Source organism: Lynx rufus, unplaced genomic scaffold, assembly GCF_022079265.1.
Source record: "Lynx rufus isolate CCGP_SWC_20201006 ecotype Redwood Valley unplaced genomic scaffold, mLynRuf1.p SCAF_4, whole genome shotgun sequence".
In the NCBI taxonomy this organism is placed as follows: domain Eukaryota; kingdom Metazoa; phylum Chordata; class Mammalia; order Carnivora; family Felidae; genus Lynx; species Lynx rufus.
The window spans coordinates 54,811,478-54,955,656 of NW_025814856.1; the positions used below are offsets into that span (position 1 = coordinate 54,811,478).

Below are 144,179 nucleotides of genomic sequence, written 5' to 3' on the forward strand. Positions count from 1 at the left end.
GTGTCTGTACTATATTGTTTTCCTTTTAAGAGGATTGACTTTTTTCCAGGCAGTTCAATTTACTTGAAGATCAGATTGATTTTTTCAAGGCTTCTTATAATTCTTAAATTGAGGTGTAATTGACATATAGTAAAATCTAGTCTTTTAGGGGTACAGTTCTGTGAGTTTTGCCAAATGTTTACAGTTAAGTATCCACTGCCATAATCAAGACATAAAATAATCCCATTTACACCCCTACCTCTGTCAAATTCCCTCACACCCTTTGTAGTCATTCCCATCTCAGGCAACCCCTCATCTATTTTATTCTGTCCCTATAGCTTTGCCAAGAATTACTTTTAAATTTTATTAGGGAGGGTCTAGGTTAGCCTTTAGTTTATCCCTACTCATATGGCCTGGATTTTCTGGGATCTTCACTGAAATGCCCAGTCTCTACTTCTATTTTTTTTCTTTTTAAAATTTTAATTCCAATTAGTTAACACACTGTTAGTTTCAGGTACTAACACACATTAGTTTCAGGTACACAATAGTGATTCAATAATTCCATACATTACCCAGTGCTCATCATGACAAATGCACTCTTTAATCCCCATCACCTATTTAACACATCCTCTCACCCACCTTCCCTCTGGTAACCATCAGTTTGTTCTCTATAATTAAAAGTCTGTTTCTTGATTTGTCTCTCTCTCTCTTTTCCTCCCTTTGCTCATTTGTTTTCTTAAATTCCACATATGAGCGAAATCATATGGTATCTTTATTTCTCTGATTTATTTTGCTTAGCATTATACTCTCTAGCTCCATCCATGTCATTGGAAATGGCAAGATTTCATTATTTTTTATTGCTGAATACTATTCTGTTGTATATCTATACCATATCTTCTTTTTCCATTCATCAATCAATGGACACTTGGGCTGCTTCCATTTCTTGGCTATTGTAAATAATGCTTCTATAAACATAGGGGTGAATGTTCCCCCTTTGAATTATGCTCTTGTATTCTTTTGGTAAATACAAAGTAATAAGATTGCTGAATCATAAGGGAGTTCTGTTTTTAACTTCTTGAAGAACCTCCATACTGTTTTCCACAGTGGCTGTGCCATTTTGTATTCCCACTAGCAATGCAAGAGGGTTCCTTTTTCTCCACATCCTCACCAACATCTGTTTCTTGTGTTGTTGATTTGGCCATTCTGACAGGTGTGAGGTGCCATCTCATTGTGGTTTTGATTTGCATTTCCCTGATGGTAAATGATGATAAACATCTTTTCACGTGTCTGTTGCCTGACTGCATGTCTTTGGAGAAATGCCTGTTCATGTCTTCTGCTGATTATTATTGTTTTTGGGTGTTGTGTTTTATAAGTTCTTTATATATTTTGGATACTAATACTTTATTGGATATGTCTTTCAAATGCCTTTTCCCATTCTGTAGGTTACCTTTTAGTTTTGTCGATTGTTTTCCTTTGCTGTGCAGAAGCTTTTTATTTAGATGTAGCCCTAATAGTTTATTTTTGCTTCTGTTTTCCTTGCCTCGAGAGACATATCTAGAAAGAAGCTGCTACAGTTAATGTCAAAGAAAGAAGCTGCTACAGCTAATGTCAAAGAAGTTACTGGCCCATGAGTCTGTTTCTGATTGGTTGGAACTTGAATGTCTCCCCAGTTCACAGCTCCCATGTAGCTCTTTACTGGGCTTCACGAAGCCACACTCAAACCACGTGCAGTTTAGTATTCAGCTGAAAGTCTCAAGGAGATCACTGTGCAGATATCTAGAGTTCTCTCTGCATAACTCCCTCTTCTCTGAGGCCCTGTTCCACAAATTTCAGTCACTGCTATCTCCCCTAATTCTAATCTTTCTCCTCAGTTCAGCAACACTATCATACTCTGCTTGAATTCTCCTTCCATGTACCATGATTCAGAAAGCATGATCTCTGGCCAAAGCTGCGTGGGGGTGGGGTGGGGGGGGGGTTGTAGAACTCATTTTCTTTCTCTTACCTTGGTTGTTTTTCAATAGATCCACTCCAGTACCATTTACTCTAACATGTTTGGAAGCAAATTTCAGGCCACCTCTTTTTTGTTTAGTTATATCTTCTTCTTTGCTTATGTTTTCAGTTTCTTCTTTTGCTTATTTAAACATTAAAAACACATTCATTTTATATTGTCTGCCAAGTTCAATATCCAAAATCTTGGATGTCTAATTTAATGTTTGATGTTTATTTTTATTCACTTTGGCTTATACTTTTAAATTTTGGATTGTGAGCTCATATTCAACTGGATTATCTCTGTGGGAATCCTATGAAGTCTAGGTTGAGACTGAACATTTTCAGACAGGGTTTGTTTGCTTCCACGAAACATCTTGAGGGTTTCTAGATCTCATAGACAGCACACATAAACATGTAAACCCAAAATCTCCATGAAGGCAGATATGGGTTATACATTCATAGAAGGATCCTTAACCAAAACATTTTTTTCTCTGAGGCTGAGACATTAAAATTCCCTTGTAATTTTGTGTATATCAAGGGTCCCAGATTTGTCTTTGGGAGTCTTATTTAAAGCTTGATGTCTTCGGACTTCAAGCTGTATTACAAAGCTGTAATCATCAAGACAGTATGGTACTGGCACAAAAACAGACACTCAGATCAGTGGAACACAATAGAGATCCCAGAAATGGGCCCACAAACGTATGGCCAACTAATCTTCGACAAAACAGGAAAAATATCCAATGAAATGAAGACAGTCTCTTTAGCAAGTATGGAAAAACTGGGAAAGTTTAGCAAGTTTAGCAAGCTGGGAAAACTGGACAGCGACATGCAGAAGAATGAACCTGGGCCACTTTCTCACACCATACACAAAAATAAACTCAAAATGGATGAAAGACCTCAATGTAAGACAGGAAGCCATCAAAATCCTCGAGGAGAAAGCAGGCAAAAACCTCTTTGACCTTGGCCGCAGCAACTTCTTACTCAACACGTCTCTGGAGGCAAGGGAAACAAAAGTAAAAATGAACTATTGGGACCTCATCAAAATAAAAAACTTCTGCATAGTGAAGGAAACAATCAGCTAAACTAAAAGGCAACCGACGGAATAGGAGAAGATATTTGCTAACAACATATCAGATAAAGGGTTAGTATCCAAAATCTGTAAAGAACTTATCCAACTCAACACTCAAAAAACAAATAATCCAGTGAAGAAATGGGCAAAAGACAGGAATAGACTCTTCTTCAAAGAAAACATCCAGATGGCCAACCAACACATGAAAAAATGCTCAACCTCACTCATCATCAGGGAAATACAAATCAAAACCACAATGAGATACCACCTCACCCCTGTCAGAATGGCTAACATTAACAACTCAGGCAACAACAGATGTTGGCGAGGATGTGGAGAAAGAGGATCTCATTTGCACTGCTGGTGGGAATGCAAACTGGTGCAGCCACTCTGGAAAACAGTATGGAGGGTCCTCAAAAAAAAAAAAAAAAAAAAAAGAACTACCCTACGACCCAGCAATTGCACTAATAGGTATTTATCCAAAGGATAAAGGGATGCTGTTTGGAAGGGGCACATACATCCCAATGTTTATAGCAGCACTAACAACAATAGCCAAAGTATGGCAAGAGCCCAAATGTCCATTGACGGATGAATGGATAAAGAAGATGTGGTATATATATATATATATATATATATATATATATATATATATGATGGAGTATTACTTGGCAATCAAAAAGAATGAAATCTTGCCATTTGCAACTCTGTGGATGGAACTGGAGGGTATTATGCTAAGTGAAATTAGTCAGTCAGAGAAAGACAAAAATCATATGACTTCTCTCATATGAGGACTTTATGAGACAAAACAGGTGAACACAGGGGAAGGGAAGCAAAAAGAGTACAAAAACAGGGAGGAAGACAAAACATAAGAGACTCTTAAATATAGAGAACAAACACAGGGTTGCTGGAGGGGTTGTGAGAGGGGGGATGGGCCAAATGGGTAAGGGGCACTAAGGAATCTACTCCTGAAATCACTGTCACACTATATGCTAACTAACTTGGATGTAAAATAAAAAAATAAAGTAAAAACAAACAAACAAAAACTTGGTATCTTGTTCAGGCCCAAGGCTTTGTCTCGTGTGTCCCTACAACCATTAAAGCTCTGGTTCTGGGTCATTGGGATTAACAAAACAGCCTCAGGACAGCTGTGGTTTTAGTGCTTGCTTACCACTTGGTTTCCTGAGTCCTTTTCAGCACCTATGGATTGTCCTTACTATCTCGTGAGCTCCAATATGCAATTAAAAGGGTTTATGTTATTCAACATATTTTGCAGTGTGACTTTTTACAGGCCATTTAATCCATACTGTTGTTGGAAATGGAAGTCTGATCTTTGTCTTCCTGCCCTCCTGGTTCCTTCTTCCTGGAAGAAGGAGGTGCCCTGGGTCCACCTCCATGGAAAGTGGTGGGATAGAGGAGAAAGAATGGATTCAGTGCCAAGGACTCTGCCTACCTACCCTAGGCTCTGGCTCTTATTCCACTTCTACTTCCCCCAAGAAGTCTTTCTAAAAGCTGAGGCCCTGGTAGAGGACAGAAGTCCACAGAAGGCAAATATGGGGAGTTAGTTGGTAGTGGCTGCCTGGGCTTTTGTGCTAAAGATGGATTCTGAAGCATCACTTGAGTTCAAAGTGTTGTGATTAATTAATGATGCCTGCAAAGACCTGGGGTAAACAGCAGTAACATGTATGTCATATGTTTGTCATCTCTGGAGTATCCACCTGAGTCATTTAGAGCTTTTTTTGCTTTAAAAAGCCTTGGACCTCACTAATCCAAGGAAAAAGATCACAGGAGGGAACTTGAACGAAAAGTCTAGCTATTCTAGTCAGACAAGAGTTTGACTCTCTCAGATAATGTCACACCTTCCCATCACACCTGGTTTTTTTTTTTTAATTTTTTTTTTTCAACGTTTATTTATTTTTGGGACAGAGAGAGACAGAGCATGAACGGGGGAGGGGTAGAGAGAGAGGGAGACACAGAATCGGAAACAGGCTCCAGGCTCTGAGCCATCAGCCCAGAGCCTGACGCGGGGCTCGAACTCACGGACCGCGAGATCGTGACCTGGCTGAAGTCGGACGCTTAACCGACTGCGCCACCCAGGCGCCCCAACACACCTGGTTTTTTGGAGGCATTGTTGGTGGAACCTGATCCCCCTCTCCTGGTATTTCTATGGTGAAGGGACATTCTATGTCCTCAAGGGACAGTTTGATTTTGTAGCACTGGACATTCCACTGGGCCCTATTCCACCAGTGGGAAATGTTGCTGCTCAAGTCTGCTCATTTTGAGCCCCTTTTCAGTGTGGCGAGCATCCTGAGTTGGGCTGGGGTCTGTCCTTTAGGGACAGTTCTGTGCTCACCTGTGCATGCAGCAGGTGAAGTGTCCAACTTAGCATGCAGGCCCAAAGGTCCAATTCCGGGAGGAAGGTAGGAGGGTCGGTGTCTGCATTCTCACCTTTACCAGAATCCTGCCTGAGGGGATAAAGGTGCCTGCAAGCCAGGACAGAGGTGGAACTTGCCTCCCCTTGCCTTCCAATCCTTGTGTGCCCTTGTGCTTGAGTGGGGGGGACAGAGGGGAGAAGAGTTATGTGCCCAAGACACCTAGCAAATATCAGGCCCTTAGGTATCAAAAGATGCAGACTTAAGAACACAGCATGCCATTTCAAATCCATTTCTAGGGGAATAAATGTATCATTCAAAATAAGCCTTTGCAGGATACAAAGGATAAACATTAACCTTCAAAAACTTCAGCTTAAAAAAGCATCTATTAAAAAGGGGCACAAGTAGCTAAGTGTAGAGCACATCACCAAACACTGCCCACAGATCAGGGTCTGAAGTCTTTTCTGAGTTTGGAGAAGCAGGCAGACCCTCTGGGGTCTATGCCCTGCTCCAGGAAGTGGCTCTCAGGAGCCTCAGACAAACAGGCCTAGAGCTGGGAACCATGACCCAGGAGTAGTCAGCACATGAGATGGGGAGACAGGGCTGCTATCTCTGGGCCGGTGATGCTGGCAAGGATTCTTCAGGCCTATCAGCCAGGGAAGAGGTGTCTAATCCATCAAAGAGCACTGAGGCTAGGCTAAATGGAGACATTAACACACGAGGGGCAGGGCACAGGGTCTCTGGCTGTCTGGGACAAATAGATATCACTATCTTTTCCATCCCATTCCATGCCCCTTTCCCTCTCATTCCACCTGCCCCCTTATTCTCCCTCTTCCCTAGTTTCCTCCTCCCTCGTTCCTCTTCCTGCCCCTTCTCAGCGGCTCTCCATCTCTCCCCCTGCCTTTCCTCCCATCTGTTGCTCCTCTTCTCTGTCTTTCTCCTCCCTCTTTCTCTCTCACCCTCTTTTCCATCTGGGCCAGAAACAGAGTCCTTTTCCACCTAGTGAAGGGTAGGTAGGAGGGCACAATTCAGTCCCATCCAAGACCTCCCCAGGGTTAATATATCCTTTGGCTTGGCCCCCTTAGAGTGAGATACCTGTTTCCTTGGGAATGGGAGATTCTCTGGCTGGTTTAACTGGTTACAGAGGAAGCTCTGGGTCAGAGGAACCACATTTCCAAGGACTCAGCTTGGAACAGGTCTGTGGGGGGCCTCGTAGGAGCCAGCCTTTCCCACGGCCTCACCCAGATGCTGGAGGCACGCTTATTTATTATGCAGGGGCTTAGAGAAAGGGGGTGGGAGGCTTGGGAGGCAGGACTGGGGTGGATGTGAGAGGAGCTGTGTCCAGGCTTGGAGCTCTGGGTAGCTGTGGGGGCAGCATCATTTCTTGGAGGGCTGTTTTTTCCAGATGGCCGACTTCTTACTGCCTCTCTTGGCTTTGCTGAGAGTATGCAGAAACACTTCAGGCTGTTTCATTCTAAAAACCAAAATAGAGAGAAGCAAATGCTGGGAAATGGGTGGAGAGAGGTTGTGTGAACGGGGCCCAGAGCCCTGGCCCTCTGCTTTGCACTGTTGAGGCTCTCTGGGTGTTGCTGCAACCTGGGGGGTCCCAGTGGCACCTGTAACCTTTCTAACAAAAACTGTAACAGTTTTGTTTTTCCATCTTCGTAAGAAATGTGTGATTTTTCACGCCCTTGCAGAATACATAATTCATTTCAGTTAACATGGCCAAGTTAAGGTCTAGGAAGTTTCTCGCAGGGAGACAGTGGGCAGTCTCCACTCATCTCAGACTGATGATGGCCTGGACTGTAGGATTTCACCACAAAAGGCCTCGATGGCCACCACCCAGACCACTGCCAGCAGCTCCGGGGAGCTGAGCAATGCCCAACTGGACATTGTGTTGATTAAATGGGCTAGCTGTCAGGGATGGTTAGAGATGACCCAGGCCCAGGGGGAAGTGACTTGCCCAAGGCCACTTAGCCCCACATGGACTCTGTGGCCTGCAGCAGAGCCAGGGGCTCTGCTATGAGCCACGCCCATTCTGTTTACCACAGGAGGGCCCCTCAGCCCTGGGCCGGGGTGGGGTGGGGGGCACCTACTTCTCAGCTTCAGGGGAGGACTCCTCCATCTGGTCCGCCATGGTCAGTGAGGAGAAGCTTCCTTGGATGTCTTCTGGTATTGTTTTCTTGACTGAGTCAGGGTCTTCCAGGCTCGGGATGTAGGTTGAAATGCTGCAGGGGAGGCAGGGAAGGAAGGGCAACGCTCAGCAGAGCCACAGCCTGAGGGGGCCCTGAGTAAGCAGCCCTCACCTAGCGCTGCCATTTAATGTTCCGGTTCCGAGAGAGAAAAGGACACAGGGCTGCCCCTCACCAGGGTGGGTAAAGGGAGAGTCTGACCCCTGGGGACACAGAGACTCACCGGAGGTCAGCTTCTCTGGCTTCTGTTTAGGGCTGGAGTCACCCTAACTCTGTGCGAGCGACACCTGTGCACCCAGCACTGACCATCGGAAAGGTGTGCAATGGGGCAGGAGGGCTCCATACAGTGAGCAAGGGAGGGAGGGAGCACAGGATGCCCAGGAAATAAGTCCTTGTGTACAGTGTTAGGGGCTGTGTCCCCCTCCCCAAATTCACATGTAGGGGGAGTCCAAATTCCTGGTACTTCAGATTGTGGCTTTGCTTGTAAATAGGGTCACTGCAGAGGCAATGAGTTAAGATGAAGTCATACCAGAGTAGGGTGGACTTTTAACTCAAAATACCTGGTGTCCTTATAAAAAGGGGGCAGTGTGGACACAAGCACACACACAGGGAGAACGCCATGCGAAGTCTGGGGTAACAATGCTGCCTCAAGCTAAGGAATTACCAGAAGCGAGGAGACCAGCCTGAGCGAGTTCTTCCCTAGCGCCCATGGAAGGAGCATGGCCTGCCCACACCGCCATCTCTGGCCTCCAGAACCATGAGATAATACATTCCAGTTTAAGCCACTCAGTGTGTGAAGCACTGTTACAGCAGTCTTGGGAAACTAATGAGGACAGAGACGGAACAGGCCCTTTTACTCCTCATTTCTTCACATTAATTGAGCCCCTGCTATGTGACTTGCTTGAGGGCAGGGTGTTTCACGACAAGAGATGAGCAGGGGCGGGGAGACAAGGGCCTCTTCTGTCATTCTGAGAATCCCAGAAAAATAAAAAAGGAAGGTGTGGACCTGGCTGTCTCCCCGTCCCCTTTGGTCCCGGCTGCAGAGGTGGCAAGAAAGCAGATTCTGGGAGCGGGTCTCCTGAGGCTTCCTGAGCCGAGTGCCCTGGTCCAGCACCCGACCCACCCCTGTCCCCCAGGGTGGGTCATGGCTCAGCATTTGTTAGGAACTCAAAACATAGGTAAATGGAGCAATGGGAGTCCAGCCCAGTGGGGCACCGGAAAAGGACTCCTATGTGACAGCTGCCAATAACAGGTTACATGGCGAGAGAGTCAGGGTGACCAGGATGGTGGGAGCATCAGCGGCGTCCCTAGGTGAGACCCTCCACCAGGCCTGGGGCCGTGTTGGCAAATGACACATACTGACACCTGGGGAGTCCGTCTCCTCCATCTGGCCCCGGGCTGATGGAGAATGGACCTGGTTACCAGAGCAGGCGGGGTGGGCTTTGGAGACCAAAGCAGCCTTCGCCCTGGGAGCTCATTAACTGGGGAAAATAGCCCCTTTTTCTCCCTGCCCCCTCAGCTGCAAAGCACCCACAGAGCATTTCCCCCCACCCCCCACTTTTAAACTGTGGTTAAAAGTACATAACATAAACTTTATCCATTTTTTTGTACACACTTTAGTGGCATTAAGTACATTCACACTGTTGTGCAGCCGTCCCCACCATCCATCTCCAGAACCTTTTCGTCGTCCCAAACTGGAACTCTGTCCCCATTAAACGCAAACTCCCCACTGTCCCTCCCTCAGCCCTGGCACCCACCCTCCGACTTTCTGTCTGCTCTGGGGACCTCATGTAAGTGGGATCACGTGGTATTTGTCCTTTTGTGCCTGGTTTATTTCACTGAGGATAATGCCCTCAACGTTCATCCGTGTTGTAGCGTGTCGGAATTTCCTTCCTTTTCCGTTACGTGCGCAGAACACATTTTCTTTCTCCATCCATCCACGGACGGGCACTTGGGTTGCTTCTGCTTCTTGGATATTACCAACAGTGCCACTATGGACTTTGAAAGCCCACCTTCAATTCTTTTAGGTGCCTACCCAGAAGTGAAGCTGCTACACCATAATTCTATTTCTAACTTTCTGAGGACCCCCTCTGTACTGTTTTCCAAAGCCGCCGTGCCAGTTTGCATTCCTGCCGGCAGTGCACGTGGCCTCAGGCTCCTCCACATCCTCGCCAAAGCTTGCTATTTTTGGTGCTCCGACAGCAGCCATCCTGACGGGTGTGAAGCCGTGTGTCACTGTGGTTTTGACTTGTGTCCTCTGATGATTAGTGCCCTTTGCTCTTTTTCTTCAGTTTCTGCATCTTTGGAACAGCCAAGCTAAAGCAGGTTGAGGTCTTATTCACTTCCAAATCCCCAGTGCCGAGCACGAGGCCGGGCATGCAGGAGTTGGAAGGAATGGCAGGACTGCCAGGTTAAAAGCGGGAGCTGCTTCTGGAGAGAGGAGCCTCCCACCACTGGAGGTATATGAGGGGCGGCCGGATGGCCTTGAGGGCCGGTTATCAGTGGACACTCTGTCAACCGGCCCTTCCTCAGTCTGACCTGCCCTCTGCTTCCCTGGGGTAAAATCAGCTCTAGGTCTTCAATCAGTGAACGTTTCCCAAGGGGGTTCAATGTGCCAGGCTGTGAGCATGAGCAAAGGACACAGACAGAAGGGAGGTGGGCCATGTGATACAGGATACCCAGTCCTCTGGGCTGGCACAGCCTAACACAGCGCTTCCCAACACACTGCCTTCTCCTCCGGGCAGAGTGGTCTCTCTAGCCCTGCATGAGTCTCCCCCCACCCCGCCAGTTGTCCTTGGCCTGGCCTGGCCCCCACCCTCCTGCTCCTTCACAACCAGTCTACTCACTAGCAGGGGCCCCACCCCATTCTCCGCTGGGGCTTGGAAGGCCTCAGTGGGGGGCCCCACTTCCCTGGGCAGCCCGACTCCCCTCCCTGCTCACAGCCCTTGCTTCTCCACGGTGGCCTCACAGACCCCAAGCCCAGATGGATGGCTGTCTCTGTGGCTGGCTCCTCTGAGTGCCGGGTAAGCAGCCCAGCCCTTCTGGATCTGTGCTCCGGCTCTGCCCACCCTCCTGCATTTACTCTGCCCACCTGTATTTTCTCCCTCCCACCTCCGCACTTCGAATCCTCCCACGACAGCTGCATAAAACCAAGCAGCTGAAAGTCTACTCTGGCAAGGAAGAAATGACTCCCACCAAGGGACAGGGAGGACCCCCCCTGCCAGAGCTCTGCTAGCGTCCCTCTTGGAACAGAGGACGCAGAAATGAAAACGCTAGCACTCCAGGACCTATGGCTCCCTTGGGCTGCACCGATAGCTCTGACTTCTAAGTTACTTTTTTCAGCATAACGGACTATCACGCTGGGGCTTCCAACATCCACTGACCATAAACCTTCCACGACTAAAAGTAAACACTTGTTCATTTTCCTCCCAAACCCCTGCTTGGTGGCTGAGCTTACTGCAAACTCCCACTCTGTCATCTCTCCCCATCTAGGGCACAAATGATCAGTCAGGCTTCCATGAACACATCTAAGTTGCATATTTAGGGAAAAAGTGGATAGGCCAAACACAGAGGTCTGCCCTTTAGGCTCACCACCACTTACTGGGTGTGGCCGAGCAAGCAGCTGCCTGAGCCCCGTCTATCCATCTAGTTCACGAGGACATCAAGAGATCTCACCCAGTGTCTTCCTTGAAGTTAGGTATTCTAGGCTGACAGCGTGTCTCACTACTATTCTAGTTACCCTGCTGGAAGAGGAATCGGGCCAGCGGGTGGCTTTAGAACGTGTCCCAAATTTCTTTGACATTCCTCCCGTCAAGAGGTGTAGTGTCATTTCCCTCCTGTGAATGTGGGCCGGCCCTAGGGAGTCACATGGAGTGGACGGTGATGACATACATGACTTATGAGGCCAAGCCATATAAGGCAACCCAGTCCCCACCTGGCTGTGTCTCAGGATGCTCGCTTTTGGAACCCAGCTGCCATATCTGAGGAGGCCCAGGCCACATGGAGAAGCCATGTGTAATTGTCGCGGCTGAAAGCCTCCACGGACCACCTGACTTGAGTGAGCAAGACTTTGGGATGACTCCAGCCCGTCAACTTCTGATTGCAACCACATGAGAGACCCTAAGCAAGCACTACCTAGCTGAACCCGGTTGGCCCCCAAACTGCCAGAGATGGTAATAAACAACGGTTGTGTGGTTTTACACCACTAAACTTGAGGTGGTTTGTTCCACAGATAGAGATAAAGGAACTGTTGTTATGGCAACATTTTCTTGTAGAATTCCACTCTTTTTTCTCTAAGTGCTTTCAAACTGCCAACCTAATAGGCCATTCTGGAATTAAGAGGAGTTCTACCGGTTTATAGTCTCCGGAATCCTCCCCTTTCCACTTCCAAAAACCTAGACTCTGTGTGTGTGTGTGTGTGTGTGTGTGTGTGTGTGTGGTTTGCTGATTCTTTCTCCATCATTCCTCAAAAAATTATTGAAAACCATTGTAAGTATTAAGTCCTTTTAGAACCCGTGCATATAACAAATTAAGAACCTGGAATTCATTTTAGTAATAATAATGACAGCACTAACAGCTATAATTTGTAACCTCTCAATAAATGTTAGTGATGTACCAGAACTTCACACACACTGGCTCATCTAATTCTCACAACCCCATACAGTGGAAACTATGCTTGTTCTTGCTTTGCAGGCAAAGAAGCTGAGGCAGAGAGAAAGTAAGTGGTCCTTTGAGGGACAGTGGAAGTCAAATAAGAGCTACATCTTTTTGTAACTAGTTTTTGGCATCCCCATCTACCATACCCCTAAGCACCCCATCTGTTAAATGTTTCTGAAAATGCCTTTGCTTGCTGTCTCTGGCACCTTCCAGTGGTCTCAGTTCATCTTCAGTGTGGGCCTTCTGGATAGCGTCCTCCCCAACCCCCTTCTGTCTTTGGTGTATTTCTTTCTTGAGCCCAAGCAGACCCAGAGCCTCCGTTTCCCTTTCTAGCTGGAACTGTCATTGAGCTGGTCTTGAATAACCTCCAAGCCCTCCTTGAGTCTCAGGCCTTGGGGTCTCGGTGACTTTCCTCTCTGCACCTGCCAGCATCTGCCTTCCTGATGTCCACAGGCTCCTCAGGATCCTGCCTTCTCTACTAAGCTGTCCAGGATGCTGGGGTCAGGGCCTGACCTCTACCAGATCCTCCTAGAGGAACCTCTATAGGGTCAGGCAGACACTCTGACATGGCCCCAACTCAGTGCACTGGGGAGAAATTGGTGTCAGGACTCCTAGAAAGCAGAGAGGCCTGGTGGGAGCGGGGTGGGGTTGCTGTCCCGACTCCACGCGGTAGGGGCACAGTCAAAGGCAAGCCCACGTGCCAGGCAGGCGGATGCTTTTTATGTGTGTCTTCTCATCACTTTCTGGTTTATATGGCACTTCAGCAAACACGCCTTCATTACATCCTCACAACAACCCCAGGAGGTGGGAATTATCACCCTCATTTTAAAGGTGAGGATAATGAGGATTAGGGAGGCTAATGGTTCCCCAGCTTATAAAGAGCAGAATTGAGGCTTTCTCTTCCTCTTGGAACTCCTGACCCAGTAAATTTTTCACTGCATTTTCACAGGCATTCCAGAACCCACTGCCAGCTCTTAACACAGCCTCCAGCAATGTCATAAACCCCATGCTCCTTCCCTGGACCAGGCTGCATGCTTCTGGAACCAAGAGACCTATGTATGCTCATCTCACCCTAGCTGGGCCTAGGAGTCACTCCATAGATGGATGTCACCTGGTTGAAAAGCCTACGCTCAGTGGCCAAGAGGCAGCCTTAAGCCAGCACCACCCCATTCCCTTTACAAGGGACTGAACTCACCTCATGAGGGACCCTTGACTACATGGCCCTGCTGGTAAACAGAGAAGCAGGACTGGGATCGCACTGAGGATGGGGTAGGGTGTCGTAGGGCAAAAGGCAGGGATGTCACTAGGACCCCAACCCAAACCTGTCTCCATTATTTTCCCCGACAGAAATTGGCACTGTGCAAATCATCCTGTGTCCCTCTTTCTCCAAGAGGGCACTTTCCCCTGACCTGTGTCCCAACAGCACGGCCTCATTCCTCCTTGCCACCTGTGAAGTCTTCCGTCTTGCTGCCAGCTTCTGTCCCTAATAGTGTCTCTTCCATAGCAAGGTCTCCTCCCACCCCGTCCTTGCCCTGCACCCCAAGTTTTTCCTGTTTTACCTAAATTTGTAGTTGTCTGGCAGGAAGTAGCCCATCTTGCAGTCTTGTCGAGCCTGGAAGATCTGTTTCAGCAGATTCTGCCTGCTATAGCCATATCCATTCAAAATGCAGCCTCCAAAAAGGAGTTTTCCCCCAGCAAACATCTGTCAACACATAGGAAGGAAACAGCAGAAGAGCACTGAATCTCAGGATGGTGCCATGGGCCTCAGAGCCTGTGCCAGAATTCAGGCCTTTCTTTGATGGTTTCGGGCAAAGGGTATTACCCTCCCCAAGTCGCCCAGTGAGGTGTGGCTGAGCCTGTTCCCCATCAAGGTCTCCCAAGTCAGAGGGCAGCCCCACCATCCCAGCCTTTGCCCTCTGCTGGCCCACCTGCTCAGAGGTCACCTCACACACAAGGGCTCCAGAGCCCTGGGGCCTGAAGGGTTTCTTCCTGCTCAGAGGGACCCACTCCACCCTCCTACAGCTGGCTGGCCCACTTATCCATATGCATTGATCAGCTGGCCCCATGGGATGGGAGCTCTTGAGGGTAGGGATCTTGTCCTATGGCTCTCTGAACCCCCACTCTCTACATGTCAGTCTCCAGCAAATAGACACCTGTCCAAAGATTTCTGTGCAAGGATATCCATTAGAGTGCTATTTGTCATGGCCCACTGCCCAAACGAAAAGGAGATAATGTAAATGTCCAACAAAAGGATCACAGGTAGAGAAATCAAATGACCGATTCTCATGCAGTGATTAAAAAATTACAATTAAAAAAGCAAGACTCCAGAGGCACCTGGCTGGCTCAGTCAGTTAAGCATTGGGCTCTTGATTTCAATTCAGGTTATGATCTCACAGTTCATGAGATTGAGCCCTGCATCAGGCTCTATGCTGGCAGTGAGGAGCCTGCTTGGGATTCTCTCTCTCCCTCTCTCTCTGCCCCACCCCACTTGTTCTCTCTCCCTCTTCAAAATAAAAAATTTAAAAAAACATTTAAAAAAAGCAGGACCCCCAAATCAGAAAAATCCAGGGGCCAAAATGTTAGCATGGGCACGCCCCAGGGGCTTCCAATAGTGCTGGATCCAGCAGCTGCCCAGTACATCCTCATTGTGTGAACAAATGAGACAATCTGGGTAATACGGGGAAGCAATTATTTTCTAAATTTTTTCAATAAATATACATATATTTTTACAATGCCCTGCTTTTAGTAAAAAGTTATTTAAAAACAGACAAAGAGAATTTGGTTCTCCAGGTTAGGTGTCCCTCGCTCCCTTGAGTCTTCTGGGATGAGGGATGCATGGGGTCAGGCTGCAAACGGGAGACTGGGCTGCAGCCCTGGCTCCATGTGATGGGTGACTCTCAGTCAGGCCTTCTGCCTCAGAGCCCACAGACCCTCTCTCCTTTCCCCTCCCGTATCTGTGATTCCACAAGGGTAGGGGCTATGGGGGACTAGGTTGTCAGTAGTTGGTGGCGAATCCCCCGCCGGGCCCCAGCTCACCAGAACCATCCCCTGCACCACAGCATACTTCTTCACCAGCAGTGGTGGGTTCTTCTGCAGGGCGCTGTCCAGGTCATACCGTAGCAGGCGGTAGGGGTCATGCTGGCACTTCCAACAGAGAAATAAGTGCCCATCAATCCTATGCCAAGAGGACGCACTCAGATTCCAGAATTCTTAGCCAGGCCAAGTTCCCATGGAATCCTGGAGCCCCTCAACATCCCCTCCCAACTCCTGTTCAACAGGCTGTTCGGCCTCCACAAGCACACCTACCATGACTATTGCCAAAGGATGCCATCTAGGCATCTGGGTTCATCTAGGGCCTTCTGCCTGTGAAAGCTGTCATGGAGATGACTGTGCCCCACCACTTGACAGCCACTAGCCCCACACTCTAGGGTCTGCAGGACTTGACTGTTCCCTTTGCCTGGGAGAAGCCCTGTGGGAGATTTGGAAGTATACTGTGTTCCTGGGTGTACCTATTTTCAGGATTCCTCCACCCTCTGCCCCCTGCCCCTCTGGACAACCCCTGTCAGTGCCAGGACCTGAATCAAACCTACATCTCAAGGTGGGACCTGGGCAATCCAAAGGAAAGCTGGTCTCTTTCCCCTCCTTTCTGGATGCTACAAATCCATTAATATGGCTAATGTATGATGTTTTCTGGTTTGATCTGCCTTTTATTCCAGGTGCCTCTAACTGTCCTACATGACATTTCAATTTATTTTTTTCTGGAGAGAGAGGGGAAGTAAGTGTGCATAAGCAGGGGAGGAGCAGAGAGAGAGAGGAAGAGAGAGAATCTCAAGCAGGCTCCACGGCCAGCATAGAGCCTGATGCAGGGCTCAATCTTAGGACTGTGAGACCATGACCTGAGCTGAAATCAAGAGACAGACACTTAACTGACTGAGCCCCCCAGGCACCCCTGATGTTTCTACTTAAAATTTGAAACCCAGGGGTGCTTGGGTGGCTCAGTTGGTTGGGCATCTGACTCCAGCTCAGCTTATGATCTCACGGTTGGTGACTTTGAGCCCTTCTTCAGGGTCTCCACTCTCAGGACAGTGCCTGCTTCAGATCCTCTGTCCACCCCCCTCTCTTTGCCCCTCCCCTGCTCACTCTTGCTCTCTGTTTCAAAAATAAATAAACATAAAAAAAAGTGAAACCCAGAACTGTATTTGGTATTTTAGCTTTCAGAGCAAGACGTTAGGGAACATTTCTACCTTAACCAAACACACCGGAATGGTGGAATCAGAGTCACTGTGACATCTGACACCTCCTTCCAGAATTGTCCTCTGCACCCCTCAAAACCCACTATCCACTCCTCCATTGGCCTCAACCACCTCAGGTCAGGCCCAGTCCCCATTCGCACTTCTCGCAGCTGGGCTGGACCGCCATGCATCCTACATTTACGAATAATTACTAATAAACAATTAATAGCCCCAAGGTAAATAAGCGTCACCTCTAAGGTCCTATGGGGGCAGGGATCATATCTGTCTATGCACGGATCAGTGCAGGGCAGGAACTCAGTAAGTTTTCACTAAATCTATGTAAATTGAGGTTGACTCCAGAAAACATACATGGCTTTGATGTATGTAACTAGTAAAAAGCCTTCTGGTGTCTGATCAGACTAGTTCCAATGCCAAGCTCCTGGCACTAGCTGGGTAGGCTCATGGGGTCAGGAGGCTGCACCCCTGGGAGCAAAGCTGGAGAAGGTATCCCCAGGGCAAACACAAAAACTTAGACTCTGTGTCTGCAGTAAAGGGAGAAAGGGCAGACAGTGGACCAGAGAGGGCATGGGGCCAAGAGGATTTGAAGGAAGTCACTAGATGAACATGAAGCTCATGTGCTCACATGACATCCTCTGCTCCAGTCAGGGTGGGGATGGGGCCACCCTTGAACTGTGCTAACCCTGCCAGAGATGGCTACAGACTGAGGATGATGATGAGACTCAGGAAGGACCCTGCAGCCAGGATGGGGAGAAGGTGGTTCCATGTACCCCTGACTGACAGACCCTTGAACAGGGACCTCAAGCACCCCTTTCCCTGCTTCTTCCAGGAACACTCACCCACCTGCCCAAACCGTCTCATCCTGGGAGACTCTCCCTGATCTCTGGAGGTGACAGGACCTGCTCCCAGCTCCTGCAAATTGGAACTGGCCTTTCATGGCCCTGCTCAGGAGTGCTATATGTGCTCCCCACCATGCTGGGAGCCTCCCTGGGGCCTGGCACAGGGCCTGTGCACAGTAGGTACTTGGCTACAGTCTGAATATTCTTGAGCCCTGGGTACCCAGTGGTGAGCCCATCTCTGTTCTAAGTACTTACATACCAATATATAACCACAGCTATGGTCAGTGCCCTGGATGAAAATGGCAGGAAAAATCTTGAATGCAGAGAAAGCACCCACATAAATGTGGTGACTTTCATCTCAGGACAGGAGGATGAGTCAGAGAGAGCAGAGGGGGCAAAATGTGGCAGACAGTGTATGGAAGAGTGTGTACAAAGGCCTGGAAGAGAAAAGGAAGTAAAAGAAGGCCTATGTGCTGAGGTCAAAGGACAGCCTCTCAGCCAGATGCTCAGCCAGTCCTAGCCTCCCTGTGGGAGGTCCTCCCCCCAGGTTCCTGATGCCTGGACCCTGGGGCCTCCTCAGCTGGGCCCAAGACCAACCTGGATGCAGGGTGAGGCACGGCCCTGCTGCCGGTGGCTGTAGAGTGTGTCCAGCATCCACTGGAGCTGTGCGGTACTGGTGGGGTTCTGGCTTGAGACTATCCCGAATACCAGTACCTGGCTGGGGTCGCGGGGCGCAGACAGAAAGCGCTCCAGCTCCACATCGGTTACCAGGGGTGCCTTCACCAGGCACTTGCAGCCAGCCCTAATGTCTTCTTTGCGAATGAGCTTCCGCAGCACCAGCGGGCAGTCAGAGGGCGAGGCTGCCCACCTGGTGGGGCTGCGCACCTCTTGGGCCTTCCCCCTACAATGAGAAGCAAGTGGGCCGGTGCTCAGTGGGCAGGGCTCAGGTCCTTGCCCCACTAGCACCTGCTGGTGCAGCACCACCTTGGATGGTGTGTGTGTCCCTAACCTCTGTGTTCCTCAGTTTCCTCAGGGGCAAAACTTGTGACTCCTTCACCCATCCAGCAAAGACTTTGGAGTCATCCTGAACCCTCTTCTTTCTCTGACACCCACACCCCATCCAACCCATCAGTAAGCCTGTCTGCTCTACATTCAAGAACGATCTAGAATCCATCCGCTTTCCTGCCCTCCTACTCCTACTGACACAGCACAAGCTGCCATCATTTCTTGCCTGGATGACTGCAAGGGCCTCCTAATGGTACTCTGCCTTCTCCCCTGACCCCTCTTCAATCTATTCTGCACACACCAGACTGGGGGATCCTGGCTCCTGTTAGAACCTAAGTCACGTTATGTCACTACTTTCTGAAATCCTCCAGTGGAGGAAAGTGGAATATATAGAAACTGCTATATTTTGATAAGAGAGTATTGTGGTGTTTTAACTTACTCATTTACTATCCCCCACTCCCCAGCTTGGTGGCATTCATGGGGATGGCAGCCCATGTTCCTGGTGTGGTTTGCTGATACCAGAGATGGTAATATGAACTTTGCTCTCAAGGAACTGTGGTTGTGTGGTTTGATGTGTCTGGAGGTTCCCTGAAGGATTGGCTAATGGCTTGCCTTTGTATTTCCCACCTTGGAATTTTCTCCTGGGCAGCATCTCTCAAAGTATTTAGAAGGAAATATATCAGATACAACCTCCTGGTGCAAGGTATAACACACAGGCACATAGTACAAAACCAAAAAGCTGGGGAATAAGAGGCTAGGGAAAAATTCATGAGGGAATAAAGACTTTGGAAGGTTCCACATACACTAGGGAATCTAAAGGGACACATGCATGCCCAGGATTGGAACCATGTTTAGAAAAAGCCTGAGAACATCCTAGATTTTCACCCCTGGCAGATCTTTGGGCTCCACACAAGTGGGAAGTGAAGGACAAAGTAGAGATGTAAAGAGCCTGGCTAAAAGCACTAAAGGAGTGTACATCAACATAGTTAATCTGCAATGATAGGAGGATTGTTGTCGCTGTTTTTGTTGTTGTTGTTGTTGTTGTTGTTGTTGTTGTTGTTTTGGCTCTAGGTATTTAAGGAAGTTTGTCAATTTTTTCTAGCTGACTACTAAGCTAACCAGAGACCTTATGATCACACATGACAAAGAATATAGTCTTTATAAAAGTAGTCTAGAAAAGTCTCTAAACAAACAACTACAAACTATGAGTAGCAAAAACAAACCATGGAAAGGGAAGAATTTTGATTTCTAGAATTACCACAGTATAATACTAAAAATATTCAGTTTTGAACAAAAAGTTATGAAGCACTAAAGAGAAACAAGAAAATATGTCTCATTCACATGAAAAAAGAAATAAAGAAAAACTACCCCTGAGGAAATCCAGCTATTGGACTTACTAGGCAAAGATTTTTATTTTTTTTATTTTTATTTTTTTTTTCAACGTTTATTTATTTTTGGGACAGAGAGAGACAGAGCATGAACGGGCAAGGGGCAGAGAGAGAGGGAGACACAGAATCGGAAACAGGCTCCAGGCTCTGAGCCATCAGCCAGAGCCCGACGCGGGGCTCGAACTCACGGACCGCGAGATCGTGACCTGGCTGAAGTCGGACGCCCAACCGACTGCGCCACCCAGGCGCCCCTAGGCAAAGATTTTTAATTAACTGTCCTAATTATGCTCAAAGTACTAAGGAAAGTAGGAATGAAGAACTAAAGGAAACCAGGACAACAACGTCCACCAAACAGAAAATATCAATGTAAAAATGGAAAGTATAAAAGCTATCAATTAGAAACTTTAGAGTTGAAAAGTACAATAAATGAAATAAAAAATTCAATAGTGGATCTGAACAGGCCAAAAAAAAAAAAAAAAAAAAGAATCAGCAAACTTGAAGACAGGCCAAGTGAGATTATCCAGTCTGAGGAATAGAAAGAAAAAAAATGAAGAAAAATTAATAGAGCCTCAGTTACACGTGAGACACCATTGAGAATACCAATATATACACAATGCAAATTCCAGAAGGATAAAAAAGAAAGGAGCAGAAAGAGTATTTGAAGGAATAATTGCCAAGAGAGTCTTCAACTTTGACAGATCTCTAACAAGCTCAACAAATCTCTAGGTAAGATAAATTCAAAGAGATCCACAGTGAGAAACATTATAATTGTTGAAAGACAAAGACAAAGAGTATCTTGAAAGCAAGAGAAGTATTTCATCACAAGAAGGATCCTCAGTAAGATTAGCAGCCAATTTCTCATCAAAAATAATGGAGGCCAGAAGGCAGTGGAATTACATATTTAAAATGCTAAAAGAAAAAAAAAACGTTTCCAATAAAGAATTCTATATTAAGTGAATTTTCCTTCAAAAATAAAAGAGAAATCAAGACATTCCAAGATAAACAAAAGTTGAGGAAGTTTGTCACCAGTAGGCCTGCTGCAAAAGAAATGCTAAAGTATCCTTTAGATTGAAATGAAGAATACTAGGCTGTAATTTCAAACTATATAAAGAAATAAAAAACACGTAAAAGTAACTACATTAAGTAAATATAAACCCACATTATTATATTTTCAATTTGTAACTCCTGTTTTTTTCTATATGATTTAAAAGACAAATACATAAAACAATAATTATAAAACTATGTTAATTGGGCACACTATGCATAAAGATGTCATTTTTGACAACAACAATGTGGCAGGGCATATGGATCTGTATAGAAGAGATTTTGTTACTTTTGAAGCTAAGTTGGTATTAATTCAAGCTAGATTGTTATTGTAATTCCCAGACTAACCACTAAAAAATAACTAAAAACTACACAGAAAAGGAAGTAAGAAGGAAATAAAACTGTGTGTATTATTTAGGGCTCTCCAGAGAAACAGAACCAATAGGATATATGTAGATATATATCATAGAAAAGTTATTACAGGAGTTGGTTCATGTGATTATAGATGCCAAGAAGTCCCACAGTCTGGTGTCTACAAGCTGGAGATCCAGAAAATCTAGTATTAAAATTCAATCTGAGTCCAAAAACCCAAGAAACGGAGCCAACAGTGAAATTCCTAGTCCAAGGCCAAAGGCATAAGAAGTAAGGCTTCTGTGTAAGTCCTAGAGTCCAAAGGCCCAAAAACCAGGAGCTCTGATGTCTGAGGGCAGGAAGAAATAGACTTTTCAGCTCAAGAAAATAAAGAAGGAATTCACCTTTGCTTTTTGTTTTATTCAGGCCCTCAGTGGATTGGATGATGTCCACCCACATTGGTAAAGATGGATTTCTTTACCAGTCTACTAAATCAAATGCTAATCTCTTCCAGGAACACCTTCACAGACACACCCCAAAATAATATTTTCCCCTTAGCCTAGTCAAGTTGAAACAAAATTAAGCATCACACCATATACCAACATACATAAAAATAAGAAACAAAAACAAAAGTCAACAATGGAGGAATTGAGGAACAAAAACTATAAGATTTTAGAAAACCAATTAACAAAATGGAAGAAGTAAGTCATTAATTGTAATTACTTTTAAATGTAAATGGATGAAAATCTTCAACAAAACTCAAAGACTGACAGAATAGAAAAGAAAACAAAAAAACAAAAAAACCCTATGACCCAATAATATGATCTCTACAGGAGACCCATTTTAGAATCAAAGATACAACTGGGTTGCAAGTAAAAGGATGGAAATAAACTCCAAGCAAATAGTAACCATAAATGAACAGGAGTAGCTAAACTGATAAGAGACAAAAATAATACTTTAAGTAAAAAATGATTTCAGGAGACAAATGAGGTATTAGACATTAAGAACAGGGTCACTCTCACTAGAAATATAACAATTGTGAATATATATGCAGTATGACAACACAGTCTAAATATATGAAGCAAAAACTGACAGAACTGAAGGGAGAAACAGAAAATTCTACTCTAATAGTTGGGTATTTCAACACCCTATTTTCAATAATTGACAGAACAACTAAAAAAAGACAAAAAAGAAAATAGACAACTTAAAGAACACTGTAAACCAACTAACCAAAGAGACATATGTAGATCATTTACCTTAACTACAGAAGAATATATATTCTTCTCAAGTGCACAGGGAACATTTTCCAGGGTAAACTATATATATTCACCCATCAAAAAGTCCCAATAAGTTAAAAAAAAATGAAATCATAGAAGATATTTTCTCCAATAAGAATGGAATGAAATTAGAAATCAGTAACAGAAGGAAATTTGGAAAAATCATAAATATGTGGAAATTAAGCAACACATTAAACAATCAATGGATCAAAGAAGGAATCACAAGAAAAATGAGAAAATACTTTGACATTAATGAAAACAAAACAACCCAAAATACTAAAACTTATGGGATACATTGAGAAGAGTACTCAAATAGAGATATATAGCATTAAAAGAGAAGAAAGAGCTCAAATCAATAACCTAACTGAAATTTACATTAGAAAAACAAGAGCAATCTAAACTCAAAGCTAGTAGAAGGAAAGAAATAATTCTCAGTAGGTAAAGAAAATAGAAAATAGAAAGCAATATAGAGAAACAACTAAAAAATGTTTGTTTCTCTGAAAAGATCAACAGAATTCATTAATCTTAGTTGGATGTAGGAAAAGTAGAGAAGACTGAAATTGCTAAAATAAAATATGAAAGTGGGACATTATTACTGATCTTAAAGAACTAAAAAGGAGTATAAGAAGTCACTGTGAACTGTACACCAACAAATTAGATAACCTAAATGAGGGGCAACAGGGTAGCTCAGTCAGTTGAGTGTCTGACTCTTGATTTAGGCTCAGGTCATGATCCCAGCGTTGTGGGATCGAGTTCCATGCTAAATGTGAAACCTGCTTGGGATTTTCTCTCTCTTCCCCTCTGCCCCTTTCCCCCACTGATGCTCTTTCCCCTAGACCACTTTCTTACACCATTCACAAAAATAAACTCAAAATGGATAAAGGACCTGAATGTGAGACAGGAAACCATCAAAACCCTAGAGGAGAAAGCAGGAAAAGACCTCTCTGACTTCAGTCGTAGCAATTTCTTACTTGACACATCCCCAAAGGCAAGGGAATTAAAAGCAAAAATGAACTACTGGGTCCTTATGAAGATAAAACCTTCTGCACAGCAAAGGAAACAACCAACAAAACTAAAAGGCAACCAACAGAATGGGAAAAGATATTTGCAAATGACATATTGGACAAAGGACTAGTATCCAAAATCTATAAAGAGCTCACCAAACTCCACACCCGAAAAACAAATAACCCAGTGAAGAAATGGGCAGAAAGCATGAATAGACACTTCTCTAAAGAAGACATCCGGATGGCCAAGAGGCACATGAAAAGATGCTCAACGTCACGCCTCATCAGGGAAATACAAATCAAAACCACACTCAGATATCACCTCACGCCAGTCAGAGTGGCCAAAATGAACAAATCAGGAGACTATAGATGCTGGAGAGGATGCGGAGAAATGGGAACCCTCTTGCACTGTTGGTGGGAATGCAAATTGGTGCAGCCACTCTGGAAAACAGTGTGGAGGTTCCTCAAAAATTAAAAATAGACCTACCCTATGACCCAGCAATAGCGCTGCTAGGAATTTATCCAAGGGATACAGGAGTACTGATGCATAGGGGCACTTGTACCCCAATGTTTATAGCAGCACTCTCAACAGTAGCCAAATTATGGAAAGAGCCTAAATGTCCATCAACTGATGAATGGATAAAGAAATTGTGGTTTATATACACAATGGGGTACTACGTGGCAATGAGAAAGAATGAAATATGGCCCTTTGTAGCAATGTGGATGGAACTGGAGAGTGTTATGCTAAGTGAAATAAGCCATACAGAGAAAGACAGATACCATATGTTTTCACTCTTCTGTGGATCCTGAGAAACTTAACAGAAACCCATGGGGGAGGGGAAGGAAAAAAAAAAAAAGAGGTTAGAGTGGGAGAGAGCCAAAGCATAAGAGACTCTTAAAAACCGAGAACAAACTGAGGGTTGATGGGGGGTGGGAGGGAGGGAAGGGTGGGTGATGGGTAGTGAGGAGGGCACCTTTTGGGATGAGCACTGGGTGTTGTATGGAAACCAATTTGAAAATAAATTTCATATATTGAAAAAAAAAAGAATCATGAACTTGAAAAAATATATATATATTAAAAAACATATAAATATATTATATATTAAAATATACAACATATTAATATATATTATATATTATAATATTAATAATATGTTATTAATATATCAAAATATATAATATACAATATATATTAATATATTATATTAATATAATATATAATATAAATATATTAATATATAATGATATGTACTATATAATATAAAATATATGTTAATATATAATTATATTATTATATATAATACATATTAATATATAATATATAATATATATGTTAATTAGAAAAACTAAATGAAATGGATAAATTCCTAGAAACACACAAACTGCCAAAAATTACTGAAGAAGAAATATAAAATCTGAATAAGCCTCTAACAAGTAAAAAGATTGAATTAGTAATAAAAAAAACTTTCCGACAAAGAAAAGCCCAGGACCAGATGGTTTCACTTTTGATTTCTACCAAACACTTGGGTAACTAACACCAATTGTTTTCAAATTCATCTAAAAAATAGATCAGGAAAGAACACTTCAAAACTCATTCTATGAGGCCAACATTACCCTGATACCTGAGCCAAAGACAATATAAGAAAAGAAAAATATAGATGGATATTCATTATGAATATAGATGCAAAAATTCTCAGTAAAATAAGTCCTAGTGAACCAAATCCAGCAGCATATTAAAAGGATTATACACCATGACTAAGAGATTTTCCCAAGGAACATAAGGGCGGTTCAACGTACGAAAATCAACCAGGGTAATACATATCCTTAATAAAAAATGGAGGTTAAAAAAAATGCAACATCTTCTCAGTTTATGGAGGAAAAAAACATTTGACAATCGCAACACCCTTTCATGAATGTTGATAAAAGCACTCAACAAGCTAGGATTAGAAGGGAACTTCCTCAATATGATAAAAGGCATTTACAAAATACTCACCACTAACATCATACCCAATGGTAAAAGACTGAAAGCCTTACCTCTTAGAGATCAGGAGTAAGACAAGGATGCCCACTTTCACCATTTTTAAAAATGTTTATTTATTTGAGAGAGAGAGAGAGAGAGAGAGAGAGCGAGCAAGCAGAGTGGCAGAGAGAGAGTGAAACAGAGGATCCAAAGAGAGCTACATGCTGACAGCAGAGAGCCCAATAAGGGGCTCAACCCCATAAACTGTGAGATCATGACCTGAGCCAAAGTTGGCTGTTTTAACTGACTAAGCCACCCAGGTGCCTCAACCATTTATATTCAACACTGTACTAGAAGTTCTCTAGCTAGAGCAATTAGGCAAGAAAAATAAATAAAAGCCATCTAAATTGGAAAGAAGGAGTAAAACTATTTCTATTCACAGATAATATGAATTGTATTTGGAACATCCTAAAGAACACACACACACATACACACACACACACACACACACACACACACACAAAGAGTTAATAAATTCAGCAAATTTCAGGATAAAAGATTAACAGGCAGAAATCAGTTATATTTCTATACACTAGCAAAGAACAATCTGAAAAGGAAATTTAGAAAATATTTTCATTTATAATAGAACCAAAAAGGAGAAAATACTAAGAAATAAATGTAATCAAGAAAGTAAAAGACTTTCACAGTGAATATTACAAAACATTGAAAGAAATTTTAAAAGATGTAAATAAATGGAAGATATCACATGTTCCTGTGTTGGAAGAATTAAAATTGTTAAACTGGCAATACTACTCCAAATGAGCTGAAGATTTGATGTGCTTCCTATCAAAATTTCAACCGCCTTTCTTGCAGAAATGGAAGCGCCAACCCTGAAATTCATATGGAATTGTTGAGGGGCCATGAATAGCTGCAACTACTTTGAAGAAGAAGAACAAAGTTGGAGGACTCACAAATCTTGATTTCAAAACTTACTACAAAGCTACAGTAATCAAACCAGTGTGATATAATGACAGACATATAGACCATTAGAATAGAATACAGAGCACAGATATAAACCCTTACATATATGGTCAAATGATTTTTTAATAAGGGTGTCAAGACCATTCAATAGGGAAAAGACATTTTCTTTTCAACAGATGGTGTTGGCAAAGCTGGATTTCCACATGCAAAAGATGAATCTGGACCCTTACCTAACACTTCATACAAAAATTAACTAAAAATGGATCAAGAACCTAAAATAATATAATTCTTAGAAAAAACACTGGAGAAAAGCTTTACAACATTGGGTTTGGCAATGATTTCAAGGATATGACAACAAAGCCACAGGTAACATAAGAAAAAATACACAGATTGCACTTCAGGAAAACAAAAAATTTGTGCATCAAAAGATACTATCCATAGAGTAAAAAAACAACCCACAGAATGGGAAAATATTTGCAAATTATATAACTGATAAGAGATTAATACCTAGAATATTTAAAGAACTAAAATCAAAATAACAAACACCTGATTAAAAATAGGGAAAGAACTTGAAGAGACATTTCTTTTTTAAAAATTTTTTTTCAACGTTTTTTATTCATTTTTGGGACAGAGAGAGACAGAGCATGAACGGGGGAGGGGCAGAGAGAGAGGGAGACACAGAATCGGAAACAGGCTCCAGGCTCCGAGCCATCAGCCCAGAGCCTGACGCGGGGCTCGAACTCACGGACCGTGAGATCGTGACCTGGCTGAAGTCGGATGCTTAACCGACTGCGCCATCCAGGCGCCCCTTGAAGAGCCATTTCTTAAAAGAAAGATATGCAAATGGCCAACAAGCACATGAAAAAATGCTCAACATCACTCATCATCAGGGAAATACAAATAAAAAGCACAATGAGATACCACCTCACGCCTGTCAGAATGGCTAACATTAACAACTCAGGCAACAACAGATGTTGGCAAGGATGTGGAGAAAGAGGTTCTCTCTTGCACTGCTGGTGGGAATGCAAACTGGGGCAGCCACTCTGGAAAACAGTATGGAGATTCCTCAAAAAATGAAAAATAGAACTACCTTACAACCCAGCAATTGGACTACTAGCCATTTATCCACGGGATACAGGTGTGCTGTTTTGAAGGGACACATGCACCCCAATGTTTATAGCAGCACTATCGACAATAGCCAAAGTATGGAAAGAGCCCAAATGTCCATCAATGGATGAATGGATAAAGAAGAGGTGGTACATATACACAAAGGAGTATTACTCAGCAATCAAAAAGAATGAAATCTTGCCATTTGCAACTATGTGGATGGAACTAGAAGATATTACGCTAAGTGAAACTAGTCAGTCAGAGAAAGATAAATATCATATGATTTCACTCATATGAAGACTTTAAGACACAGAACAGATGAACACAAGGGAAGGAAGCAAAAATAATATAAAAACAGGGAGGGGGACAAAACATAAGAGACTCTTAAATATGGAGAACAAACAGGGTTACCGGAGGGGTTGTGGGAGGAGGGATGGGCTAAACGGGTAAGAGGCATTAAGGAATCTACTCCTGAAATCATTGTTGCATTATATGTTAACTAACTTGGATGTAAATTTTAAAAAATTAATAAAAATAAATAATAAATAAATAAAATAAATAAAACACACCCAGGGCAAGCTAAATGTAGACTATCTTGACATAGATATTTGAAATAACTAAGTAAATTTGAGGTGTCTTTCATTACAAAAGTATGAACAATTAATCCTTGCTTCCCAATGATGTCAGTAATGTATAGTTCTATAACAACTCTTGTTAACTATTTTTATTTTTTTTCTTGTTAACTATTTTTAAAACTGCATGATTGTACATAGCATTAGTGCTTATATAAAGCAATTAATAAATTTATACTAAACACCTACCCCCCCCAAAAAAAATCTATGAGACATCACCTCACACTTAGGATAGCTACTATCAAAAAAAAGAGAAAACAGCAAGTGTTGGCAAGGATGTGGAGAAATTGGAACCTTTGTGTGCTGTTGGTATGAATGTAAAGTGGTACAGCCACTGTGGGAAACTATATGGTGTTTCCTCAAAAACAAGAGACAACTTCGGGGTGCATGGGTGGCTCTGTCAGTTAAGCATCCAACTTCGGCTCAGGTCATGATCTCAGCTGACAGCTGACAGCTCAGAGCCTGGAGCCTGCTTCAGATTCTGTGTCTCCTTCTCTCTCTGCCTTTCCCCACGTACACTCTTTCTCTCAAAACTAAATAAACATTAAAATTTTTTTTAAAAAAAGAGATAATTTCCATATAATCCAGCAAATGCATTATGGGTATTCACCCAAAAGAATGTAAAACAGTTCTCAAAGAAATATTTGTATACCCATCTTCATAGCAGCATTACTCACAATAGCTAATACGTGGAAGTAACCCACGTGTCTATCAACAGATAAATGAATAAACAAAATGTGGTCTATATATACAATGGAATACTATTCAACCCTTAAAAGGAACAAAATTGTGACACACACTACAACATGGATAAACCTGGATGACATTATGCTAAGTAAAATGAGCTACTCACAAAAAGACAAATACTGTATGATTCTACTTATTTAAGGGACTTAGAGTAATTGAAGTCATAAAAACAAAGTAGAATGGTGGTTGCCAGGGGCTGAGGGAGAGGAAATGGGTGGTCAGTGTTTAATGGGGACAGAGTTTCAGTTTTACAAGATGAAAAGAGTTCTGGAGATGGACAGTGGTGATGGTCTCATAACATGAATGTATTTAATACCACTGAAATATACACTTAAATATGACCAGGATGATAAATTTTATGTTATGTGTATTTTACCACAACATAAAAGTTGAAAAAGAAATTATAAAATTATGCTTGACTTCACTGACAATAAAATAAGTATGGAAGATGTAGAGTAGGAGGACCCTAAGTTCACCCGTCTCATAAATACAATTAGGTTAACACCTATATCAGTGTAAATGTCCCAGAAAACAACCCAAAAGCTGGCAGAATAGACTCTCTACAGCTAAATATAAAGAAGATGCCACATCAAAGAGGATAGGAAGAGTGAAAACACAGTCAGGAACTAAATGGACCTGGAGGATTGTGCTGGAAGGGAGGGACATTGCAGGGGAGGAGAGGGGAAAGAAATAGACCCTCACATCAGGCACCCCAGTCATGTGGAAACTGCACAGGGAAGACAAATCCCCATAACGTTTGGCTTTGAAAACCAGAGGGGCCAAATTTTGTGAGTTCTTACGATCAGAGGGCTTAACATCTGGAACTTTAAAAATCAGTGGGATTTTTAAAAACTCTGAGAGGGCAATAGGAAATTGAGTCCCTGCCCTTAAACAGCACAAACAGCCCCATGGAGATACAGCATAGAAGCAGCAGTTTGAAAACCTCCTGAGGTATACAGGAGGAAGATCTGTTTACTAATCTCAGAGCATGTGCTGAAGGGGCAGGGATCATTGGGAGACTTCTCTAGGAACCAAGGAGCTGGCAGGTGCCATTTCCCTCCCCTACGCCCTAGCCTAGACACGTAGATACCTGCAACGAGTGCAGTGCTAACATTCGCTACTTACTTGTTAACAGGGCACCCTATCCCCACACACTTCTGTGGATCTACCCCCTCCAACCTGGCAGGCCATGGCTTCCAGAAGCTGTAGGTCCCTTCCCACAGCAAATCTTCTTAGACCCTGTTAACACCACCTGCCTTGCTTCTGTATTCTCCTTCAGACACCACCCCCCACCCCCATATGCCCTTAGATGGAGCCCATCCAGAGTGATGCCACAAGCCCGGCAGCATGCAAGCTGCCCCAACAGGGACCAGTACCACTCCAAAGTGACACCTGCCCCAGGGAATGGGGAAGATAACCACTGACACCAGTCCAACTGTGGCCCAGCAGAGGCCTGGGAGCAGACATCTGGTCTATGTAGGCTCTGCCCACCAACAAAACTTCTCAGGTAAGAACACAGGAAAAGCACTCTGTATATTGGTGCTACTGCATCTCTGGAAAATGCCTGGCCTGACTCAACTCAAACCTCAAACTGGAGGCTTCAGACTAACCCATTAACAACACAGGAAACAAGCCCTGCCCACAACAGGTAGAGAGAGCCATTGCTGATAACTGAAGGCAAAAGTGACTCAGCCACAATGGCAGGGTACACAGAACACACATAGGAGACATCCCTGAAGCACCAGTTCTAGGGAACAGGGGACACTGCACGGCAGGGCACTACAGGACCTCTTCTTCATAAGGCCACTACTTTCAAGAGCAGGAGACATAGCTGAATTCCTAACACATGTAACAGACACAGAGTCAGGCAAAATGAAGAGATGGAGGAATATGTCCCAAATGAAAGAACAGGACAAAATCACAGCAAGAGACCTAAATGAAATGGAGATGAGTAATATACCTGATAAAAAATTTAAAGTAATCACCTATAAGATACTAATTTCAGACCTAAAGACACATACGGATTAAAAGTGAAGGGATAGAGAAGAATTTATCATACAAAAGGAAGTGAAAAGAAAGCTAGGGTAGCAATACTTATATCAGACAAGGTAGACTTTATTTTTTTTTTAATTTTTTTAACGTTTATTTATTTTGGAGACAGACAGAGACAGAGCATGAACGGGGGAGGGTCAGAGAGAAGGGAAGACACAGAATCCGAAACAGGCTCCAGGCTCTGAGCTGTCAGCACAGAGCCCGACGCGGGGCTCGAACTCACGGACCGCGAGATCATGACCTGAGCCGAAGTCAGCCGCTTAACCGACTGAGCCACCCAGGCGCCCCTCAGACAAGGTAGACTTTAAAACAAAGACTGTAACAAAAGACCAAGAAGGACACTAATTAATCCTAAAGGAAACACTCCAACAAGAATATATCACTGTAAATATTTATTCATCCACATGGGAGCACCCAAATACATAAAGCAACTAATAACAAATATACAAAAAGTAATCAATAGTAATACAGTAATAGTAGGGGATGACTTTAACACCCCATTTACATCAATGAACAGATCATCCAAATGGAAAATCAACAAGGAAATAGCGGCTTTGAGTGACACACTAGACCAGATGGATCTAACAGATATATTCAGAACATTTCATCCTAAAATGGCAGACTATATATTCTTTTCAAGTGTATATGGAACATTCTCCAGAATAGATTACATATTAGGTCACAAAACAAGTCTCAACAAATAAAAAATATTGAAACCATACCATGTATCTCTTCTGACCACAACACTGTAAAACTAGAAATCAACCACAAGAAAAAATTTGGAAAGGTCACAAATATATGAAGGTTAAATAACATGCATTAAACAATGAATGGGCCAACTGGGAAATCAAAGAGGAAATTAAAATATGTGGAAACAAATAAAAATGAAAACACAATGGTACAAAATCTGGGATGCAGCAAAAGCAGCTCTAAGAAGAAAGTATATAGCAATACAAGCCTACCTTGAGAAGCAAGAAAAATCTCAAATAAACAACCTAAACTTACACTTAAAGGAGTAGTAAAAGAAGAACAAAGAAAACCCAAACCAGTAGAAGGAAAGAAATTATAAAGATCAGAGTTAAATAAACAAAACAGAAACTAAAAAAACAATACAACAGATCAATGAAAGCAGGAGCTGGGTTCTTTGAAAAGATTAACTTGATAAACCTTCAGCCAGACTCATCAAAACAAAACAGAACAAAAAACAGAGAAAGACAAGACTCAAATAGACAAAATCAGAAATGAAAGAGGAAAGAATAACAACCAACACCACAGCAATACAAAGGATTAAAAGAGAATATTATGAAAAACTATATGCCAACCAGTTGGACAACCTAGAAGAAATGGACAAATTCCTAGAAACATATAGCCTCCTGAAACTGAATCAGAAAGAAATAGAAAATTTGAACAGATCACTTATGGAAAAAAATTGAATCAGTAATCAAAAAGCTCCCAGCAGGGGCACCTGGGTGGCTCAGTCAGTTAAATCTACTGTTGATTTCAGCTCAGGTCATGATCTCATGGTTCTTGGGATTGAGCCCTGTATTGGGCTATGCACTGACAGTCTGGAGCCTGCTTAGGATTCTCCCTCTCTTTCTCTCTCTCACTCTCTCTCTCTCTGCCCCTCTTCTACACACGTGTACAAGTTCATGCTCTCTCTCTCTCAAAGTAAATAAACGTCAAAAATAAAAAAGCTCCCCGCAAACAAAAGTCCAGGACCAGATGGCTTCACAGGTGAATTCTGCCAAACATTAAAAGAAGAAAAAATAGAGAGGAAGGAAAGATGTTCCAAATTTATTCTATGAGGTCAGCATAACCTTGATACCAAAACCAGATAAAGACACTACAAAAAAAAAAAAAAACAAAAACACACAACTACAGGCCACTATCTCTGATAAACATAGATACAAAATCCTCAACAAAACATTAGCAAACTGAATCCAACAATATATTAAAAAATCATTCACCACAATAAAGTCGTATTGTGGGATGCAAGGGTGGCTCAATATTCACAAATCAATCAACATGATATAGCACATCAACAAGACAAAGGATAAAAACCATATGATCATTTCAATAGATGCACAAAAAAAAAATTGGACAAAGTACAACATCCATCCATGATAAAAGGAAAATCTTCAACAAAGTAGATTTAGAGAAGCATACCTCAACATAATAAAGACCACATATGAAAAACCCACTGCAAACATCATACTCACTGGGGAAAAACTGAGAACTTTTCCTGTAAGGTCAGGAACAAGATGAGCTTGTCCAATCTCACCACTTCTATTCAACACAGTACTCGAAGACAACAAAAAGAAATAAAAGGCATACAAGTTGGTAAGAAAGAAGTAAAACTTCCACTATTTGCAGATGGCATGATGCTATTATACAGAAAAACTAAAGACTCCACCAAAAAAGCAACTAGAATTGATGCATGAATTCAGTAAGGTCTCAGGATACAAAGTTAACATACAGATATTCATTGCATTTCTATACACTAATAATGAAATAGAAGAGAGAGAAATTAAGAAAACAATCCCATTTACAATTGCACCAAAAATAATAAAAAACCTAATAATTAATTTAACCAACAAACACTTGTACTCTGAAAACTATAAAACACTGATGAAAGAAATGGAAGCTAATACAAAAAAAGGGAAAGATATTCCATGCTCATGGACTGCAAGAACAAATATTATTAAAATGTCCATACCACTCAAAGCAATCTACATATTTAATGCAACCCCTATCAAAATGTCAATGGCATTTTCACAGAACTAGAATAAATAATCCTAAAATCTGTATGGAACCACAAAAGACCCCGAATAGCCAAGGCAATCTTTAAAACAACAACAAAACAAACAACCGGAGGTATCACAATTCCAGACTTCAAAATATATTACAAAGCTGCAATAATCAAAACAGTATGGTACTGGCACAAAAACAGACACATAGATCAATGGAACACATTAGAGAGCCCAGAAATAAAACCACAATTATATGGTCAATTAATCTTCAACAAAAGAGGCAAGAATATGCAACGGGAAAAAGACAGTCTCTTCAAAAAATGATGTTGGGAAAACTGGACAGCTACATGCAAAAGAATGAAACTGGACCACTTCTTACACCATACACAAAATAAACTCAAAGTGGATTAAGGATCTAAATATGACACCTGAGACCATAAAAATCCTAGAAGGGAGCACAGGCAGTAAATTCTCTGACACTGGCCGTAAAAACCTTTTTCTAGACATGTCTCCCAAGGCCAAGGGAAAGGAAAGCAAAAATAAACTATTGGGATTACATCAAAATAAAAAAAGCTTTTGCGAAGCCAAGGGAACAATCAAAACTAAAAGACAACCTACTGAATGGGAGAAGATATTTGCAAATGGCATATCCAATAAAGGGTTAATGTCCAAAATCCATAAAGAATGTATCAAACTCAACACCCCAAAACCAAACAATTCAATTAAAAAATGGGTAGAAGATGAGAACAGATATTTTTCCAAAGAAGACATGCAGATGGCCAACAGACACATGAAAAGATGCTCAACATCACTCATCATCAGAGAAATGCAAATCAAAACTACAATGAAATATCACCTCACACCTATCAGAATGGCTAAAATAAAAAATACAAGGAACAACAAATGTTGGCAAGAGTGTGGAGAAAAAGGAATGCTTGTGCACTGTTGTGGGAATACAAACTGGTGTAGCCACAGTGGAAAATAGTATGGAGGGTCCTCAAAAAATTAAAAAAGAACTACCATATGATCCAATAACTCTACTACTGGGTATTTACCCAAAGAATACAAAAGCATTTTTTCCTGCAGCTTATTTACAATAGCCAAATTATGAAAGCAGCCCAAGTGTCCCTCAAAAGATGAATGGATAAAGATGTGGTATATATACAATGGAATATTAAACCTCCATAAAAAGAATGAAATCTTGCCATTTACAACAATGTGGATGGACCTAGAGAATATAACGCTAAGTGAAATAAGTCAGTCAGAGAAAGACAAATACCATATGATTTCACTCATATGTGCAATTTAGAAACAAAACAAAAGAACAAAGTAAAAAAGAGACCAACCAAAAAACAGACTCCTAACTATAGAGAACAAATGGATGGTCACCAGAAGGGAGGTGGGTAGGGATGGGTGAAATAAGTGATGGGGATTAAGAGTACACTTATCATGAAGAGCACTGAGTGATTTACAGAATTGTTGAATCAATGGGTGTCAGGGTAGCTCAGTTAAGCATCCAACTCTTGATTTCAACTTGGGTCATGCTCATGGTCATGGAATTGAGTCCCCTGCGTAGGGCTCCTCGCTGACAGCAGGGAGCCTGCTTGGGATTCTTTCTGCCCCTCCTCCCGCTTGCATGTGCGCCTCTCTCTTAAACTAAATAAACATTTTTTTAAAAAGAATTGTTGAATCACTATATTGTACACCTGAAAGTAATATAAGACTGTATGTTAACTATACTGGAATTTTAAAAAAATTTTAAAGAAAAATATGAATTAAAACTATACTAAGGCAACATATTCTCCTGATGAGAATATAAATTGGTATTACCCTTATGGAGATTAATTTGGACTATCTCTTAAACTTTTAAATGCACGTGACCCTTGGCCCAGCAATTCCATCTTTAGCAATTTATTTACAGCTATATTTGTATAAATGTGAAATGATGAATATATGTGGTCGTTGCTTTCCCCATGGGTCAGAATAGGAATACAGAATTGGGCAAATCAAACATGGAACATCTATATAATGGATATTATGTAGCCAAAAGAAAAAGCAATTTATAGGACAATTTCTAAGATATAGTGTTAAGTGAAAAAGGCAAAGTTTCAGAACAGCATTTTTAATATCACGCTTTTGAAGAAGAAAGAAGAGAAAAGAAAGACAACAGAAAAGTGGAAGCAGAAACAGCAGCAACAGAAGAAGTAAAATATATTTGCATTTGCTTAAACAGGCTTTAAGAAATTCTGGTTGGGTTTTGCCAGTGGGAGCACCAGCAGGAGATCAGAAGTAAAGAGGACCATACAGTTAGATATTTACTTCTCCAGTTCCTTCCCTGTGGGGTCACATTCCTCTCAGCCACAGGTCAGTGTTCCCATGAGAAGGTCCTCCCCATTGCTCTCTCTGTCCAGGTTTTAGTCATTTGCCCTGAAAGTCAAATCCAAACTCTGCAGCCTGGTCTCATCAACTGTTCCCCTTCCCACTCTAACTTGACTCTACTCTTCAGATAGGCCCACACATTTGGAACAGTCCTCATCTTCCACCTGCGAGCTCTGGCCTCTGCAATGCTGAAAGCCTGGCACTTAAGTTCCCATGCCTAGCAGTCCATCCCTTCAGTTCCTGTCCAGAGTTGGGCTGCCTGTTTTTAAAGATAGAACAGTTGTTGGAGTAACTGGAAACTGCCTCTCCTGCTCAGTGCTCTGTTGTTCAGCATTCTGTTTATGGCTCCTGAGACTGGAAGGTTAGGAAAAGAGGCTTTTACAGGTTCTGCTCACCTTTGCTCACTGTTGTCTCTGGAGAGGGAATCCTGTCTTCCAGCTCCCCACATAAACACTGCTCCCCCCCCTTGGTGCCTTATTGCCTGTTGCCTAAGGAAAACCTAATCCAGGTATATGGTAGGGCAGGACTGGTTCACTAAACAGATTTGTTAGTTCCTTCCTCACTTCCCACAATGTTTCTGAGGTATCTGAAAATACAGAAGCACACTATTTTAAGTTATTACAGCACTTACAGCTTAAATAGCACTTCTGCAAATCTAATAGACGTTGCCCTTCCCAGGAACTTAGAAGAGCATACAGGGAGAGGGTAGACAGGGCAGGGGTTATTAGACCCATTTGACAAATAAGGAAACTGAGGTTTTGAGAGTTAGAGTTACTTAGACCAGAAGGTCCTAGAGTTGTATAAACTTGGTTAATTCCTGTAACTCCAGGGTTTTAGGGATGTGTTCTACCACATGAGGAGAGTGAGTTTTAAGATCAAAGGAGAAATGGACTCAGGGGTCCACTGACTAACAGTGGCTCTGAATAAGTCCTGAGTTTTCTCCATCTGGGTCAGGATCCTTGCTCACACAGATACAAATGCATACTGAAAGGAGTATATTTGTAATTTGCACATTTATTCTCACCTAAACCTACTTTGCCCTCACTCTTCCCTATCCAAAGTAATGACACCATCCTCATTCAGTTATTTAAGACAACTACCTCAAAGTCATCCATAATACTTTTTTTCTCTTATTCCACATCTATCAGTTAGTTATTTCTGTTAACAAATATGTTATTACATATTTTGTTTATTACAAATATGTCTAATTTTCTCCTTATTTCTACTACTACCCCTGACAGCACAATATCACTGTCACCTGGATTACTAAAATATTCTCCTAACTACTGTGATTCCACTCTTTCCACCCTAAAATAATTTTCCCACAAAGCAATCAGAAACGTTCCCACTTCCAACAATGGCTGACTAGGGGGTTTAGACAAACCCTCCTTCTGAGAAAAAATTAACAAAAATATGTTTGCATTTCATAAGTGAGAACTTGAAAGGTCAGGATATGGAAAAAGAGAGAAAACAAGAAAGGTAAGTATGACATATAGGACAGCTTTACCCCTCAAGGAAAATTCTGATTCTGAAAGTGAAACCTAGGGATGACAGGCTGAGAAGGTGAGGAGACTCCTGGCATGTTCATTGGTTGTAGGGGGGTGAAATGGAAGCTCAGGCCCACCAAAGAAGATGTCCCTGAAAAAAGTCCTGGCTTTTAGTTGAGGACCTGAAGAACTATACCTAAAGAGTAAAAGTGAAACAGAAATAGACAAGCCCTCACAAAGACTGAAACACAGCTTCAATTCCTGTCTGGATGAGGGTGATATGGACCCAGCCAAGTTGATGGTTGAAAGCAAAGGTAAGTCCTCTCTGAAGGAACATTGCATTATCCAAAGCCTCAAATTCTCTCTATATTTTTTCATACACAATGTCTGGCATACACAAAAAATCAGACATATAAAGAATCAAGGTTTAACTGAAAACTATGAGAAACAGACCCACAGGAATATGCACATATCTGACAAAGGTGTTAAAGTAGCCATGATTAATACATGTAAGAAAATAGGAGACAAGATGAAAAATTTCATCAGAGAAAAAGCTCTAAAAGAATCAGTTGGAAATCCTAGAACTTAAAAATAGAATAAATGAAATCAAGAACTCAAGAGATAAGTTTTATCAGCAGCCTAGATACATTTAAAGAGAGAATTACTAAATTGGAATGCAGGTCAGTAGGTCAGATGGCTTTCCAGGGGAATTCTACCAAACATTTAAAGAAGAGTTAATACCTATTATTTTAAAGTTGTTACAAAAAATATAAATGGAAGGAAAACTTCCAAACTCTTTCTATGAAGCCAGCATTACATTGATTTCAAAACTAGACAAAGACCCCACTGAAAAGAACTACAGACCAATTTCCCTGATGAACATGGATGCAAAAATTTTCAACAAGAAACTAGCAAACTGAATCCAACAATACATTAAAAGAATTATTCACCATGATCAAGTGGGGTTTATTCCTGGACTGTGGGGTTGGTTCAATATCTGCAAATCAATCACATTAATAAAAGAAAGGATAATAACCACATGATCCTTTTAATAGATGCAGAAAATGCATTTGACAAAATACGGCATCCTTTCTTGATAAAAACCCTCAAGAAAGTAGGGATAGAGGAAACATACCTTAATATCATAAAGGCCATTACAGAAGACTCATAGCTAGTATCACCCTCAATGGGGAAAAACTGAGAGCTTTCCCCCTAAGGTCAGGAACACAACAGGGATGTCCACTGTCACCACTGTGGTTCAACATAGTTCAGGAAGTCCTAGCATCAGCAACCAGAAAACAAAAACAAACAAAAGGCATCCAAATTGGCAAAGAAGAAGTCAATTTTCACTCTTCGCAGATGACATGATACTCTAAGTGGAAAACCTGAAAGACTTCACCAAAAAAACCCTGCTAGTACTGATACATGAATTCAGCAAAGTTGCAGGATATAAAATCAATTCACAGAAATAAGTTGCATTCCTATACACCAATAATGAAACCACAGAAAGAGGAATCAAGGAATTGATCCCATTTAAATTGCATTAAATCCATAAAGCACCTGGTAATAAACCCAACCAAACAAGTTAAAAGACTTGTATGGTGAAACTATAGAAAGCTCATGAAAGAAACTGAAGAAGATACAAAGAAATGGAAAAAGATTCCATGCTCCTGGATAGGAAGAACAAATATTGTTAAAATGTCAATACTACCCAAATCAATCTACACATTCAATGCAATCCTTATCAAAATAACACCAGCAGAGCTAGAACAAACAATTCTAAAATTTGCATGGAACCACAAAAGACCCCCAATAGCCAAAGTAATGTTGAAAAAGAAAACCAAAGCTGAAGAGATCACAATTCTGGACTTCAAAGCTGTAATCATCAAGACAGCAGGGTACTGGCACAGAAACAGACACATAGATCAATGGAACAGGATAGAGAACCCAGAAATGGACCCTCAAATGTATGGCCAACTAATATTTGACAAAGCAGGATAGAATATCCAATGGAAAAAAGATGCTCCTCAGCAAGTGGTGCTGGGAAAACTGGACAGCAACATGTGGAAGAATGAACCTACATCACTTTCTTATGCCATACACAAAAGTAAACTCAAAATGGATGAAAGACCTAAATGTGAGACAAGAAACTATCAAAATCCTAGAGGAGAAAACGGGCAGCAACCTCTCTGACCTTGGCTGCAGCAACATCTTACTAGACATTTCTCCAAAGGCAAGGGAAACAAAGCAAAAATGAACTACTGGGACCTCATAAAGATAAAAGGTTCTGCACAGCAAAGGAAACAATCAATAAAACCAGAAGGCAACCGACGGAATGGAAGAAGTTATTGCAAATCAGATAAAGCATTAGTATCAAAAATCTATAAAGAACTTATCCAACTCAACACCCAAAAACAAATAATCCACTGAAGAAATGGGCAAAAGACATGGACAGACACTTTTCCAAAGAATACATCCAGATGGTTAACAGACACATGAAAAGATTCTCAATATCATTCATTATCAGGGAAATACAAATCAAAACCACAATGAGATATCACCTCATATCTGTCAGAATGGCTAAAATGAATAAATCAGGAAACAACAGATGCTGGTGAGAGTGCAGAGAAAGGGAAACACTTTTGCACCGCTGGTGGGAATGTAAATTTGTGCAGCCACTCTGGAAAACAGTACAGAGAGTCCTCAAAAAGTTAAAAATATAACTACCAATGACCCAGCAATTGCTCTACTAGGTATTTATCCAAAGGATGCAAAAATGCTGATTTGAAGTGGCATATGCACCCCAATGTTTATAGCAGCACTATCAACAATAGCCTAATTATGGAAAGAGCTGAAATGTCTATAGACTGATTAATGGATAAAGAAGATGTGGTATATATACACAATGGAATATTACTCAGCAATCAAAAAGAATGAAATCTTGCCATTTGCGACAATGTGGATGGAACTAAAGTTTATTATGTTAAGTGAAATAACTCAGGCAGAGAAAGATACATTTATGACTTCACTCATGTGGAATTTAAGAAACAAAACAAACAGAAGGGAAGGAAAAATAATATAAAAAGAGATAGGGAAGCAAACCATAAGAGACCCTTAAATACAGAGAACAAACTGAGGGTTGCTGAAGGGGAGGTGGGTGGGAGAATGGGTTAAATGGGTGATGGGCACGAGGGAGGGTACTTGTTGGGATGAGCACTGAGTGCTATATGTAAGTGATGAATCACTCAATTCTACTCCTGAAACCATTACTACACTATATGTTAACTAGCTTGGATTTAAATAAAGTTAAAGAAGTATAAGAAAAGAAAATATCTAGACATAAGTATAGAAGGAAGAAAAAGATTTAAAATACAGCATAGAAAAAAAAATGCATGGAACCTAGTGAAAAGGTGTAACGTGGATATACCTGGAGTCCCACGCTGAGAGGAGAGGGAAAAGAAGAGGAAGAGGGAGGAGGAAGGAAGGGAGAGAGAGAGAAAAGGAAATAATGGCTGAGAATTTTCCAAAACCATTGAAAGCCACAGGTCAAGAAGCACTACACACAAGATGAATACAATAAAAGTTGCATTTTGGCACTTCATGGAAAACGTGCTAAAAGAGGCCACTAACTAAAGGTGGAGAGAAAAAAAAAAGTCAGAGAATAAAAGGCTCATTACTTTCAACAATAAGCAACAATAAGACTGGGAGCTGACTTATTAATAGAAATGATGAAAATTATAAAACAACAGAGAGACATCTTTAAAGTGCTGAAAGAAAATAATTGCCAATCACAAGAGTATGATTCAAAATGGAAAGTGAAATAAGACATATTAAGGCAAAAAACAAAAACAAAAAACAAAAAATTAGGCAAGAGCAGACATACTAAAGGAATTCTAAAGGTGGTTCTTTAGGCAGAAAGAAAATCATCCTAAGTGAATATATGAAGAAAAAAGAAAAAAGGCACACATAAACGTAAAAGGAGGTATCACTATATATTCTACAGTCATTTAAAACATCACAAGAAGATATTTTGAATAACTTTGTTGCAATATATTTAAACATTTAAATTAAATGGGTAAATTCCTAGGAAAATCTAACTTACCAAAATAAACACACACACACACACACACACACACACACACACACACAGAGAGAGAGAGAGAGAGAGAGAGAGAGAGAGAGAGAGAGAATCTGAATACTCCTATATCTATTAAAAATAAAAGTTTTACTTGAAACTTCCACTGAAAGAAAATTCCAGGGCAGATGACTTTATTGGTAAGCTCTATCAAATATTTAAGGAAGAAATAACTCAAGTGTACAAATAGCAGATAATAGAAAAATAAGAAATTCTTCCCAGATTATTTTAAGAAGCCAGACTGACCAGAACATGACAAGAAAGGAAAAAAATATTGGCCAATATTTCTCACAAACACAAGTACCAAAATCCTAGATAAAACATTAGCAAGCCACTCATCATCAGGGAAATACAAATCAAAACCACAATGAGATACCACCTCACCCCTGTCAGAATGGCTAACATCAACAACTCAGGCAACAACAGATGTTGGCGAGGATGCGGAGAAAGAGGATCTCTTTGGCACTGCTGGTGGGAACGCAAACTGGGGCAGCCACTGTGGAAAACAGTATGGAAGTTCCTAAAAAATGAAAAATAGAACTACCCTACGACTCAGCAATTGCACTACTAGGTATTTATCCAAGGGATACAGGTATGCTATTTCTAAGGGGCACATGCACCCCCAATGTTTATAGCAGCACTATCAACAAGAGCCAAAGTATGGAAAGAGCCCAAATATCCATCGATAGATGAATGGATAAAGAAGATGTGGTATGTGTGTGTATACACACACACATACACACACACACACACACACACACACACACACACACACACACACACACAAAATGGAGTATTACTCAGCAATCAAAAAGAATGAAATCTTGCCATTTGCAACTATGTGGATGGAACTATAGGGTATTATGCTAAGTGAAATTAGTCAATCAGAGAAAGACAAATATCATATGACTTCATTCATATGAGGACTTTAAGAGACAAAAGAGATGAACATAAGGGAATGAAACCAAAAATAATATAAAAACAGGGAGGGGGATAAAACAAGAGACTCTTAAATATGGAGAACAAACAGAGTGTTACTGGAGGGGCTGTGGGGAGGGGGATAGGCTAAATGGGTAAGGGGCATTAAGGAATCTACTCCTGAAATCATTGTTGCACTATATGCTAACTAACTTGGGTGTAAATTTTAAAAAATAAAGAAAAATAAATAAATAAATAAATTAATTAATTAGCAAGCCAAATCTAGCAATATGCATAAAGGGGATATAGTATATAAAAACCAAGTTAGATTTATGTTGGAATACAATATTAGTTGAACACTTGAAATGCAATCAATAAAATTTACCACAATAATAGAATAAAGGGAAAAAGCACATGCTAAATTTCAACAGATGCAGAAAAGGTACTTGATAAAATTTAATAGTGACTCAGGATAAAAAAAAATTTCTTAGTAAACTAGAACTAAAAGGATAAATTTTTAATCTAATAAAGGGTTTCTATAAAAAATCTACAGCATAATAGAAAAAAATACTGAAAAACTTTCCTCTAAGATGAGAATGAACCAAAATGCCTATCATTACCACTTCCTTTTTTTAAAATATAATTTATTGTCAAGTTGGCTAACATACAGTGTATACAGTGTGCTCTTGGTTTGGGGGATAGATTCCCATGATTCATCGCTTGCACACACCCAGGGCTCATTCCAACAAGTGCCCTCCTCAATGCCCATCACCCATTTCCCCCCCTTGCCCCTCCCCATCAGCCCTCAGTTTTTTCTCTGTATTTAAGAATCTCTTATGGTTTGCCTCCCTCCTTCTCTGTTTGTAACTATTTTTGAAAATTGTCTTAGAAGATCTAACCAGTGCAGTTAGGCAATAAAAGAAATAAAAACGTATAATATTTAGAAAAGAAGAATTTACTGTTGTAGATAACAAGTCTATGTATGTTGGAGATCCAAAATAATCAACTGATAAAACTATTATTAAGTGAACTGAGCAGGATAAATGGGTAAAAAGTCAATATGCAGAATTCAATTGTGGCTGCCAGTTTTTACTCAGATGGAGTAAGCACACTGTAGTTTCTTTCTCCCATTGACTACAATTCTAGAAAGAATTTTTTAAAACTACTTGGTGCCTTTGAAAGATAAATAATAGCAGGTAGATTGTGAGAGGAGGGAGCAAGCAGTCAAAACTTAAGGAACAATCAGTGTGTAGTGGTGAGCTTCCTGGTCTTTCTCTTTCTTATATATCCCTGCTTGGACTTGAGGGTGAACTGAATCTGGAGAAGTGAACAATGGAACTGGTTAATAAAATCCTTGAGGAGAAACCTTCTTTCTAGCCAAAGAAAGAAGAAAATAGATCCCCGTAATTCTGGGAGTGTGAAGAGAATCATCTTTTTATGTCTTCTTTTTCCTCTCCTGGTTCTTCCACAAGGCCAGTTTCAGCAGCAGAATTGCACTCATATGGCAGTGGCAGCAATCGCATGGGCACAGTACATATGGAGGAACAACAATTTAAATGACTATGGGTTTCTCATCAGAAACTATAGAGATTATGAAACAGGAGAACAACATCTTTAAGGTACTGAAAGAAGAACATTATAAATATCTGAGTAAATATAATTCAAATACTATTGAACCAGAATTTTTTATCCAGTGAAAATGTCCTTCAGGAATTAAGGCAAAATGAGGACATGATCAAGTGAGGGAAAATAAAAAAGATTTATCACCAACAGACTTGCTCTAAAAGAAATGCTAGAAGAAATTCATCAGGCTGAAAGGGAATGATCTCAGAGGGAAACTCAGAACTTCAGAAATTAAAGAAAGGCAGCAGAAGTTATAAATATCTGAGTATATATAATAAAGCATATATTTTTCTTGAGTTCTTCAGAATTTATGACCAATGAAAGCAAAGATTATAACATTGTTGAAGTGTTTCCATATACATAGACATAATACACCAACCACTACAGTATAAAGGGGGAAGAATAAAAAGACTTATATAGTTGTAAAATTATTACATTTCCCTCAAAATGGCAATATTAAATCTAAATAGACTGTTTAGGGTGAAGCATGTAGAATGTAAATCCTAAGGCAAATACTAAAAAAGAAAAATTAAACCATAAAGACATACACTAAAAAGCCAATACACAAATTAAAAGGGAATACTAAAAATATTCAAGTAATTCAAAATAAGGCAGGAGAAGAGAGGAACAAAAACAAAAACAAAACAAAAACAGGATATAAACAGAAAAATAAAATAGTAGACACAAATCTAACTATATCAATAATTAATTAAATGTAAAGGGTCTAAATACACCAATTAAAAGAGTGTCATATTGATAAAAATACAAGACCTAACTATACACTGTTTACAAGAAACATAGTTTAAATATAAAGATACAGATAGATTGAAAGTAACAGAATGGAGGGGTGCATGGCTGGCAGAGTCAGAAGACCATGTGACTCTTGATCTTGGGGTTGTGATTTTGAGCCCCATGTTGGGTCTAGAGTTTACTTCAACAAACAAAAGATAAAAAATAAAAATAAAATTAACAATGGAAGAGTTATACCAGACACTAATTGAAAGAAATCTGAAGTGGGATTATTATTATTATTATTATTATTATTATTATTATTATTTATTCAAAGTAGAATTCAGAACAAAAAAAATTATTAGGTCTGAAGAGGACATTACATAATGTTAAAAGAATCAAATGTGCTAATACCTAACAACATGGGTCCAAGATTTATGAAACAAAAATATGATAAAATTTGAAGATATTGAAAACATAGATTGAAACACCTCAAAAATGTTATAACTTTTGCTTTCAACAGTTATACATATTTTAAGGAATTTAAGCAAAAAAATCCACAATCATGCTTGGAGACATAAACATTCCTTTCTCAGTAACCAGCAGAGTAAAAAGACAGAAAATCAGCAAGTATAAGAAGAGCTAAACAACTCTATGACTGTACCTCATTGACATTTGTAAATGATCCTCTATTGAAAGATTTGCTGAAGACTCCACCCATCGAGAGCAGAATGCAATTCTTTTCAAGTGCACATGTAGCATTTACCAAGATAGACCATATTCAGGGATCATAAAACAAACCTTAGCAAATCAAAAGAACAGAAATCATACAAAATATGTTCTCTGCACCAGAAATAAACTAAAATCAATAACAAAAAGATATCTAGAAAATTCTCAAAGATTTGGAAATTAGAGATTGGATTTCTACATAACCCATGCACCAAAGATGAAATCACAGGGAAATTAGGAAATATTTCAAACAAAATGAAAATTAAAATTAAAATCCATCATTGCAAAATTTATGGAATGTAGGCAAAACAGTGTTTAGAAGGAAGTTTGCAGAATTAAATACTTACATGTTAGAAAATAAGGCCTCAAACCAATAATCCAAGCTTACAATTTAGAAACTGTAAAAAGCAAATTAAACACAAAACAAGCAGAAGGAAGATAAAAAATAAATGCCATAAATAATGGAATTGAAAACAGAATAACAATGGAGAAAAATCAATAAAATTAAAAGCTGATTCTTTGAAAAGATTATAAAATTAACAAAACTACAGCCAAACTGACTAAGATAAAAAAGTGAAGATCCAAATAACCATCAGAAATCATAGAGGGGCTCTCACTGAAGACGTTACAGACATTAAAAAGATGATAAGGGAATATTAATGAACAATTCTATGCATATAAATTCAATAAATTAGATGAAATGGACACAAACTATCAAAATTCACTCAAGAGAAACAGATGACCAGAATAGTCCTGTATTTATTTAAGTAATTAAGTGTGTTTTAAAGATTTTTCTAATGAAGAAAATGGCAGGCAACATGGTTTCACTGGTGAATTAGAAAAAAAAAAAAAAAAAACCAATTCAACACAAAATAGAAGAGGTAGAAAAACTTCCCAACCCATTTTATTAGGCCAGCATTACCCTGACAAACCAGACAGAAACATTACAAGAAAACTACAGACCAATAACCTCATGACTATAGATGTAAAACTTCTCCCCCAAATATTAGTAAATTGAATCCAGCAAAAGAGAAAAATAATAGTACCTCATGACAAAGTGGAGTTTATCCCAGGAATGCAAGGCTGGCTCAACATTTGAAATCAACATAATTCACCATATTAAGAAAATAAAAAGAAACCCACACATATATGGCCAATTGATTTTTTACACAAGTACCAAGGCAACATAACAGAGAAGAGGACATCGTCTCAAAAAATGGCACTCGAACAACTGGATATCCATATGCAAAATAGATAAACTTCAACTCTCACTTTGTACCTTAAACAAACATTAGTTCAAAGTAGATCATTGGCCTAAATACAAAACATAAAACTATAAAACTGTGAAGGAGAACTTTGTGACATTGGGTTAGACCAGGTTTTCTCAGTCAGCACTACTGACATTTTGGACTACTTAATTCTTTCTTGTGTGTGGTGGTGCAGGTTGTTTTGTGCATCGTAGGATGTTTAGCAGCATCTCTGACCCCTACTCAGTAGATAGCAGTAGCAATCCCTCTCACATTGTAAAGATTAAAAAATGTCTCCAGGGTGTTTGAGTGACTCAACCACTTAAGCATCTGACTCTTGATTTCAGCTCAGGTCATGATCTCACAGCTGGTAGGATAGAAACCATGTCAAGCTCTGCACTGTCAATGCAGGATTCTCTTTCTCTCTCTCTATCTCCCCTGCTCACTCATGTGTGTGCACACGCATGTGTATGCACGCTGTCTCTCAAAATAAAGAAATAAACTTAAAAAAACAACTCTCAAAATATGGCCAAATGTCCTCTGGGGATCAGAATTGTCTCTGGTTGAGAACCACTGGCTTAGGCAAAGAGTTTTTAGACATGACACCAAAATCACAATCCAGAAAAGAAAACAAAATACATTAGACTACATCAAAATAAATTTGCTCAAACAAAACAAAACAAAACAAGCCAGACTGGGAAAAATATTGCAAGTCAAGTTTCTGATAAAGGACTTATATCCAGAATAAGGAACTCTCTCAAAACTTGACAGTACAAATAGCCCAATTTGAAAATGTGCAAAAGATCTGAACAGACATTTTACCAAATGATGGTAAGTAAGCCCATGGAAAGATGCTCAACATCATTAGTTATTAGAGAAATGCAAATTAAAATGATAATGAGATATCACTGCACATCTATTAGAATGGGTAAAATATATAATTTTTACTGTTTATTTATTTTTGACAGAGAGACAGAGTGTGAGCAGGGAAGGATCAGAGAGAAGGAGATACAGAATCCAAAGCAGGCTCCAGGCTCCAAGCTGTCAGCACAGAGCCTGACTCAGGGCTCGAATTCATGGACCATGAGATCATGACCTGAGCTGAAGTCAGACGCTTAACCAACTGAGCCACCCAGGTGCCCCTAGAATGGGTAAAATATTTTTTTTTAAGTTGAGGATGCCAATTACTGACAAAGATTTGAAGCAACTGGAACCCTCATACATTGCTGAGAGTAATGTATAACGGTACAGCTACTTGAGCAGTTTGGCAGTTTCTTATAAAGTTAAACATAGATTTACAATCTAAGAGCCAGCAATCTAGCTCTTAAGTATTTGCTTAAGTAAATTGAAAGCCCATGATCACATGAAGTTCTTGGGTATTTACAGCAATTTTATTCATAATCACCAAAAACTGAAAATATTCCAAATGTCTTTTAATAGGTGAATGGATAAATTATCTTTTTATCCATCCAGGCCATGCAATACACGCACAAAAGAGTTAACATAAAAGGCTACTATCTTTAGAAGGACCTGCTTACAAGGTTGGCCCTTTGCCGATGTCTAGAAACCTGGCACTTGAACCATTTCCTACGCTATGCCCACACTGTGTAAACAATGTGACTTATGTCGAACACCTGCTTTCCTTCTAGCAGTCTGGAATTTTGATATTTGCTAGGCAGAGAGTGTCTATGTGACTATCACTCAATAAAAACCTTGGGTTCTGAGTCTTTAATGGGCATGATTGGGCAGAGATATTGCATACATTACTACATTTTCACATTTTTCACTGCTAGAGAAAGGAGCTTGCTTGGTGCATCCCCTCACAGGAGGGAGAGAGCATAAAGAAGTCTGTGTATGGATTTATCCAGATTCTACCTGTGTCTTTTACCCTTGCTGATCCTGTCATGTATCCTTTCACTATAATACCTTATACATGAATGCTTCCATATGCTGAATCCCATGAGTTCTGGTAAATCTCTGAATGTGGGAGTAGTGCAGGGGCCCCCTGAAATAGAATACTACTCAGCAATAAAAAGAAATGAACTGTTGATACATGCAACAACATGAATAAATCTTCCATGCATTATGCTAAGTGAAAGAAGCTAAACTCAAAAGGCCATACACAGTATAATTCCTTTCATATGACATTTTAGAAAATACAAAACTATAGCTACAAAGAACAGGTCAGTGGTAGTTAGGGATTAAGGGTGAGTGAAGAGTTTGACTACAGAGGGGCAGCATGAGGGAATTTGTGCGTGTTGGGGGTAGGAGGTGATAAAACTGTTCTGTATGTCTTGGCTATGGTGGTGGTTATACAACTCCATCCATTTGTCAAAACTCATAGACTTATACACCAAAAAGAGTAAAGCTTACTGTAAGTAAATTAAAAATAAATTTAAATTGTAATATAACTAACTGCCTTTCTATATAACCAGCAACAAATTAAAAAATTAAATTAAAAACATAATTTATAATAGCAACAAAAACTACTAAAAACTTTAAAATAAACCTAATGAAAGACACATAACTCTGTGTTGAAAACTATAAACCAGAGAAAGATTAGAGAAGACATAAATAAATAAAAATCTATACTACTCACAGATTGAAATACTACGATATTACAAAGACATTAACAATCCAGTTGAAATGCCAAGATACATTTTTTACCAACAAGGTGATTCTAAACCTATATGGAAATATAAACTACAAGGGACAGCAAAACAATTTAGAACAACAAAGTATTAGTACGTACTCTGCTGTATATCAATGCTTGTTATAAAGCTATAATAATTAATTGGACAGCCTGGTATTGGTAAAAGACTGGAAAAAGAGGAAACAAAATAAGGAGTCCAGAAAACGTCCTCTGTGTGATTTACACACATAGAGCCCCTCTATGTGTAATTTATATACATAGAGCCCCTTAATTTGTGACAAACTTTGCACCAAAAAGCTTAGGGAAGTTACAATCTTTTCAAAAGGGGATGCTGGATCAGTAAGACAGATATAGATAAGTATAGATAGATAGGTATAGATAGATATAGATATAGATATAGATATAGATATAGATATAGATATAGATGGGAAAGATTAAAAGTTGGCTCCTATTTCACATCACTACAGAAATCTCCAAGTGGAGGACAGATGTAATGTAAAAGTTAAAACAAAAAAGTTAACTAGGAAAGTTACTTTGTTGAATATTGTCATGTTCTCTGAAAAGTTCTTGAATAGGATATAAAAAGCTAATTACAAAGAAAAATATTGAAAATCGGACATTAAAATTTTCCAACTTCTGTTCCTCAATAGACACCATTACCAGAGTAAACGTAAGATCATTTGCAACGTGTGTAATGGACAAAAGTCTTGTACCCACAGCATACGAAGAACTCCAAAATATAAATCAAGAAAAGGCGAATGACTAGTACAAAAACAGACAAGGGAGCTAAACAGTCACCTTATAAAAGAGAATATACAAAATGGTCAATGCACAATCAAAGCGGTGCTCAACCTCGACAGTCACCAGGGAAACACAATGAAAATCCATATTGTAATTAAAATGGCAATGCCAAGCATTAGTGAGGATGGGGAGCCACTGGAACTGGTGGGAGTGACACTCAATACCACCACTCTAGAATATGGGCAGTCCCACAAGAAGTGGGACATGTACCTACCACCCTAGGACAGCAATATCACATCCAGGCATATACCAACAATAATTAAGGACACATGCTAACACTAGTGCAGTTTGCCATTACCAAAACTGTAAGCAACCCAGATATCCATTAACATTAGAATGCATAATTTGTAGTGTATTCAAAAATAGGTTATCATACAGCAATGAAAATGAGCAAAACACTGCTACACACAACTCATAATTATAATGTTGAGCAAAAGAGGCTAGATGCCAGTTACATACTGAATACTGTAGTTCCATTTCAATAAAGTTAAAAAGAACACAAACACTAATCTACAAAGCTAGAACTCTTCCCTTTGGGGAGGAAGCTGTGGGAGGGGACAAGAGGGTATTTCTAAGGAGCTGGTAATGTTCTATTTCTTGATTTGATTATAGGGTATGTTCACTTTGTGATATGCACTAAGCTATATACACTCAGGATTTGTTCATTTTTATGTATTTTTATATATATAGAAAATATATATTAATTGATAGTATATAAAATTAAAATAGAAAAATAGAAAAGACATGTATTTTATCTATTTTTTAAAGTTTAAAAACCCATAAATCTGATGGTGTCACTTGCTGTCTTAAAGTTATGGAATGATTTCCTATAACACTAACAAGGTCACCTGATGTGGCTCTTGGCTACCTCTCTGTCCTCAATTTACAGCCATCTCCCCTCTTTATCAACATGCTCTTCACTGGCCTTCTTACTTTCCCTAGCACATACCTAACTTGTTCTTGTCACAGGTCTCTATACTTGCTCTATCCTCTGCCTGCTAACCCTTCCCTGTCCTTCTCTGTGCCTACCTATTTCTCGTCATGGTTCCTCATTTATTTTCTTTAAGGTAATATAGTAAAAATTATTCTTTTTTTTCTAAATTTCTTGTCAAGTTAGCTAACATGCAGTGCATACAGGGTGCTCTTGGTTTCGGGAGTGGATTCCCATGATTCATGGCTCATATACAACACCCAGTGCTCATCCCCACAGGTGCCCTCCTCAATGCCCATCGTGGGTCCCCATTTAAATATCACCTCCTCAGAACTGCCTTCACTGACTATCTAATTTAGCACCTTCCCCAGACTTCCCACTCTCCACCCCTGGCATTAGTCAAAATTTTCCATAAAGGGCCAGATAGTAAATATTCTAGTCTTTGCAGGCCAGATGGTCTTAGTCATAATTACTCAACATTTCTGTCTTAGGGAAAGTAACTACAGGCAATATGTAAATGAGTGGGTGTGGCTATTCCAACAAAACCTTACTTATGGACCCTGATATTTAAACTTTATATCATTTCACATGTCATAAAATACTCTTCTTTTGATCTTTCCCCCCTAAGCATCTAAAAAGCTAAAAACTCTTCTTCACTTATAAAAAGGTAGGCGGTGGGGTTAGATTTGGTGAATGGCCCTACGTTGCCAACCTCTGCTTTAAGGTGACCCTAATTTACTTTCTTCCTAGGCTGTATCACTACCTAAAATGACTTCAACTCTTCTTGTATTTATTGTCTATCTTCTCACACCCCTAAAATTTCTGCTCCAAGAGGGAAGGGCCTCATCTGTTTCGTTCTTCATGGTGTGCCCACCGCCCATCACCATGTCTGACACATGGAGGCCAGAAGCAATGAAGGCCCAAGCCTACCTGGGTGTGATCATGGCTTTGGCTTGGGTCTTGATGGTCTTCCTCCAAGTGGGGCTCACAGAAATGGACCCATGCTCTTCCCTCAAAGACTCTCCAACTGAGGATTCAGGTCGGGCTGACCGAGATCGTAATAAAAGGACTTCTCCTGAGTATAAACTTGGCTTGGGGCCTCGCTCGACATAGGTACCCGATTTTACCTTGGTTCGATTGCTTTGTGCCTCTTCCTTAACCGGGTATTCTATGGTGAATAGGCCTGTTAACAGAAGACATGGCTGTCACTCTCCCTCATGGCCCAGCCTTCCCCGCCCTGCTATGAGGCTCTGCACATGAGCAGCCCTTCAGCTCATCTTCCTCTCCACTCCTCCACTCTCACACACTCACAAGCCAGGTCGCCTCCCTTCTGCTGTCTGGCATAGAACTCCACCCCAGTACAGTTAGTGGATTGGTAAATACTGGCTGAAATGTAAGAACAAATCAATCTTATTTCTACTCATTTGTTAAGACCCAGCTGAGATCCCTCTTCTGCCAAGGAGCCTGCATTTCATTCAGTTCTGTGTCCTCCACAGCACTCATAGAGGCTGGGTATACAATGCATCCATGCTGTTCCCTTCCCTGAGAATGCTGTTCCCTATATCTCCAGATTTAAGTAGTTTCCATCTACTTTCTTTGTTGTGTTTATTTGTATTCTTGTTTTGCTTCTCCTACTAGACTTGAAAACTTCTGAGGCCCAGGACCTTTCATTCCTTCATTCACTTACCAGATGTTTATTGGATGCTAGACATATAGAGATGACCCAAAACAGGGTTCCCTACCTCTGAGAACTCCTAGCAGGGATACAGGGGGGATGGACAAGCAAAGAACTATTCATAATGCTAGGTAGTAAGATTTATAATTAGAGCACATTTTACATATGCTGTGGGAACCCAAAGGAGCATATGACTCATTCAGCTTAGGGAACCAGGGAAGGCTTTCTGGAGGAGGAGTACAGCTGAACTGAGTCTTTAGGGATGAGGAAAAACTCCTGGGAACACAGCCCCCTGGTGCCCAGCCAGGGTGGCATGGAATGGAAGTCACTGTTCCTCTGTCCCCAGGCCCATCAGCAGGAAGAAAGTCTAGATGTGGGAGCAGTTTTGAGGTCACCAGGCTGGCCCCACGGGGAACCCTGTAGCCTAACAAGGACAGACTGGTGAGCTGGCTGCTTTTTTCCCTTATACTGAGATTGTCCGCAAGGAGAGGAACAGGGTCTACAAATGGATGACGGGCAATATGGGAGAGCTGAAAGGTGAACCAGATGGGGACAGAGAGAGTTATAGAACAATGATGGGAGGTCCAGGAAAATAAGACAACCACAGGAGACACTGAGGACACATGGGACCATGCTCAGAAAACTGAAGGTGGCAAAGGCCACCACTACTTGAGACATGGCCCTGAGCAAGTACCCTTGCTTCGGGAGCCTGAGCCTTGTTACCCCATCTACTGATGAGGAGGTCGCCCTGCCCACCCACCTCCCCAGGTGGTAAAAAGCTGTCCTCAGAGATGCCTTGCAGGTGACCCAGGATTTAGGAAGTTATCTGACAGGCATCACTCTACTTTCCTGCTCCTTACCTGCTGCCAACAAGACAGAATTCATAAACTGTGACACTGTCTTTTGAAACCGCTTCTTGATCCCCACTAGGGCTCGGCTCATCTTAGACATCTTGTCGTCCATGCGGGTCAGCAGCTGGGGAGAGGCCAAGGGGGAGAGCATTGTTGCCTCCCCGCCAGGAGCCCAGGAGCCATTGGCTCAGCCCACCAACAACTAGGCCTTGCTCCAGCTTGGAGGATGTGCTGTCCCCTCTGCCTGGGACACAGCCTTCTCCCCCTGCACTCAGGGAATTCCTGCACATCAGCCCAACCTGACTCAAATGTCCCCTTGTGGGAGGGCTTCCCTCCAGGAAGCAAAACTGTTCCTTGCTCTCTATGTAGCCTGAAGTCAAAAGTTAGCCCTTTATGAAGTAACTGGATGCATATGAGGCTGTCTCCCCCACTGGACTGTAAGCTCTTCAAGGGCAGGGACCGGATCTTGGTCTCTTTGGTGTCTGAGTGCCTGTCATGCAGAAGGTGCTCAATTAATGCTTGTTGCATTATGAATAACTAGATAGACAAGGGCCTCTTTGGAGTCCTTGCTGCCAGTCCCCCTCTATATGCATTCCCCAGAGTCCCTTTGTCCCCTACAGCTGCCAGGACATCTCAGATGAGAAACTGTGATCAAGCTTACGTAGATTGGTTCCTGTAGGGCACAAAGGCCCAGGCCTCTTGCCTCAGTTCGGGACTACCCTGAAAGGCCATTCTGGCTCTGAGGCCCTCTGTAGGACAGCGAGGCCTTTGCTGGGGCTGCCCCACCGTTCAACCTCTACCTCTGCTACAGCATTTCAGAGGCATGTGGAATGAGGCTCAGATCTCGGAGTTCATGACAGTCGGGGTCTGACCTTTTCCCCAGGAAGCCTTTGTTGATTTCCTCAGCCAGGGGAAGTGCTCTCCATGCTAAACCAGCATAAGGGCCCATTGCTGTCCTTTCCACCCTGGGCCTGGCCATTTTGTACTTTCTTTATCTCTCAATGTGACTGGCCCCTCCAAGGCAGGATCTTTGCTTTCTATATCTCCTGCTTAATACAGAGCAGTTGCAGAAAAAATTTTCTTCAGTGGAATTGAAGCCTCAAGTAGAGAGAATGGGATGGATGGGGGACAGATTTTCTGAAGTGTGACGAAGTCAGTCTATAGATTCTTCTTTGCCCTGCAGTCAGGACTTCTGTAAAGGATGCCCCAATTAATAGCAAAGCTTCAACCATCCTTCTGGTTGTTGGCCCCAGCTGCTGCTTCTGGGCTAATTTTATTTATTTATTTATTTGTAATTTATACTCAGCCTGCTTCCAATAAGGTTTTGAGGTGGCACTCTGGGCTAATAAAACATTTAAATTGAGGTGTTGCCTCACTTCCAAAGTGCTGCCTTGATAGAAATATTTAGTGAGAAGCCTGGCTGCAGGGCTGTAAAAGCTAGGACTGCCATCCTGCCTGTCACTCTGATAGGTGGCTCCTTCCAAGGTGATGGGTGTCTGGGGAAGCCATTTAACAAGCTTCTCAGTGACGGGAACTTTGTGGAAGGAGGCCACCCTAATCCCCACCCTCAGCTTTTCTAGACTGCCATGGATTTTGCTGATGAGTCATAACTAGCCCCAAACACACAGACCTAGAAAAGGTTGAATGGATTGTAAAAGTCCCAGGATGGGAGTGTGTGGAAGCCAGGCAGGCCCTTACATGTCACTATAAAGATGGGGACACTGAGTCCCAGAAAGGGAAGGGACTAGCCCAAGGCTCTATGGCCCCTTCCTAGCCTAGGCGAGCCTGCACAATCAGCAAGTATTCTCAGGGGCCCCTTGTAGCTCTGATGGTCCAAGAATCTACGATGAACCAATTTTCTGGACCTTAGGATTTCATGTAAAAATATTCCAAGATGCTTAACTTGGCAGCTAAAGTCAACATTTGAGAATTGTGTTACCTACAATAAAGTTGATATTTCCTCATTTATTGGAGTTTGTCTAGTCAGAAATCTGTGTTCTCAAACAGAAGGGGTTATTACCTTGTCACTTTTATGGCAAGTCAGTCTTCTTGGTCAATATCAATGACTATAGACTAGAACACAGCACTGTTTTCAGAAGCTGTTTTAATGTATTGGTCTGCTTATCCCTATGCTAAATGTCGCCAAGACAATTGTGCTTTTTGAGTTATGATGTCCTTTTAAATAGCTTTCCAGGTTTCTACCACACTGTCAAACTGCCTCTGTGAGCTTCTCTTATGAAGATGCCACCTTCTAGACCACATGGTCCAGCACAAATAAAATACAAGCTACACATGTGGTTGTAAACATTCCTGTAGCCACATAAAAAAGCTCTTAAAGGTGAAATTAATCCAAGTAACTATTTTATCTAACCCAATATATCAAAAAATGATGGTTTTAACATAGAATCAAACTATTCATGAGAAATTTTTACATTTTCTTTCCATGCCAAGTCTTTGAAATGCAGCATGCATTTTCACTTATGGCCCATCTCCATCTGGGCTTGTCACATTGCAAGTGCTCAGTAACCATCTGTGGCTTGTGGCTACCATATAGACAGGACTCTGTCGTGGACTTCTGGATTTCTAGGTTTAGCTTCTAAGATTGTGTTTAGGTAAGACAAAATAAGACTTGAATTACTAAGGGGCTTTCCTAGTCCCAGAGGGCATGTTTGGTATTTGGACATAGAGTGACCTCTCTTGGGTTGGCTGTTCATGGGGTTCTTTAATTGCTTACATCCTGGTTCTCAGCTATGATCCAGGCTGCAGCAATTGCCAGACAAGAGGTTGCCAGGAAAATGAAACATTATTGCAACTTTATGGGAAAGAACAATTCTCTAATACCCGCTGCCTTTGGTAAGAAAAGTAAGCTCACGTTTTTTTTTTACACAGCTGAAAAAGCTTTTTAAGAAATATAGACATATGACCTCATATATCGTGTGTACTTAGTCACATAACAGCAACTTTTAGAGTAATAGCATGGAACCAAATGGGCAGGGTGGACTCATCAATAAGCATGATCGTCATCTTAGCCCATATGGAGTCAGAACCCTGGGGTTCTTTTGCTCTTTGAAGTAATGAGTGCAGCCTGAAGTCACAGACATCTGAGTTTCCTCGGTGCTCCTATGAGGCCCCTTTAAGTGACACACTCTCTCCTGGTACCCCAGTGACTCCCACAGTGCCCCCTCCCTAGCACACTGCACCAATCCGGCTGGATTACAGCGGGTTGTTGAAGGTTTTGCCCCCTTCCATTAGACCAAAGATACCTTAGAGACTAGAGGGAGTGAGATTTCTTCCATTTCTACATCCCTGCAGCCAACTTGGCACACTGCAAGTGCTAATAAATGTTTACTGAATTACTTAATGGATTAATGAAGTTGAAATCCTGCTGAAATGAAAAGGCAGTGAAAAACAGGTGCAATGCTCTCTTCCAAGAAAAACACAGGTGTTCTGTGCCTTATTCAAATAGCATGGGCCCCTAGCAAATGCCTGCCTCCATGTCTGCATGTAAAGTGAGAACTTTGGGCTGGCTTCGCCTCATGGGCTCTGTCAGCTTTGTGAGTCTATGAGCCTTGGTGGCAAATGCCCCTGCGGGCCAAGAGCCTTGCTCAGCTCAAGAGAGGAACACGGGGAGGGTGAACTGCCCTCTGGATGGTCACATAACTGATCACGCAAACCTGGACACTATTGAGAGTGAAAGGGGATGCTATTAACAATTCCTCCGGGCTGGCAGGTATAAACTGGGACTGGCCCTGGGGAAACTGGGAGGTGTGGTCCTCCTGCTACTGTTCCAAGGAGGCTTCCCCAGTGGAATCCCAGCAAAGCGCTCTGTGCAATGCAAGTGGTCTGCTCCACTAATGAGCCCTTGGTTATCCCAGTCTCAAGGTATATGTCAACTGTTCCCTACTAGACTGTAAACCCCTCAGGGATCAGGGACTGTGTCCTCTCTATCCTCTCCAATCTCGCTCCACAATGTTGACTAGGGACCAGGTACATATAAAGATCCATGAAGACACAGCAAATGGAAGAAGTGAGCTTCTAGTCTCCACTGTTTGCTCACCCACCAACAAATACTTAGTAAGTACTTAATTTGAAGCAGTCCTTGTGCTGGGGCTCTGGTGAAACAGACATCAGTAGGAACCACAGGAAATTCCCAATCTGGTAGAGTAGATAGGCTTACAAATAAAGGAGTGCTAGAATAGAGATGAGTCATGACTGGGAGGGCCGAGCAGAGGGAGAGGTAGACTCTCCTTGGGATGGGAAAGGGGGTGGTGGAGAGGGTCATCATCACACGTTGGTAGTAATTCATTCCAGTATCATCTCTCTCTCTTCTGGTAACAGCGCCATGATGTTCCTGCCTCATCCATCATGCAGGTGGTATACCTGGGGCTGATCATGCCCTGGCTCTCAGGATGGACATGACACTTGAGCCTAGCCTGCGAGAGCAACATGCGCTCCTGGCCATGGGGGCCATTTTAAGCAGAGGCAGCAATGTTGGTGCTTCTACTGAAGCACTTAGGAAAGAGAAGCCCTTTTTATCCTAGGAAGAACAAAGCTCATAGAATACCAAGCCCAGAGATGCCCATGACAATCTTGTTACCATAAGGAGAGAAACTCTCTGAGAACGAAACCAACAAAATGGAAAGCAGAGCCAAGAGATGGGAAGATCTGATGGAATCATTTGAGATCCTGGATTCACCCGTGCCTAAAGCTGCTTACTGATAGACTTTTCAGTTTACTGAGCCAATACAGTCTGTCTTTATGTTTAAGCCAATCTGCATTGGATACAATCACAATTGAAAGACTTCTAACAGGTAGAAGTTTCACGGAGAAGATGGTACTAACATCAGGTAGTGAATGATGATGAGTAGGAGTCCATTAGTCAGAGAAAGAGGTAGGGCCCTGCCTAGGGCAGGGGTGGAGGAAGAGGAGGAGCATAGGCATTGAAATATGGGGTGGCAATTCACATTGAGATACCCTGGGGTCAGGCCTGGGGACCTGGTCTGCTTTGGCTTACCCGTTTATCCTGCGCTACTCCATGCGGACAATTGTTGGCTGAAACAGAGAGTGTTATTGTCTCATTTAGGGAGGTGAAGGTGACTATGATGGAGTCCTGGCTCAGAACCGTCAGCTTAATTTGTTCATTCACCTGAAGATGAAGAAACCAATACTTAGTGGATCTCTGCTTCTATTATCCATACCCCACTCCTTACTCTCCACAAAGCATAAAATCCCTCCTGGCTTGGGACTGAGATAGCTGTAAGATCTTTCCAGTTCTTATGTTGGAATTTAGCTTTCATGGAGAAGAAAGAACGCCAGTCTTTCTTTGGGGGATTGGCAGAAAAAGTAACTGATGCCTTCCTACCCCTGCCCCTTCACTTTCCAGCCCAAGCTTGGAACCAACTGTGAAAGAGACATAGGAGTCTACAGGCGAATCAGCTTTGGTTCTAGTAGAGTTGGGTGGAAATGCAGCTTGGGTCATAAGCCTACACTATATCTGAATCAGACAACATGTCCACCCAGGCACCAATTCTGACTATGAACCTTGGTCTAGAGCATGCAGAGCTGCCTCTGGAAGCTGACAACATGGCAGGAGGCATCAGAATGCACCCCTCCACAGGTGGGCGGGCAGATGACAAAAGGGAACCCAGCAGGGGCTGAGCCACACATACTCAGTCTTCTCCCCTCAATCACCACATGTCACTACTCTTCCCCTGAAGAGGAGCCAAAGGAACCTACCCACCCCCGCCCCTTTTTAAAATCACTTCCAAAAGGGTGGGATTTTCTATGTAGCAATCCCAGATAGGAACAGGGAGAGGATGAGCTGCCTTTATGGCAACTCACTCCTTTCTGAGAATTTTGTGTTCTAGAAGTAAGTCTGAGTTCTGCCTCTGTTAGCAAACTACTGACCTTCTATGAAGCTCAAATTCCTCAACAGGAAATAGGTGAAAGGCTAATATTAGGTTCAAATGAGATAAAGATCATGGAAGTGACAATGACCCATCACACACAAGAGCAGATACTGTCAGGATGTGTCAGCACAACTCCAGTGTGAGGTCCCTGGATGGTTCATGTGTACAGAGAGTTATGTATACACAGTGGCCCTACCTATGTAGGTACCTGTGTGGTGACGTGTTCTTCCATTTTCAAAGTCCCTGACCTACATGTACCCAAGGACTCCTCTGAACTAAGCAAATACTCTTCATTTTGCTTCTTCCATTTAATTCTACTATCCCACTTGTTGGCCCCAAGGTCTACACTCAATTTCCTCATGACTGAATCCCTTCCTTATACTCCACAGTCTGAATGATAGTACTCTCCAGCACCTAGAAAATATTTACTCCATGGCTGTCTTCTTGCCAAGCCTTTTGACATCTTCAAATTTGTTGATCACTTCCACTTAAGAAAAACCCTACCCTCTCCTGTTCTCCTTCTAGAGACTGTAGTAGAGAGCTGTGGTTGACAGCTTAAGTGCTACAGCTGGACAGGGTTCAAGTCCCAGTGTAGCTACTTACCAGAGGAGCAATTTTAGGCAAATTGGTTGGCTTCTCCGAGCCTGGGGACAGTAACAGAAGCTTTATCCTAGGGGACTGAGCAGATTTCCTGGGGTAAAACATGCACAAGTCTTAGCACAGTACAACTGTTATTTATTATCCCTGCTTCCTGGATGATTTCTCTACAAGCTCATTCACTGCTCATCTTCTTGGGAGTTCATGAGCCAGTCTATCACATATATCTGTCCTCTCTAATCTCTCACCCTTAGCAAGGATTAGGTCACAAAAGGCACTGAGCCAAATCAGCACATCTAAAACTATATTGATGTCCGATCCTTCAGAAATTTCTGTTTCCACCCAAGCACATACTCCACTGTGGAGTCATCTATACTTCTCTTTCCTCTCATTTATCCCTATAGCCTGTGCCTGAATGTCACTGAATCCTTCTATTGAAATGGCTCCTTTAAAATATATTGCTGCTGCCCTTCATCGTGTCAGACCTGGCTAGTAACTCCATAACCAGTCTTTGTACAATCCCATCCACTGATCTTTCCCTTACTAGTCAGCTTTCCACACAAATGCTGGACAAACCATGCCAGCCATCAACTTAGAAACTAACCGGCTGGTTATACTATACTTCCAGTATAGCTGAGTCAGCTCCTAACAGGCTGACCCTCTCACAGAACTTGAAAAAAAATACAAAAAAAACCCCAATGACCCAAAGGCTCTGATGAATAAACAAAAGCAGGCAAATTTTGAAGAATCAAAACTTAAAAGAAAGGGCTAGCATGGGATGAATTTCCACTCTACAGTTTTAGCCTGAAGGCAAACTGCAGTCATGGCCAAAACACTACCATCTTTCTGGCCCAGAGAACCAAAGGTCTAAACCTGTGGAAATTATAATCACAAAAAAGTAAGGAAAAAATTCCAGAAGGGACAGTGCCAAAGAAATAGATGCCCAAATCCTATGAATAAACCATCCATATCCCTGGCTAATCACTGAACCATGCATGAGTAGTGAAGACGCAAGACAGCTAACTGCTAGGGAATCAGAAAAGCTGAACTGAGATGTGAGCTCCTGCCCACTGTGGTAAGACAAAGTTTGGGACGTGAGTCTAACCAAGTTCACTGCCTGCTAAAACAAAACTGTTAACACTCTTCAGAGAAATACATCAGAATTCAGACTCCACAATCCATAGATCCTCAGATAACCTACACAATGTCAGTGATCCAAAAGTACTCAACATGTAAAGAACTAGTAAAGTGTGAGCTATTCTCAAAATAACAGATAACCAATCCTGTCTGGTATGTCCCAGATGTTGAAATTATTAGACAAGAACTTTAAGGCAGCTAATTTAACTGTACTCAATGAAGCCAAGGAAATTATATTTGTAATAATGGAAAAAATAGGAAATCTCAGCACAGAAATAGACAATATAAAAAAAACCTCAATGGAAATTCTAGACTGGAAAATACATATTTGAAATAAAAAAACTCACAGGATTAGATTAGCATAATAGCAGAATGAAGATGTCAGAATAAAAATCAATGAACTTGGGTGATAGATCTATAGAAATTATTCAATCTGAGAAGAGAAGAAAATAGGACCAGAATAAAGAAGGAGTATATTGAGACAATATTAAAAGCTATTAAAAAAAACATAATTGGAGTCTGGGGGAAAAGGAGAGAGATTGAGCACATTTTCCCCTAAAATAATGACAGAAGATTTCCCAAATTGGGTGAAAGACACGAATTTACAAATTCAAGTAAACCTCCAACAGAACAAAGGCAACCACACCCGGACACATCATAGTCAAACTTAGAAAATCAAATTAAAGAAGAAATCTTGAAAGCAGCTAGAGAAAATGAACGACGATTTGAGTAACTACAGACTTCTCATCATAAACTTTAGAGGATATACACAGTGGAACAGCATCTTTAAAATGCTGGAAGGAAAAAAAATTCTGTTAACCCAGAATTCCACACCCAGCAAAGATATCCTTTCATAAAGATATTTTTTCACATTAAAGCAAACAGAATTTGTTGCCAGCAGATCTGCACACTTCAATAAATACTAAGGGAACTTATTCAGGCTGAAGAGAAATTATACTATGGGGAAACTTGGATTTTCAGAGGAATGCAAAACCCTGGAAATGGTAAATATCTGGGTGAAAACAAACTGTCCAATGCAGTCTGCAAGACAATAAGCAAATTCCTCAGCCTAACATCCAATACCTCTTACCTCCACCCCACAGAAGATACACCTCCTGCTCCCTCTTTCTTTTACAAGAAGCACCTGTGAACTTTTTATTTTATTAAAAAAATTTTTTAATGTTTATTTTTGAGAAAGAGAGAGAGACAGACAGACAGGACATGAGTGGGGGAGGGGCAGAGAGAGAGAGGGAGACGCAGAATCTGAAGCAGGCTCCAAGGCTCTGAGCTGTCAGCACAGAGCCCGACGTGGGACTCAAACTCACAAACTGTGAGATCATGACCTGAGCCGAAGTCAGATGCTTAACTGACAGAGCCACCCAGGTGCCCCAAGAAGCACCTGTGATGCCATACAGAGTCCCAACTCCAAGTCTTTACAGATGCTATTCCTTCTACTCAGAATACTCTCCCTTCCTTCTATCTACATGAATCCTATGCACACATGTTCACATTACAATTCAAGGGACACCTCATCTTTCAGACCACTCCTGACTGCACTAGCCCTTGTTATGCATTTCTAGATGCAGCTCCAGGGGACAGAACAATGAACTGAACTACACTGCCAAAACACTTTAGTGATGTCAAAGCAACTTCCCCGCCATTATTTTATTTAGTTCTCACAAAAGCACTTTGTATTGATGAGGTAACCAATACTCAGGAGCTGAGTGATTTTCACAAAGCTTCACAGCCAGAGTCAGCAAGGCTGGCACTACACATGGCTTCTTAGACTCTCATTCCAGCTCTCTGTCCACTTGGTCACACTGATACATAAAACATGGTGCGTGTCTGCCACCAATTTATAATCTTTATGGATTATAAACTTTTCATAGAGCTGGAAAAAGTTTAATATTAAGGCAACAATTCAATATACCCCTAGATTGACAATCTCAGGCCTGGCCAAGCATCAGAAGTACTTGTGACAACTACAGAAATCTAGCATTCTTGACAGACCACCTGAATCAGAATCTCTCTGAGGCTATGCCTGGGGATCTGCATTTTTTAAAGTTCCATAGGTGGTTCTGATAAGCAACCAGAGCTGAGGACCTCTTCACTGCATGACTAATTATCAAATAACTAACCCAGACTGTGAGTACTATGAGAAGAGGCAAATGGATGTGGGCTGCAGTGCCATGATGGAGGGGAAGTATGAGCAGGGCTGTGAAGGAGGGGAAATTTGGATTGGTAGAGAGAGGAGGGAGAACACTTCAGGCCTATTCCCTAATAGGAAAGATGAGATATATTTAAGAGATTGAATGTTTCTGAGCAGAGGTGTGATCTATGGGAATTAGGATACAAGGATGAGAATCCAGTGGCCAATTTAGAGGATGAACAGAAAGGGCACAAGACAGACAATTAGGGGTAGGGTGTCTGAGCCCCACCACATACTCCTAGACTACTTCTGTCCATAATCCTTACCTTGAGGCTCTAAATATCAGGCCACCTTGAGTGTATTCTATGTTCTGTGATCTTTCTCTGAATTCCAACCCTATGAGCTTGTTTCTTCTCTCTCACAGCCCTTATTCTTCTCTATCCTGTGTTCTTATTACTCTCCTGGACTTTGGGATTCCTTGGGGGGCTTTGCTGATCTTTCTACCCCCAGATCAGTGATTCTCGATCAATAATAACTTTCTCCTCCAGGGGACATGTGGCAATGTGTGGAGATATTTTTGGTTGTCACAGTTTGGGGAGTGGGTAGTACTGGCATCTGATGGAATGCTGATAAATATCCTACAATGCATAGTTATAACAAAGACTTATCTATCCCAAAATGTCAGTTCTGCCAAGGATGAGAAAGTCTGCTCTAGATAAAGTAACAAGCACATTTAGTTGCTTTATTAATAAATTAGATTTATCATTATTATTTAGTATTAGTAATTCCACACTAATTTATTATTTAATGAATCTTTGATGAGTGGCTGTCTGAGTAATCAAATGAATAATAAAGAAGGGCTTGTGTTTGTCAGCCACCTTTGACTTTCATGACACAGTAACATTATAAAAACAGAAGCTGAGAAGACCAACATAGAATTGCTAACTTTTCTTATTGCCATGTATAGGCATCAAAAATAAAGACAGCAACTACTATAACAGTTATTTCATAAAGTGAAGGGCATTTAACCATCAAAATGTAGTAATATTAAAAATAATAAAAATAAAAAAGGAGGGATATTACTAAGAAAGTCAGTATGGCAGCAAACAGTTACTGTAGACTGGTGAAAAGTTTACCTCAGCCAGCTCCCAACCACTGTTCATCAACTGGGGACACTCTGAATGAGACCATAAGCTCCTTAAGGGAAAAGCACCTGTCTTACAGGTAGCCCTATGACTCTTAATGCTGGGCAGTCTGAGGAAGACTGCCAAAGCCACCCCACTTGTGCTGTCCATGCCCACCTGATATTCCAGGGAGAGCAAAGTCTCTGTCTTGGAAGTCCAGCTCCACTTGTGGACTACGTAGCCCTTGTAGTCATTGGTGGTCCCACCTTCCTCATCCAAGACCAAGACAAATGGGCAACTAGGAGAAATTCAGAGGTGAGAAGTTGATGCCAGGCCCCTGAAGGAAGCCCTCATCACTATGGGCTACAGGAAGGCAGGGCTCTGAGACTCTGTCTTGGGCTGAAGGAACCATGAAGTCCAGCAGGCAGCCTCACTGCCTCTGCCTAATGTGGTCTTAGGCCCTTTCACCTGTTGATGCTACTGGAATGTCTGTCAGAAAGGGCAGGTCTGAGAGATGATGGAGGTTCAGGCCACATCCAACAGGGGAAGAAATAGAATGTGTGTCCTGTTGCCCAAAATCTGGAGCATACAGGTGACAAAATGGGAAATGGAACATCTATAATGCAAGAGTCATTCCTTCTGAGAACAGTTCCTCATGAAAGGCCAAAATAAAATCAGCTTTTGGCTGACAAGAATATGTGCCTCTCTTAAAAGACCCCACGGAAGTGGTACCCATGGCCTCTCCTTCACTTACTCCTGGTATAAAAAAATTTTCTCTACTAAGTAATTCTTCTAGGAATTCCATCCAAGTCAACAATCAAGATCTTAGTGCCCTGGGGGTATAAGTGAGGAGTAGGACTTTGGGAATTGCCCCTCTCTTTTGCTATGACATGGATCCAGCAAGCAAAGGTCAGGCATCAAAATACCTACACCCTGCAGGCCCTACTTTAACCCTGTCTCACTGCCCTCCTAGACCTCTGGACATTGATGGCCCCTCCTTTTCCCATGGTGCCTCCCTTTGTCACCATCAAAGATACTTCTATGGGGCCAGGATTCCCCCAACCAACTCACCTGGCCTTCAGGTTGTAGTGAACACAGCCCTGGCCTTCAGCATTGAACAGAGCCAGAAAGGAGAAGCTGGGTGTGTCATTAAAGAGGCAGGTGATGGTTCTCCCTCTGCAGCACGTGGGGATCTGACACATGGCAATATTTCCAGAAGGATAGCTGACAGAAATGGTCAAGGAGAACTAGCAGAAAACTCTCCGGGTTCTGCTTTCAGGTGCTCCATGGAAAGTAAGTCTACATGTCAAAATGATAGCTATTTGGTGCATCATTCCCAGTCTTCAAAGACCCTCCCTGCACTTTGCATAAGTAACAACTAAATGACTATGGAACCCAACCATGCCCCAGGTGCCTTCTTGTATCTTCTTTCTACTCCTCAAACCACCCTGTGGTAGGCAGTATTATCTCCATCTCAGAGATGAGTAGGGTCTCTCTGTGTCTGGGGGTGCGGGTGGGGAGTGGTTCCTGGGATGTGGGACTTTCAGTGCTAAAACCAGGAAAGTCCCAGGCAAACCAGGACAAGTTGGCCACTCTACAGATGAGAAATCCAAGGACCAGAGAAATGATCTTCCCCACGTGACACCACAAGGAAGTGGCAGAACCAGGACCTGAATTCTGAAGCCAGTGATATTTCTAATGTTGTCAGGCTGCCTTCCCTTACTATCAGTCTAGAAGAGCAGGCAATGTTTCCCTGCTCATTTCCTACTAAGGTAACTCCAAGAAGCACTGGTCTCAGCTAAATAGGAACATGGTGTGGGCAGCTACTGTAGGAATTTCAGTAGTGCCCAGACAGAAGACTTTCAGTGGTTATCACTGGGGTTCAGCCTCTTATGGGTTTCCCATTAATGGGGGGAAAAGAGATAAACAGATAGGAATCATAAGTAGTAACCAAATAGAAATTCTGGAGCTGAATAGTACAATAACTGGAATGAAAAGTCACTAGCTGGGTTTAGCAGCAGATTGAAGCAGAAGAATAAGTGAACTTGAGGATAGATCAATTGGGTTTATCCAGTGTGAGAAGCACAAATTAAAAAGAATGAAGAAAATTTAACAGAGCCTAAGAGACCTATGGCAGACCATCAAACATATCAACGTATCCCTAACAGGAGTTCCAGAAGGACAGGAGAGAGAAGAGAAGAAAGAATATTAGAAGAAATAATGACTGAAAGTTCCACAAATTTGATGAAAGACATGAATCTACACAATCAAGAAACTCAACAAATTCCAAGGAGAATAATTCAAAGAGTGTCACACTGAGACACATTATTATCAAACTGCCAAAAACAAAGAGAGAATCTTGAAATCAGCAAGAGAAAAGAGACTCATCATATACATGGGATCTTTAATAAGGTTAAGGGCAATTTCTTATCAGAAAACATGGAGGCCAGGAGGAACTGGGAAAGAATATTTAAAGAGCTGAAAGAAAAACTGCCAACCAAGAATTCTATATTGAAAAAAACTATCCCTCAAAAATTAAGAAGAAATTAAGGCTTTCCAGATAGATAAAAGCTTAGGGAGTTCACCACTAGTAGACCTACCCTACAAGAAATGCTAGTTCTTCAGGCTGAAGTGAAAGGATACTAGACAGCAACTTAAAGCCATACAAAGAAAAAAAGAACACCAGTAAAGGTGTTTATAAAAGTAAATATAAAACCAGTATTATTATATTTTGATTTATAATTCCTTTTTTCCTGTATAAGTTGAAAGACAAATGCACAAAACAGTAATTGTACATCTATGTTAATGGCACTCAATGCACATATAAAGATGTAACTTCTGATAACAACATAAACGAGGAAGGATGAGCTGTATAGGAGCAGAGTTTTATATACTATTAAGCCTAAGTTGGTATTAATTCAAACTAGTTTCTTGTCAATTATAATACTCAAGTGTATTAGTTTCTTGGGGCTGCTATAACATCCAGGCCAAACCTGATAACCTGAACAACAGAAATTTATTCTCTCACAGTTTTGGAGGTTAGAAGTCTAAAATCAAGGTACTGACAGGACCATGATCTTGGGGGCTCTGGAGAAGAATCCTTCCTTGCCTCTCTGTAGTTTCTGGTGGTTGCCAAGAATCTTCAGCATTCCTTGGTTTATAGATGCATAATTCTAATCTCTGCCTCAGTCATCACATGGTCTTCTTCCCTCTTTGTGGTCCCTGCTTTCTCTTCTTAAGGGTACAAGTCATTGGATTGGAAGCCAATAATGACTTCATCTTAATTTATCTTCAAAGACCCTATTTCCAAATATGATCACATTCTGAGGTTCTAGTGAACATAAATTTTTAGGAGACACTATTAAAGTCCATTATACAAGAGTAACCACTAAAAAAAATAACTAAAAAATATGGGGCAAAGAAAATGAGAAAAGAATAAAAATGGAATACTACAAAAAAATCAGTTAAACACAAAAGAAGGTAATAATAGAGGAGCTGAGGAGCAAAAAAATGACATATATAAAACGAATAGTAAAATGGTGGAATTAAGTCCTTTCATATCAGCAATTACATTAAATACAAATGGATTAAATTCTGCAACCAAAGAGCAGAGATTGTCAGAATGAATTAAAAAAAAAATCCAACTATATGCTGTCTATAAGAGGTTTACTTGAAATCCAAAGATACAACTATGTTGAAAGTCAAATGATGGGAAAAAAGATATTCCATGCAAATAGTAACCAAAATAGAGCAGAGGTGGCTATACTGGTATCAGAGAAAACAGATTTTAAAAATTTCTATAAGAGACAAAGAAGGACATTATGTATTGAGAAAAGGGTCAATACCTAGAGAAGATACAATTATAGACATGTATACACCTAACAACAGAGCCCCAAAATATATAAAGCAAAAATTTACAGGATTAAAAATAGAAAAAGTTTTAAGTTGGAGACTTAAAAAGTTAAAAGTTGGAGACTTCACTACCTCACTACCTTACACAGAAGGTCAATAAAGAAAACAGAATTTGAACAACACTATAAACTAACTAGACCTAACAGAACACTCCACCCAACAGCAGCAGAATGCACATTCTTCTCAAGTGCATAGGACCATTCTCTGATAGAGACAATATGTTAGGACACAAAACAAGTCTCAATAAATTTTAAAAGATTGGAACCTTAGAAAGTATCTTCTCGGACAACAGAATGAAACTAGAAATCAATGGCAGAAGGATATTTGGAAATTTCTCAGGTGCAAATTAAAAAATACACATTTTAAACAACCAATGGATAGAGAAGAAATCACAAGGAAAATTAGAAAGATGTGTGAAAACAAAAATACAACACATCAAAACTTACAGGATAAGACACGGGAATGAGGTTGGAGGACAGAGTCCATGGGAATGGCACAGAGGCCAGGAATGCTGCCAACACCTGGCCCAGGTCAGTGAGAAGCCCTGGGGACCCAGCCGAGCCTGCTGCTCCTGTTCTCCAACATGCACCTCACAGGGAATGACCCCCAACTGGGTGCCTACTCCTACATTCAAGGCGACCTGATAGGTTTTCTGTCAGATGTTCCACTGTAATAATGCTGGAGTTATGAAGTCTCTGTTTCTTTGCTCCAAAACAGGACATTCTTCCCTGCATATAGAATAGGAGTAATGTTGGTCAGAATCTGGCTGGTGTTTAAAACTGAAGATTGTCATGACTGCTTAATGTAAGCTCTATTCTGAAGTAAAATTGTCTTAGAAATACTAAGTCAGTTTAATTCGTAGTGCTCAAAGAATCATCCACACAGGAACACAGTAATAATACTGGTGACCCAAATTTGCTTTTGGAACCATGAAACTTTGCTCGTTTTTGACTTTGACAATATAATCACAGATGACAATAGCGATGCATGGATTGTACAGTGTGCTCCAGAGAAAAAGCTTCCTATGGAACTACAAGATTCTTATGAAAAAGGATTTTGGACAGAATTTATGGGCAGAGTCTTTAAGTATTTGGGAGATGAAGGTATAAGAAAAGATGAAAAGAGCAGTGACATCAATGCCTTGGTGAACTTTGCCTTATAAAAAGGATAAATTTGGCTGTGTCATTATTTCAGATTCAAATTCAGTCTTCATGGATGGGGTTTTAGAAGCTACCAGTTTTCATGATATGTTAGACAATATGTTTATAAATCCAACATCTTTTGATAGCAATCGTCATCTCTCTGTGAAAAATTATCATGCTCATTCTTGCAATAGGTTCCAAAAAAAATATTTGCAAAATGTAGTTTTGGTAGACAAACGGTTACAAGAGGGAGTGAGTTATACATGAATGGTTTATGTAGGTGATGGTGAAAATGATGCCTTTCCAGTAACTTTTTTAAAGAATGATGATGCCATGCCACAGAAAGGATATACTTTACAGAAAACTCTTTCCAGAATGTCTTAAAATCTTGAACCTATGGAATATTCTGTTGTAGTTTGGTCTTCAGGTGTTGAAATAATTTCTCATTAACAATTGATTTATTTTTTTTATTTTAGAGAGAGTCCATGAGTGGGTGAGAGGGGCAAAGGGAGAGAGAGAAACACCCAAGCAGGCTCCACAGTGTAGAGCCTGATGTAGGGCTCAAGCCCATGACTCTGGGATCACAACCTGAGTCAAAATCAAGAATTGGATGCTCAACCAGGTGAACCACCCAGGTGTCACCACAGTTTCTAATAAAGGAATAATATACCAACAACAATGAAAAACTTATGGGATAAAGTGAGAACAGCGGTCAGGGAGAAATTTATAGCTGTAAATACCCACACTGAAAGAAGAGGGGCGCCTGGGTGGCTCAGTCGGTTAAGCGTCCACTCTTGATTTCAGCTCACATCATGATCTCATGGTTCGTGAGTTCGAGACCCACATCCAGCTCTGCGCTGACAGTGTGAAACCTGCTTGGGATTCACACTCTCTCCCTCTCTCTTTGCCCCTCCCCTGCTCACTCTCTATTTCTCAAAATAAATAAATAAGCTTTTTAAAAAAGGGAGAGAAGAAAGATCTCAAATCAATAACCATAATTACCACTTTAGGTACTAGAAAAAGAAGAGCAAATTAAAGTTAAAGCTAGGAGAAGGGAAGAAATAATAAAGATTAGCAGAAACAGAAACAAAATAGAGAACAGAAAAGCAACAGAAAGAACCAACAAAACCAAAAGTTGGTTCTTTGAAAAGATCGACAAAATTGAGAAAACTGTAACTAGACTGCCAAAAAAAAAAAAAAAGGAAAATTCAAATTCCTAAAATCAGAAATGAAAGTGGAGACACATAAGAGAAGTATATGAACCGTTTTACATCTACAGGTTAGATAGCCTACTTGGAAAAAAAATTCCTAGAAACATGCAAAGGGAAATTGCAGGATAAAAGATCAACACCCAGAAATCAGTTGCCCCTCATTAACATGGGTTGTCTTTCCATTTATCTCATTCTTCTTTAATTTATCTTAACAGTATTTTGTAGTTTTTAGTGTACAAGTCTGACACTTCCTTGGTTAAATTTATTCCAAAATATCTTCTTTTTAAAATTTAATTTATTTAAAGTTAATTAATATACAGTGTAGTATTGGTTTCAGAAGTAGACCCCAATTATTCATCACTTACAGATAACACCCCATGCTCATTCCAAAAAGTGTCCTCCTTAATGCCCATCACCCATTTAGCCCATCCCCCCACCCATATCCCCTCCAGCAGCCCTCAGTTTGTTCAATGTATTTAAGAGTTTCTTACAGTTTGCCTTCCCTTCCCTATTTTCATCTGTTTTGTTTCTTAAATTCCACGAGTGAAATATGATATTTGTCTCTGACTTATTTAGCTTAGCATAATACACTCTAGTTCCACCCACCTTGTTGCAAATGGCAATATTCCATTCTTTTTGATCACTGAGTAATAATACATTGTGTATGTATGTATGTGCATGTATATACACATACATGTGTATATATACATACATGTGTACATACACATGCACGTGTGTATATACATGCATGTGTATATACATACATGTGTATATATACACACACATACATACACACACATACATACACACACATACATGCCACATCTTCCTTATCCATTCATCAGCCAAAAGACATTTGGGTTCTGTCCATAATTTGGCTATTGTTGGCAGTGCTGCTATAAACAGTGGGATGCATGTACCCCCTCAAATCAGCATTTTTACATCCTTTGGATAAATTCCTAGTAGTGCAATTGCTAGGTTGTAGGGTAGTTCTATTTTTAATTTTTTGAGGAAACTCCACTAGGTTTCCAGAGTAGCTGTACCAATTTGCATTCCCAACAGCAGTGCAAAAGGGTTCTTTTTTCTCTGTATCTTTGCCAATATGTATTGTTGCCTGAGTTGTTAATTTTAGCCATTCTTTTTTTTTTTTTAATTTTTTTTTCAACGTTTATTTATTTTTGGGACAGAGAGAGACAGAGCATGAACGGGGGAGGGGCAGAGAGAGAGGGAGACACAGAATCGGAAACAGGCTCCAGGCTCTGAGCCATCAGCCCAGAGCCTGACGCGGGGCTCAAACTCACGGACCGCGAGATCGTGACCTGGCTGAAGTCGGACGCTTAACCGACTGCGCCACCCAGGTGCCCCTAATTTTAGCCATTCTGACAGATGTGAGGTGGTATCAAAATCTCACTGTGGTTTTGATTTGTATTTCCCTGATGATGAGTGACATTGAGTATCTTTTCATGTGTCTGTTAGCCATCTGGATGTCTTCTTTGGAAAATTGTCTATACATATCTTCTGCCCATTTCTTCACTGGACTTTTTGGCTTTTTGAGCTTGATAAGTTGTTTATAGATTTTGGATACTAACCCTTTATCTGATATGTCATTTGCAAATATCTTCTCCCATTATTTCTATTGACTTTTAATTTTGTTAATTGTTTCCTTTGCTGTGCAGAAGCTTTTTATCTTGATGAGGTCCCTATAGTTCATTTTTGCTTTTAATTCCCTTGCCTCTGGAAATATGTCTAGTAAAAGTTGCTATGGCCAAGGTCAAAGAGGTTGCTGCCTGTTTTCTCCTCTAGGATTTTGATGGTTTCCTATCTCACATTTAGGTCTTTCATATATGTTGAATTTATTTTTGTGTATGGTGTAAGAAAGTGGTCCAGGTTCATTCTTCTGCATGTTGCTGTCCAGTTTTTCCAGCACCATTTGCTGAAGACACTGTCTTTTTTCCATTGGATATTCTTTCCTGTTTTGTCAAATATTAGTTGGCCATATATTTGTAGGTCCATTTCTGGGTTAGAGAACCCAGAACCATACTGTCTTGATGATTATAGCTTTGTAATATAGCTTGATGCCTGGAGTTATATGCCTTCAGCTTTAGTTTGCTTTTTCAACAATATTTTGGCTATAAAGGGTCTTTTCTGGTTCCATACAAATTTTAGAATTGTTTATTCTAGCTCTGTGAAGAATGCTGGCTTGAGTTTCCCAAACAAACAAAAACTAAAGGAGTTTGTGACCACTAAACCACTCCTGCAAGAAATTTTAAGGGGGAACACTCTGAGTGGAGAAAAAAAGAAGACCAAAGCAACAAAGACTACCAAGGGCCAGAGGACATCGCCAGAAACACCAACTCTATAGGTAACACAATGGCACTAAATTCATATCTCTCAACAATTACTCTGAATGTAAATAGACTAAATGCTCCAATAAAATGACATAGGGCATCAAAACGGATAAAAAACAAGATTCATCTATATGCTGCCTACAAGAGACTCATTTAAGATCTAAGGACACCTGCAGATTGAAAGTGAGGGGATGGAGAACCATCTATCATGCTAATGGACATCAAAAGAAAGCTGGAGTAGCCATACTTCAACAAACTAGATTTTAAAACAAAGACTGTAACAAGAGATGAATAAGGGCATTATATCATAATTAAGGGATCTATCCATCAAGAAAATATAACAATTGTAAATATTTAGGCCCAACTTGCAAGACTCAAACATATAAATCACTTAATCACAAACATAAACTCATTGATAATAATGCCATAATAGTAGGATACTTTAATACCCCACTTACCACAATGGACAGATCATCTAAGCAGAAAATCAGCAGGGAAACAATGGCTATGAATGACACACTGGACAAGATGAACTTAAAAAATATATTCCGAACATTTCATCCTAAAGCAACAGAATGCACATTCTTCTCGACTGCACATGGAACATTCTCCAGAAAAGATTACATACTGAGTCACAAATCGGCCCTCAACAAGGACAAAAAGATCAGGATCATACCATGCATATTTTCATACCACAACACTATGACACTTGAAATCAACCACAAGAAAAAATTTGGAAAGCCCTCAAACATTGAGGTTAAATAAAATCTACTAAAGAAATGAATGGGGGGCACCTGGGTGGCTCAGTCAGTTATGCGTCCAACTTCGGCTCAGGTCATGATCTCACTGTTCATGAGTTCGAGCCCCACGTCAGGCTCTGTGCTGACAGCTCAGAGGCTGGAGCCTGCTTCGGATTCTGTGTCTTCCTCTCTCTCTGTCCTTTCCCCACTCATACTGTCTCTCTCTGCCTCTCAAAAAATGAATAAATGCTAAAAAAAAAATCTTAAAAACAAAAAAGAAATGAATGGGTTAACCAGGAAATTAAAGAAGCACTTTTTTTTTTTAATTTTTTTTTTCAACGTTTATTTATTTTTTGGGGGACAGAGAGAGACAGAGCATGAACGGGGGAGGGGCAGAGAGAGAGGGAGACACAGAATCGGAAACAGGCTCCAGGCTCTGAGCCATCAGCCCAGAGCCTGACGCGGGGCTCAAACTCACGGACCGCGAGATCGTGACCTGGCTGAAGTCGGACGCTTAACCGACTGCGCCACCCAGGCGCCCCTAAAGAAGCACTTTTTAAAAGTACATGCAAGCAAATGAAAATGAAAACATGACAGTCCAAACCCTTTGGGATGCAGCAAAGGCAGTCCTAAGAGGAAAATACATTGCAATTCAGGCCTATCACAAGAAGCAAGAAAGGTCCCAAATACACACATCCTAACCTTACACCTAAAGGTGCTAGAAAAGGAGCAGCAAATAAAGCCTAAAGCTGGCAGAAGAAAGGAAGTAATAAAGATTAGAGCAGAAATAAGATGTAGAAACCAAAACCCCAGTAGAACAGATCAATGAAATTAAAGGCTGTTTTTTTTTTTGAAGGAAATCTAGCCAGACTTATCAAAAAGAAAAGAGAGAGAACTTAAATAGATAAAATCATGAATTAAAGAGGAGAGATCACAACCAACACCACAGAAATACAAAAATTATAAGGGAATACTATGAAAAATTATATGCCAACAAACTGGACAATTTGGAAGAAATGGACAAACTCCTAGAAACTCACACACTACCAAAACTGAAACAGGAAGGAACAGAACATTTGAAGAGGCCCATAATCAGCAAAGAAATTGAATCAGTTATCCAAAACCTTCCAACAAACAAGAGTCCTGGGCCAGATAGCTTCCCAGGGGTATTATACCAGACAGTTGAAGGATTGATGCCTATTCTCCTAAAAGTGTTCTAAAAAATAGAAATGGAAGGAAGCTTCCAGACTCATTCTCTGAAGACAGCATTACCTTGATTCTAAATCCAGACAAAGACCCCACTAAAAAGTAGAATTACAAGCCAATATCCCTGATGAAATTGGATATTAAAATCCTCAACAAGATACTAACAAATTGAATTCACAGTACATTAAAAGAATTATTCACCATCATCAAGTGGTATTTTCCCAGGCTGCAGGGCTGGTTCAATATTCACAAAGCAGTCAACGTGATACACCACATTAATAAAAGAAAGGGTAAGTACCACATGATCCTCTCAATAGATTCAGAAAAAGCATGTGACAAAATATAGCATCCTTTCTTGATAAAAACCCTCAAGAATGTGGGGATAGAGGGAACAAATCTCAACATCATAAAGGCCACATATGACAGACCCACAGCTAATATCATTCTCAATGGGGAAAAACATAGCTTCCTCCCTAAGGTCAGGAACATGACAGGGAGGTCCACTCTCACCCCTGTTGTTCAACAGGGTACTGGAAGTCCTAGCCTCGGCAATTAGACAACAAAAAGAAATAAAAGGCATACAAATTGGCAAAGAAGAAGTCAAACCTTTACTCTTTGCAGTGACAAGATACTCTAAATGGAAAACCCAAAAGACTCCACAAAAAACTGCTAGAACTGATACATGAATTCAGCAAAGTCACAGGATATAAAATAAATGTACAGAAGTTGGTTGATTTCTATACACCAATAAATGGAGCAGCAGAAAGAGTAATCAAGGAGTCAATCCCACTTACAACTGCACCAAAAACCATAAAATACCTAGGAATAAACCTAATCAAAGAGGTAAAAGATTTGTATAGTGAAAACTATAGAAAGCTTATGAAAGAAACTAAAGAAGACACAAAGAAATGGAAAAACATTCCATGCACATGGATTGGAAGAACAAATATTGTTAAAATATCAATACTACCCAAAGCAATACACATATTCTGTACAATCCTTATCAAAATACTCTTTTTGACACTATTGTAAATGGCATCATTTCCTTTTGTTCATTTCCTTTTTATTGTTATAGTTGTTCATACAGCATTTCATATCATTTGTGGCTAGTATTTATGAATTGGAAGACTTCATCTTATTCATGGCAATATGCCCCACAGTAAACTACAGATTCAATTCAATCCATATCAAAATTTCATCAATCTTTTTTGCAAAAAATGGAAAACTTATTTTAAAATTCATATGGACTTGCACTGGACCCCACATAACCAAAAAAATATTGAAAAAAGAACAAAGTTGAAGGACTCAAACTTCCTGATTTCAACACATTACTATAAAGCTACAATAATCAAAACACTGTGGCACGAGCACAATAAGACATACAGATCAATGGAATAGAATTAAGACTACAAATGGGGCGCCTGGGTGGCTCAGTCGGTTAAGCATCAGACTTCAGCTCAGGTCACGATCTCGCGGTCCGTGGGTTTGAGCCCCGCGTCAGGCTCTGTGCTGATGGCTCAGAGCCTGGAGCCTGCTTCTGATTCTGTGTCTCACTCTCTCTCTGCCCCTCCCCTGTTCATGCTCTGTCTCTCTCTGTCTCAAAAATAAATAAAAAACGTTAAAAAAAAAAGACTACAAAAATAAACCCATACATCTACGGTTAACAATCTTCAGCAAGGGTGCCAAGAACATTCAATGGTGAAAGAATAGTTTACTCAAGAAATAGAGGTGGAACAACTGGGAATCACATGTGAAAGAATGGAGTTGGAGCCTTATATCACCATATGCACTATATGCAAAAATCAACTCAAAATGGATCAAAGACCTAAATGTAAGAGCTATAAGTATGAAACTCTTAGAAGACAACACAGGCATGAGAATGGTTTCTTAAATATGAAACCCAAAGCACAAGGAATAAAAAAAAAGAAAAACTGGACTTCATAAAAATTAAAAACTTCCACATACCAAAGAGGGTGAGCAAGAGTGAAAAAACTTCCCACAGTATAGGGAAAAAAAATTGCAAATCATATGTCTGATAAGGATCTAGTATCTACAATATATAAAGGAACTCTTACAACTCAGCAAGTAAATGACAATCAAAAAATGCACAAAATACTTGAATACACATTTTTACAAGAAGATACACAAAGAAGGTATATGAATATACTTGAAATTGTTAGTTATTAGAAAAATTCTATTCAAAACCACAATGAGATATGACTTTACATCCACTAGAATGGCTGGAATTTAAAAATTGAAATGTATCAAGTGTAGTCAAGAATGTAGAGAACCTGGAACCCTCATACATGTGGGTGGGGATATAAAATAGCACAGTCACTGTGGAAAACTTTTTGGAGGTTCCTCAGTAAGTTAAACATAGAATTACCATATAATCCAGGAATTCTACTCCTAGGTATAGACCCAAAAGAATTGAAAACAGGTGTGCAAAAACTTCTATAAGAATGTTCATAGCCAAATGGTGGGGAAAGTCTAATGTCCATAAACAAATGAATGAATTAGAAAAAAGTGGAATATCCATATAGCAAAATTTTATACACGCACACACGTTATAATAAAAATAACATAAATTCTGAGACATGCTGCAATATGTATGAACCTTGAAAACATTATGCTAAGTGAAGGAGGCCAGACACAAAAGGTCACATGTTGTAGGATTCCATTTACATGAGGTGCCCAGAATAGGCAAATCAAAAGAAATAGAAAACAGATTGGTGGTTGCCAGGGCTAGGGTAGGGGAAAACAGAAAGTAACAGAAAACTGCTTAATGGGTATAGGGTTTTCTTTTGGGGTGATGAAATGGTTGTGGAACTTGATAGTGGTGATGGTAGCACAACGCTATAAATGCACTAAATGCCACTAAATTGTATATATTAAAATATTTTATTTTATGCCATGTAAATGTCAATTAAAAAAGAGGCAGTGATGTATATTAAAATGCGGATGAACCTTGAAAACATTAATGTGAGTGAAAGAAGCCAGATACAAAAGGCCACATATTGCATGATCCTATTTATATGAAATATCTGAAACAGGTGAATGCATAGAGGCAAAAAGCAGATTAGTGGTCCCCAGGAGCTACAGGGGAGGGGAAATGGGGAGTGACTGCTTAACAGACACATGGGATTTGCTTTCAGGGTGATGAAAACACCCTGAAACTAGATAGTGGTGATGACTGCACAGCATTGTGAATGTACTTAATGCCGTTGAGTGATACACTTTAAAATGGTTAAAACGATAAATTTTATGTTATGTATATTTTACCATATTAAAAAAAAAACACAGAGTGGTTCTGAGCGCTCCACCAACCCTTAAGGGCACAGGGCTGAGCACAGCACTGTGCACTGTGATTAGGGTTTGTTTCTAATGTGATGAGTCTGTCTGTGCATATGAAAAAATGTTTTGAGGGAAGTTTGAGGGGAGAATGGGTAGCTGAGCCAAGACATCCAGGAGGTGCTGACAATGGAATGAATGAAACCCAAATGAAAAGAATACTGGGATGGTTTCTGGGGTCTGGTGTTGACAAAGAGCAAACCAATCAGGGCTGGGAGCTCTTTGGCATCCCAAGGGCAGATGAACCATTTCTACCTGAGGTTTTGTCCAGCAATCTCCATGGGACCAGAATTAATCGCTGAGCCCAGAAAACATCTTCCAAACATTTTCTCTACTTCCAAGGGATCCAACAGCTGCATGGGTGCTTTGGCCATTTGAACGCAGTAACACAGAATTTTTCTATCAAGATCACTGGGTCCAACTTCCTCAGCTTCGAATGAAGGGAAGTGAGGCCCAGAGAGATGAAGTGACCTGTGCAGGGTCACCAAGAAGAACTGGGCCTAGAACCCAGCCTCTTGGGACTCCCAAAGAGGAAATGCGTTGATGGCCAGGATGTGGTTATTTCTGGCATATGAGTCAAGCATGCCAGCAGCATGGCCTGCAGGTTTGGGGTGGTCTCACCCAGGGGGACCTCAGGATTCTGGAACAGGGAAGAGAACAGACTGTGCTCTAGCCCACCTACTCTGGTCCTGCTGATAGCAACAGAATTCACAGACATAGCTTTTCCAGGGGCTCAGGAAGACGATCCTACTCAAGGCAGTGGAAGAATAGGAAAGGGGGAAAGGAGAGCCCTTGACCCACAGCAAGCAGCAGCTACCCTGGAAAGAGTTTGCCATGTACAGTATGACAAGGCTCACTGGAAGCAAGGCTGAGCAGAGTGTGATGAATGGATTCATTTACAGTCAGAGAAACAATAGGACTCCTTTGACAGGGTGCTTAAATTCTGAATTCCCAGTTCAGTCGGAGAGGAGGCCAAATGAAGTGAGGGGGGACTGCTGCTGGGCAGCCCGAGAGTTCAGAGAGCTCCCTCTCCTCCAAAGGTATGGGCCACTAAGTACCTAGAGGTTTTATTATTAAATGAGGCTCCCTTCCATCCCCCATCTCCTATTCTCTGCTGGAGGAAACAATCCTAGAAGGCATAAAAATGGTGCCAGAAAGAGGTCCCTAAATGGAGGTGAAGTGGTCCTGAACCTGGGCCTGGCTTTGCCACCAAATTCCTTTTGTGACATTAAATTGAGTCACACCATCTGTTCCTACAAAGAAGGGACAAGAATGTCTGGCTTAGTGTCTCCTCTCTTTGACGTATCATCCAACTAGAGTGCAGAACCTGGAATAAATGCTTTGCCCTCTCTGGCTTCACAGCCTTGCTGCCAAATGAGTTGGGCATCTGGTCCAGCCCCACTGCCTACTGGGGAGTGAATGACAGGACCGGGGCTGCAAGGGGACTTCTTCTTCTTCTTTTTTAAGTTTATTCATTTATTTTTGAGAGACAAAGAGAGAGGCAGATAGAGAATCCCAAGCAGGCTCCACTCTGTTAGTGCAGAGCCCAACACGAGGCTCAATCTCACAAACATGAGATCATGACCTGAGCCAAAATCAAGAGCCAGACGCTCAATTCACGGAGCCACCCAGGCGCCCCTCCAAGGTGACTTCTTGATGCACTGTTTCCCACCCAGACATCCTCCAAAGAGAGCCTTCTCTGACCTGGACAGATGCTTAATGTCCTGAAGAACCTGTAACCAGGCTTCTCTGGTCAGGTGAAAAGCCAAAGTAAATCAAGCCTGTTCAAACCCAGAAATTTTCTGGGGCTGAGTTGTTGGGGAGAAGGGGCAGCAGCAAATAAAAGGATACTACACGAAGGAGGACCCATCACAGAAGGTGTAATGCAACTTGATGACCTTCTTAGATGTCTTAGACTCCTGAGAATGTTGGCTGAAGTGAGGCTGTTGATGGGCAGGAGGCTGGTGAGGGGTGGGAGTGGAAGTCTGAGCACCTGGAGGGTGAGGGGTCTGAGCGTCCCCTTTCGGGGCTGACATTAGATGAGAGGGCATCTTTGCCCTGTAGTTGCGAAAGATCATGGGGTAGGAGAAATTCCTCCCTTTCCACGAGGCCCTTTCAGCTTCTCTGCAGGGAAGGAGACCAACATATCTTCTAGCCACTTGGCTCTTACTCACCAGGAACACTCTCTCTATAGCCCCTGCCCAGCTCCCAAGACTCTTGTCCCATTTCTCTGTCCCCAAAGTACCTGTGCCCACCCTACTCCCCCTCATCCTAAAGGCAGTACTTAGGAAGAACTGGGAAGGCCCTGGTACCCTTCTGAAACCATTTCTTGCCTGATTTCCAATGGGATGAGGACCCATGGAGTGGGACTGAGTACAGAAGGGGAGTCTGGAGGGCAGGGTCTGGGGACTCTGCTCACTCCCCACTCCTGAGGTTACAAAGAAAGAGCTTCCATCCAGAATGTTACAGTAAAGGGCAAACTGGGTAGCTTCCCTCCTCCCATGTTCTGTAGCTGCAGTGATGGCCCATGGGAGCCCAAGACATATGCCTTAGATGGGGCTAGGTTTTAAATCCTTTATGGCCCATGGTCTGAGCCTTTGGAGAAATGTAGACTAACTTACTAGGACTTGTGGGACCCCAAATCATAGATATCATTAATCACCCAGGTCAATGTTTTTTGTTTGCTCTGAGAGGATTTTTGCTGCTGCTGCTGCTGTTGTAGGAAAACATCTGACAAATTGTGTTAAGAAATAAACATTCAAGGCACAAAGCCTAAAAAGTGTAAGGAGCCCTGCAAAAGGTGAGGAGGCTAAGATCAATGACCTGGTGTCAGGTCCACCAAATTGTGGGACCTCCGGCAATAGCTTATTGGCTTGCTCAGGCTACTGGTTTCCTCATCCGCAAAATGGGCATACCCCTTCTTCCTCATCAGGTTATAGTGAGGGCTGAAAAGGACTGTGAGTGGTGAGAGCGTAGGGACATTAATGCATATGAGGGATGGCCATCACCCCATCACTGGTCACTGTCGTTGAGGGCACTGGGCAGCTGGCACTTCCTGGCCCTGCTCAGACACTTCCGTGAATTCCCCGTCATGCACACACAGGTAGCTGGCAGCCATACCCAATGCTCGCGTCTGCCCCCAACCACCCAGGCGCTCACATAAGGCGACACATCTCCTGCAGCTTCTCTCGGGCCTCAGGGCAGGGGTCGCTGAACTCCATACTGTCAGAGGCAGAGTTTCCGAGTCCTCGTTGGAGGGGTGACATGGGTATGTCTTCGAAGTTTTTTGATCTGCCTGTGGCTGGAAAGGAAGAAGTTAGAGAGGGGTTCTAGAGGATGGTTTCTTAAGACGTCATGTTTACATGGGGGTGAGGTGGCAGGGAGAGGATAGCAACTTCTCCTGATAGTCAAAATAATCGGGGGGCATCATTCATGCTTCCCGGGGATGGGAATCCCTGGCATGTCACTATAACACAGAGACACTGCTCTGTGAGTCAACTAAGAATGTGTTAGGAACAGGCATGTGCAGAGTGGCGTACCCAGCTATGTTTCCCCAGGACAGCCTGGGCCTGGGGCTGCCATGCATGCTGAAGTGATTCCCTTTTGACACTTCTGATTAAAGACAGAAAATCTCAGTTCCAACTCAATTGGCTGCAACACTTCTCCGACGCTGGCTAATCTTGGGCCTTCTGCAGAGGGCAGTGTGTATCGACAGACTAAGACTGCATTTTTTTTTTTTTTTTTTTTTTACATATTGTGGTAAAATACATGTAACAAAAATTTACCATCCTAACCATTTTTACATGTACAGTTCAGTGATATTAAATACATTCACACTGCTGTGCAACAATCACTATCATCTACCTCTATAACTCTTTCTCATTTTGTAAGTTAAAGCTCTTACCCATTAAATAGTAACAACTCCCCATTCTCTACTCCCCACAGCCTCTAGTAACCATCACCTTACTTTCTGTCTGTCTGAGTCTGACTATTCTAAATACCTCATATAGGTAGAGCCATATAGTACTTATCTTTTTGTGATTAGCTTATTTCACTTAGCATAATGTCCTCAAGCTTCTTCCACATTATAGCATGTGTCAGAATTTCCTCCCTTTTAAAGGCTGAGCAATATTCCGATGTGTATGTATAGACCACATTTTATCCACTCATCCATTGATGGACACTTGGGTTGCTCCCATGTTTTAGCTATTGAGAATAATGTTGCTAGGAACATGGATGGATATATATATATATATGGATATATATATATATGGATATATATATATGGATATATATATGGATATATATATATATGGATATATATATGGATATATATATATGGATATATATATGGATATATATGGATATATATATATATATATATATATATATATATATACATATCATGTGTATGTTTCCATGATACATGGAAACATACATATTTGGATATGTTTCCAAATTGTATGTTTCCAATTTGAACGTCTTTTATTCCTTTTCTTCTCAATCTTGCTTTGGCTAGAACTTCCAGTTCTAAGTTGAATATAAGGGGTGAACTTGGGTACCTTTTCCTTGTTCCTGATCTTAGAAGAAGAGCTTTCCATCTTTCATCACTGAATATGATGCTTGTTCTATGTTTTTCACATATAACTTTTACCACGTGAAGGTAGTTTACTTCTATTCCTAGTTTGTTGAGTGTTTTTTAATCATGAAAGGGTGTTGAATTGTCAAATGCTTTTTCTGCACTGAGATGATCATGTGGTTTTTTTCCCCTTCACTCTGCGATTGAGTTTTGTTATTGAACCATGTTTGCATTCCAGGAATAAATCCTTCTTGGTGTCATGTTGTATAATCCCTAATGTACTATTGAATTCCGTTTGCTAGTATATTGTGGAAGATTTTTGCATCAATGTTCATAAAGGACATTGTCTGTGGTTTTCTTTTGTTGTAGTGTCCTAGTCTGGTTCTGGTATCAGGGTAATGCTGGCCTCACAGAAGGAGTTGAGAAGTGTTCTCTCTTATTTTTTTGTTAAACTTTGAGAATGAAGAATAATTGTAATTTTTTAAATGTTTGGTAGAATTCACCACTGAAGCCATCAGGTCTAGGGTTTTTCTTTGTTGGTAGGTTTTTGATTACTGATTTAATCTCCATAGTATTTATAGATCTATTAACATTTTTCTACTTCTTCCTGAGTCTTGGTAGGTTTTGTGTTTCTAGGAATCTATCCATTCCATGCAAGTTATCTAATTTGTTGGTGTATGATTGTTCATTTTCTCTGTTCTAATCTGTATTTTTTACCTTGTCTAGCTTTGGTTTTAGATTCTTCTTCTTTTTCTAGGTCCTTAACTTGTGAAGTTAGGTTATTTGATGTCTTTCTTATCTTTTAATGTAAGCACTTAAAACTGTAAATTACCCCCTTAGTACTACTTCTGCTGCATCCTGTAAGTTTTGGTATATTGTATTCTAATTTTTATTCATCTCTGTTTTCTAATTTCTCTTGCAATTTCTTCTTTAATCTGTTGGTTGTTTAAGAATGTGTTATTTACTTTCCACAATTTTGTGGTTTTTTTCTAGTTTTCCTTCTGTTATTGATTTCTAACTTCATCCCACGGTGGTCCGAAAAGATACTTTGTATATCCTTTTTAATTGATTGAGACTTAAAATCTGTGGCCTAACAAATGTCCTATCCTGAAAAATCTCCCATGTGCACTTGAAAAGAATGTGTATTGTTTTGTGGTTGTGCTCTAATTGGTTTATTTCCTCTCTTTCCTTACTTATCTTTTGCCTGGTTGTTTTTCCATTATGGTGAGTAAGGTATTGAAATTTTCAACCACTATTGTAGAACTGTCTTTATTCTGTCAGTTTTTGCTTCAGCTATATATATTTTTTTGCATCAGATATTTTTATGGTCTGTTATTAGGTGCATAAACATTTATAATTATTATATCTTCTTGTCGTATTGAAACTTTTATTAATACCAGTGTCCTTTTTCTCTTATAAACTTTTGAGAGAGAGAGAGAGAGAGAGAGAGAGAACGAACATGCATGCTCAAGCAGGGGAAGGGGAGAGGGAGAGAGAGAATCTCAAGCAGGCTCCATGCCTAGCACAGAGCTCGACATGGGGCTTGATCTCAACAATTGTGAGATCATGACCTGAGCCAAAATCAAGAGTCGGATGGTCAACCGACTGAGCCACCCAGGCGCCCCTCTTGTAATCTTTTTTGATTTAAAGTCTATTTTGTCTGATACTAGTATTGCTACCCCCGTTCTCTTTGGTTAATATTTGCATAGAATATCTTTTCTCCGTCCTTTTACTTTCAACCTGTTTGTGTCCTTGGATCTCAAGTGAATCTCTTATAGATAGTACATCATTGGATCATGTGCTCTAATCCATTCTGCCAATCTCTGTCTTTTGATTGGGGAGTTTAATCCATTCATATTTAAAGTAATTACTGACAAGGGATTTCTGTCATTGTACTTTTTGTTTACTAAATGCCTTATGGCTTTGGTCCCTCAGGTCCTACAATACTGTTTTGTGTTGATTGTGTGATAAGATATTTAAATTCCTTTCTCATTTGCTTTTTTGTATGTTGTATAGCTATTTTCTTTGTGGTTACAATGAGGGAAACAGTGGGGATTACATTTAACATCCCAAAGTTCTAACACTCTAATTTGAATTTTTATCAGCTTAATTTACAAAAACTCTCCTTTAACAGATTCATTCCCACCTCTTTCAGTTGTTACAAGATTATATCTTTATAATTTTTTAAATGTGTATTTATTTTTAAGAGAGAGAAAGAGACCAAGTGTGAACAGGGCAGTGGAAGAGACAGAAAGGGAGACACAGAATCTGAAGCAGGCTCCAGGCTCTGAGCTGTCAGCACAGAGCCCAACGCGGGGCTCGAACCGCAAGACCATGACCTGAGCTGGTCAGACACTTAACTGACTGAGACACCCAGGTGCCCCAACAAGATTACATCTTTATTTAGTATATGCACCAAAACATAAACTAACGATTTTTTAAAATGTATTAGTATTTTGAATCATGTAGAAACCAAAATTTGTAGTTAACCAAAGTTACAGTAATACTAGCTTTTAAACTAATAATTTTTTCTTTAAATGTATAAGTCTTTTAAATCCTTTTGAAAAACAGAGGCACCTGGGGGGCTCAGTTGGTTTAGCATCCAACTTTGGATTAGGTCATGATCTCACAATCTGTGACTTCGAGCCCCGCGTTGAGTTCTGTGCTGACACCTCAGAGCCTGGAGCCTGCTTCAGATTCTGTGTCTCCCTCTCTCTCTGCTCCTCCCCTACTTGCGCTCTGTCTCTCTGTCTCTGTCTCTCTCAAAAATAAAAGGAAAACACTTAAAAAATTAAAATAAATGAATCATGTAAAAAACAAAAAGTACAGTTATGAACTAATTACAATACTAGCTTTTATAATTGCCCATGTATTTTCTTTTATTGATATCCTTATTTCTCCATACAGCTTCAAGGTGCCTACTGACCTTTCATTTCACCTTGCAGGACGCCCTTGAGCTTTTCTTGAAGGGTAGGTCTAGTGGTCATGAACTTCCTTGGGTTTTGCCAATCTGGGAATGTTTTAATATCTCCCTCACTTTTGAAGGACAGTTTAGCTGAATATAGGATTTTTGGTTGACAGTTTTTTTTTTCTTTTATCACTCTGAATATACAGCCCTGGTACCTTGTGGCCCCCAAAGTTTCTGATGAGAAACCTGCTGATAATCTTATTGAGAATTCCTTGCATATAATGATTTGCTTTTCTCTTGCTGCCTTCCAGATTCACTGTCATTGTCTTCTGAAAGTTTGATTATAATGTATCTTGGTGTGGGTCTCTTTGAGTTCATGTTACCTGGAGTCTGTCAAACTTCTTTGGTGTTTATACTCATGTCTTTCATCAAACTTGGGACTTTTCATTTCCTCAAATATTCTTGCTATCCCTTTCCCTCTTCTCCTTCTGAGACTTCCACAATGTGTATGTTATTCTCCTTGATGGTGTCCCACAGGTCCCTTAGGCTCTGTTTACTTTTTAAAAATCTGTTCTTCAGATTTAATAATTTCAATTGTTCTATCTTCAAATTTGCTTATTCTTTCTTCTGCCTGCTCAACTCTGGGTGGCAATGTTTTGTGCTTATTGCACTTATTTTCACAGTTATAACCCTGTGGCAGGTGTCAGCTGGTATAAGGATTTGGTGACATGAACTTGTGGAGATAGTCCTCCATGACTAAAATTCCAGAGGCATCATTTCAGGTCCACATGTTTCTGAGCCTCTGCTGCCCACCCAACTGGAGCCACATGCTCTCTCTTAATATATGTAGGCTCAACTTCATCCTGGTTTCAAGAATGAAAATGAGTTTCAAGCCAGGGCCACTGCTCAGGCTCCAGCTGGGTCCTGAGTGCCTCAAAATGAAGTCTTCCTCACTGTCAGCCAACTCTTCGGCTTTCTGGCTGGTACTTGGATACCATCTCTGGTATCTGCCACTATGAGTGGTTTCTGGTCCCTTTTGCCACTCCTCCTGCCACCCAAGACCAGAGACTTGGCCCTGAGTCCCACCTAGCAGCTGGCTGACCTCCTGAAACATCTTCTAGTCTGACCATTCATGTCTGGCTTGGCCCTAGTTGCCTTGGATCCTTGAGGGTGGTATCTTCTCACTCCAACCAGGAACAATTTTTTGACAGACTTCTCTCAGTTCTCCTTCTGTAAAGTTGGGCTACTTTCAAAAAATAGCTGTTGTTCCCTCAGGGAGTAGACTCAACTCCTGAAGCCTGTCTACTCCAAGTCTGCTTGGTCCTAGAACTGCAAAAGGGGCAGTTGGTAAGGTGTGATAGCACATGTGCATGAACAGAGAGCAGAGGTCCAAAATTCAAAGTGGCCTAAAACCAGAATAACTGTACAACATATACAAACTGGGAAAGTTTTTAGAGTGAAAGTGGGCATCATTAAATGTTATGTCAGAACAATAAGCATAAACTGGGACATTCCTGGGCAAAACAGGTCTACATGGTCATTTACTAACTATTAGAGAAAGTTAATCATCCACTCTGGCATGCATGTATGAGACTAATTTCTAAACATATCAAGAACCTATAACAGATGCAACACCACGAACATACATCTAGTCAGAATGATGCACATCATGACAAATCACATTTTGGTGGGGTAGCAGAGGAAAACAGCCGGACAGACAAAGAGGCCAACAGAAGGCATCACCTGCAAGATCATTAGGAGGAAAAATCATGAAATCACAGTTTATCTTGAAGATACTTTGTCTTCTCTCAAAGGGATTCTGTTGATTTAGGGCCAGCTCAGGAGTGGATATAATAAAACCACATAAATTGGGATGCTGGAAATGATGCTGTGGGTTATTGAACCACAGTGACAGAAAGCACATCAACAGAGGTAAAGGAGCTTGGGAAACGAGAGGGGGCAGCTGGATCTACTCCAAACAAGGAAGCTGAAGATGTCAGTTCCATTTGGGAAGGTGTTGTTTGTCTTAGAGTCCTCATGTATACCCCCAGGATTTAGAACAGTGATAACTAGCAATTGATAACTAGCAATTGTTCACTAAACATTTGTTCACTAACTGAAGACACAGGAGGAGCTTGATATGGAGAATGAGGCCTGGAGGAAGGCAAATCACATAGTCAGCAAGAGGCAGGGTCAGAAATAAAATGCAAACTTCTCAACTTCCAGCCTTACCTCCAGTGTCTGTGGGAATCAACCGGACAATCTTTGAGCATTCCCACCTTTTGCTGATCCTTCCACCACCTACTTTGCAAGTACAGTCCTCCCTGCCTACCCCATTCCACCATCTGCCATCACAGCTGGTTGGGGAGAAGGTAACTGGAAATTCCATGAGACTTTGCCTTGCCATTTCCACTCCCAACTTATTTCTCTGAGGTTCTGGCTGCATGGTTGCTGCTATACTATCTGGTCTACTGCACCTGTTCTTTGTCTTAAGCCTTTCTTTCTGTTGTGTGTCCTCCTCCATGGGATAGCAGGTCCCTCTATGTCTTTCTCTTCTTTCTGCATGAATCAGCCCAGTTTGGGACATGCTGTTAGGTCTGGTATCCAAATACGTCTCTTCAGATACTCGTTCCCCCACTGGCTGTGTGAGTAGGAGCAACATAGATCTCTCTCTTGATAGAGGGGGTGAGTTTGGGATACTGAGGGGGATGGAAGATATAGGTTTGATAGGGATGTTGTCCTGTGTGAAGGGAACCACATCACCAGGAACAGAGGGCACGTAAAAACAATCAAATGATGAGACTGCACTGTGGAGTGACTGGGTTGAGATGTGTCAACTTTTATGGGAAAGAATCTGTGTCAACAGCTTCTGCCAACAGGCAGGACAGCCATGTACCCTTCCTATCAGAAAACTAAATCAAAGCATCTCATCAACCTGCACTGGGAATCCTCTATCCCCTCCCCCACCCCCTCCCCCAAAGATGGGCTAAGAGCTCTTTGCTGGAATCCTCTGTTACCTGTTTTCTTCTTGACTTCCCTTCCAGTTGAGAGGGAAAAGCTCAGACAGCCAGTAGATGACTCGTAGACAAGCTGGTAAGGTGAGTTCACACCCATGGTTGGAGTGCTCACAGAGGAATCTGGAGTGGAAGATGGAGGAACTCTTTTTTCAACTTTTCAATTTTTCTTGTAACCAAAAATTTAGTATTACATTTTTTGTTCTGACAGTATGGTAGAGTAGATATTCTAAAGTGCCCTGATTGCTACAAAACAACCACATCTTGGAATAAAAAGACTTTTAATGCACGAGCAGGCTCAGAGTAATTAAGGGGAATCTTTAAGATTCCTTTCCGACGGTACCCCTCACCCCACTATAGTATCCCTCAAGAGAGTAATGACACCAGCACAGGGAGCCGGGAGCAGCAAGCACAGAAGGTGATGGTATTATCGCGAGGGCAAATGCAGGTATAAGTGCAGCGCTAGGTGGAGAGAATAAACATTGGGCCAGTTATTCTCTATCCAGGACACTGAAATCAAATGCTTCTTCAACAACAAATTAGGCTCTTGCAGAATCACACTGTTTCACATAGAATCATTTGATACCCGACCACTTGAGAATTAAAATTTAGCACCCCCATCACTGGCGGAAAATCGTGATCATACTTACATAAACTTCATCAAATCATTGACTCATTCTTTACCCAAATATGGTCATTTCGCTGGTTAGGCATGAAATTGTTAGGAAATGTTAAGCAACTTATCATGGTTCATTCAAATTCTTAAAGAAAATGGCAGACCTGACCTAAATAGATAAAGACTATAACCAGAGACTGCACACGTGCAAATAATAACCTTCACTAGTGATACAAAAGTTAAGATCAGGATAACTTTCAGTACCTTCTAAGTTAGCAGAAATGAACTGACAACAGCCAATACTGGTAAAGATGGGATAAAACCAGTCAACCATGCTGGTATAGGCAAAATCCATCTAGAAAATAGTATTTGGTAAGAGCTGTACACATATTGAAACTTTCTGCCCCAATAATCCCTCTTAATCAATCTTAACCAATAGAAACTGAAGTTGCATATTGCGATGCATATTATACTAATAGTAGGAAACTGAAAACCTAAGCATTTGGTTAATCATAGAACCTGAACATTAAAAGTCTACAATGAATTAAAGCGACAATTATTAAAATATATAGCTATGTTGGCAAACATTTGTCTCTCAGTTAAGAAAACTGAGAGGCAGGAAAATTGTAGTATTAATATATATATATATATATACGTGTGTATACACGTATATATATATACGTATATATATGTATATATATATATTTACATACATGTATATATACGTATATATATATAGAGAGAGAGAGAGAGAGCGCGAGCAAGAGAGGGAGGGAGGGAGGGGAACCAAAAAGGAGATTACAAAAACGAAAAATAGGAATTATGTAAATAAAGACGGCAAGATTATTTGTTTTCCTTTTTTGTATATGTTTTACTTAGTAATATTGCCAACAACTGAAAATCAAGGAGCAGTCCAGTTTTCTTTCATGACAAGGCAGACTAGTATGTACTGGAAAGGAGAAAAGGCAGGAAGTAGGCTTATCACTAAGGAAATGCTTCCTTAAGCAAGGGGTATATTCTGGCTGTAGCTTTAAGGGAAGACTACTCCAGACCCAGTTACAGCTTTGGTCTACCTCATGCAGTAAGATGGTCCAGAAAAGCAAAAGTCATGTAAAATACGTCAACAGCATTTGGATCTTCTTTTTAATGCCCTGTAAGAGCTAATTCAAGTCCTTCTAGGATTAATGCTTTTCCAAAAAGAACAGATCAGTCCTTCATTTATATTTTGTTGGTGAGGTTTTTTTTTTTTTTTTTCCCAAGCTCTAGGCTTGTTTAAAGAGGAGCATCTGGAACAGACATGCCAGCAAGTGAGAGATTTCTTAGGGAGTGTGGTGGAACACTCTTGCTAATGTAGCAGGATGCAGAAACATCAAAGCCTCTCCAGAGTTCAGCTCAGTTCTCTGCAAATTCTCTTCCACCATATTAACCACAACCCAGAAGGGAGGCAGGAAGCCACTGAATCACGGGTGAACGTCTGTGACCCTGCAAGAAAGCTCAAACACCTTATGGGGTGGAATACTAATGGTGACAACCATTTCCTTTTCAAGGTAAGGGAACGCTACATTCAGGTAGGGGAGCATCTTGGGCAGGTCTGAGGGTGAGCCACTGGGCCAGGTGGGACTTTCCTACCCATGCAATAGACCAGCAGGCAGTGTCCCCCACAAATGAGATGGATCTCTAAGCTCCACGCAGAATGCAAGGTGCAGGACTCCATGCATGCTGGTAACCATCTGTGTATATAGTTACAGCATAGTTAGAGGGCCAGTGTTTTCATGGCATAGCTGATCCTGAGCAGCATGCGCAAAGAGTAAATTCCCTTAAAACAAAGACCTCCAGGTCATGGTAAATAGTGCGGAGGTGGGGGTGGGGGAGTCCAATTGGAATTTTATTTTAGAAAATGAAAACAAACTCGAAAACCAAAAAATAAACAATCCAATTAAAAAATGGGCAGAAAACATGACCAGACATTTCTCCAAAGACAACCAGATGGTCAAGAGACACATGAAAAGACAAATAAGCAGAGGGAAAAAAGAGAGACAGACAAACAAAGAAACAGACTCTTAAGTACAGAGAACATGCTGATGGTTACAGAGGGGAGGTAGGTGGGGGAGGGGTGAAATAAGTGAAGAGCTCTGAACAAGGCATAGGATTGCTGACTCACTATATTGTACACCTGAAACTAACACAACACTGTATGTTAAATATACTGTAATTAAAATTAAAAACTTCATAAAATTTAATAAAAGAAAAAAATAAAGCATACTTGGATTGAGGCTTAGAAAAAAACCCCAAAATTTATCAAAATAACTTTCTTTCACCTTGTATTTAACGAAAGTTTGTTGATTTTGTAAGCACACGCTAATTCTCATAAGCAATAAAAATGACTGTGTCATTTTTTTAAAATTTTTTGAGGTGGGGTGATTTTCTTTTTTCCTGAATGGCTGTAGGATAGCAATAAAACATGAGTACCCTCCTGTTTTTCTTTGCAAAAATACCCAAGGGCTTTATCGGTTTTTATTTTTAACTGACCCCCAAATCATCCTTTCTGCAAGGAGTCGCTGCCCCAGATGATTTTCCTGTCTCCAGTAGCTGATTGGTTTTGCCTCACTGTGCCATCGTCAGTGGCTTCACATGGGGACTGAGCAGCTTTCCAACATCACTTCCACTGACTCCATGAAATCCCACATTTTTCCTGCAAGGCTGACAATTTTATTATGCAATTTATTTGTACTGTACATGTATATTATCAGGTGTTTAAGCTCTGACCTCCAAGGAAAGGTTTGTCCAAGATGGACAAACATCCAGTGGACGGGGAGAGATGCTATTTTACAGGGAGGGATGGATTTTACAGCTGAGGATCAATGGTTATGAGATTTAAATTTTTTTTACGCTTCCCTATGAAACCTAACAGGCAGGATGACTTTCAGGCATCCAAAATGAACACAGGTGACCTTTGAACAACATGGGTTTGAACTGTGAGGGTCCATTTATATGTGAATTTCTTTCAATAACTATAGTACGGTCCTGTAAATATATTTTCTCTTCCGTAGGATTAAAAAAAAGTTTTTTTTAATGTTTATTTTTGAGAGACACACAGAGAGAGAGAGAGAGAGAGCGTGAGCAGGGGAGAGGCAAAGAGAAAGGGAGAGGGAGACACAGAAAACGAAGCAGGCTCCAGGCTCTGAGCTGTCAGCACAGAGCCCAACACAAGGGCTCGAACTCACAAGCCGTAAAATCATGATCTGAGTTGAAGCTGGATGCTTAACTGACTGAGCCACCCAGGCGCCCCATCTTCCTTAGGATTTTGTTAACAAATTTTCTTTTCGCTACCTTATTTTATTGTAAGAATACAGTATATAATACATATAACACACAAAGTATGTGTTAACTGTTTATGTTAACGGTAAGAATTTTGATCTATATTAGGCTATTAGTAGTTAAGTTTTGAGGGACTCAAAAGTTACATCTGGATTTTTTACTGCTTGGGGGGTCAGCACAAGGGTCAGTTGTACTTGTATATCCACCATGCTTAAGAGATACATTAGATACAACTGATTCACTGTGTCTCCCAGATCCTATTCCCCTCCACCCCTCTCTAGTGCTCACTTCCTCCAACTTAGCATCCAGCATTCCCCTCCATGCTTTTATACTGTACCCAAAGCAATATTGCTTGTATTCTTTCAAATTTTATTTAAATAGTATCATACCAAATGTATCCTTCTCAAACTTGCTTTCTTTTATTTGCTTAACACTGTGTTTTGAGATTTTATCTGTACTGATATGTGCATTTTAATGCTTATTTCATTTTGTATTATTTTTTTCTTTTTAATTGAAGTATAGTTGACATACAATATTATATTACTTTCAGGTGTACAATATTGTGATTCAATATTTATGCACATTACAAACTGCTCATCACAGTAAGTGTGGTCGCCTCTGTCACATCTGACACATCTGTCACTATAGTATTATTGACTACAGTCCCTATGCTGTACAAGTGCTTGATTTTTACTTCTCACTACGTTCCATTGTTTAAATAGACTATCAATTGTTTTCCTCCTATTGATGGACACTTATGTTGTTTTCAATTTTATTTTCTTTTGCCATTCCAAACAGTACTGCAATAAACATTCTGGTACAACTTCTTGCACACGTGTGCCAAGTGTGACTAGCCAAGTGTGGCTAGTGGACTGATGAGAATCCACACCAGCCCATGGCCAGATGAGCACAAAAATTAAGAGTAAACATTTAGAAACCTCTGTGTCAATTTTACATTGCTGTCACATCACATTTTTTAAAACGTCAGTCCACGAGAGATAGAGATCGGCAATTTTACAAGTTGGTCCTTTACCACAGACAGTTTGAAAAGCACAGCCCTAGGGAATGACCTAGAAGAGAAGTTGCCGAGTTGTCACATGCTAGAGCATCGACCACCTTGCAGATACCATCAAACTGCTCTCCATGGGAACTGCACCGATTTCTATACTCACCTGCAGCATTTAAGAATCTCTGTTGCTCCAGAATCTCTCTGTTTGAGAATCCACCTCAACTCTTGGAGATGTCAAATGTTTAAACTGGGGATTTGACCTTTCTTTTGCATTCTTAGTGGCACTATTCGAACTTCTAAGGGCTGAAGCTTGGGTACCCACCTTTCCCTGTCTGTCCGGCACCATAACTACTTTTTCCAATTGTGCTGATCAGGTAGTCAAGAGCCATCTCCTTGGCATTGACGTGGAGGAGCAGGCTGGCTTCCACGAAGCGCCTTGTGATGTCCAGAGGATTGGCACCTACTAAAGGAATCATTGAAGCAACTCATTTTCCTCCCAGCACAGGGCTAATGCTTCCAGGAAAAGACTTCTGTAAATGGCCCAGGAAATAACGGTAGAGGGAAGCTCTATTCCTAGGGTAAGCAAGTGAGGGTCTTTTAATAGAAGGGTCTTCTTAATGGAAGGGTCTCGATTTCCCAAGACCTGTCAGGTGGCATTTTGCTCTCTACCCCCCTTACCCTTCTCTCTTCCTACCCACAGGCCAGGGTCCTGGTGCCATTAGTATTTAAAATAACATCTAGAAAGTTCTAGAAGCATCTAGAAGGCTCAATTACTGATATGGCTCTATCTTCCCTCCTTGATCTTGGGGTTACACCCTTACCATGGATGGTCTTGCTAAACACCAATCAGCCCTCTCAATTCACCCCCTCTGGGTGCTGCCTCTCTCCACCCTTCATTTCTGCAAACTCCACCCTTCAGTGCCTCTGGCCTCACACTGTTCTCCACAGCCTACCTTCCAGTCTGAGCTCAGCAATACTGGGGGAATGGGAGGAAAAAGTAGAGAACACTCTGGGGAGACAGGATGATTCTTGAGGGGGGTTGTGGGACAGGGTTCGATTCCTATGGCAGACCCATGGCTGCCACCTATCCCTAGCATATTCTTATACACCTGGCTGGGGGGGGCTATGGTGGCTGTGGTGGACACACACACATCAGTCTGGGTAGATCCTTCTGGGCTCAGAAAAAATGGAGAAGAATCTGGTGAGCCAGCCTTACCAGATACAGACTCCACCATGGCCTTCATCTTCAGGGTGAGCAGCTCTGTCAGCAGGTGGATGGACCGCCGCTGGAATTTCTGCAGGATTCCCTGGCTAGAGTGCACCAGATGGCCATGGGTGGGAGAGCGGGTGAAGCTGGCGGGCCCAGTGGGTGTGGGCAGTGACGGAGGTGGTAGTACTGGTGGGGGTGCCTTCTTCTGGACAGGGGCCTGCATGGAGGTTGATTCCATAAGCACCACAGGTGGGGATCCAATGCTGATCTCCAGGCCCAGGATGTCAGACGCAGTAGGTACCATGGGGTCGGCAGTGAGTTCCTCCCAAGTGAACTCAAAGATGTTCCTGATGCCCTTAGGTACAGAAATGCCTGCATTCCGGCAAATGATGAGCAGTTTGGAGATGCGGGCCAGCAGCCTGGGGGCCAAGGCTGTGTATTGCTGGTACAGTTCTCTGTTGCTCTCGATGTCGTTCATGTTGCTAGAGTATGCATGCTGCTAGGTAATACTGTCCATCTCAGATAAGATGGACCTTCAGCTGTAAAAAGTCAGAGCCCCCTGAGAGGTGAATGAGAGCGAAAAGTTCTTACCTAAGGTGAAGCCTTGGAGACAAACAGAATGGAAGTGCTGAAATGGCCTTTACAGGTCATTGAGCCAGTGGTCCTATCCAGGGAGGATAAGGAAGTAACTGGTCACTCCTCACACAGTAGGGCAAAGGGATGCCCCTCTTCCCTTTTCTTCCCAGAGACAGCAACAGATAAACCCACATTGATGAGTCGCTTTGGGAAGGGCCTTTGGGGATGACCAGATTCCAGAAATGGTTCCAGGGACAGTCATACAAACCAAGTACCTCTTGGGAGGGACCCTGCGGGGCTGGAGGAGTGGAAAGGATGGGGAAGGGCGAAAGGTTCCACTGTACCTTTTATAGTTAGAGACCTGACAGCGAGAGATCTTCTTGTAATTTAGTAATAAAAATCTGCAAAGAACAAAAAGATGCTTTATTGGCTGTCTGGAGGGGGTGATGTGGAAGTTCCTGGTGGTGATGCAAGGGTGGGCATGCAATCATTCAACATGTACATCCAAGGGCAGACAGAGAATACATTTTCTCAATTCAATGACTAATATTGGCCACATTTCATCAAAGCAAGGTTTTAAGCAATTGATTATAAGATGCACCATTGTACAAGAAAGAAAAAAAAATCAATGTAAGATGCCACTGACTATAAGACATATCACAATTTAAGAGATGTTAAAATGGGGGAAATGCCTATCTTAAAATCAATGAACTATAATAAATATTTCCCCACTTTAATAGAATTTCTTGAGGGCTCTGCATGCTCATCAAGTAGACATGTGTGGGGTAGCAAAGAAGCATATTTGTGTCTGGGTCATCTGAACACCATTAGGTGCTATGGTGGTTGTTACCCTTACTTCTGAATTGTGTTTTATTCGTATTTTCTCAATATATATCAAAAATAGACCACTGGTTGGAGTGCCTGGCTGGCTCAGTCAGAAGAGCATGTGACTCTTGATCTTGAGGTCACGAGTTCAAGCTCATTGAGTATAGAGATTACTAAGAAAAAAAAAATCAACTTAAAAAAATAGAACACCAATTGAAGAGAGGGAGTGTGAAGAACAGTTTGATAAACACAAAAATAGCTGGGAAAATCCACAGATAGACTTCGAGGTTTTGTAATCAGATCTGAAAGTTTCATTTATCTAATCAAAATGAACCCCATAAGGACATTCTTTAGTAGCATATCAGTCTAAAATACATTGACAAAAAATGTAAAGTCCACTTCTTAATCTTACGCTACACAAAAAGGATGATTTATTTCTTTTTAATTCCAGAGGGGCTTTGTGAGAATATGAGCCTCTGCAAAAGATGCTGAAGAATCCAGAACATGTCACAAAAGCTGACCTAAGGGAAGCTTAGAGCAGACGGGGTAGGGTCCTCCCCACCACCTTTGCCAGCATTTTCCATGCCATGCAGGCCAGCTGCCCCTGTGGTCTGACTTCAGTGGCCCCCAACCAGCACACCAGTAACACCGGCTGAGGAAGGACTGCTGGCCAGTGCCTTCTGGCAATCCTTGTCACCACAGCCTTCCAATCATCACTTCTACCTTCCATCCTGACAACCACTCCCTCACGATGTCCAAGGTGCCTCTTCTCCTGCCAATCTTCCCTCTTTCATTTCTCAAACCATGACCCATGGAGCCACCCCAAAGTCACCCGTGGGGTATACAACCGGCATATACCAGAGCACGCTCAGGGCCATGATCTGGTGCGACCACCCTGGGGTGAGATTATTCACTTTCCCAATTCACTGATGAGGAATCAGAGGCTTAGGGAGACAGAGCTCCTAATCAGGCAGGAGTTGCCTATATGCAAAGTCTTGGCACAGAAGCTGTCCAAGCACACTGTGATTTCCCCACGGCCTTTGAGCTGCCTCTGCCCATCTATCAGCAACAAAATCCCCAAGGAACAAGAGCTCCATAGAGCAAACCCTTATGACATCCTGGTTTACAGAGAAGTGGCTTCCTATGTCTATTTGCTGACCCCCTGGCATCTCTATTCCTCAGCTTTGGAGACTCAGAAAAAAATAGTTCATTTTTTAAATGAGAAGTCTGCAGAACAAAGAAACCACTCAGAATCTCCATCATCTGGGCAACCAGCCAGATGGATCTGACCCTGACCAAGCAAGGCAGATTTTTTTTTTTTTTTTTTTTTTAAGCTAAGACTCAAATGAAGAGAAGACAAATACAGTCCTTGAAATGTTAACTGGTTTGGGGAACTTCTCCCCACCCTCCCTACCAGTTCATTTCTTTTGAAGTTAACTTTGAAGATAAGTCTTACAAACAGATAAAAGCTGGTTTTTAAAGCGACTTTATTGAGGTATAATTCACACGCCATACAATTCACCCTTTTAAAAGTGTATGGTGGTTTTTAGTATATTCAAAGTTGTGCAATGAACACCACTATCTAATTTTAGAACATTTTCATCATCCCCAAGAGACATTCATTAGCAATCGCTCCCCATTCCCCCTCACTCCTAGGCAACCACTAATCTAGTTTCTGTCTATAGATTTGCCTGTTCTTGGCATTCCACATAAATGGAATCATACACTATGTTGTCTTTTGTGACTGTCTTCTTTCAGTCAGCATGTTTTCAAGGTTCATCCATGTCACAGAATGTGTCAGTACGTCATTCATTTTTATGGCAGAATAATATCCCATTATATGGATAGACCACAATTTGTTGATCCACTCATTATTTGACGGACATTTTGGTTGCTTCTACTTTGGGCTATCATGAATAGTAATACTATGAACACTCGTGTACAAGTTTTTGCGTGGATGGATGTCTTCACTCTCCTGGGGGTATATCTAGAAGTGAAATTGTCAGGTCATATGGCAACTCAATGTTTAACATTTTGGACCATCAGACTGGTTTCCAAAGTGGCTACACCACTTTACAGTCCCACCAGCAATGTAGGAGGATTGTAATTAATCCAGGTCCTTGTGAACACTTGTTACTATGTCTTTTTGATTCTAGAGCCATTCTAGAGGGTGTGAAGTGGCATCTCATTGTGATTCTGATTAGCATTTTCCTAATGCCTAATGATGGTGAGCATCTTTTTGTGTGTTTATTGACCAATTTATATCTTCTTTATAGAAGAGTCCATTTGCACCTAAAAGCTGTTTTTTTAAAAGAAAAATGTCATTTAAAATTTGCTATTACCATACACTTACTTTATTTACATTATATTTAAGTATAATATAATCAACATAAATATTGTATTTATAATTTCTACTTACCTGTATTTATTGCCACATATTTATCTCTTCAAAATTCAGCTAGACGTACCCATGTGACTAAATTCTGGCCTCTGAAATGAAAGCAGAGCTTCTGGGTAGGACCCTGAGACATGTTTTTACAGGAAGCTACCTTCATGGACTTGCTCTTTCCTCACAGCCCTTCTCTTTCCTCCTCTCTGTAGCTCTGTAGCTGAGCTCTCTGTAGCTCAAGCAACCATGAGGTTACCTTGCAGTGCAGAGGGAAGCCACGCATTAAAGGGGGCTGAGCAGAGCACCGGAGCCCGGGCTCCTGATGACACAGCGACACCCCCACACCAACAATCGGCCACCGACCTCTAAACTGGTTTCACAGGGCAGAATGAACCACTTTATTCAGATCTCTACCCTTGCAGTCAAGTGTGATTCCTGACTGACAACCAGCCATGTTGGAACACCATCCCACCCTCCTTTCTATGTAAACATTTTTTATGATTCGGTCATTCATTTTTCCATCACTGAGACATGGGCCTTGCCCTCAACTAGCTAAACGTTTAACAGGCAGGTCGGACTTAGAACAAAATTGACTCATAGACTATAGGATAAGGGTCACACTACAGAAAAAATATACACAGGCCATGAAAACCCAAAGAAAAGGATCTAATGGAAGCAGCACTGAAGATGGTTATAAAAGATGAGCTGAGGTTGCTACGCAGATGGGAAGGAGAAGGCATTCTAGGCAAAAGGAACAATATGTACATGGGAACAGAAACATCGAAAGCATGGTGGGCTCAGAGCACTGCAAAACACATCAGCATGATTGGGGTCTGTGGGAGAATAGTAGACAAAGTTGGAAAAGTGGTCTCGCATCAGATCACTAAAGGCCTTGCCAAAGAAGGTCATGCCAAAGAATTTGCATGTTATGCAATCAAATATTCAAACGTATTGTCTTTAATCACTAATTGTGTCCCATGTGGCAAATCTCATCTCTGCAAATGAAGAGCAGGGGCCGTGTCTTCTCTCTCTTTCACAGTGTCCATATTATTAACTACAGTGCTGCTATAAGCAACTGAAAACTATTTGTGGCATCGAAGTCCCATGAACAGCCTGAAAGACCCATGCGGGTGGCCATAAGCAAAGTTTCAAGAAACACCTCCCACAAAGAAATGAAAGGATCATGCAATAAGTTTATAAAGCATATAGAAGATGACCACAGGCCCAGGGGCTTCTTCATTCCATTTACTTACTGTCTGGCTGCTCTGTCCCAGAGGACAGATCTGAGGGGAGAAGCATGCACACAAAGCTACAATGACAAGTCAGAGTGCTCTCTGCAAGGGAGAACGGAAGCCCAGAGAAGATAGTTACCACTGGGTAGTGAAGAGCTTAGGCTAGGTGACCTTGAACCCAGCACTTGGATCTGTGTGATATTCTCAAGGGCACTAGTCCCCACCTCCCAGGACTGTGAGGAGTAAGTGCGGTGATGCACGTACAGGGTTGGCGCAACTCCTAGCATACAGTTAAGTGCTCAATGAATGTTAAATAGCAAACGGAAATTATTTGGAGCAGTCCAAAAAGGTTGCACAATGGAAATGACAGAAACTGCTCCGGAGACAAGCTGACTAGGAAACAAGGTGAGGAAGAGCATTCCAGGTGATGGGAACTTGCTCAGGGCAGAGGCTCTAAACTGCCTGGCAAGTTTGGGGAACTGGAAGTAAGTAGAGCGGGTGATGGGTTAGTGTCGAGTGGGGAGGGGCCGTGCGTGGGAGGGGCAGAAAGGGGCCAGCTGTAAAATGATAGCCTGGACTTCATCTTGCAGGTGATGGGAAACCATGGAAGGACTGCCAGCAGAGGTGGCGTCTGTATTTTAGGGTACTCCTCCCAGGGGCTGGCAGTGTGGTGGGAAGGAGTGTAAGAAGCCCAGCTGCTGTAGAGATTAGCCAAGGAGAGGAACCAAATCACAGCACCCTGATTTCTGCCTACAGGACAAAGGGATTTCTAGTCCTTGGTGCACCCGGAAGGGTACTTGAAAAATACAGACACAGCAAGCTGAGCACAAGCAGAACACGGGTGAAAAGTGGGAAAGTTCTGAACAGGCTTTGGGAAAAGCAAGTGCATGTAATCAGAAGGAAGCTGGGTGGGGGGGGGTGAGGAATCGGGTGTAGGTTTAGAAGAAAAAAGGGCATCCTTCCTTCCCATTATTGGCACTGACCCAAGAATGTATCTTTTAGAAGTTTATACAGCTGTATACTTAAAAACAAAAAGCTGTAAACTTAGCCCTCTCAGGTCACCTGGTCCTGGCTTTCTTTGCTATTTTCTCTAGTTTCTGGCTCTCTGTAGTTTTAATCAGAAATGCTTTGATAAAGACAGAAAGCAGTGCAGATGTAACTGCGTGCCTGCAATCAGTGAGCAAGCCCAGCTTTAGGCTAGGACAGGCATGAGAATGAGCCCTCACTCAGTGCACAAAAGAGGTGGAGATGGGACTAGGAAAATTAACAGACACTGTCCTCTCTGCTATTCAATATAGAAAGCATGTTCTGGACAGATGCTTGAATTCTCTAGGCAGATGAGAAGAAGAAAGGGCTGAGCTGGAGAGAGAAGTGATCTGAGAGGAAGCAGAGTGGGGGCCAGCGCACATGATCAAGCTTAACCACCTGCCACCGAGGAAGGTTTACACAGGAGACTGAAACCTTATGGTTACTGCTTATCCTAGAGCAGAATTCACTTGCAAACCACCTGCATCCTCCACCAGGGAGATTTATCACGACATCAAGGGCCCTTATTAAGATGGTCTCCCGGCAAGACCCATCAAGGAACATAAAAATGATCGTCCCTTTGACCCAGTAATCTCACTTCTGAAAATAATGCCCAAAGGGATGATTTAAAAGGAGAGAAGCTACTGGAATAAAGACCAATGCTGGCTGAGCCAAACAAAAAAGATGCCTATAGCCACTTCATTCCTAATACTGAAATAATGCACCCAGCCAACAACTGAGGAAGGGTTTAACAATGATGCAGATGAATCTGATGAACTATCAGGTACCAATTAAAAATATCTGAGCAGCTCAGTTTCAAACATGTTAAAAATTTTTTTTTAATGTTATGTTTACATTGGTTACGTATACCTTAAAACTTATGCAGGTCATTAGAAGCAGGGACAAAAAGCCTTTCTTAAGGTAAAGATCTTTGCAAATTATGAAAAAATGCTCAACATCAGGGAAATACAAATCAAAACCACAATGGGGTATATCACGTCACACCTGTGAGAATAACTATTATCAAAAAAACAAAAAATAACAAGTGTTGGGGAGAATTTGAAAAAACTGGAACCTTGGTACACAGTGGGAATGTAAACAGGTGCAGCCACTATGGAAAACAATATGGAGGCTCCTCAAAAAATTAAAAATCGAACTGCCAGGATCCAGGATCCAGGAATTCCACTTCTGGGTATTTATCCAAAGAAAACAAAAACACTAACTGGAAAAGATATACGCAGTCATGTGTTAACTGCAGCATTATTTACAATAGCCAAGATATGGAAGCAACCTAAGTGTCCATCGATGGATGGACGGAAAAAGAAGATTTATATACACAGTGGAGTATTATTCAGCCACAAAAATAAGGAAATCTTGCCATATGCCACAACACGGGTGGGCTCTGAGAGCATTACGCTAAGTGAAAGAAGTCAGAGAGGCAAGTACCCTGTGATCTCTTACATGTGGAATCTAAAACAAATACAAAACAAAAACAAAAACCAAGCTCACAGGGACAGAGAACAGATTGGTGGTTGCCACAGGCAGAGGATGGAATGGACGAAACGGATAAAGGGAGTCAAAAACTGCCAAGTTCCAGTTATCAAATAAGCAAGCCATGGGGATGTAATGTACAGGATGGTGACTACAGTTAACACTGGATTACATATTTGAAAGGTGCTAAGACAGTAGACTTCAGAAGTTCTCATCACAAGAAAAAGAATTCTGCAACTAGTGTGGTGATGGATGATACCTAGACTTGTTATGGTGATCACTTCACGATACATACAAATATTAAACCATTATGGTGTACAATGAAACTAATATGTTGTATGTAAATTATACCTTGATTTAAAAAAATCTATTGATTACTGAAGACAGTAAATCTTGGGTCTCCTACAAAAACAGCAGTGCCATTCTCAGACATGTTTGTGACCTGGGAGAACCGGCTATGAGCAGAACCTATTTTTGTGTTTCTGTTTTTCATAAACAACCCTGAACAACATGTGCAGAGAGGTGTGGGGCAGGGAAGGGGCGATGAGGGGTTGAGTATCTAAAACTACTCCTCATATTCAAGTTCAAGGAAGCTTAATTGCTGATAACTCTCAGAAACAGAAACAGAGAGGCGGGCGCCTGAGTAGCTCAGACAATTAAGCATCCCACTTCAGCTCAGGTCATGATTTCGTGGTTCCTGAGATCGAGCCCTACATCGGGCTCTGCACGGACAGTGTGGAGCCTGCTTCGGATTCTCTCTCTCCCTCTCTCTCTCTGCCCTTCCCCTACTTGCACACACATATACTCTCTCTCCCAAAATAAAAAAAACCTAAAAAAAAAAAAAAAAAAGAAACAGGAACAGAATACAATGTACCCCAGGGAAGATGCTTATCACCAGGCAAAATTGCCACCAAGCAGGTGAGCTTTCACAATTAGGAAGAACGTGGTAGTTAGAAATGTGGAGAAAGAAATTTTTTAAATTAAGGATGAAAAAGAAGTAGTATTTCTGACCAATCCCGTCACTGAACAAACATAAATTTACCATGCATGAATATATAAATGGAGCCCAGGATTTAAGAAACAGGGTAACAGATCAATATTTGGCCTGAATGACAGGTTTTCACTAAAACACCTTGTTTCATTCCATGAATTTTCCAGTTTTCCTAGACAATGATCTACACCCATCACATCAGTCTCTTCCCCACCGACCCCAAACTATAAACATTAAGCTAGACGTTCACAACCTACACTAGCAAAATGCCTCACCAAGGCAAGGAACGGGCGGGAGGGCCGGGGGAGTTTCATTCTCTCTCCCAGTTTTCAGTGGGTCAACAAATTCTTTTCAATCATTATCACTTACCTTAGCCATGTTGTTTTTTACAGGAACTGCTTGGCATATAACTGACTTAGTTCAATTTACAGGCTAAAAAAGAAACTACACGCATACGGCGTGGCTAATCTATTTTGGGTTAACTGTAAAGACCAGTACCCACCCTTGCTCCAAATTCTAAATTCTACCGCCTCGTCTCTATGTCACAACAAGGTTAGCTGAAAACCATCCTGCAGGCTGCACTATGGCTTTAAGAAGAAATAAATGATCCCACAAGTCTTTGGCAAATGTACGGCTAAACATAGCAGAAATCTCATGTATATGGATTTAAAGTTTCTCCTTTGGGAATTTTGCAAGCAAACAAAATGATTTATTTAGCCAATTCAAATGAACTGTATCAAAACACACAAAGGCCTGGAGGAAAGATTACAATGAAAACAAGTAATTCAAAGCAATTTCTGATCCAAAACATTCCGCTTAGCTCTACAAAGATATGAATAAGGTGTGGTCATGTTTTCTGACAGATTTCACTGCTCCTTGCCTTCAAGTGAAACACTGCCCAATCTTGAATGCTTAACGTATGCCTGGAAGAAATGTTTATCAGTCCTTTAGCTGCTAATGGGAGGAGTAGGTGTGGTCAGACCATAAAGTGTATAAAAACAGATCATGTAGAGTTGTACTGTGCTGGACAGACAGTAGCCCTAGATACGTGTCTTTTGAGCATCTGAAATGTGGCTAGTATGACTAAGAACTAAAATTGTATTATGACTTGATATTGGATTCAGTTACTGGCAAACTTAAAAATGTTTGTCTTTTTGCAACAATGTGGATGTGTGAGTCTACTTTTTCCCGTATGTTTTATGACATATAAATACAGATCGAGTACTCCTGATGAAAACTTAGCATCCGAATTGAGATGTACCATGGGAGGATTTGCAGTTGATTTTGAACACTTGGTGTGAAAACAAATGTAAAATATTTCAATATTTTTTTAATATGGTGTTGAAATATTTTGGATATACTAAATATACAATAAAATTACACTTTTGTAATGTGGGTCCCAGAAAACTGAAAATGACAGAGGGCTCTCATCCTATTTCTATGGGGCAGTGCTGTTCTAGAGTGATCTGAAGTCCTGAGGACTTGAACGCCATCTGCTGGATACATGTGTACAAAACAGGCCCACAAGAACCGGTAAAACTAATTGTGTTAACACTTCAGCTCTGGGTCTGAAAAGGAAGAGGATGTTAACTGAGCTCATGAAACAACTACATGTATGCTAAGAGAGGATTAGAAATGTTTATATAGTCTTGAAATCCTAGAGGACATCCGACTTACAGTTAGTCGACAGTGACCATAAGCCAAAGAGCAGACTGCTTCGCCATCCACCCTAGGTTGGGCCATCCTGGGCAACGATGAAAGGTTATTTGGGGATCCTGCTCATGACCGCTACTCCCACAGTCCTGGGCTTACTGCTGTCTGTCTGGCCTTCCCGCCTGTTCTCCACAATCAGCTCTCAAGCCCTTCTGCTCTACCTCATAAACACGTTCTTTCCATTGTTCTCATTTGTCTATTGTTTTCGTTCTTCCCTTCCATTTTTTTGTTTTCTTAGGATTGCAGTGAACTATTATTTCTATTTTTTCTCTCTAGTATTCCAATTTTCCTTTTTTGTCCCTCTCCCTTTGTACTACAAGCTGTTTCAGTTGGTTTTGTAGCTTTAGTTCCTATGTTTAGGTCTTTGATCCATTTTGACAATGAGTTGGTTTTGTTTATGGTCTGAGTTGTGGGTCCAAATTCATTCTTTTGCATGCAGATAGTTGTCCCAAAATCATCTGAAGAAACTATCCTTTACCTCATTGGATGGCCTTGGCACCACTGTCAAAACTCAACTGACCACAGAAATAAGGATTTATTTTTGGACTCAACGCTAGTCCATGGATCTAGGTCAGTACCGCACTGCTTTGATTCCTGTAGCTTGTAGTAAGTCTTGAAATGAGGAAGTGTGAGTCCTCCAACTTTGTTCTTTTTCAAGATTGTTTTGGATACTCTGCGTCTCTTCAATTCCATACCAATTTTAGGATCAGCTTATCAAGTTTTGCAAAAAATGTGACTGGGTCAGTTGATATTAATGTATATTTTTTAAAAAGAAGTATTTGCCTGGGACGCCTGGGTGGCTCAGTCGGTTAAGTGTCTGACTTCAGCTCAGGTCCTGATCTCACGGTTCACGAGTTCAAGCCCTGCATGGGGCTCTGTACTGAGAGCTCAGAGCCTGGAGCCTGCTTCAGAATCTGTGTCTTCCTCTCTTTCTGCCCCTCCCCCACTCACGCTCTCAAAAAATAAACATTAAAAAAATTTTTTTTGAAGAGGTATTTGCCTGATCAGGCTGACAGAATGATCCTTAGTAGGGCAGGCAACTTTGCCTTTGACATGGAGTTCAGAAGTTTGCAAGAATATGGGATTTTCATCTAATACTATTTGATAACTGGGACAAGACTGAGAGCAGATGGCACTGGAGAAAGTTAGGCTAGAGCAAACATGAGCCTAAATAAACTGCCCTGAAGTCTCAGAGCTGCCATACGGATGCTACATGACCTTGGACAAGTCATTGACCTTCTCTGCACTGCAGTTTGCAATCTGTAATGAGAAGGGGGCATTCCCATCAATACCACTGAGACTATGTGCATCAGAGCCCCAAGAGTGCAGGCTCCTTCTGGTACCTGAAAGACCTGCTCTAGCACATTCTTACAGGGAGTCCTATGGGCCAACTCCCACTGCTTGTCTGCAGCTGTAAAGACACGGAGGTGCAGCGGGCACAGGAAATGCTTCTGGAGCTCTGCTCATTGTTAGTAAAGACAAAGGGACCTCCCTGCCTCTTACTCCAGCTCAGGTCTATTCCAATCAGACTTCTGAGGTGACTTGGCTCCTGAGAGTGATGAGGGCCTACAGTGGACGCAACAGAGAGGCAGGCCCAGCTGAAAAACTAACCCTTAAGCTAAGAAGCATCTCACTCTCTGACCAGGCTGAGCAGCCTCCACATGTGCCCCAGGAACTCTACACACACTTACCGAATGTCCACTAGGCATGTGTGGTGACAACCATCATTTAGGATGGGATGACAAGATAAGTGACTTCACCCTCTACCTTTCTGGATTATGAAGTTCTCCTCTCTGGTCTTATTTCAAATGTTATTACTTAATAGTCCACCAGCTTCATGGTCCTCTTGGAGACTAGATCACTTTGCCCCACACAGTGTCCCCTCATTTGTCACTTTGACAGCCTAACACACCTCCCGACAGATACAGAATTGATACGGAAGCTGAATCCTTGGAACAAAGAAAGCTGCACTCTAGTATCTGCAAAAGGAAAGGAATGGAACCCTTAAACCTAGGTAAGCCAAGGAAGTGGTTATGAAACAGGGTTACGAGCTCTTCGGGGTCATACATGACAGCTTACACATAAATCCAGAAGGACAGGGCTCCATATCAATTAGAAAAAAATGAACAGCCACGTGGCCACAGAATTCCCATGGTACCATTCACTTTCTTCCTTGCTGACAGACAAATCCAACCTGAAGTCTGTGTCTTCCAGGGAAAGGACGGGAGGAAACAGGTACAATTCAGTCCCTAAAATTAAATTATCTTCCCCAATTTAGGAGAAGAAGGCACTATCCACAGTAGAGACCCAAATCAGAACAGTTTGGAAGTTCATGTCACTTGTTTGTAATATGATATCATATCGTCCAGAGTTTCAAAAGTGACTGTTGGCGCTCGTGGTGGGCTGCTGGGGGCAGGAGTGGATGGTGGATGTGAAGAGCCAGTGTCACGACTCTGGCCAGAGCACTGTCCTGCGTCACTCGGTGCAGCTGCAGGTCTGCTCCACGTCTCGCTACTGAGGGAAGCAGTTCTCTTTTGACCCACAAAGTAATCCGATGGTGGGGCAAACTCAGGATCTCTCTCAGCCCGGAGATCTGACTGCCTCTTCGACCAGAACCCAAAGGAAAACTCTAATAAAAATAAGAAAGAGTATTATTAGAAGTAAAGACCAAATCAGTTGAATTTTTATTGTTATTACTTTTCGATTATTACATATACTTCTTAAATGCCAACTCCCATTCTCTGGAGGAGATAGCAAGGAAAGCAATAATATAATACGAGGTATATGTAAGGCCTACAAAAATATAAGGAAGCAGCAGGCTAAGCAAAAGGAGTGACTACTTCCAGATGGGGAAGATTCAAGGAAGGCTCTGGCGGAGAAGGCTGGTAGCTTCTGGAAGTATTGCCAAAAAGGCACTAAAATTACATCTGAGAGAGAAATACAGAAAAACCAAGCACTCAAATCATTTGCTAGACATAATGTAGGTACTTCACAACAAAATACAAATTTTGGCCTTTACTGAGTTTTAGAAGACACGAAAGTCCAAATCTAATTTGGCATTTCATCTCTATTTCTAACTAGCACTAACCAAATGCACTGGCCTATTTGCCTTTATTGAGTCTTGGATCTCATCAGCTCAAACAGGGTGAGCTAATGCACTACTGTAACAATCTTGTTCAAAGAGGCATAAATCCTGGTCTCCCCCAACAAGAAGCTGCTGTGGGCATCATGGCAGATTTACAGAAATAATTTACGGAAAAATCTGCATGACCCAACAGAACCATATGTGAATCCAGGTGAATCCTGTGGCATGCAGACTATTTTCAACTAAACGTAAAGGAGGCTGCTAAAAACACAGAGGACGTTGAAATACCAAACCTTGTAAGATTTTTAAAAGTGGCTCCTGAGAAAGGGCATTCCAAAGCTGTAAAGCCACATGAGGGTAGCACAAATTTTTAAAAACTTCCCCCAGTGCTTCTAAAAAAATTGTCCTTTTGAAATGACCTGTTGTAGACCCTGGTCTTTTATAATCACACTTTCTAGTGTCCCTGTTTACAAACAGCTAGGGTCTGGGTACTGAAAAGAAACAGTTCAAAGATCTGGAGAGTTCCGTGAGCCTCAAAAGCCTCTACACTAAGACTCATGAGAATCACACTCTGAGATGAACTGGAAAAGTCTGTGCAAGGCCTGTTTAGAACCGCCCCCACCCCCCCTTACCTTTTCCTCTGTCCCACTCTCGGACATGCGGCACTCCCGGGCGGGTATCCTTCCTCTCCTGAACGATGACTTCCACTTTGCTACTCTGGGCAGCAGTACGTGGGGTTGGCACAGCCTCTGGTTCTGGTGGCAAAGGCCCAATAACATCTATTTTTTTGCAAGAGAGTAAGACATCACTATAATAAAACTTAAAGCTATTATTAAAATAAACATTAAATAGAACATGCTCATCTTGAGAGTAAAAGTAACAGCCAGTATTTAATGAGCACCTATCTTGGCCCAGGGAGTGAACTAAATACCATGTGTACAATAGTTTGTGTAATTCTTATAATAACCCTCATAAAGTCAGGGTTAGTATTCCTATTTTATAAATGAGGAAAATTAAGCTCAGAAATGCTACACAGGTAGAAAGTGACAAGAGCCAGGATCCGAACCCAGGTGGGATGGATTTCAAAGTCTCTGTGCTTCCCACTATGCCACCCTGCTTCCTCAGACCGACAACTGAAGGACCAGAAACCCCCAGTTACTCCACTAAAATAAGAGTCTCAGACAAAGCAAGAGAACTTGGAGTGACAAAGAGCTGGGGTGTGGCAGCGGGCTGTAGGCTCTTCACCTTTGGCTAGATTTTAAAAGAAAGTGGATTTTTCAAAAAACACTGTGTGGCGCTCCACATCTTGTAGAGATGACAGATGTTCAGGAGTAGAGCAAAAAATAGAGAAACAATATGCAGAGCTTAACATGTTACAGGAACACAGCATTTATACAAAACTAAACAGATGATCTTCCAATTCCTAAATGTTTCTTGTCTCCTTTCAAAGCTAAACTGAAGCTGTGTTCAGAATAGAAAATGGCTGATGGCTTAGCACAAGGCTTCCGTGTGAGCAGGAGAGGCTTGTATAACATGCTCCTGATACCCACACTCACCTTTTTTGTTTTGGGAATGGAACGCCCTGCCCCCAGTTTCAGTTAGAGATGTGGCCACCTCGCTAGATAGGCCATTCCCCAGGGGCCCCTGCAGCTGCATTCAGGCCGGTGGGTTGTAAATGCATGGTTGTGTGGGCCTTCCAATTCACATTCCTAAAGAAGCAACAGGTTCCTCTCCCCTCTTTCCCACTTCCCTAGGGCTGGACCATGAACAGGTGGTAGGGAGTAAGCTTCCACCCTGCAGGTAGAGCATCACTCTAGGAACGGCAGAAGCAGGAAAACAGGAGGAAGCTGGGGACTGGGTGACCACGTGGGGCAGAGCTACTACCTGCCTAGACACCCACCACCTCCAAAGGATTAAAACCAAAAATAGACTTCCAGCCCGTTGGACCCAGTCCATGCAGGAGTCTCAGGAATGGCAGTGAAGCCCAGACTAGGGTAGCTCATGCAGCAAGCAGAAGCCTTCAGGGACACAACATGCCATGTGGTGTTTCCACGTGTTGTGACAGTCCTTTCAGAAGCTGTCTATACTCGTAAATTCTTTCCTTTCTTACGTGACTTTGTGAATATATTTCTCCTTTAAAATAAATCAATGCACAATAACCAAAAAAACTTATAGCCATAGCAAAAGAAACCAAGTCTAAAATGTGTGTGTACAACAAAACTCTATCTTAAAACATCTCTGCTCTAAGTGAAGTCTCGTTTACTAAGCCAGGCCCTTCTATGAAGTAACACAATGTCCTGTTCGTTAATATTCTTGTCTGTATAAAAAGATTCTTTCGAGTGTCATTCTGCACCACGTGGATTATAAAAAACTGCTCCTGGCAGTACCCCAAAGGTACCCTGCTTGCTTAGAGAATAAAACTAAATGGCTCATTTCCAGATTGTCAGTCCTGTTCACTGAGACATCAGTGGAACTAAAGATTTTCCTTTTGAAGTTCAGACACAATGAGCCACGATATACCTTTGTTTTCTTCCTCTTCTCCATCTTCTTTTGACTTTTTCATCTTTTTTTGTCGGAGTTTAGCAAGCCTTGCTTCTAACATAGCCTTTCGCTTTTCCTTTATGTTCTCTCGTTTTGTTCTCTGATCTGTTGTCTGAATATAACAGAAAATTAGAAATTTACTGTAAATCAAATTCACAATATTTCTTCTCAAATTAAAATTATTAAAAGTGAATTTAAAGGATTAAATATTAATTTTATCTTAAAAAACAGACTAATTAATTGATTTCAGGCCACCACTAGGCAGCTAGCCTTGAGCTCTTCAAAACAGAGACCTAGGAGGCCCTCTTATACAAGCCCTCTGGCATGTTTTCTAAGTTTAGCGAGTGTTCACAGAGCGCCCTGGAATGCTTCACATTCAAGGAAACCAACCAATTCTGTTCTACTCCTTAATCCCTTAAATAAATCCCTTAAATAACTCTCTATTTTCTTACCCAGGCCACTCTAAAAGTACCATATTTAAAACCAAATTTAAAACATCAAAGTTATATAAGTTAGTTCTAAGCAGCTATAATTTTAAAGTCTGGAACACCAAAACAGAATAGCAATTACATTCATAAAACTATAATAGCATTCTGATACTGATAAATAATAGTTTATTGATAAAACTGTCACTATTTGCAGAAGACGGGATGTTATATATAGAAACCCTAAAGACACCAACCAAAAAACTGTTGGAACTAATAAATGAATTCAGTGAAGTTGCAAGATACAAAAGCAATATACAAAAATCTGTTATGTTTCTATATGCTAGTAACAAACTATCAGAAAAAGAATTAAGAAGACATTCCCATTTATAATTACATCAAAAAGAATAAAATGCTTAGGAATAAATTTAACCTAGGAGGTAAAAGACTTGTACTCTGAAAACCATAAAGCAACAATGAAAGAAACTGAAGAAGACACAAAGAAATGGAAAAATATAGCATGCTCATAGACCGGAAGAATGAATATTAATAAAACATCCATATTATCCAAAGCAATCTATGATTCAATGCAATCTCTATCAAAATTGCAACAAGTATTTTTCACAATAGAACAAACAATGCTAAAATTTGTATGGAAACACTAAAGACCATGAATAAGCATTCTTGAGAAAGAAAAAAAAAAGTGGAAGCCTCAGACTCCCTGATTTCAAACTATATTACAAAGCTATAGTAATCAAAGCAGTTAGGCACTGGTATAGAAACAGACACAAAGATCAGCGGAACAGAAAAGAGAACCCAGAAATAAAGCCAAGCATACACAGTCAATTGATTTATGACAAAGGAGCCAATAATATGCAATGGGGAAAAGACAATCTCTTTAATAAATCATGTGAGAAAAAAGGAACAGGCAGGTGCAAAGAGTGAAACTGGACCGCTATCTTACACCATATACAAAAATTAACCCAAAATGGACTAAAGACTTGAACACAAGACTCCAAACTATTTTAAAACGTCTTGAAGAAAATATAGGCCATAAGCTCCTTAACATCAGTCTTGGCAATGACTTTTTGGATCTGACACTAAAAGCAAAGGCAAGAAAAGCAAAAACAAACAAGTGGGACTATATCTAACTAAAAACTTCTGCACAGCAAAGGAACCCATCAACAAAATGAAAGACAACCTACTGGATGGGAGATATATTTGCAAATCATATTATTGGATAAGGGATTAATATATATATTAAAACAATCCAATTAAAAAACAGGCAGATAATTTGAACAGACATTTTTCCAAAAATACATACAGATGGCTAACAAACACATGAACAGATGCTAAATATCACTGATCATCAGGGAAATGCAAATCTAAAACCATAATGAGCTTTCATCTGGTACCTATTAGAATGACTATTATCAAAAAGACTAGAAACAACAAATGTTGGCAAGGATGTAGAGAAAGGGGAACACTTGTGCATTGTTGGTAGGCATGTAAATAGGTGCAGTCACTATGGAAAACAGTATAGAGGTTCCTCAAAAAATTAACCATATGATCCAGTGATTCCAGTTCCGCTTATTTATCTGAAGAAAATGAAAATGCTAACTCAAAAAGATATCTGCATCCCCATGTTCACTGCAGAATTATGTACAACAGCCAAGACATGGAAACAACCTAAGTGTCCATCAATGGATGAATGGATACAGAAGAGGTGGGAGGAATGGAATATTACTCAGCCATAAAAAAGAAGTATATTTTGTCATTTGAACCAGATGGATGGACCTTGAGAACATTATACTAAATGAGATAAGTCAGACAGGAAAAGACAAATACTGCATGATCTCACTTATATGTGGAATCTAACCCCCTTCCCTAAGGAAAAAAAAAACAAAGACAAATATAAGCTTATAGATACAGAGAACAGATTGGTGGTTGACAGAAGTGAGGGTAGGGGGTGGACAAAATGGGTGACAGGAATCGAAAGGTATTTAAACTTCCACTTATAAAATAAGTAAGTCATGGGGATGTAATGTAAAACATGGCAATCACAGTTAATAATACTGTAATGCATATTTGAAAGTTGCTAAGACAGTACATCTTAAAAGTTCTCATCACAAGAAAAAAAATTTTTGTAACTATGTATAGTGACAGATAGTAACTAAACTTAATGTGACAATCAATTTGCTATATACACAAATACTGAATAAGTATATTGTATACCTGAAACTAACATAATGTTATGTGTTAATTATACATCAATTAAAAAGTAATAATACAGTATCTGGTTTATGGCCACAATATTTACTAATTATCAGAAATATTAATCTTTAATAAAATGGAAAGTTTATTTAATGTACTTTTATCCATCATTGCTCTGAATATTAACTATTAAATAAATATTTTTTAAAAAAGGCTGGGGCGCCTGGGTGGTTCAGTCGGTTAAGTGTCCGACTTTGGCTCAGGTCATAATCTCATGGTCTGCGAGTTCGAGCCCTGCGTCGGGCTCTGTTCTGACAGCTCAGAGCCTGGAGCCTGTTTCAGATTCTGCGTCTCTCTCTCTCTCTCTGACCCTCCCCCATTCATGCTCTGTCTCTGTCTCAAAAATAAATAAATGTTACAAAAAAAATTTTTTTTAAAAGGCCATTTTGAGTATCAATTTAAAAAATAGACCATTTCCATAATATGGTCCAACAAGAAACAAACCGCTCTCAAATACTTAACATCAATTCTGAATTTAATTTTTACCTGTTCACGTAGCATCTCTAACGTTTTCATCTGCTTGTTTCTCAACTCTTTATCTCGGGCAAAGGCAAAATATCCAACACCAAGTTGCCGGGCCTCTGAAATAAGTCACAATTTTTCAGAAGATTAGAGTTCCCTGATTAACAAATTAGAGTCAGGCTAAATTTCCAATGAAGGCAAAAAGAAACACAGTAATATTTGACACAAGTTTAAAAAAAAAAAGGCAGCTAAGCCAAAAAGATCTCCTGCTTATGATTAGCAGGCCCTCTGTTAGAAAGATATTCCCAACAAGAGTATTTTTTAGGCTATAAAGCAAACAAAGGGGATATTTTCAATTTCAAAATCAGAATCTTTTATTTCTATGTAAGAGCTACAGCTTTATGAATATTTCCCTTTATGCTTGCCATTAGTCCAAAAAAAAAAAAAAGATTTAAAAAGCTGCAAGATGATTATACCATTTTCACGAATGTCTTCATAATGTATGGGCCCCATCGGCCTTTTCAAGGCCTCTCTTTCTTCTTCCTCCCATTGCTGGCGCTGAAGTTCTTTTCTCATATCTTCAGATAATAAGGTTTTCTCATTAGCAGGACTAACGAAACTAGTAGGGGGACAGAGCAAAGCTATATTTAGTAAGAGCTGTGAGACAGCAATACTTCAGTTCAGTAAGCTGGATCATGGACAAGTAATTCTAGCTGATAAGGTAATTCCTTACAGAATTTTCTGACCCACAATACCACTGGGAAACTGCAAAAACTGTTTTCATCTTTCTTTAATTAAGCAGCTGACTTGTTACATTAGTGCAACAGAATCTTGCCTCAGCACTTGAGACAAACCACTTTCCTTCCCATCCCCTTCTGGGCTAAAGGGGAGGAAGAAGCCAGGGCCTCGGCTGCATGGTCAGCTGCGTAACACTGCAGCCAGGCAGTGTCTCCTGTCCCGTGTCAGGCGGCTCAGGGCTCCTGCACTTCCTTCCTTGTGCTGAGCACAGGCCGATCTGAACCTGAAGGACTTGGACAAGGTGGACTTTCCACATCAAAACTGCCCTTGGTGAGGGGAATTTTATTCCCTGGAGTGTACGAGCAAGTTATCTCTTAGATGTCTCTGGCCCTAAAGGAAAAAATCCAGCAATAAGGCCCTTGCTTCAAAATGCAAAAATTAGTATAAAAAGTTAATAAGCTAACCACCTCCGTGCTCTCACTTGCTATGGGATAACCAAGTATATATTCCTAAATATCTTTCTCCACAAAGGTTTGTTTGTTGGTTTGGGCTCATTCTATATTTTTAACTCTGATAATCAGACACCCTTCCAAGTAAACAGATATAGCTTCCAACTCATCCCTTTCAGTAGCTACACAATATGGATGATCAACTATTCAGGTTGTTCCCTGAGTGTGGATTATGTGTGTGTGCTAACCATAGAAGAGTTCTTCAGCAAATATTCTTACGCATCAAGAAAAAAACCTTCTTACTGGACCATCAAGACAATGAACTAAAAGCAGCCTCACCCATAAAACAATCCCTGTGTCTGCATTTCAGACCTGGGCAGAGGTTTGCATATCACATACTTACAGCCTCCCCTGAAGATTTTTATCCATCTCCAGCAGATCTGGCAAATCCTTTTTCATACAGCGGCGAGATCGCCCTAAAGAATCCACATAATCCACCCTAAAATAAAAGTGAAAACATGTGAAGAAGGCTTTGTACATGACATATGGTTCCTTAAGTTACAGACTAGGTGCACAGTAAAAAAGTAATGTAAGCTTCACTACCAAGAAACACTCTCAACCCTGAGAGACCATAACCACGGATAAGAACATGTTTTTTTTTTTTTTTTAAGTTGACACACAATAAGCTCATTGTGCCCTCTGTTAAACCTTAGTTTTAGAAAATGCAGAAAATGATTGATCATATATGTCTGTGATTTAACACAAGGGTGCCTGGTGGCTCAGTCGGTCAAGCGTCCGACTTCGGCTCAGGTCATGATCTCACAGTTCATGAGTTGGAGGCCCACATCGGGCTCTGCACTGACAGCTCAGGGCCTGGAGCCTGCTTCGGATTCTGTGTCTCCCTCTCTCTCTCTCTGCCCCTCCCCTGCTTGTGTGCATGCTCTCTTGCTCTCTCCCAAAAATAAACATTTAAAAAAATAAATAAAATAAAAACACCCCACACAGACCCTTGCCGCAATACCTCAGAACTTCCTTCAGTGTGGTTTAGACAATTCCACATATTTTACCAGCATAACTTTGCTCTGTACCATGCTCAACCTGCTCATTTTCCCAGTCTTTGCAAACCTGACTTTTTATTCTTTCTTTTACTTCTTCTAATTGGTACAGCTCCTTCCAATTAGAAATTTCTCAAGTCAGGATTACTTTGAGGACTCATTAATTAGGAGGAAGCCAAGCAACACACATTTTGTACTGCAAAAGCAGCTCAGTGGTGGGCCAGTCTATTATCTTTTACTTTTAGTTCCGCTTTCTTTAGCTTTGCCCAAACCAGACAGAAGTTACAGTCAGGGGAACCAGGCAGACATCAAGGCAAAACGAAATACTCCTACTTCCCACAACAGGAAATATGGACAGATCTCATGGAAAACATTTCAACCGCATTATGGTGCAACAGATTTATTGTTTAATTATGGGCAAGGAATTGCCTATAGCCTTTAGCAGGGGGCTAAAAACACAGAAAGGGGTCAGTACTGCTGGTGCAACTCAAGATCAGAGTCTCATGTACGTGGCTTTGCTTTTGTTGGCAATTTCTTTCCTCTTACACATGCTGATTCCAATTGTTAGCCCATGACTTGAAAACTGAATGTCTGGGAATCTATTACTATAGTCCTGACGCTGATTGCTGTGAGAAATAAAACCTCCAACTGCAGAAAGCAGTTTCTTTCTTCCTCCCTCCCCCCTCCGCTTTTTTTAATGAATAGAGAAATAAAATCATCTAGCCAGATGGTCTGAGTAATTATTTACAGTATTTTTGCGGAAAGATTTTCCACCACCTGGAACTTAACTACCAAAAGGATTTTACAAGTAGCTACAATTCTGGAGCTTAATTTAAAAACAAAAAAAGTGTCAGAACTGCTTGCGGTGCGTCTTCCTTCACCATATGGTGGCATGTGACACCTTCAATTGCCCTCCAAACTCTTCAAATCACTGACAAATTGCTAGTAATCATACAAGCATTAGGAAGAAAAAAAAAAGACATTAAACCTTTCAAAGGAGATGAGATTTCTGCTATGAAAAGCAATCATAGGCTATTCTGTTTCTGGAGAAGGTCTCTAAAATGTACAGATCCCCTCAAAACAGAAGTGGCAAGACAGTAGTCAGCAAGTGCTCTATGTAATCAGCAATCACTGAACAAGCTCCAGGAAAACAATTACTTGAGGTACAAGAGTAATATGGCAGGGCTCAGAGTCATGGCATCTTCAAAGCGCTCTCAGGGAGAGTTAAGGCCTGTGCCCATGAAACGCTTCCTAACATCAGCAGGGAGGATATAAGAAGTACCAAAGTTTTGCCTCGAATTTTTTTCTAGTAACGAGGCCAGTTGTGTGTCAATAATAAAGAGAAGCTAAGACCCAAAGGAGTCGGAAGCATATCTAAGTGCTACCAGATTTCGGGTGAGGGAGAAATCGCTCATACTGGACACGATGAGGAAAAGCATCAGAAGAGACTACGTCGTATGTGCTTCTCTTCGGGTTGCTTTTAACAAGTATGCAGCCAGAAAACCTAGCCCAAATGTAAATTTTTAGAAAGCAGATAACATCTGTTCTATCCCAATGTCATGTTATTTCCGGACAACGTGGACACCCTTGGTAGTATGAAGATGTGAGGTCCCTGCAATCCTCAGTAGCCGGACCTGCTCTCTTAAGCTCACCAATGACTCCTACCGACGGGGCCAAGAGCTGACAAAAGGTCAGCAAGTGCTGCAAACTATCCTGAGTGGTTCCTAACAAAGATCCCAATAATGAGGATATTTGAGCCTGGAAGAGAAGGTGGGTAGGCTCTGCACTGGCAAGAGGGTGGGCAGGCGGGGTTATTCTCAAGACAGTTTTACAGCATCAGTGCAGCTCTATGCAATTTTAAGCACGTCTGAACAAGTTTGCAAACACAGTCTTCAGTAGAGAAAATCCTTAGAAGGGACTTTTCATTCTGGTCTCTTATTGACATATTGGTCTCATAGGGAAAAGACTAGTTTGCTTCCCCATCATTCACGTACACGTAGGTAAAACTTAGAATAATTTCAATAAAAGCTTACAACATGTGTGCTTCTACTCCACAGAGCAGTTTCTTGGGTAGCTTAACATACTCTTACTTCCTGAAGGGAGTTTAAGGCAAACAATAAGGAAAACCAGGCTTCGTTGTTTTACAGGTGAGGAAACTGAGCCTCAGTGAGGATGGAACTTGATCAAGGTCATACTGCCAGTGAAAGACCTGCTATGCAGGTCCGAGGTCCACAATGCCTACACGACACTGCCTGAAATGCCCCAGCCAGAGTCCTGCCTGCCTTTTTCTGTGGAAATGAAGATCACCACCAGCTGGACAGTGACTCTCCACAATGCCTGAATAATGACCTGGGCAGCAGCCCAGGTAAGAAAGGAATACGCTTCTGTCTAAACAACACTTCCACATCAGTCAAACAGGTGTATTAATGCCTTTTGCACCTGACTCGGTCTTGTTAATTATTTCTTCTTTGGAGCCACTGTTTCTGTAAATCCAATCTTGAAGGAAAGAGAGGAAGACTGAAGAGAAATGGTTTGATAGCATCCAAACAAAATCACTTTCAGAAAGTAAACATGAGTCAGGGCTCCTGACCGGCTGTCGGTGGAGTATGGAACTTTTGGTCTCAGGGTCATGAGTTCAAGCCCCATGTTGGGTGCAGAGCTTACTTAAAAAAACAAAAAAGTAAACACAAGTCTGAGAATGTTAACATGACCAATTAATGTCATTATCACCAACCATTCTTCACCGGGGTCCTGGGGAGGAGGTATATCTTTTTCAGAAAGATTTTCTTCATCATCGTCTCTCTCTCCTGCCTTCCTACAATCTCTATTGGCACCAAACACCTCCATCTCTTTGTGTTTGTCTATGATCTTCTGTGTGAAATCCACAAGGTACATATCCTCCGCTTCTTCATCTAAGACATAAAAATCAATATTCAGATTTTTGACATTCTTTTCAAAGATGTAAACCACATATGGAATTGATATGAAGCAGTCACATTCACCACTGGGCGGCTACACTCCCCCTGGACGGCTCACTAGTCGATGCATCCGCCACCCCCGCCAACCCCCGAAAGTTTACAAAGACAGAGCCACTGTGGGATCTAACCGTGGAGCTGCAAATGTGCCATCAGAAACACATACCACACTAAAAAAATCTTAAGAGTCTAAAGTCTTCTGTTGCCTCGTCAATACAATGAGTGAGCAATATGGTCTCAGAATGTAACTTTAAGATAAAACCACATGATTTCAAAGAGACTCATTCACCCAATGACATAATATAGAAGCAGGACTGCATTTCTCATGTCGCCAGACCAGAGCAACAGACCTGTGTTACTACATGTAGCTCCCCAATCAAGGGGCTATATTATTACCAACCCTAATTATACTGTTGTGGTATGGTGTTTTAAGGGTCATAATATAGGGAAAAGAAGTCATCTGAATTCTTTTCAATGCAATTAACACCACTTTCAGGCAAGGCATGGTGCCAGGATCTGTAGTGCATACAGAGACGGGTAAGACCTATGGCTTATAATATGCTTGAGCTAAAACATATACGCTGAAAGTTAAATAGCAACCCGTGACTTTAATTCAATTTAACCCAAGACAGTTGAAATACTCACAAATAACATTTACATTAAGTTTCACTATGCTGAATTTTCTCTGAGGTTTTTCTCTGAGTACAGGATTAAGCTCTATGGAACAGGTATTAGGTTCCCTGTTACCAGGTACCGGTGTTAACCCCCAAGGTACAGTGGAGAATAACCGAGGCTCCAAAACTTAACTTGCCCAAATATCCAATATGCCTATCAGGCCTATCAGGTCCCACCATCCTGGACAGAACCAAATCCCCAGGTCCACAGGCACACTCCTTTGACCTGATTTCTATATTAACGATACAAGTAAAGTCTGAATTTAAAAAAAAAAAAAAAAAAAAGACTAATTTTTTTTTTAAGCCACAAAATAACTCACATGGGAAAGAGATGTACTTTCTCAGAGCGGAGTTCTAAGACCACATAACAGTGAGGCCTCCTGGTTAATGGACACCCTGCTGCTTCATCAAAAGGAAGACACAGCCTCTCCCCACGTCCCCTAGCTTTGAGAGTGCCTACCTCTCCCATGCTGGGCTCCCTGCCAGGCAGGGAACATGCCTCTGCTGTCTGGAAAGACGGAGTTTGGCTGTGTGGGCAGCCAATGACCAAGGTTCCGGCCCTGCCTCTTCTCCTGCTGCCCCACTGCCCCCTTTCCTAGCCCATCAGGCCCAGCCATACTAGTCTGTCTGCCAACACTAGCCTTCTCCTCTCTCTGATCTTCTCTCACCACTCTACCCTGCAGAATCCCTTTCTCCAGCTCTCCAAAGCCTTTGAGATCCTATTAGAGCCTACCTTCTCCCTAAAGACTTCCTCACATGCCTTTTGGCAATGAAAAATGCAGTGCCTTGTAAAATCTCTTCTGCTGCTATCTAATAGTAAGGCTGGGCGTTCTTTCTCTGGGGGGGAGGGGGTATGGGGAAAGGGGGATCTTCTTATTATTTTAGAAGCAATTACAGGCACATCACAGAAAAAAATAGAAAATAGGGACAAGGAAACCTAACTCCAACACCCTGATATACCTATAATTCCCCTCAGTCATTTTTTAATATAGGTAGAATCATTTCTAATTGTAGCCTATTTAGACCTCATTTCCTAACTTTGCTTTGTTCTGCGTGCCATTGTCCTCCACTGATGACAATCCCCTTGAGGACCGAGAAGAGAATCTGGCTCATGCTACCCTTGTTTGTCCCCTCATAGCACCTAACATGTGGTGCACGCTGGACAATCAGAGATTACTGTGGATGTATTTTCTCGTCCCTGTGCTGGCTCAGAAGGTAATGCATGTTATTTCTTAAATCTCTCCCCGTACTTAAGGTTATTTTAATAAATAATGAAATACCACAGGGCTATATGAGTTACGGAAAATAAAGAAGTATAAATAAATTACTGTATTTACCTATAAAGTCTCCTTTAGTCATTTTTTCATATAATTTGGCTTTTTCTTCCAATTTCTCCCTAGGAGAAAAAAAAGACAAGTATTAGAAATGGTCTTACGCCTGCTACTCGTGTGAAGGCTGCCTGACTGCTGCAATCTGCCAGGAGGCCCAGTCTGGTGATGAGGCTGAGCTGACCACCCCACCCTAAGGGGACCCTCAGACCCAGCCACTCCTGATTGCCAACTTCATGTAAGTTCCATGAGGACAAGCCCCATCTTTCTCTTATTAATGACTATATCCCAGTGCCTAGAACAATACCTGGTATATAGTAAATTCTCAATCAGTATCTGAAAATAAATAATGAATTAAGATTCCAAATGCAAACTAAGTTAAATACCAAAAAAAGAAAGAGGTGTCTAAATAAAAACATTTTCTATGTGCAACCTTCTAAAGGGATCACCATATTCAATGCACACCCTTTGCATTACTGTTTTAAGGCACGAGTCCCTGATCATCTGTGGCTCATTAGGCTTCTCTAAGGGAGCTAAAGATCAACTTCTTAGAAGTCTGTTAAAATATGATGCATGAATACATCATACATGTATTACACAGAGCATGAATAATTTATTCATGACACAGCTAATAAAAAACAAACATCAACCCTGGTATTTCAATAAAGCAGCCCCACTGGTCACGTGAATTCTGGTGACATTTACTTTTTAGTGGACACAGACTTAGTAAGATGGCTGGCAATTCCTTATTTTAGAAATACTTAATGATGGTAAAGAGAAGTCCCAAAGAAGTCATGTGAGCTTTTGCTTGCAAAGAATCAATCACACTTAATCATAAAGGAAAATTTCACTTCTAATGGCATCCCGAGACAATAAAGTCCCTTGGTCACATGGCTGTGTGCTCTGGAACAAATTACTTCACCTCTCTTGTACCCCACCCCACCCCCAGTTCCTAAATCTGTAACAGATGAAAAAAACAGCACTGCCTCTTAGGGTTGTCATGGAGAGTAACTAGATGGCACACGGAAAGCATGCCATCAGGTACGTCATCTGCATCTTCGTCATCTAGGTCAGAAAGATTCCTCTCCCATTTTATGCATTCCTTCAACAAGTACTTCCTCCAGGCCTCCTCTATGCCAAGCACTGTTTCCGTAACGAGGACTCTATTTCGGAGGGGGCTTAACGTAGTAAGCTGTGTCATCAGAGAATCTTACTGTCTTAATGAAAATAAAACCTAAAAAATTTTTAAAAAACAAACCACAAAAAAACAGGTGTGAGGATAGAGTAACCAGGAGGACACTACGCTAGAAAGGGTAGCCAGGGGAAACCTCTCTGAAGGTGACATTTGAGCTAAGGCTTACAGAGCAAGAAGCCAACCATGAAAGGATCTTGGGGAGAAAGCAAGTGAGACAGAGGAAGGATGAAGTAGGAATGAGCTTGATATGTTCAAGCAGAGATCACAATGGTGGAGGATGCTGAGCAAAGGAGAGGGGGGCACAAAATAAGGACAGAGAGAGGCAGGTACAAGAACGCGTGGGAGGGGCACCTGGGGGACTCCGTTACGTGTGCAACTCTTGATTTCAGCTCAGGTTGTGATCTCACAATTCATGGGATTGAGCCCTGTGTAGGGCTCTGCACTGGAAGCACTGAGCCTTCTCAGTGGGATTCTCTCTCTCTCCTTTCTCTCTGCCCATCCCCCACTCCCCCAGCACACACGGGCACTCTCTTTCTCAAAAAATAAATCAATACACTTAAAAAACAAACAAACATGGGAAAGCGTAAGAAGCCTGGATGCAGTGTAACAGAAAGATGGCAGGAATAGTCTCCAGATGAATAACGGAGATCAAGGAAGATGTCAGAGAAATGGCCACCACTGGATTTAGTAGATGAGGAAGTCATTAGAGACTTTAAAGAACAATTTCTTCAGTCAAGTAAGAAAGATGGAATTCAGAGGGCAAGAGTATGGGACACTTATCTGGAACAACTATGTGCCAAACACTATGTATCTCCTTTAATGAATTCCCTACAAAGCTCCATGAGCTGAGTATTAACCACCTCACTTCATAGATAAGGAACATCTCAATGGAGAAGTAACTTGCCTAAGGTCTTACATCCTCAAAGGACTGTCCCTGCCCATCTTGAGCTCTGGGGAGACTCAGAAGTCCTGTAGACCAAGGACAGACTTGACTCTTCATAAGCACAAAGAAGCCAAAGTATTATGTAATAGGTTACTGGATAAAAAAAAAAATCACAGCAAAGTACCCAGGAAAACTCTTGTTATATACAGTAAATAACAAAGGATTATGGCACCTTTCAACAAATTAGAATTCTGAGAATATTCTAGTAGGGTGAGAAAGATGTCTCAAAAATTAACATATGCCATGTCTGCTGGGAACAGGTCAAACACTAAGAAAAACAATTCCCCAAATGCACTAATATTCTGCCTCTTTTTTTCAAACCCAGAAGAGCTGAGTAATCTTAGCAACTACTGTTTCCAAGTGCAGAGTTTTTATTACGCAATAGATCCAAAAGCACGAGTCATGACAGACATTCAAACTTGGGATTCCCTCTGAGTCTAGGGTGACACTGTAAATAATGAAGAGTTCTTCTTTACAGAAGAATGCCAGCTAACAAATGGAATGAAAAAATAAAAATGGAACGAATGAATTAGAAAATCATCACTTTGAAATCACCAGTCTAACAACTGAGAAGTCACAAGGTTCCACTGGGTGGAAATATGTTGGTGAACAAGATATTCATAGTCTCAGAGTTGCCCTCCTTAGATTATTATTAGTTACAAATGGGAAAGAGACCTTTACGGTGAAAAAAATCTATCTTAACCAAGTGATCAAAGTTCATCACCAATAATAACTCAAACTGACATTGTGAACCTCCTGCTGTGATCCAATGGGAAGGACACACCGCCTACATCTTATTCTTACCAAAAGCAGTTAATGAGACTCTAATCAGATTGTGGGACACTGCAGACACAAGCCTGGACTCACCAAGAACAGTAATGGCACAACAGACGACAAAAAGGCATGGGAATTACTCTAGATTAAAAGAGACTAAAGAAATAGGACAACTGGGGTGCCTGGCGGGATCAGTTGGTAGAGCATGCGACTCTTGATCTCAGTCGTGAGTCTGAGCTCCATGTTGGGTGTAGAGATTACTAAAAAAATAATTTTAATAAAAGGAAGAAAAAAGAAAGTCATTCTATATACAAAATCTCTCCCTCTTTAAAAAAAAAAGAGGGGTGCCTGGATGGCTCAGTCAGTTGAGCAACCGACTCTTGATTTCAGCTCAGGTCATGATCCCAGGGTCATGGGATCAAGCCCTGCATCAGGCTCCCTGCTGACCATGGAGTCTGCTTAAGATTCTCTCTCTCTCTCTCTCTCTCTCTCTCTCTCTCCCTTTGCCCTCTCCCCTGCTTACACCCTCTCTCAGAAAGAAAGAAAGAAAGAAAGAAAGAAAGAAAGAAAGAAAGAAAGAAAAGAAAATGACAGACTAAATGGAATGTGTGATCTTTGAATTCTGAATTAAAACAAAACAAACTATAAAGGATTTAACTGTGCCAGGATAACTGGTAAACTCGGACTATAGATCATATCGTATATAATACTATTTTATCAGTGTTAAATTTCTTGGGTATGATAGCACTATTGTGGTTATGTAGGAGAATATCCTGTTCTTAGGAGATACATGCTGAAATATTTTGAGGCAAAGTATCATGATGTTTAACAAAGTTTCTCTGCAACACACACACACACACACACACACACACACACACACACACACACACACACCAGAGACAGAAAGGAGCCAAAGCAAATGTGGAAAGACATTAACTGGTAAACCCAGGTACTGTATTCTTTTTTTTTTTTTTAATATGTATTTATTTTTGAGAGAGAGAGACACAGAGTGTGAGTGGGGAAGGGGCAGAGAGGGAGGGAGATACAGGATCTGAAGCAGGCTCCAGGCTCTGAGCTGTCAGCACAAAGCCCAACTCAGGGCATGAACTCACAGACCACAAGATCATGACCTGAGCTGAAGTCGGATGCTTAACCGATTGAGCCACCCAGGCATCCTTTCAATTAGCCTGTTGCTTTGAAGTTTTTCAAAATAAAAAGTTAAAGGGAAAATTCAGTTTCGAAATGCTAACATCATTAACACCTAGTAGCCCAGAGCCACACCTTCCTAGGGACATTTCTTCAACACTTGTTGACAATCTTAGTGCGTAACAAAGGCTCAAAGTTGGATTCTGTTTCATGTTCCAAATGGAGGTTATGTCTTATCTTCTTATACGATTACAAATGATATTATTTTTAGAGGCTATTTTATATTTTTGTAGTATTTGACTGAAAAGATGACAAAATTAAACCTATAAATTCAAAAGTGTGAAGTGGAACTCTCACTTCTTTGCTGGGTAACACCAAAGGCAACTACATTTATCAGAGTTTAACTCTACCTTGCTTTGTCTAAAGTCTTCTGTTCCTCAATCTTCTGTTCTGCATCCTTCTCAGCTCTATTTGTAACTCCTACATTCTGTTTGCTCCAGATACTTGGTTTCTGCAGCATATTGATTTAAAAAGACAAAACAGAAATACCAAATGATTGCAAAAAATCTCTACTTTTATACATCAGAAGAAAAAAACAGATTAGATCTTATGGATCAATGGAGAAAACTAGATCTTCTGACAGCCAACCTATGTCAGGCAAATAAACTATACAAGGAAAAGCTGGAGGTGGAAAAAAAAAAAAAAAGCCCTAAATTATTTAAAGAATTCCTTTTACGCGACTGCACATTTATCTTTTATCTCCTGAATGACTGCAACTTAACTCAAGAGAATCAGTAATACAAATAATAAGTACCATTACCTGTAAAATCGGAAAACCATTCACAACTCTTAAAGATCTTGGTATTTTCTGCTATATTACTGTATTATCTAATTGTTTCTCTCTGTTTGGATTTATAATACCTATGTAGCTGATCTTCCATGAACAGGTACAAAACCACTTATTAGAGCATGCACTTTTCCAAAAGAAGTGCTAAAGAATTACATACAACATTATAATAGGCTTTTAAATGCTCTAATTTCTATTTTAATATAATATATTTCATGTGGATGTTCAGCTACAAGATAGGGATTTTCCCTGAACTTTTATATGTAGCAGAGACCAGGAGACTTTCAAAAAATCTAATTATGGCATAATTCCCTCATGTTTGGAATCAATGGAGATAACTAGATCTTATTTTTACCTTATTAGTTGTTTTTGGTTTTCCCAAAACTCCAGAATCTTTTAGAAGTTTTTCTTGTTTGAATTCTTCTTGTTTTCGGAAGAGTTCAGCCTTAAGGTCTACCAACTAGAATAAAACCAATAAGCAAACAAAAACGATGGGTTAGTTCTAATGAGTGACCAGATTTCCAAGTTACTGTAATTCTCAAAGCAAGATTTAAAGTTCCTATAAACAGACAAAAATGAATACAAAATTAAATATAGAATCCAGTGCAAACTAAGTCAAGTCATAATGCAGTCCAGCTCCGTTGGAGACGTATTTCTACTCTAACCTTCAACACTGGGCAAGGGACGGGTAATTACTCAAAAGTAAATGAAGTTTGCATCTATTAGATTCAGACTGAATTAACAACACTAAACACCTTCTCTCTGACTGATACTGTAATCCCATATAATCATCACAACAATTTATTATTTCTGCAGAGAAATGTCTTCAGCAACTATCCGAGTACCGAAGAGCAGGATATAAACATGAAATAGAAACACTTCTGCCTCAGTTACAATCTAATAAAAAAGATAACTTATAATACCAGTAAGATGTAATAAGTGACTTTAAAAGTGGAAGAAGGGGTGCCCGGGTAGCTCAGTCCATTAAGGTTAAGCATTAAGGTTAACTGTCTGACTCCTGATTCGGCTGAGCTCATGATTTCAGGACTGTGAGATAGAGGCGTGACCGAGCCCCAAGTCAGGCTCTGTACTAAGTGTGCAGCTTACTTAAGACTCCCTCTCTCTTTAAATGTTTATTTATTTTTGAGAGAGTGTGGGGGGGGAGGGGGAGGGAGGGAGGGAGGAGGGAGGGAGGGAGGGAGAGAGAGAGAGAGAGAGAGAGAGAATGAATTCCAAGAGGGCTCTGTGCTGATAACAAAGAGCCCGATGTGGGGCTTGAACTCCAGAATTGTATGATCATGACCTGAGCCAAAGTCTGATACTTAACTAAGCCCACCCAGGTACCCCTCTCTCTCTCTCTCTCAAAAAAAAAAAAAAAAAAAAAAAAAAAGAATGGAAGAAAACAGGGGCACCTGGCCAGCTCAGTCGGAACATATGACTCTTGATCTCAAGGTTGTAAGTTCAAGCCCCACGTTGTGTATAGATTACTTAAAAAGTCTTTAAGAAGAAAAAAAAAGTGGAAGAAAATAGCATAAAATTTGAGCTGCAGGAGCATTTCCTGCTGTCCAGAGTGGTCAGAGACAGCTTTGAGTTGAGCCTTAAAAGACAGGAAAGGGGCGCCTGGCTGGCCCAGTCAGAGGGGTGTGCAACTTTTGATCTCAGTCAGGGTCATGAATTCAAGCCCTACACTGGATGTAGAGATTACTTAAAATAAATAAGGGGCACCTGGGTGCCCCAGTTAGTTAAGCATCCGACTTTGGCTTAGGTCATGATCTTGGGGTTCATGAGTTCAAACCCTGTGTCAGGCTCTGTGCTTACAGCTTGGAGCCTGAAGCCTGCTTCGGATTCTGTGTCTCCCTCTCTCTCTGCCCCTCTCCCCCCAAAAAAATAAACATTAAAAAAATTTTTTTTAATAATAAATAAAATTAAAAAAAAAGATATGCAAGATGTCAACAGCTGGAAATAAAGTGGACTGAGTGAATGAAAAGAGCTCCAAGCTTATGTATGTTTTAGAAACTGCAAGTTTAACTCAATCACAGGGCTCAAGAACAGGAAAGGCCAGGGCAAAGGGAACAGGGCAGTTGGGTGAATATCCATGCCTATCTCTCACTGTACCAATCACTAGTGTCTACTTTGCAAAGAAAGATATAATGACAGTTTCCATTTTAAAGGTCCAGATATAGCTCCCTATACACATGGGCATTTTTTTTAATGCTTAGAGAAAGCATGCACGTGCGCATGAGAGCAAGGGGGAGCAGAGAGAGAGAGGGGGACAGAGAGAATCCCAAGCAGGCTCCATACTTGGGGCAGAGCCCCACGCGGGGCTCAATCTCAGGACTGTGAGATCATGACCTAAACTGAAAATCAAGAGTCAGAAGCTTAACCGAATGAGCCACCCAGGTGCTTCCACGTGGGCATTTATCAACAGGATACTTATAAAGCATCACAGATTGACTTTTAAGGGGAATCAAAATGAGTTCAAGGATTTCTATTTTGGAAGACATCAGTTTAAAAGCAGCCTTGGCAGGGATTTAATGCTAAAGGAAGTGTCATCCCAGAACCTAATAATCTAAGCTTTTAAACACAAAAACTTTACAGCCTCTTCTTCTAAGCCTTCTTAACCACCTCCATTTTCTAGCCATACATTTTCCTATTCTGTGACTACTTTTGAATTTTAAAAAGAAGATGCTCTGAAAACTGTCCATCCCAGAGAACATTCCTATTATAGTTACTGCTAATTTTAACCTGTCGGGATAGAATAACTTTATTATTTATACTTTTTTTGCTCTTTTTGCTCAAACATACTAACTAGCACTAAAGTTCAATATCAGACAAGGAAAAAAGACTCAAATATTGGCACACATAGAAGTTTTCCTTTGCACTTCCTTTGCATCCTAATACTCTGCAGTAAATTGAAGGTTAAATCAAATATTAGGCAATTTGCTCTGATGTAACAGAAAAGGCAACAGCTTTGGAGACAACCAGATTGAGTGAGCCAGTTCTATCACTAAGAATTCTGTATGTAAACTGGGGAAAGCCACTTTGCCTTAAATGGGCCTCAAAGTTATCAGCTATAAAACCGGGATATTAATAGCACCTACTTTCTAAAGCAGCTGGGTGAATTCAACGAGATAGTGCACAGAAACGTCAGAGCAGGTTTTCTTCTTAGAAGTAGCTAGTTTAACAAAACTGCTTACGTCCTGTTAGAGCTTACAACTCGCAAGCACCGCAACCTACGGGTGCATTAACAACTGTTTAGTTCCTGGTCAGGGGACGCTGGGCGCTCTCGGATCCAGGGGAATAAGTCACATTCTCTCATGTTCTGGGAGGACCTTGCTGGTCTCTGGACTGGAAAAGAAAGGAGGAAGGGGAATGTGTCTGCACAGCAAGCACTGGCCGGGGTTCCTCTCCGACCACGGAGGGAGACACGACTGGCGAGGCCTGGCCCGGTTGTCGCAGAAGAAGGGCAAGGACGTTCTTAAAGGGGAAAAGATATCAGGTTCAGGTCCGTATCGAAGGAGGGAATCCCGGTCCGGGTGTACGTCCGAGGGGAGAACCCAGTAAGAAAGTTGGGCCGGGTCCCCAACTGAAACAAGCCAGGTTCGGGTTCCTGTTTGCGGGAAAGCCACACAAGGTCGAGATTCTTGTCTAGTGGAAGTGAGGAGAACTCGGAGCCCCGGAGCATCACCGTACCCGCACTCACCGAAGAGGCAGTAACGTCCAAAGGCTTTTTCCTCCGGTCCATTCTGGCGCCAGAGGCTCCCAGCGCAAAGCGGACAAGCACCGACGCCCTCCCGCAGGCCTCTAACGCCTGCATCCGGCGCAACCGGAAGCGCTCTTATAATACAGAGGAAAAGTTTGCGACGCCGGCGCCATCTTGGAAGGGTCAGATGTTGTGCATGATGCGCCTGCCACCATTTTGAGAGGGTCAAAGAAGCCCACTGTTAAGCTAAGGCCATCTTGAAGAGAGAGGAAGGTAACAAGGGCTAGTGTTGGCGCCATCTTGAGAAGGACGGAATGTGGCTTTCAGAATGATGGACGCCATCTTGAATGGGGCGGATTGGGTGCTGGGATGGCGCCATCTTGGGGAGGGCACAGTGAGCACAAATGTTCTTCCTTTTGAAAAGAAAGGTGGGCTGGTAAGGACTGGAAAGATCTAAATGAAGACCTGCTGTACGACTGGCACTGTTTGGTGCTTCTTACACTTTAACTTATTTCTCACAAAAGCCATATGTGATACGGATTATTATATTAATCTTGGTAGAAATAACAATAGTAGCTAACATTAATACAGTGCTTATTATATACCACTTTACATATTCAGCTGTTTTGGGTCACCTGGATGGCTCAGTAGGTTTAGCGTCCGACTCTTAATTTCACCTCAGATCATGATCTCAGGGTCGTGGGATCCAGCCCCACGATGGACTCCAAGCCAAGCATGTTTAAGATTCTCTCTCCCCACTCCTTTCTCCATACCCCTCTCCCCTGTTCCTGTGCTCTCTCACTAAAATACCAAAAAAAAAAAAAAAAAAAAAAAAAAAAAAAATGCTGTACACATATTTCTGCTAGTAAGAACATGAACTCCAGAGGCCAGTTTCCTGGCTTCCAATCACACTTACTGGCTATGTAACTTTGGAACTTTGGAAAAGTTACTTAACTTCTTCTGTGTCAGTTTTCAAATGGGAAGAAAATAGTATGTACTTCATGGGATTTAATGAGGATTATATAAGTTAAATGAGCTAAGTTTGATAAAAATATTAATGATTGTGGAGTGCCTGGGTGGCTCAGTCAGTTGAGCATCTGACTCTTGGTTTTGGCTTAGGTCATGATTTCACGATTCCGTTTGAACCCTGCATTGGGCTCTGCTGTTGACGGCACAGAACCTGCTTGTCTGTCTCCCTTGCTCACTCTCTCTCAAAAATAAATAAATAAACTTAAAAAAAGTATTAATGATAACAATAGACTAATGACCTCCCCTGCCAAAGATGTCCATCTTTTAATCTGCAGGAACTGTTCATATGTTTCCTTATATGGCAAAAGGGAATTTGCAGATGTGATTAAATTAAAGATCTTGATATGGGGAGATTATCTGGGTGGACCCAACGTAATCAAAATGTCCTTATAAGGGAGGCAGAAGGATCAAAGACCATGTGCCAAGGAATGCAGGCAGCCTTTAGAAGGAAAAGACAAATCCTCCACTAGAGCCTCTAGAAGGAATGCAGCACCACTGACACCTAGACTTTAGCCTTATAGTGATTCTGCATGGCCTACAGTTCAACTCACTCTGACCTTATGTAACTGGAGATAGCCTCATATTCCACAAATTAAGGGCTGCATCCTGTAAGACTGCCCCCACTTCAGATGCCAATTCCAAGTCCAGTCTATCACCTATGCTTCTAAATTGGAGGTTCCAATCACCCCTTCCTTGGGTTTGATCAATTTACTAGAGCAGCTTACAGGCTCAGAGAACATGTTACTTATCAGATTACCAGTTTATATCATAAAAGGGTATAACTCCAGAACAGCCGGTGGGAGGTGGGGTGGGGGGGTGGGGGGCGGGGAGGAGATGCATAAGGCCAAGTTATGTGGGAAGGGAGATGGAGATCCCATGCTCACTCTGAGTGATCGGTTCAAATGGAACCATGAAATCATGACCTGAGCCAAAACCAAGGGTCGGACCCTCAACTGAGTCACCCAGGTACCCCACAACCATTAATATTTTTATTAATCTCCACAAATCTCTTCATGTTCACCAATCTAGAAGCTCTCCGAATCCTGTCTTTTTTAGAGGATTTTATGGAAGCTTCATTACATAGGCATGATTGAATCGTTGGCCACTAGTGATTAAAGTCAATCTCCAGTTCCTATCCCCTCCCTGGAGGTCAGAGGGTGAGACTGAAAGGTTCTGCTTCTAGCAACCAGCTCCTACCCTTAGGTGCTTTCCAAAAGTCACTCACCAACAGAACAAAGGACACCTTTACTGTTGTCTTCCCTTAGGAAATTCCAAGCGTTTTAGGAGCTCAGTGCCAGGAACTAGGATGAAGACCAAATATATATTTATTACAAATCACAATATCACACCTTGTAAGGCTTATTTCAGACTTCTGACCTCCAGAACCATAGGAGAATTTGTATTGTTTTAAGCCCAACAATTCGTTATGAAATGGCTTAAAAGCACAAAGTTGAGGGTTGCCTGGGTGGCTCAGTCGGTTAAGCGTCTGACTTCGACTCAGGTCATTATCTTGTGGTTCATGAGTTTGAGCCCCACAGCAGGCTCTGTGCTGACAGCTTGGAGCCTGGAGCCTGCTTCGGATTCTGTGTCTCCCTCTTTCTCTGACCCTCCCCCACTTACACTCTGTCTCTCTCACTCTCTCTATATATACAATAAAGAAACTTTAAAAAAAAATAATAAAAGCACAAAGTTGAAAAATCAAAATGGCTGTACTAATGGCCCAGCAAGGCTCGATTTCAAACTAAGTAACCCTTTTCCTCTCTTCCTCAAACCTCCCCTCCTCCCTTCTTAGCCTTTTCTTTCAGGAACCCTGTACCACCCTGACAACTGAGCTGGCAGTGCATACACAGTCCTGGCAAAACCAGCTAGATCCTGATGTCCCTATAAAACACCCCAGCCCCCAACTTTTTTTTTTTTTTGCAGCCTCTTTTGCTCTGCAAAGCAATAAAGCTAATGTTCCTCTTTACCCCAAACTCTGTCTTCGAGTTATGTTTGCACTCTGAAGCACAGAGATTGATTTTTGATAACACTTACAATAGGAAACTGATAGAAAAGATTTTAGCAACAGCCCTACTGGATGTCGGCCATGTGTGATGATACTCTTTTCATGGGTTATCTGGTTTAATGCTTGAAATAATCCCAGAGGTGGGAGCTACTTATCTCCATTTTACAGAGGAAAAAAACGAGGTGCAAGAGGTTAAGTGACACCCCAGAGGGCCTTTGCCAGCTAGCAAGTGCTGGAGCCTTGAGTCAAAGAATAACTCAACGACATTGAGCTCATTATTTGCACTCTACTTACTTGTAAAGAGGGGAACCATCTAAAAATGGCTAGAAGAGGACTTCTATGAAAGAAAGAGGGGGAGAAGGAGAAGCCAAAGACAGACTGAAAACCATGAATTTTAGTTTCCTTGCCCAGTTGACCACTGGCAATGATGCCATTCAAAGGGTTCTGATCTTGGGCAGCTAGAAATAAAGTAACTTTAGTTGTTTCCATAAACAGAAGACCTTGAGAGTTGAATTTACTCTTTGTAGTGCCTTCCTTGGTCCTTTGCTGTCATCACCATGCTCATTAGGCAAGTTTATGCCATCATCTTTATGAGAAGTTCTCACTAGAGGGGCATCCAGCTGATTTTAATTACCTCCCAAGCCGTTGAAATTACTAAGAAAAAGCCAGGGAGTCTCCTTGATTCCCCCCCAGCCTCACACACTTCAAGGTCAGAGAAGCAGGGAAAGCTTAATCTTGGATGGACTGGAATGCCCTCTGAGGACACCAGTGATTTTTCACATGTCCTGTTTCTTCAAATTCTTCCTTTGATGCTTTCCAAACGTTTGGGTCATCTAGAGTGGCCTTCAGCTACCTAATACAAAAATTGAGGCCACAGCCCTTATGTTCTTTACCGGGCTGTTCATCTTCACCCGGATCCCAGCCCATGGACCTGGGTTCATTCTGGAAGAAAGAGGCAGACAGGGTGCTCTAGCCTGATGAGAGAGAGCCCAGGGCTTCCTCCAAAGAGCCTAGGACTTGGTCCCAACCACACCCCCTCAGCTACCTCGAGAACATCGCCTCACCCCTCTGTGCCTCAACACTCTTACCCAGTTGGGCACACAGGATGTTTGAGATCTAGAGCTCAGAAATGATTTGCAAGCTGACAGGTGCTGTGCACACATCACTTACAGGATACAGAAGTTTTGTTCAGTGCCAGTTTTCTCACAGCAGAAGGCACACGCTTGAAGACAGTCTGTGTTATGACGCTGCATATTTTGCAGTGTTCTGCGGTCCATTTTGTCCCCCTGCTGGGTCCCAAGGGGGGTGGGACTAGGTGGGAGACCAATTATCTTCTTCCTTCTCATCTCTTAGTAGGTTTTAATTGTCAAATCTCCTAGGTGCTTTAAGTAAGGGGGAGAGAGGAGACCTTCCAAAACATACAGAAGCTATTTCCCTGTGGACATGGCCACCAAACCATGCTCTTATTTTTAAAGGGGGCCCTGAAGTCATTTTCCAACACAAGGTCTCATAGAAGCTTGGTTGCAGGCTGTAGCCCGTGCTGCTCCTGTAATGTTTTAATTGGCAGTTAAGTCAAGAGGTTTAATTTCATCCAGTCCCGGCTTTGGCATGTGTACAATTTTTCTATATATCCTGTTTCCTCAAACTAAAAATGTGTCTCTCCCCCATGCGTTCAGCCCATAGCATCTTAACCTTTGTTCTGTCTCCAGAACACCGTCTGTGATAATAAATTACTCAGCAGTGGATGAATTAGCCAAACCCAATGTGTGAAAGAAGATTAGGAAATTAGGTTCTAAGCACAGGCACAGGATGGGGCCGAAAGATACCGAGACTTGTATCCCGGTTAACAAAGAAACTAACCTTTATTGGCATCAGGCACAAAATCTGCTGTTGGCAATATTTCATTGAATCCCCACAACAACCTCAAGAGTAAGTGCTGTTGTTATCTTTATTTTGTAGATGAGGAAACTGAGACACAGAGAAAGTAACTTGACCAAGGTCACCCAGCTATTCTTGGTCTCAGGATTTGAACCCAAGCAGCCTAGTTCCACAACCTCACACTGTCCTCCCTCGGTGGATTTGGGACTGCATTAGCTTTGCGTTGATTCATTTATTCATTCATCCGCTTAAGTCTGTGGAGGAAGGGAGGAATTTTTACAAGAGCTGACCCCAGAATATTTCTGCAGGAGGCACCTGTCATTAGGTTATTGCAGGCAGAAGAGGCTGACCAGGTTAATGTCAGGAGGCCTGAAGGTGCACCCTGGGGTTGGACAAGGATCATGGTGGCCTGGAGAGCCCACCTGAGCTTTCAAATCTGGAATAACAGGACGGTGAATGGAACCTTTCCTGCTGCCTGGGAAATTGGTAGTGAGTCCACAGCTGAAAACACGAGGTACTAAGAATTCTATAGCCTGGAGAAAACCACCTATCACTGGGTCCTGACAGTTGCCCCCAACCTCAACCCAGTGGCTTTGAGGAGGAAAGGCAGAAGATGCCTTACTATGTTCAACTCACCACCGCCTCCCCCACTCCTCGCCGCCAGACCCACTGCTGAGAGGAGGCAGGGGAGCCTGAAGCCAAGTGAGGGAGGGGCTCCAGGGATGGAGCACAGAGGGCAATGTTTGAGTGGGATATCCCTCAGGATGTTGAAGGCCATGAAGTGGGGAAAAGCAGACCCTTCCTTTTGGCCCTGTGTTAGTTTCCCAGGCCCAAACCTGGTAGTTGGAAAACAATAGACATTGTCTCACATTTCTGGGGGCTGGAAGTCTGAGATAAAGGTGCCAGCAGGGCCACACTCCCTCTGCAGTCTGTTGGGGAATCCTTCCTTGCCTCTTCTTAGCTTCTGGTGGTTTGCTGGCAATCTTTGGCATCCCTTGGCTTGTAGATGCATCACTCCCATCCTCCATCTTTGCTCGGCATTCTCCCTGTGTCTCTGTCTTCACACGGCTGTCTTACAAGGATGCTGGGCATATTGGATGAGGGGCCCGGCTTTCTCAGTATGACCTCATCATAACTAATTACATCTGTTAACGACCCTACTTCCAAAAAACGTCACATTTTGAGATGCTGGGGTTAAGACTTCAATATATCATTTGATGGTGGGGACCCATTTCAACCCCCAACGGGCTCCACTGCCGGTCTCGAAAAAGGACAACTTGTGGATCCACAGTGCCATCTGGGAGGAGGGAATCTGAGGCCTCCCTCCACTCCAGAGAGCCTGGGGTTACAAACTGCCTGAGGCATCATTAAGAAGTGCCAAAGAAAGGTGGCCAGATAGCCTGGCTGCAGAGATGGGACAAAAGGAAGTTGGTCGGTACGGTACATTTGCCCCCATCCGGGTCAGGCTGCTGGGAGGCCAGCTAGGGAAGACTGTCAATGATGCTGCTGAAATCACTCATCACCTGGCCTAAGGCTCAATTTGCAGGATTCTCTACCAGTAAAGCATCTTTAACCCTTTGGAAGCAAGTCACTGGCCAGCCCACTGTCCAGTGGTGCTGTACAAGTTTTAACTCATCAGATTTTTACAATAACCTAACGTCGTGGGGCCTGCCGCCACCTCATCTTACAGCTGAGGGAAACGAGGCTCAGGGACACACTGAGGCTGTGCAGGAGCTCCCAACCTCACACTCCTGCCTCTCCTATAAGATGGGGCTCCTGCACCTGTTTCTCCCCTAGGTCACCACCTTCTCTATGTCCTGCCTGCCGTCCCTGCTCTTCATGCATCCAGAGGTAGAAACAATCCGAGTTCCTTTATGGCCCCAAATCTGCTATGAGACTGTACTTGAAAGAAAGAGGCCCCTCATCACGTTCCTTTTTACAGACATCACAGGGCATCACAGAGTTCCTTATTGCAAACGCCCTGCTGCCCAGTTTCATTTCCTGCGTAGTCTAGATGGACACAGATAGAGGCAGGGGGTGGGAGGCATGTGTGGGGAGGGGCTGTGAATCTCACAAGAGGGACCCTCATGATGGCTGCATCACATCTCTCCTGGATCCTGCAAGGGAGAGGCAGGGCGCAGGGAAGCCAGGCACCAACTTGGGTCCTGTGACATTGGCAGGAGGGACCTAGGGTCACGGTCTTAAAGGAGAAGGCAGGGTACAGAATAGGATCATTGAGGGAAGCTGCCTGGATGAACCAGGCTCCGGCACCCCAGCTCCATCTTCCTTCCCAGTGGTCACCCTCAAGATGACAGCACACAGGGAAGGGTGTTTATCCCTGCATTTGATATTCAATGCATGCCTTACAGGTGCCTGTTCTGTGCTGGGAATCGTGATGGCGCTCTGCATATGCTGTCGTCCTTCATCCTCCCCCAGCCCGGGAGATGGGATTCTTGTGTTCATTTTACAGACGAGCAGATGGGGGTTTGGAGAGTGAAGCTGACTCACAGCTGGTGGTGGAGCCAGCATTCAATCCAGCGGTGTCTGGCTGCAAACACCCTGCTCCTTCTGCCCATTCCTCACCTACTCCTTCATCCAACTCGTCTATTTTTCACCTTTGCACATGCACCAGCTATTGCGCCAGGTGCTGGAGAGACAGAAATATATGACGCAGCCATGGTGCTTGTCCTCATGTCCTCAGGTTCCAGGGGGAAGTCAGATCCCTCCCTTCCCAAGTAACCAGCACATTACCACGTTGTAGATCGGGCTCGTCGCCGTGATCACCAGTAATGGTGATGTGGTGTGGTAATGGAGAATCATGAGGTGGTGGAAGGGGATCTAATACACGCTGTGTGATCAGGGAAGGTGTCTCTGAGCAGGTGACATTTAAGTTGTGCCTGGATAATTAGAAGAGCAGGGGGCAATACTTTTAAGGAAGAAGGAACAGCAAGTGCAAAGGCCCTGAGGTCTAAAAGAGGCCAGATGAAGGCAAGGGTGATTGGTACCGAGTGAGGGAAGGGGAGAGGATAGGATGTGAGGTAGGAGAGGTGGGCAGGATCCCGGTCCTGCAGGGCCTTGTAGATCAAAGGGTGGGGTGGGGGGTGTCCAGGATTTATCCTGGGGCAATGACAAATCTTTTCTCTCAAGGTGCTCACATTTTAGAGTGGGATTTTTTAACCTTGGTGCTGTTGACATTTTGGGCCAAGTGATTCTTTGTTTGGGGGGCTGCCCTGGGCACTGTAGGATGTTTAGCAGCATCTCTGACCTCTACCCATTAGATACCAATGGAATTTCCTCACCCCACCCCACCCCACCTGTCATTGGGACAACCACAATGTCCCAGATACTATCAAATGCCCCGCTTTGAGAACCATTGACTTACCGTACCTAAGGTTTGCTGTTACAAAGTCCAGTGTGCCTGGTCCAGTTGATCTCTTGGGTGGCCTGCCTCCACACGGTAACTGAGGGATCGGAGCTTATTCAGCAGATGGCTCCAGTATCTCAGAGCCCTTTGCTTCCACCTAATAGACAGGGAAGAGAGAAGCATGGAAGGTGGCCAGGCCTGGACATGAATATGTATGTCATTCCCGTCCACAGTCCATTGGTCAGAACTCAGTCTGAGGTCCCAATCTACCTGCAGGGAATGTTCTTCTCTCATGCATCCAGGAGATGGAAGTGACCCTGGTGGCATAAGGAACTGACTCCACACAATGAGCTAAGCATTTACTTATGTGACCCGTTGATTGCTCACGACACCCCGCGGGTACTGTTCATTCCATTTTCCCATCACTTATCTGAATCGTGGGCCAGTGGTCAGAGCAGGAACACTGGGACCCCAGGGAGAACAATGAGAAGGCTCAACGCTGGGTTCCTTGGACCACAGCTTTAGGCTGACATACGCAGTAGACGGCCGCAGTTTGTCTTGTCAGCATCCCACCCTCCTTTGCTAGCAAGAACCCTCAATTTTTGTTTGAGGAGGCAGTTTCGTACACTCTTGATCCAAGTGAGTCTCCCTGCCCAGTGCCAGCCAGTGACCCAGGTCTGTGCCAGTGAGTGTGCTGCATTCCTTGGGCTACTGTACCTGTGCCTGGTTCTCCTCACTCTGCTCGATGAAAGTAAGTCTCAAGATTTTGGTAAGAATGCTGGGACAGAGTCACCTTTTTTAGGTTGGATATGAATTGATGTTCCTGGCAACCATCTTGTGGCCATGAGGAAAATCCTCAGAATGGAGCCGACCTGGAGAAAGTGGAGAAGACACATAGAGTCAAATCAAGTGCAGGTGGCCTGTTTGTACTTTGTGTCTAATCTCAGGAAGTCAGACCCTTGAACTTTCTAATTACATGAATTAGTAAGTTCCCATTTTCTGTCACTTTGCGATCAGAAAAGTACTGAGCAACATAATACATTTTCCCCCTCAAGGCCAGGGAGACCTGGGGACTGAGGAGGGGCAGGATCTGCAGGAGCCACCCCCAGGATGCACAGGAACGCCAGAGTTGGGGACAGGAAGCTGAGAACCAGAGTCAACTAGAAAATGGTCATAATATCTCTAATATTAGGACAAAGTTGCCCTGACATGCCATCCTGAACTTAGAAGCTCAAATAAAGAAAATAGTATCAACATTGGTTCCACCTTATGAATCACTAATCTAACGGGTCCTGACCACAACCCTGAGAAGTAAATAACTTTAATCTATCCATTTTACAGGTGAGAAGACTCAGAGAGGCTAGGCAACTGGCCCAAGGTCACTCAGCAAGTTAAACGGTAGAGTTGGGACTCAAAATCAGGTTTCTGATTTTGAGGGACTCCACAGCCCATGTGTTATTTGTTTTTGTTTTTTTGTTTTTTGTTTTTTGTTTTTTTGGTATATGATTAACACCTTCCTGAGCTTGTTTTAAAAAATCAAGCCAGGATAGCCTTTTGTTTTTTATCCAAGCCTGGGATTTCACAGGCTATCCACCCAGATCACCCAGACATAGACTTGGGGAAACCAGAGCAATGCCCTCCCCCCCGCCACCAACTCCTCCTCCCTCCGGTCCTGTGTTTGGGTAACAAACGCCTTCGCTAGAATACATATTTAAGCGTTCCCAGGGCACACAACATCTGCTGCAAACATGCTCACAGTTCCCTTCTGCAGGTGCATGGTTCAGCGTGGGCGAGACGGAGTACAGAGAAGACAGCTAGAAATGTCAGACGATATTCACACCCCACCGTCTAAGAATTAACAAGCCTTTGCAGAATGGCTTCTGTCAGCAGCCCCAGGTGTGGGGGGACACACACCCTACTTCAAGCATGGTGCATTTGTGCCCCTGGCAGGTGTGTGTGTGTGTGTGTGTGTGTGTGTGTGTGCGTGTGTGTGTGTGCCCATGGTTCGTGGGTGTGCACGCACAGTGATGCACACACAGCTCCTAACCAGAACTGAGTGGCAGTGCCTCCTGGAACCGAGCAAGTGAGTCAGCCACCCAGGAAAGGGAGGCATGATGATGATGGTTCTTCCAGATGGAATGATGCTTCCTAGCCCTTAAAGAAAAAAAAAAGGTCTTCCTGGTAATTTAGAAGAAACAAAAAACCGAATCAAACCCCAACTCTTACAGGCTCTAGGGAGACTCATTAGTGTGAGAGGTACTTTATCATAAAGATATTGGGTTTCTCTTCATGTAAGCAAATCAACACAGAAGCCTGTGTATTTTTCAGAACCAATTCTGAACAAGCCAAAGTGAGTTGTATGCAAGCTTTTGTTTCTTCTTCCTCTGGACCAATAGGAGGGCCAACTCTTCACTCCCGCTGACTGCCCTCCCCTGGGGCACCTTGCCAGTGACACATGATCCTAGCTGGCCAGTCCTGACTGGTAGAATGTCATGATTGATTAATAATGTCTGCCTTGGGTGAGGCATGGTGAGCAGACATTCATATGTCAGATACTTCCCATTTCTGCTTCAGAGTTTGAGACACTTGAATGTGTCTCATGACTAATATTCTTTCTTTTAATGTTTTATTTATTCTTGAGAGAGAGAGAGAGAGAGAGAGATAGTGTGAGTAGGGGAGGGGCAGAGAGAGAGGGAGACACAGAATCCAAAGCAGGTTCCAGGCTCTGAGCTGTCAGCACGGAGCTGGGCATGGGACTTGAACCCACAAACCGCAAGGTCATGACCTGAGCCAAAGCCAGACACTTAACCAACTGAGCCACCCCAGGGTGCCTCATGACTAATATTCTTAAAGCAATGAGAATATTACTTAGCAATCCATGCATAAATATTTATTGAGCCCACACACATGCCCAGTCCTGTGCTAGGTGCCATAACATGAGAAGGGGGAGCAGAATTAGCAGTAAGCATCTTCTATATGCTGGCTGTTTTCTGTGCATTTTCTCAAATTTCATTTCCCCCTCAAAACACCAGGTCTGAAAGGTTTTATTTTCTCTACTTTCTGGATGTTGAACTGAGGATCAGAGCTAGTCAGGGGCACATCCTGGACTCCAGTGCAAGCCTTAGACCTCTAGTCTGAGCCTCTTTCTACCACGCCACTCACTCATTCTGTATACATCGATTCTGGTTAATAGCAAGATGGCCACACCAAGAACAGCGGCTAACACTTACATGGTCTTTACTATGCATCAGGCAAGGCTCTAAGAAATTTGCATACTTAATTCACTTTCTGTTTCCTCTGTTAAATAGAAGGGCAGAAAAACAGATGAATGAAATTGTGTTTCCTGACCACAAGGAGCTCGTGGTTCAGCCAATGAGACAAAGGGTAATTAATAATTTCATGTTCAGGTGCACACTCTCAACCTAATGAATGTCAAGACATCATCTCCTCCAGGATGCCTCCCCTGAGAGCCCCCAGCCTCTAGGCTCTGGGGAGCCCATCTGATCCATCTCTGACATCTGGTTCTCAGCACAAGACCTTTCTGAGGGTATGTGCTGCAGAGTATTTGCTTCATGTATGTACCCATGGAAGTCTCTGGGGATGGATGGATGGGGCAAGGAGATGCTACCTCTCCTGGGTCAACAGGAAAGTAAATCTCTGGGGCCTCTCAGAGCCAAGAGACCCTGGGCCACTTCCATGTTTGGGGGTGCCTGATAGACCAAATAACGAAGAAATGGTGTCACAAAGTGGTATATTTTACAAGGTACAAGTCAACAAACGAATGCTTTGAGCAACACAACCCATAAAACACAATGAGGAGTATGTGAGAGAAGTGTTCCTGAAGACCCTGCATAATTCAAAACTCTCATAATTCAAGACCAACAAGGATAAGACGGAGGCAGCTTCTGTTTATGGCTGGCGTGGCGCCATCGTGTGGCAGCAGTCATGAAGTACAACTTAGAATTCTTTTTTTGGCTGGCCCTCTCTGAAAATGTTCGACTCTTGAATTTCCTTCCACTAACTGGTGTGTGTGTGCGTGTGTGTGTGTGTGTGTGTGTGTGTGTGTGAAAGAGAGAGAGAGGAGGGGGAGATATTTTTACTGTTTCCAGTTTTGCATTTTAAATTAGACTTCATTAATATTTTTACAAAGCACTGCCTAAAATTCACACAGAAAGTGACTTCCCCAGAATGTCTCAAATCTGAATGTGTGAGGCCCTGTGTAAATGTGAGGATGGGACGAATTGCCACTCCCCAACCTGTGACAGGTCCCGCGAGTCAACATGTTCACTTGTTCACACCCTTCTCTCATTGGGTCCGGGCCCTGGGACATGGAGGCAGGAAGCCAGGGGGATGTGTTTGGCCACTCAAGCAGGGTGCCCCACAACAGCAGGGGATACCCTCTACACTGTAGCAGTGAATTCCTACAGTGAATTCCTGTCTGCCATGCTGGTGCGGAGAGCTCCCTGCTGTCACTGTCCAGCCGGCTGCTTTCCCACGAGAACCCCTTCCTGACATGCTCCGCCTTACATCGGACACTCCTACAGCCCATTTGGGCAGTATTAAGGCAGTTCTAGGTCTTGTACTTTCTTGGGGGTGAAGAGAATTCATTTAATGTTGAACAATATTGCAAGAGCACCTTCTGGGGTGTGTGGATGGCTCAGTCAGTTAAGCATCTGACTTGATTTTGGCTCGGGTCATGATCTCATGGTTCATGCGATTGAGCCCCACATCAGGCTCTGTGCTGACAATGCAGAGCTTGCTTGGGAATCTCTCTCTCTCTCTCCCTCTCCCTCTGCTCCTCCCCTGTGCTTGCTCTCTCTCTCTCTCTCTCTTTCAAAATAAATGAATAAACTTAAAAAAAATAAACAACATAAATATGTAAAATACACCATATTTCACTGATTCTATGATGTGGATTTATTTCTCACATTTAATATGTCTGAAATCAGGGTGTATCCTACACTTGATGGTGTCTCAGCATTGTTCTACAGTTTACTTGGTGTTATTTTTTCCTTCTTTGTGGTACAAAACTAATGGCTCATCTTGCTGTTGATGTTGTGCGAATCTGATGAACTGTGGAGTAAATTATACAGTGCTAATAAGGAGAAAAATCAAGCAGGGAACTGGATGAGAAGTGCAGCAGAGTGGGGGCTGCGTTCTCTAGGCAGACCTGGCAGATAGGGAGAAGGTGAGTTTCAACAAAGACATGAAGGAGGTGAGGGAGAGAGGCACGTGGCTGCTTGGGGGAGAGCACTGCTGGTAGAGGGAACTGCATATGCAAAAGCCCTGAGGAAGTAGCCTGCTGGGAAGAGCAAGGAGGCCCAAGTAGCTGTAGGAAAATGAGCAGTGGGGGGGGGGGAGCTGGGGAGGGACTGAATAGTGGATAAATTCAGAGAGGGAGCAGTGGCCAGATTATCCAAACTTTACGATCTTTGCAAGAACTTTGATTTTTACTCTGAGCGAACTTTGAAAGCAGTCTTGGTCATCTGATGCCCATTTTGCAGATGAGAAAGTTGAGTGTCAGTGAGGTTTTTAAAATGTCCCAAAGCAACCCAGGAGAGCAGTGAAGCCCGGATTCAGAGCCAAATCTGACTCCCAGGGCAGCTGTCAACTCGAAGGAGGCAGGCAAGTGACTAGCGTGGACAGATGAGATGGGACAATTGAGTGCCCAGCCAGGCCAAGGCAGAAGTTGGTGGGGGAGCTAGCATGGAGGAGGTTCTGGAGTCCCGAGGGTGCTCAGCAAGATCGGAGGGAAACCTCCTCTAACTCC

The 144,179-nt window shown here is 41.7% G+C and overlaps 2 protein-coding genes across 2 annotated transcripts; both read right to left on the reverse strand.

Moving 5' to 3' along the window:
- Positions 1–6,716: 6,716 nt before the first annotated feature.
- On the reverse strand, positions 6,717–95,974 carry CUNH3orf20 (chromosome unknown C3orf20 homolog). Its single transcript, XM_047096211.1, has 15 exons — positions 95,283–95,974; positions 94,389–94,529; positions 89,127–89,246; positions 81,782–81,917; positions 80,474–80,746; positions 65,784–65,936; positions 64,890–65,010; positions 58,811–58,942; positions 53,806–53,920; positions 52,201–52,453; positions 17,938–18,241; positions 15,288–15,395; positions 13,811–13,953; positions 7,500–7,631; positions 6,717–6,877 (listed from the first exon to the last, which is right to left on the reverse strand). Exons 1-15 carry the CDS (start codon positions 95,752–95,754, stop codon positions 6,781–6,783), a joined length of 2,700 nt encoding a protein of 899 aa, XP_046952167.1. The 5' UTR covers positions 95,755–95,974; the 3' UTR covers positions 6,717–6,780.
- Positions 95,975–107,553: 11,579 nt separating this feature from the next.
- On the reverse strand, positions 107,554–130,317 carry CCDC174 (coiled-coil domain containing 174). Its single transcript, XM_047096507.1, has 11 exons — positions 130,134–130,317; positions 126,786–126,890; positions 125,994–126,094; positions 121,535–121,593; positions 119,283–119,460; positions 115,897–115,992; positions 114,783–114,925; positions 114,331–114,425; positions 111,125–111,257; positions 109,237–109,383; positions 107,554–108,148 (listed from the first exon to the last, which is right to left on the reverse strand). Exons 1-11 carry the CDS (start codon positions 130,245–130,247, stop codon positions 107,850–107,852), a joined length of 1,470 nt encoding a protein of 489 aa, XP_046952463.1. The 5' UTR covers positions 130,248–130,317; the 3' UTR covers positions 107,554–107,849.
- Between the last annotated feature and the right edge of the window lie 13,862 nt (positions 130,318–144,179).

What these genes read in the sequence shown, in the direction of transcription:
- CCDC174 (XM_047096507.1), bottom strand. Translation starts at nt 130,247, where the DNA reads ATGCAGGCGTTAGAGGCCTGCGGGAGGGCGTCGGTGCTTGTCCGCTTT. An exon ending in AAGACTTTAGACAAAGCAAG is followed by an intron (nt 121,594 to 125,993) that starts GTAGAGTTAAAC and finishes TTTTTCTCCTAG; the next exon opens with GGAGAAATTGGAAGAAAAAG. An exon ending in GACTAAAGGAGACTTTATAG is followed by an intron (nt 119,461 to 121,534) that starts GTAAATACAGTA and finishes TTTATGTCTTAG; the next exon opens with ATGAAGAAGCGGAGGATATG.
- CUNH3orf20 (XM_047096211.1), bottom strand. Translation starts at nt 95,754, where the DNA reads ATGAACGACATCGAGAGCAACAGAGAACTGTACCAGCAATACACAGCC. An exon ending in GGAAGTCAAGAAGAAAACAG is followed by an intron (nt 81,918 to 89,126) that starts GTAACAGAGGAT and finishes TTCCAGCCACAG; the next exon opens with GCAGATCAAAAAACTTCGAA. An exon ending in CAGGAGATGTGTCGCCTTAT is followed by an intron (nt 80,747 to 81,781) that starts GTGAGCGCCTGG and finishes CCTTCCCTGCAG; the next exon opens with AGAAGCTGAAAGGGCCTCGT.